This window comes from Urocampus carinirostris, chromosome 2 (genome assembly GCF_059441175.1).
Source record: "Urocampus carinirostris isolate Australia breed hairy pipefish chromosome 2, RoL_Ucar_1.0, whole genome shotgun sequence".
Taxonomy (NCBI): Eukaryota; Metazoa; Chordata; class Actinopteri; order Syngnathiformes; family Syngnathidae; genus Urocampus; species Urocampus carinirostris.
The window spans coordinates 38,280,371-38,424,549 of record NC_142350.1 but is presented as its reverse complement, the minus strand read 5'-3'; the positions used below and the strand labels follow the sequence as shown (position 1 = coordinate 38,424,549).

Genomic DNA, 144,179 nt, shown 5'->3' with positions numbered 1-144,179 from the left:
AAAACACATGACAAAATACACAACAAAAGACACGTCAAAATACACAACAAAATAAAATTCAAAATACATTACAAAATAAATGACATGATGTATGATGAAATACACAACAAATATATGCAAAAGTTAATGACAAAATAAATGACGAAATGCATAAATGAATGAATAAATTGCATTCATCTTATATATTTATGTATTATAAGAATCATTTATAAGTCCATTTATTTATATGGCATATGTTTGTAGGTGGGCAGCATGATGGCGCAGTGGTTAGCGCGTGTGTGGCAGAGTTCTGAGGTCATGAGATCGAACCTCCTGTGTGGAGTTTGCGTGTTCTCCCTGTGTTTGCGTGGGATTCCTCCGGGCACTCCGGTCTCCTCCCATATTCCAAAAACATGCATGTTAGGTTAATTGGCCAGTCCAAATTGTCCCTAGGTGTAAATGAGCGAGCGAATTGTTTGTCCCTGTGTGCCCTGCGACTGGCTGGCAACCAGTTCAGGGTGTCCCCTGCCCACTGCCCAAAGATGGCTGGGATGGGCTCTAGCACCCCTGCAACCCTACTGAGGATAAGCGATGCAGATAATGGATGGATGGATGGATGGATGGATGGATGGATGTTTGTAGGTATTTATTCAATTAGACATTTATTTCTACATATGGCATGGTCTTCCACTATGTGGTACATTTAAAGGAATTTTAATCATATTCTGTATATTACCGTACAAGAGGATAGAGATCTCTTTACCACTTATATGCCTGTGGACCTTTGTGTAGTTGTTGCAGTTGTATTTCGGAGCATGGTGCTATATAGAAGAATTCAAGGCTCAGAAAAAGCTTGAATAGATCCCCTGTCAGATACAGCGGAGATGACCCGATGCACGTCAGTCGCACATCAAAGAGTGCCAGCTGTTTTCTCAATCGGAGGAAATAAGAGCCTTGTGAAGAGGGGGTGGACTGAAGAGGAAGATTGAGATGACACGTTGGATCTCCAGGAGTGTCACTTTGTGTAATAGGTGAGTGGCGGGTATTCATCTGCCACGAGAGAGCAGGGCAGAATACTCCGGGCAGACTTCAATGAGACTTCAGTAATTACTTATTACTGCACATATGGATGAGACTGTCGACGAGAGGTCTTGAGGCGCGTGTGGCTCTTGGTCCATCTGAAAACCACCTCCGGCCTGACTTCAAGAACATCCTCACAATGCTCCAAGACAAAAGTCTCATTACATGTAATTATGGACTACCTACATGGCCCCCACCTTTCCCATTTCTGCTGCATCTCGCCGTCTACTTTTATCCCTTCATTCAACGAGGGAATCAACTCATGAGAGGGAAGCAGGGATGAAATTGGGACCAGGGAGGGGGGGTTTAGGAGGCTATTACCTGAGGTCTGACACTGAACATGGCCACTGACGCTTTACTGCACTTCCATTCATGTCGAGTGGCTCACTTGTGGGTAGCAATTACAGACCAAATGATCCAAACTGGGCCTTATGATGAGTTAGCTGGACCGACTAAGTGACTATAGCTCCTCTGTTCTTCTTTTGTCGTGAATCCATTATTCTGTCATACATTATGATGTCTAACAGAGCAAGGCTAAAAAGAATAAAATATATTTCTTTACCTATAGTATGGCGGCGCAGTAGTTAGCGCATGTGCGGCACAGTTCATGTCATGGGAACCTCATGCCTGGGTTCAAATCCAGCTCTAGACTTCCTGTTCGGAGTTTGTATGTTTTCCCCGTGCTTGTGTGGGTTTTCTCTGGGCACTCCGGTTTCCTCCCACATTCCAAAAACATGCATTTCAGGTGAATTGACCGGTCCAAATTGTCCCTTGGTGTGAATGAGCAAGTCAGTTGTCTGTCCCCGTGTGCACTGCAATTGGCTGGCAACCAGTTCAGGGTGTCCCCTGCCCACTGCCCGGAGATGGCTGGGATGATTACAATTATTGCAAAAACACTTTTATTCTATTGTTATTGTGTTTTGCCCAAAAAATAATGACGCAATAGTTGTATCCCTCCATATGTAGTGTTAGTCTCGCATACCTGTCAACCTGTACGGTTTTGCCGTACAAAGTACGTTTATAATGCATTTTAAGACGTGTAAAACGTACAAGAAAATCTGTACGGAAAAACTGATTTTTCAATGATGGGTACCATCCGGTATACACCGACTATCACGAAACGGCAAATCAATCAAGTCAAACGAGTTCGCCGCGGAAGCCTCTATCACGGTATCGTCTTTGTTCGTTGCAAACGAAGCGAGCGGTTGGATGCAACTGTGCGCATGCATCTGCCGCCTGGGGAGTCGGCAGTCCGTCTCTTTTTAGAGAACCGGCTTTTTCGGCTCAACTCATTAAAGAGAGCCGGCTCTCAAACGGCTCACTTGCTTTGATGCATTATATTACAAATAATTATGTTGTATAAAGACGTTAAGAAAAAAAGGAAGTATAAAATGAGATAATGAAAAAAGACAGGTTTGTGGTTATCCCTTTAATCAGTATGTTACCAACAATAATACAATGCAGAAAATGAATTCAAAATTTGATCAAGAAAATGTATTATTCTACTTAGTTATATTTGCATGTATTTTTTCCTTCTACAGGGAATGTCCAATCTACTTAATTTTTTAACTTTTTTTCATAATAAACCTAATTCATGTCGAGCAACTCAGGATCTCCCAACAAAATTTTAATTAACAATATATATGCTATAACGAAACACGTGTACAACATAACATGTAAAACTACAGAATCAAACAAGTTTAAAAAAAATAAATTGTAAGATTATTTTGTATTTTGTAAGGGAAAATACGACAGTTTGTAAGGGCATGGAGCCGTGGGGGTTGACAGGTATAGTGTCTGCTTCTGGAAAACCGCATAAAAAAACAATACTTAGAATGAGTAAAAATGAACTCCCAGTGAAACAAAAATATTTGCTATATTCTAACCATTTCTGTTTTGTTTTTTTGTCAAATAAAACAATAATTAGAATCTGCAAATTATTTGTTAAATGTTTCCTTTATTTGATTGATTTTACTGTTTTTTGCAATATTATACAGCTTTATCAAGTCAAGCCAAGTCATGTTTATTTGTATAGCCCTTAATCACAAGGAGTCTCAAAGGGCTCCACATACTATTGCAAACCTATTATTACACCATCCCCCTCAATCTAAAATCTACACGAGGGCAAGGAACAACTCTAAAACCTCAGCACCTTGAGAATAGGTTAATCAATGTTTTTCCCTGAACAACCTTTTGAGCAGATAATTAATTTTTAATACAATAAAAATAAATGAATCTCCTGCCACCTACCACTCTGGATGAATATTACAGTTACTCGACTTATCACTGAAAGAAAGCAAAGATACTGAACAATGGCATAACCTTTTGCAAAGAATTACCTGTGGCACACAAGACAAGGTCTCACGACACACTAGTGTGCCCCAGCACACTGATCTGAGGGACTGTAGTAAATTCAAAATTCCAAAGGTGAGAACAACTAGGAAAAGTATGTGTGTGTCTATGTGTGGAGTCAATCATTGGAATAATTTACAAGATGAGATCAAACGATGTCCAACTATTCATGTGTTGAAATTTGAATACAAAAAAACATTACTGGCAAAATACAGGGATGAAGAAAATGGGATATGAGTGAGATTGGAAATATTGTGTTTAAAACTATGGTTAACTTGTTGTTATTGTTGCTATTATTATATCATAACTGTTGTTATAAATATTATGTTTATTTATATCGTTGTTATAATCATTGGTGCCGCCGTGATATTTGGTAACTAGTGGCATTATGACGTTGAGGGATTGGTATTATGAAGATTAGTGTATAAAATATGTGGTTATTGTAATTATTATAATTATTGATATCCGACCTATGAAATAAGTATATCCGGGAGATTTTGTTGTATTAGACACAAGAGGAGAAGAGGATTTGTAAAATGTATTTAATGGGGAAGATAAAGGAGCAGGGAAAATAAGAATCTTCTTCTGACTACACCTTTTTGAACATGTTATGTGAAATTTTGTTGTTGACTCATTGTTTTATCCTGTTTTTATTTAAATGTTCGAAATAAAGTTTTCCTTCATTCACCATGTGCATCAGTGCAAACTTGTTTTTTGGGGGGGCCAACAGGAACTGGCCATGCGTGGAGCTGGTGCAACAGGCAGGCCTGACATCCACTGACTAGAGGGACAAAGGCGCCTTCCTTGGCCCCTATTCAATATGTCAGGGTGAAAACAGCATAATCAACCCCGTGTCACAACCAGCTGCTCCATCAGAACTGTATTAAAATAAACAACATTCAAGCTAGGAATTGAGGATTTTAAGAGGGAAAAACAAGTGGCCAGGGAAGAAAGCAATACACTTATTGCCAAAACCAAAGAGAACAACTTGAGTCAGTAAGCAAGGGTGGAAAGGTTATGCGGGATTCCCTTTTGATTGGGACCGCATTAAAAAACAATTGCCGTTTATGAATGTATTATATCACGTTTGAGTTTACACCGAGGGCCTCTTGTGGAAACAGTGCTAAAGACGTAGGACTAATTCTTCCATTGAACATGAGTACAGATGTCCAAATGGACGATATACAAGATGTTAAAAACCATAAACAGAGGCACTTTGATGGCACGGCTCAGGTGCTGGAGTGATTGTCTCTACACCAAGAGGTTGAGGGCTGGATCAGGAGCTCTTGTGACTATGGCAAAGTGTCCTTGAGAAAGATGCCAAATAAACAGTTGCCAGTGTTGCTTCATCAACAGTCGGTAATGGAGGTGAAGAGAGGTAAAATGTGAAGGATTGAAATTGCTAAATAGGTAAATCTATATATTAAACATCAATGATTCTCTTCTGACAAAGAACCGGTATTTCTTGTACCCCTAGAAAGTTATTAGATTTGTGTTTGCTTCTGAACAAGTGCAAAGGAGATTCCATGGGATGCCGTTTTTTTTATTTTGACTCACTGTTGTTTATTGTTTTGACTATTGCATCATTGTCGCTACCGGCCAATCTTGTTGCTGTTCTTTAATACCCTTGAGTGCTGATTTGTTTTTGTAACCTTGAAGATTTGTGGAAAAAAGAGGGCTCGAAAATGGCTTTAGGAAGGTATGGAATTTTCTTATTTTTGGGTTTCTCTATTCTCCCTTCTTACAACTTCAATATCAATTGATGTCTTCTCACCTTATTTTGAGTGTTAATTAAAGTTTAAACTTAACAACTATGAAGACAGTTCTTCCCATTTTGCAAGGTCAGTAACATATGACAAATACCTCAAAAACAATGTAGAGAATACAAAAAACAATATTTCATAACCCAGCTGCATGTCCCCATAGGATACATGAAATGAAATGTAGGTTGCGTTGTGCATATATGACTCTCTATTCATTCAGTCTGAAGAGCCCTCTCACTAGCTGTGAATTCTTCTCATCTCCAGTACCTGTGAATTACACAAAATGACGCGTTCACCATTTATTTTATCAGTCCACCGCAGTCGGCAGTAATCCCATTATAACATGTCTCTTAGTACAATAGCCAGATATGTTCTGAATAAAGGAAGCCTTTCTTTGCCTTGTCAAAAGGTAGGCTGTCCTTCAAATTACTTCTTCAGAAGTTAAAAGGCTCACTGCCTAATCAGTCTATTATACCAAGCTAATAGATGACCAGTAATTGCAACTAATAACTTATTACTCAACTGCACAAATATTCTAATAGCGTGTATTTAGAAGCCAATTTTTTTCAATGGACATAGTGGGAATGGGGGTAGACAATTCTATTCACAAGCAGGAGAGACTGCAACACAAAGAAATACTCTCACAAAAGAAGCTTAGAAAGCAACCTGTAGAATGTTTTTTCTTCTTTTCGCTGGATTAATATCTAACCTTATTCACAGGGATGTGAAATCTTGGTCTTCATCTCCAAAGATGTGGCAGGCGTTGGCTTTGTTTGGTACCCTTACCCCTTTCTGAGAGCGAGACAGCCGAGAGGATGATACTTGATGTCCTTCTGACAGCGGAGATCATCTGAGGCCTCAGAGCTGTGTTTGGTTTTAAACATCAGTTTAAAAGATTATGCATCTCATCTCGTGACCTAGATGTTGATTCCAACATGGGGAAAGGGGTTTTCAATGCAGATGTTAACATTTTCAAAATTCTCTTAATGTCTTCAAAGATAAGGACATCCCCACACACCCTCTCCTCATTGATTATTCTGAGCTCATAGCCATCTTTGCAGAATAACGACATTTAGTTCAAGGGTGCAATATGATCGGAAAAGAAGATCACTGTTTGACCTTCCTTCATAGGTACAATTTAAAATGAACATCAACTGCTCTTTTCCCAACATCAATTAACACAGACAAAAACAAAGGTAATTTCCCCTTTGATTAAAGTCCGATAAAGTGCTTTAATCTTATTTGTTTTGGGTTCTTTTTCAAAAGCGGCATGTTTTATTTTCATCATATTTTGATAATAACAGTTTTTATTTTTTTCCATGGGTAGTTTTAACAATGTTATTCGTTTTTGTGAACCGTATCAACCTTGGTGAATATACTCTCCTTTTGTTGCATACCCGCTTGCTATTTTGCTATCAACTGGTCTGTAAGAGTTGTTATTGTAACAAGGACACATCAGTTGTCCCAATGGCTTAAAATGCCTCAATTATTTTGATTGTGGAGGCTCTTGTATTTGGTGTATTTTGTGTGTTTTTTATCTATTTGTACATTTTATATGTCTCAGTTTTTACTGTTGGCACATCTGCTGTTTTTGATGCTTTTTTTGTTACAATACTTTCAATGTTTCCACTCATGTTTATATGCTCTCTTTTTAGGAATCCTCTGAACATCCAGATGCCAAACCTTACACTTTGTATATGCAGTTCACTTACAATAAACACACTTGGTCATTTTAAAGTTCAGTAGACAGTGAAAGTAAGGAGAGAAAATATCGACACATTTTGCAGGGAGAAAAGGGGATGGAACAAACCTTAGTTAAATAATTCTAACCTGTTCCAAAGGCCCTCACCCTGATTTGAAGGCCCTCGATTGAACCCTTTCTTTTATCAATTATTCTTCTTTACAAAAAGCAGATTCGCCCAAAATGTTATGGAAATCAAAGCAACTTGACTTGATGGTAGTAGCAATGATGCAAACACTTCATAATAGTCAATAAAACACACAACAGTCACAGCCAAAATGGTGCACCACAATTTAAATTAAATCTTTGTTAAGAGTTGTGAAAATGAGGTCTAGGTTAACAGCAGTTGTAGCAAAGGTAGGTTTGTCTCATAAGGTACTAAGAATATCCTAACTTTAAAGTTTATAGTTTATAGTGGGTTGTAAGCCTCCTCTGCTGGCCTAAAAAATAACAGAATCTTGTGATCCTAATTATATTTTGTCCATCAATATTTGTTAATTAATGACCGATTGTGTTTTTGGTGCTTTGTCTGAATGAATTCACAAATGATTGTAAACACAGAAGAAAGTAATTCAAAAGTCTGTCAGCTTCCTTATATTGTTTTCCCCCCGATTGAACTGCCTCCAGATGTGTACTTTCACAACTAAGCATTTAACCAATCATATATATGGGTTAATTGTTGTTTGGCCAGAAATCTGCATATAGGCCTGCAATATTTTATGTTTAGGCATCATAACAGCAGAACATTGCTGTGGCATTGCTGTGGATTCAGCCCATCAAATTTCGAGTTGGTTCAAATGTGGAATCTGGAAGGCCAAGAGGGAAACGTTACTACTTTAACAAACATAGGGGTGCGGTAATTCACCAAAATGATTGGGCCGTTATACACTGCACAAACAAATACAAAATATTCTGCACGTCTAGTGCTTCTGTCCAACAGACATTTTCAGCTTTATTTGTCTGTATTCCAGAAATACAACAGTACAAGCTCAACTTTTATCAGTAGTTGTGATGGCAATAGAAAATAACTTTTTGATGGAACTGAAACGCACTGATAATCTGCACGACAAAGTAATGGAAATTGTCTTAAGAAAAGACAATATGGAATTTGTGTTTAAAGAAAAAGTTTATTTTGGTGAGTAAAGTGTGGATCTATTGTTATTGATGCTTTTTATGAATCACAGCTGTAGTTGCAATGAAGGTTTTAAATCTATGAAATAGCTATTAAGGGTTGGATTTGTATATATTAGTAATCACTTGAAAAAAGGAGGTTATGAGGCAGAAAATGAACAAAGAATAATTTTTTTTAAAAAGGTGAAAAAGAAGAAAAAAACAGGGGGAAGAGAAAACAAAAAAGACAGTTTTAAGGGGTCCCCTCAATCAGTATATTACCAATAATAATGGAACATTGTGCTCAAAATGAATTCATGATTTAGGAAAAATCCATTATTCTACCCAATTATAGTATCAATTATTTGTTCACTCTACCCCAAGATTGTTGTGTAACTCTTTTAAACTTTGAACTTATTTATACTAAGCAACTTTAATGTCAACTTACAGCAACTTGGAATATCTGAAAAAGCACACAACAACCTGTTAATTGAAATATTGACTTGCAGCAACCAATAAACTATGTGTCGCTTGTGAACGAACGGGCAAATTCGCGAAAAACAGATCACTAATTCAGACTGGGCAGCAGTGGCTCAGGAGGTAGAGGGCTCGACTTGGGATCAAGAGATCGCAGTTCGAATCCGGGCTCCTCTGTGTTACATGTCAAAGTGTCCTTGGGATCTGCACAAATGGGTGTGGAAATCAAACAACTGCAACAGCAAAGTGACGAAAGGGACAATGATAAAACACAACAACTATGAATTAAAGTGAAAATAACCAACTGCTATCCCATGCAATCTCTTTTGCAGGTGTTCAATATTAAAAACAGAATAGATTTATCAGAAGAATAATTGATTATTCCCTTTCTTAAGGTGTAGTCAGTCCCCAATTGAAGTTGTTTTTTGTTTGTTTAAATTTTGACGATTGGAAAAATAAGCTGAGATTAAAGTCAGTTTATGTTTGTATTTTGATTCTTCTTTTTTTGGTTATCAAATGGGTCTCCCAATGGTTTCCAAGGCCATCTATGTAAGACAGTATCTTAACTGTTCTAAGAAACACCCGATGTGACATGCCCGAAAGGACTTTTTATCAATGAGAAAACCTCAGCACACTCTACAAGAAAGTAAACTTAACCACTTGTATCCAGGATCTTGTTCTACTAGGCACATTGACCCATATCTCGAGATCATAATCGAGGAAGCGACCCGTAAATTGAAAATTTCACCTTTCGGCTCCGCTCATTCCTCTCAAAGACACTGAATAAGCTGCAAAAATCTGGCTTTTTATCTCTTCTACCATTATTCTCTCATTGTGAAGATGCCTTAAATCCTTTACCTGAGGAAAAATCCCATTCCGAACCAGGAGAGGGACAACCCTATTTTCTGATTTTGATGCTCCATTTGTTGTACCACCCATTTCCTTATCAGGCTCTCAACTACTCAACCAAACAATTCATAACTGTGTCACAATTCTGTCTCTGAAGGTACCCCCTCTCTCTCTCTCTCTCTCTCTCTCTCTCTCTCTCTCTTTCCCGTATGTGGTCACTCACTTCCAGGTTCAATTGTCCTCCTCACAGTTGAAGCCCTCAATTACTACATTAACCATCTTTTAGGTTTCTAATACTTTTTATAGTTATATTGTTTAGGGGCCAGTTGTGCACCATCGAAGTTAATGCGGACAGTGGAGCCTGTCTTGTAATATTTCTGGCATAAGTTTTTATTCTTTAGAGTGCTGTGATTGTCCGTTCATCAGAAATGGTGACACTGAGTTTTTTGTTCTCGTCTTTGCAGTGATATTTTCGTTATAGCTCTGTAACCAATCATAGTCTGTAAAACAAGTAACGTTTCCCATGGTCCGCTAGCAGGCTCTGACTCACCCAACTCGAAATCGGATTAGCTAAACATCCATCCATCCATCCTTTATCTGTCTCTGCGGGGGTGCTGGAGCCGAACCCAGCTATCTTCGGGCAGCGGGCAGGGGACATCCTGAACTGGTTGCCAGCCAGTCGCATGGCACACAGAGACAGACAACTAACTCGCTCAATCACACTTAGGGACAATTTGGACCGGCCAATTAACCTGACATGCATGTTTTTGGAATGTGGGAGGAAATCGGAGTGCCCGGAGGAAACCCACACAAGCACGGGGAGCACATGCAAACTCCACACAGGAAGGTTCGATCTCATGACCTCAGAACGGTGCCGCACATACGCTAACCACTGCACTGTCATGCTGCTTAGCCAAAAATAAACAGCTTTATCAAACACTGATGTTATACCTCAGGGCCTTCAGATGTCTTTGTGAGGGCACCCAGGAAGATTTGTGACCCTGGCAACAAGTAATGGCTGTAATATGATTGGTTAAATGCTTAAATATTCAAGCACACTTCATAAGTAGCGCGAACATGGAAAAAACAATGAAAGGAAGATGACAGGCCATTTGGAAATATTTCATAAGTATTCATCGACAAAATATAATATCACATGACTCAGATATTTTTGTCCAGCAGAGAAGGCCTTGCAGCACTGTGTTTTCATTTCATATCTTGAAGCAATTGTGCAACAACATGCTTTGAACTGAATCGACTCTTGGAGGAACACCATTAACAAATATGTTTATTGAGCGGTGTTTATTGAAGACTCAATAGACAGAGTACAAAAGAGGTAGTTAAAGGGGCAGGACGCACAAAAAGCCAATGGGAGTATACAGCCCCTGCTGATCAATGACCTCATCAAGAGTCAGTCTCGCTTTTAAAGGCGGCAAGACCAAAGCGCAATGGGGCCTTTGCAGCCCCACAGATAACAAACCAACACCAGACACCCAATAAAGAGACTTCCACTTCATTTAAAAGCAATTAATATTCTTGGCTGGCTGGCAAGATAGCTTTGGTGTGGCAGGTCTGTACACGCCCCCTGCACTGTAATGGAGTTGACTGGTTAACTTTGGAGTCTGGGGCCAGTGTTTGCTGCCCGGGTGAGAGCGCTGATGCGCAGTGGGACGCAATGTTTAGATCACAGTCAATGGGCTTGTCTCACAGCCCAGTGCACCCCAAAAGAACCTCCTCTTCTCCATTTCTCTCAATACATGTCTTGTTCTTTCTGTCTCCCTCTTTCTGTCTACCCATTCTCTTATTCTCGTCCACGTATTCTCCCAGTGTGCATCATGGCCTTTGTTTCTTTTTTTTTACTGCTGCCTTTCTTTCTTTTCTTTTTTTCAGACTTTTCATCTAAGTCAATAATAATCACCTTTCAATAGGAGCAAATGGGTTGAATAGTAAGCTTTCTCATGTTTTAGTAATGACTAACTTCGGAATTAGAAATACAGGGTGTTCCAAAGCTCTCAGGCACATTTTATTATTCAATATTTCGGAAAATATTAGGAATATAAAAACACATCTGGTAAGTTCAGAACACTTGTAATCCCTATTCTTACATAAAATGCTCAAAGATGTTCAATGTGAGCATCATTGATCACACGACATGTATCATGCCGATAGTCAACTTCATGCCAAACGGGTCCCAGCATTGAATTGTCACTTGTTGCAACAGCTTCTGTTATTTATGCATTCCGCTTATCCACGCCAATTGCTGCGCACATGGACCAACCATTTAACAAATCTCCACAAAAATAAATCGTGTGACATGATAAACAGTTGCAGTAAGACAATGATGTTTTGATCAATTTACGGGGGCCCAAGAAAAAAGCACTTGTTCGATCATATCTTGCTTCTGAAGTTGAGGGGCTTACTGTTTTTAGCTGGGCATGAGCACCCATCCATTATATACCATGCCATCTCTCTATGGACTTCCTCTATGGTGGCTCCTTTACGAATTTTCTGCAACAATCCATTATTCAGTTCTCCCCATATTTTAAGTTTTTTCTTTATTTGTCACATTGTGTATGCCGTACAAAAATGTTCCTACCAGAAAAAAAAAGGAATCTTATTTTTGTTTGGCCAAATTTTTCATGCCCATTTTGGCTCTAATATGTATAATCGTGGTCAATGGTAGCAGATGATGTCATCGTAGATTGCTGATACTATACTATATACTATATTACTATATGCACCCGTGCCAATCAGAAGCCCTGGATGACTGCTGAGATACGCAAACAACTAAAAGTACGGAACCTTGCCTTTAAATCTGGTGACAAGGAGGCGCTGAGATCAGCGAGGGCTAACCTGAACCGTGCTATCAGACTAGCAAAGCGAACGCACAGTCAAAAAATCCAGGAACGTTTCCTCAGTACAACCAACACCAGGGATATGTGGAAAGGCATTCAGGCCATCATCAAATACAAGCCAACCACCGCCCCAGTGCAGGACACTAGCATGGACTTTCTGAATGACCTCAACAAATTCTTTGGAAGGTTCGAGGCACAAAACGGCACCCCTGCAGCGAAAGCGGTTCCAAATCAGGACGAAAGAGCACTCCACCTGGACTCAACTGATGTGAGAAAGACCCTGAGAGGGGTCAACACAAGGAAGGCTCCAGGCCCGGACAACATTCCGGGGCGGATACTTAGGGAGTGCGCCGATCAGCTGGCTTGTGTACTAACAGACATTTTCAACACCTCGCTAGACCAAGCCAAAGTACCATCATGCTTCAAAATTGCCAACATCATCCCAGTGCCAAAGAAACCCCAGATCTTATCATTCAACGATTACCGGCCCGTTGCACTGACTCCAGGGACGACAACGACCTGGCCTACATAGAGGAGGTGGAGCAGTTGGTGGGCTGGTGCAGGGACAACAGCCTGGTCCTGAATGTTGACAAAACTAAAGAGATCATTGTCGACTTTAGGAAAAACCAGCCCAACCATGCCTCACTTTGCATCAACAACAAGGCTGTGGAGGTTGTCAGCAGTATCAAGTTCCTAGGGGTGCACATTACAAACAAACTCACCTGGTCCGTGAACACCGCATCATTGGTTAAGAGGGCACAGCAGCGCCTGTACCTGCGGAGGATTAGGAGAGCCCCCTGCCCCGACCTTCCCTCATCGCATTCTACAGGGGCACCATAGAGAGTATCCTGACCAGCTGTATCTCTGTGTGGTGTGGAGGCTGCAGCGCTACCGACTGGGGTAGTGTGAGGAGGGTAACGAGGACAGCAGAGAAAATAATCGGGACTACACTTCCCTCCATTCAGGACATTGGCCAGAAGCGCTGCCTATCCCATGCTAAGAACATTATCGGGGACCCCTCTCACCCCCATCATGGACTGTTCACTCTGCTAGCCTCTGGGAAGAGGTACTGCAGTGTGCGGTGCAGGACCATCAGGTTCCGCACTAGTCTAGTCCCCCTGGCCATTAGACTGTTAAATGGTCAATCTAACATATAGTTAACCTAAATCTAAACGGCTGCTAATCTGACTTTTTGCACTACTGGCAGTTCTTTATAGCTTGCCACTCCTTGCACATTTGCTCTCTGCACTATTGTACTTACAGCGTTATTGTTACAGTGTTAATGTTACTGTTTACCTGACTTGTTAACCTGACTGCCCATTTTGCATATCTGGTTAGCTACTCCTCTTGCACTATCGGCACTATGGTAAAATACTATACGTAGCCATAATACAATACAACTTTTACTTATATCTGTACATTCAAGTAAACTGTGCGGGTCAGATGTATCGACATTTCGTTCTGTATACACGTGTACTAGAATGACAATAAAGTAGATCTGAATCTGAATCTGAATCTGATGATGATATATATCCATCCATGCATTATCTGCACCGATTAGCCTCAGTAGGGTCGCGGGGGTGCTGGAGCCCATCCCAGCTATCTTTGGGCATTGGGCAGGGGACACCCTGAATTGGTTGCCAGCCAGTTGCAGGGCACACAGAGACAGACAACTCACTCGCTCATTCAGACCTAGGGATAATTTGGACTGGCCAATTAACCGAAAATGCATGTTTTTGGAATGTGGGAGGAAACTGGAGTGCCCGGAGGAAACCCCTGCAAGCACGGGGAGAGCATGCAAACTCCACACAGGAGGTTCGATCTCATGACCTCAGAACTGTGCTACACACGCGCTAACCACTGCGCCGCATAACATAACATAACATAACATAATATATCTATAACCAGGAGATAAGAAATGATAAGAATAAATATTTATATATATGTATATATATATATATATATATATATATATATATATATATATATATATATATATATATATATATATATATATATGTATATATACTATATATGTATTCTCTCCATTTCTTATCTCCTGGTTGCGCTGCTTCCAGATGTGTGCTTTCATATTCAAGCGTCTAACAAATCACATTTCAGCCTTTACTTGTTGACAGGTACAACATACAGACACATTCATACTACTTTATTTCAATTTTTTGGCTGTACAAGTGAAAAGAACGGTATTTTTTCATTAAGAAAGACCAAAAAAAGTTAATAGAAACTTAAATCCTGAATATATATGAGGAGCCGGCTGAATGGTTCTGAAAATAGCTCACCAATGAGGGGTCATTACAATTTTCTAGAAAGACGATTTCTAACTCACATATTTAAGTGGTTGACTTAACATCTAATTGTCACAACGTGGTTACAACTTGCAAATAATTTCAATAACTGTGCATCAGGTCATGTTAAGTGGTTTTGTAACCTATGGAACACAAGGAGAATTAGACATATCATCCATATAAAAATGTTTATTTTCTGTGGAGAAGTAACTGATTAACCAAAACGATCAAGTATGTCTTGTTGGGGTTTTCTCACATGTGTTAATGCTTCTATTTAAACAATTGTATACTATAGAGAACAAGTGTTTGTCCTTGGGGACATTTGAAAATGGAAAGACAGACCTTGTTCGGCAAGCTGAATGATAATGACAAGAGCATTAGCAGTCATTTGTTTTTGTTTAGTAGGCTGAAATGTAATCAGGAAATCAATAGGCTACTGCATACACAACTTTTGCAACTGACACAGCTCAATGATAAAAATCTTGACCATGAGGAGTAGGGTTTATTCATCCTAAGTATCTCCTTGGCAACCCAGCACACATGTGAACATGAATAAATTGAAATTCCATAGAGAGGGCCTTCTTTTGCAATGGGAACATGGTGGGGAATTGACTGGCTAAACGGTTCACTCTTTTAGGGTTCAATAATAGCCTGTAGCTTCCTCTGGGCCTTCAATTAAATCCAATTTCTAGTGTACTAATTTGTCAATGATGCAGCTAGACCAGCCATTTTTTTGACTCATCGTGTATAAAGACCCAGTAAATACTGACAAAATACTGTGTGATCTTTCTGTTTTAAGAACGTTTAGTAAAATACTGATTTTTAGTGGCGTGCGTATATGTTATGGGAGGCAAATGCTCAGATTGGAAAAAAGGGCCCATTTACATACAAAAGTGTACATTTACTCGTAAACAAGTTTCACTCTCACACATTTTGATTCCAATGAAACCTATTTGTAAAATTATCATCACAGTTTTTAAAATACTTAAATTGTCAAGATTACATGCAGTAAAACAGTTATTGCAACAGTGTTTTATGCTACAAAAATATATTGCATTATTGTATAATTAGCGTTTGTATTAAACTTTACGAAGGACAGTGTGCTGGCATTTTCTGTCAAGATTGCTGATTGAGCGCACCTGCAGCAGCTTGATTAGCACCAACAGCCCGGACAGCTGATTGGTGGACACTCCCTTTTTAAACCCCAGGCTTCCTCTTTGTGGCTGTCAGATCGTTGCGAACTGTTACCTTCTGCTCAGTTAGCCCTCTCGTCCGACCCCGTTTTTGTGCTAAGTCTTTTCCTGCCTGATCTTTGTTACCGACCCGTGTCCGGACCTGATAACGCCTGTTCTGCCTGCCTCCTGTTACGTGACCTGTATTGCCCCGTTACCTGCCTGCCTCCTGCTACCGACCTCGCTTACAAACTCGACAATGCCTTTGATCTCCAGCCCCGGCCAACGACTTGCCATTCCCGCCTGTCTCCGTTCCTCCTCGTCCGACACGGAAGTGTCACTCCCGTCTCGCTCGTTCCTGTTGTCCGTCAGCCCTCGGATCAAGCAAGCAAGCCTTTCTCTCCCTCTTTTATCAATAAAAACTGAGAAAACGAGCTCTATTGGGTCCCGTCTCCGTTTCTGGTTTGTGACATTTTCTACATCAGCACTTTTGAACACTGGAAAATTTCATCTCCATAGTGTTTCTTCCCTCAATGTTTTTTTCTTTGATATTGATAAGTTCAGATTTAGATTCAGATTCAGATTCAGATCTACTTTATTGTCATTATAGTACACGTGTATAGAGAACGAAATGTCGATACATCTGACCCGCACAGTTTCCTTGAATGTACAGATATAAATAAAATGTTGTATTGAGTTGGAGTATTGAGTACTAATAATATACTTAATAATTGTGGCTATGTATAGTATTTTACAGTAGTGCAAAGAGTGCAAGAGGAGCAGCTAACCAGATGTGCAAAATGGGCAGTCGGGTAAACAAGTCAGGTAAACAGTAAAAATAACACTGTAGTACAATAGTGCAGAGGAGAACAGATGTGCAAGGAGTGGCTAGCTATAAAGAACTGCCAGTAGTTTGTTGTGTTTTTGTCACGGTCGCCTTGGTGACCAGTCTGCCCCGCCCCCTGGGCAACAGCTGAAAGCAGTTCCACTAATGGTGGATCTGTATTTAAGGCTGCATGGTGGGCTCTGCGGTGGCGGGTTCATTACTACTCATTATTCACAATCCCGGTCTGTTATGCCTTGTCCTGTTTTAGTCTGTTATGCCTTGTCCTGTTGAGTTCGTGCCGGAGGAACTCTGTATTGTTCTGTTTTGCCTTGGAGTATTGGGCGACTTTTATAGCGGTCAGGGGGCAGATGTACGAACGCGGGGTCCAGTCTGCCCCGCCCCCTGGGCAACAGCTGAAAGCAGTTCCACTAATGGTGGGTCTGTATTTAAGGCTGCATGGTGGGCTCTGCGGTTGCGGGTTCATTACTACTCATTCTTCACAATCCCGGTCTGTTATGCCTTGTCCTGTTTTAGTCTGTTATGCCTTGTCCTGATTTAGTCTGTTATGCCTTGTCCTGTTGAGTTCGTGCCGGAGGAACTCTGTGTTGTTCTGTTTTGCCCCGGAGTATTGGGCGACTTTTATTTGTAAAATAAAACTTATGGATCGTCAACGCATTTGAGTTCTCCCTTCATGCCTCCTGCCTTCGTTCTGGCCCGGTCTTCCCTTCCTCGCCACCACGCCTCGTGACAGAATGAACCCGCCAACAAATAGAACTCAGCGAACGATCCCAGCGCGACTTGGGGAGAGCTGGAGAGCGCAGTTCGGCAGGCGCCTACTGAGTTGGCCTTCCCTGCCCGTTCGAACCACGGCCCCGCCCGTCGTGGCCCTTGCTGTGCCTCGAATGGGATCCCAGGAAGAATTGACGCCTGCCTGCCCGACTCCCGTGCCGATTGCCTGCTATTCCCTCTCCCCTGCGTGCAAGTCCGAATCCGACTCCGCTGCCCGTCGGGCCGACTCCGACTCCCAAGCCTGCCTGTTCGACTCCCAAGCCTGCCTGTTCGACTCCCAAGCCTGCCTGTTCGACTCCCATGCCTGCCTGTTCGACTCCCATGCCTGCCTTGAGTCTCCCTGTACTGATTTTGTTCAGTCTTTCCTGTCCTGTCTTGTCTGTTCTGAATCTGTTCCCCCCTGAGTCTGACTCTTCTGAATCTGTTCCCCCCTGAGTCTGACTCTTCTGAATCTGACCCCCCTGAGTGCGACTCTTCTGAATCTGACCCCCCTGAGTGCGACTCTTCTGCATCGGCCTGACCTGAGTGCGACTCTTCTGCATCGGCCTGACCTGAGTGCGACTCTTCTGCATCGGCCTGACCTGAGTGTGTGTCACGGTCGCCTTGGTGACCAGTCTGCCCCGCCCCCTGGGCAACAGCTGAAAGCAGTTCCACTAATGGTGGATCTGTATTTAAGGCTGCATGGTGGGCTCTGCGGTGGCGGGTTCATTACTACTCATTATTCACAATCCCGGTCTGTTATGCCTTGTCCTGTTTTAGTCTGTTATGCCTTGTCCTGTTGAGTTCGTGCCGGAGGAACTCTGTATTGTTCTGTTTTGCCTCGGAGTATTGGGCGACTTTTATTTTTAAATAAAACCTATGGATCGTCAACGCATTTGAGTTCTCCCTTCATGCCTCCTGCCTCCGTTCTGGTCCGGTCACCTTCCACGCCACCTCGTCTCGTGACAGAATGAACCCGCCACCGCAGAGCCCACCATGCAGCCTTAAATACAGATCCACCATTAGTGGAACTGCTTTCAGCTGTTGCCCAGGGGGCGGGGCAGACTGGTCACCAAGGCGACCGTGACAGTTTTTAATTTTGGACACCTGCAAAGAAGATTGCGTATGATGCCAGTTTGTTTTTTTGACTATTAGACCTTATTATTATGTTTTGATTATTATGCAGTGTTTAAATCATTGTCACTATTATCCAGTCATGTTGCTGTCCTTTAATACCCACACCCTTTAAAGTGAATCTACTTTTTTAACCTATGAAATTTGATAAAATAGATAGGATAAATAACAGGCTGGATTTTTTTTGTCTGAGGCCTGGGTCCTCTTCTGTTTTCATTGTAAGTTCTAAATCCATGATGTCTTCTCTTCCTATTTTGTGTGTTTACTCAACTATAAAATTATCAGTTAGGAAAACAATATAAAAATGTATCTCTAATACATTTTCACTTTTTTAGAGAGAGTAAGTTGTTAGGGGCTCCAGCACTACTGTTGGATATACTGTGCTGTATGTGCCTGCCAGGACTAGGATTAATTAGGATTAGTCAGGATTAGTGAAAGATACCCCTTTGACATTGCTTTATTTTTTAGTATTTAGTATTATTTTTTGAGATTTATAAAAAAAACAATCTAGATAACCATATACAGTGTAATTCAATAAATCGTGCATATCTTCTGTCATGTTTATTTGGTAAGTTTTTGGTTTTTTCGGGGGTAATGTCCAAAGTGAGATTTCCTCAAATATATTTACATCAAACTAATAAATTAACTAACTAACTCTAACGCAAATTATTAGAACAGGTTTACATTAAATGCCTGTAGAGTCGGCTGTCTTTTTATTGAATACAATCCCTATTGCTAATCATCCTACTGATACGAAGGCAAACGATGTTCTGTCTTGGGGTGGCAGTAGCTCAGGAGGTAGAGTGCTCGTCTTGGGATCAAGGGATCCCAGTTCGAATCCCGGCTCGTCTGTGTTACATGTCGAAGTGTCCTTGGGTAAGACACTGAACCTCTAATACCCCCAATAAGCAGGTTAGCGTCTTACATGGCTGCAATACGAGGCCGCTATTGGGGAATTTGGAGCACATTGTAAAGCGCTTTGGGAAGTCATTGACTTGAAAAGCGCTATATAAATGCAGATCATTTCATTTCATTTCTTATAACTGTGTACATCATGGGAGCCCATCTACAGGAATAGGGCAGCACCTACTCTGTTTAAAGCAGAAATGGGTTTTGACACAGCCAGAAAAACTAGTTTAGAAAAATATATTTAAAAAAAAGAGTCAAGAGGTAGAAGCTGTGCTGTCATAAATAATAAGTGCCGTATAGGCCTATTAATGCAAGTATTTTCGGTCTTGTGACCATACAAAGATACAAATTATCTTTTATTTACTCAAATGAAGAGTGTCCAAGGTGGTGCCCTTTGGCACCAGGTAACCCCCTAAGAATAGGAGCCTGCAGACAATAGCTAACCAGTGATGGGTCATCACAACTTTCTGGGAAAAAGGATTTTTAACTGACATGTTTTAGTAGTTGACTTAACATCTAATAATTAAAACCTGATTGTAAACCTTGTAGGAACTTAGTAATAGAATAGTAACAACATGAGTTGTTAATTAGAAATGTATATCAAACTGGTCCTTTGCGCCTCTCTCTCCATTTTCGAACCGTTTTTGCAGTAGTATTTCATGTTTCAGAGTATTAAACGCTGTCCCTAGACCCAAAACAAGATAACTAGGATGTCTTTATTGTCAAAGGCGATTTCACGGCCAACCAGCGTTTTAATCAGTCCATTTTCTGTCCTCTAATTAATAGGTTTGCACACTTCTAGTGTGTATTGAATCTAATGAAAACAATACACAAAATACAAGACACGTGTGTCACATGAATGAATGAGGTTATGTTTAATTTGGCAAACATGAGCTTTTCTCATTGGCAGCGCAGGCCACAATGTTCAAATAACCAAGGTCACCAAATCTGTCTGCTAATGTTTACATTTGAATTGCAGATTTGTTTATAAGTTGAACATGAATGGACTCCTGAGCTCTCAGACCTGACTGCTTTAGGCGAGCGAGCCGAACAATACGCATTCTACTTTTCACAAACCTGGACGGATGAAAATACATCGCTCATTATTCACGACATCAAACAGACAAGGCTGGGGCCCGAAGCGGCCTCATTTGCAGCTGAATGTGGGCAAGCTGAGGAGACACTGGCCTGTTTAGCATGTGTATGTGTTGCAGAGGTGGTGGAGGGATGGAGGAGGAGTGGGTACCAGTGGGCCACAGCTGGTGTGTCACAGTCCCAACCTTCTACCTGCTGCTATCACAACTGACACACCAAATGGGCGACTCATCCCGCTGAAGTTGTGGCCTGTCCATCAACTGCTTCTGCTTGTTATCAACCTGGGTACAACTCGTCAGCTTGTTTTCCCCTGCTTCTAGAGGTAAGATAATAAGTCCAAGGCCGGGTCCAAGCCCGACCTGACCCACTTTATGCTCGTCAATGCAGTTTTTTGTTAGTGTGGCGTCAAAATGGAAAGAGTGAGAAATGCCTGCTTCAAGTAGAGTCCAAATGACAAACCTAACCGCAAAAAAGAAAAGTTTATTAGAGTGTGTCTAAGAAATGCGCATACTTGCGCATTCCACAAAAGGAGCTTGACAGAGGCTGCATTGATCACTTCAGTAAATGGGCAGGGCACACTCGGACTAGTTGCCAGCCAATCACTGGGCACCCAAAAAAAACTAAAAAAAGAAAGCTAAGAATAGTTTACTGCCAAATAAAGAAGGCTTTGGCTGATTTTCAATACTATCTTTAAAAAGTAAAACAAGGTAAGTTTGAGAAGGGGTTACATTTAGGGCAGAGGCCAATGATATTAACTTGCTACAGGCTTGTGCTGGGATAAAGAAGGTATCAGTGCATATTCACTCACCAGCCAGTTGATTAGGTGCACCATGGTTGTAACGGGTTGAACCATTTGCCTTCAGAACTGCCTCAACTCTTCATAGCACGGATTCAACAAGGTACTGCAAGCATTTGTTGAGTTTGGTCCATATTGACATGATGGCATCACAAAGTTGGCGCAGATTTGTTGGCTGCACACCCATGATGCGAATCTCCTGTTCCACCACTCCCCAAATATGCTCTATCGGATTGAGATCTGGTGACTGTGCAAGCCATTTGAGTACAGTGAACTGATTTTCATGTTCAAGAAACCAGTCTTAGATGATTGGAGATTTATGACATGGCGCATTATTATGCTGAAAGAAGCCATCAGAAGTCGGGTACATCGTGGTCATAAAAACAATGGACACGATCAGCAATAATAGTCACCTAGGCTGTGGCGTTGCAACAATGCTTGAATGGTACCAAGGAGCTCAAAGAGTACAAAGAAAATATTCCTCACACATAGAAACTCAGACTAGGGAGCGTTTTTTTTTAATCTTCCATTGTCCAATTTTGATGAACTTGTGCAAACTTTAGCCTCAGTTTCCTGTTCTTAGCTGAAAGAGGTGGCACCCAGCGTGGTCTTTTGCTTCTGTAGCCCATCTGCCTCAAAATTCGACGTACAGTGCGTTCAGAGATGCTCTTCGGCCCATCTTGGTTGTAAAGGGGTGGTTATTTGAGTCAGTTAGTTTAGAATGCCCTTCGATCATTTCAAACCAGTCTGGCCATTCTCCTTTGACCTTTAGGATCAATGAAGCATTTCCGCCTACAGAACTGCCGCTTCAGTAGCCTAGATGGTAGTGTGCCCGCTTTGAGACTGGGAGGTCGCTGGTTCGTGCCTCGGCCGAGACATACCTTATTGGTATAATGGCGGCGCCCTCTGTTGGCTGCGGCTGCATCGACTCGCTACAACGGGTCAGGTGTATCGACATTTCGTTCTGTGTACATTGTTACAAAGAATGACAATACAAAGGAAATTATATTATATTATATATATTACTGGATATTTTTGCTTTTTCAGACCATTCTCTGTAAACACTAGAGATGGTTGTGCATGAAAATCCCAGTAGATCAGGGGTTACTGAGATACTCAAACCAGCCCTTGTGGCACCAACAACCATGCAACGTTCAAAGTCACTCTAATGACCCTTTTCCCCATACTGACGGTCAGTTTGACTGCAGGAGAGTCTTGACCATGTCTACAGTCCTAAATGCACTGAGTTGCCGCCATGTGATTGGCTGTTTAGAAATTAAGAGTTATATATATATATATATATATATATATATATATATATATATATATATATATATATATATATATATATATACACTGTATATACTGTATATACTGTATATAGTACTGTAGTATTGCCCACATTAGCATTCGTCTTGCACACAAAAAAGAACATTTGGGTCACTTTAATAACAAGATGCCTTCTGTGACCTTCAATACAGTTCCAAAGGCAGTAAATGTTAGGTGATGCATTCATTCACATGAATAGCAGTCTATTTTTCTGTCCGCTGATATCCTTTCTCTTTGCCTAACCTCCAGATACTCGCGCATGGATGTCAGCTTTCATTACTTTTTTCTCATTGCGCCTTCCGTTTTATTCCACGTATGCAAGTATTTCATCCCCCAATGTACAACTTTGGAAAACCAGCAGTGTGTTTACACTACCAGGTTTACCTGCTCCAGGAGAACAGTCTGCCGGCCGTGGCCACATCAGCCCTCCTTACTCCGTCAGACAGCTTTTATGTTGCGCGGATGTCACGCCGTTTGCTCTATATCTATCAAAGATTGTTTGACCAGTAGTGCGTGATGACTCTACCTGTGTTTATATCCAGAAATACCTGCAGCAGAGCAGTCACTAAGAATAAGTGCCCTGCTAAGGGAAACGGCATTCCCTGTCCCACTGTCAAAGAGACTTCATCAAATATCAGCAAAGCCAGATGAGTGCAACCTTGAAATGCACTCTCAAGTTTTTTTTTCATTGGTATAAACAAATGCCGGTAGCTGTCCTTAAATACAGCTCACTGGGAATGCCATTTGTTTATACAATTCACTCTCAAATTATTAGAATGTGATAGAATGTAATAGAATCATATAGGATAGAATGTAATGTAATGTAATGGAATCAAATAGAATAGAATAGAATACAATAAAATAGAATAGAATAGAATAGAATAGAATCGAATAGTCCTTGTTGCCATAACAACGTAGTGAACATTGTTTGCAACGATATTAGTCATGACACTCTAGTATAAACACATAATAATGACCTAAAACACAGAAATTAGAAAAAGGAATCAGTATAAATAGGCAGAAATACTTACAAGTTAGTGCTTGGAGACTGGTCTCATTTGTAAGTGCAATTTCTTTCGAAATAATAGTGCGATCAAACACACTGCATCGTAACAAGCGTGAAATGAAAAGATATGCAATAATATTTAACAGCAAACACATTTGTTTTTCAAAACAACTGGCAAGGTATATATTTTTTACAATGTTGTGCAATTGTTTAGGGTGGTGATAATCTGAACATGTTAGTCTCCTAATTATGTTGTTATTTTGGTTTCTTTTTTGTCTAGAACTATATACAATTTCAAATCCACAACCGTAGGTGGCAGTGGTCAGTGTCCATAAGACGTATTAGTGCCTCTACAGCTGTGTATGTGCTTACAAAAACATTATGCTATTTGCATTGGAGAGTTGCGATGTGAGGTATATATTTTTTTTACATTAAACCCTTGTTTATCAAGGAGGGTTAGTTCTATTTAAAAAAAACATGATAAGCTGAATCAATGAAGTATAAACCTTATTTTTTGTACAATAATTATACAAATAAATGTTCTGTTATACATGGAAACCATATAACAAACCGTTTGAAAGCTATAAATATTCGTTTAACAAAAAAAAAGTACTATGTACTGTACCTTAAAAACATTTATTAATTAGTTTTTTTATCAGTACGTGCTCTTTGAGGGGATGTTTAGCCAATCACCATGCAGAATATAAGGATCATGAAAATCTATCAAGCAGTTAGATAAACAGCCCACTATACATTTTTCTTTACGATTATTCTTAATTTACTGGAAAACAAGTTTGAAGTGTAGAAAATGAGAAAGAAAGAAATACTATACAAAAAGAAAGACTCTCTGTTGCAGTTTTTGATTTATTTTTTTCCGTGTACAATAATTGAACTGCAAAATGGCAACTGTACATCTTGTCAAAAACATAATTGCGGTCAGATTATATGCTATGATGTGGCTTGTTTAAGGGCCCCTATTACTATCAAACACTGCCTAGATAATAGTATTCCCAGTTACCCCTCACATTATATGGAGCATTATTGTAAGGTTAAATTTTTGTGGAGACTCAAAAAATAAGGTATCATTGGATTTTGAACTTGCAAGTAGAACAAGAAATGGATGTACAACAAAACACCACGATACAAAATTCTAAATCTGTTGTAAATGAAATGAAATGATCTGCATTTATATAGCGCTTTTCTAGTCAATGAAGACTTCCCAAAGCGCTATACAATGTGCTTCACATTTACCCATTTACACACACACTCACACACCAATAGCGGCCGTGCAGCCATGCAAGGCGCAAACCTGCTTATTGGAGGCATTAGGGGTTCAGTGTCTTACCCAAGGACACTTCGACATGTAACACGGAGGAGCCGGGATTCAAACTGCGATTTCTTGATCCCAAGATGAGCGCTCTACCTCCTGAGCTACTGCCGCCCTTAAGGCCTCTCCTAAGACCTGTCTTTTTATAAAAATCTCCTAGGTTAAAAAAGGATATCCACCATAAAGGGTGTGGAATTTCTAAGAACATCAACATTGTTTTCCGATAGGGACAATGATGTTAAAAAAGCATAATAGTCAGAATAATAATAATAACAGCAGTGAGGAATAATGGTCAAAATAACAAACGCACTGGCATCTTATGTAAACTCCTTTGCAGGTGTCCAACATTATAAACAGACAAAAGCAAAATTAACTTAACAAAACACAATTCTAGCAGTCAAACATTAGAGCTAACTCAGCTACCTTAATTTAACGTGTGTTACCACTCGTCATGCATTGTTTACGTGTTTTAACATCCTTAAAGGAAGCATTATTTTGATGTCTTTAGTGCAGGAAACATGTCCCAGTATGAAGACAATGTAATATTAAGTACATTTGTTTTTAACATAAACGTGATCTGAGAATACATGAAAGCACAACGATAAGTATGAAGGCTTCTGCTGCACTAAGCATGTGTTCTCAACAAAGCAGGTCTGAACACTTACAGAGACATCACCTTTGCAAGTCGCATAGTAAAAACCGAACCACAGCCCTGACCTCCCTCATTGTTGCCAGTGTCCCTGCTTACCACATAATACGAGCACAACAGTGAAGCTTTTCTGCAATGATTGGCTTTGTTGTGTCCTTGCACAAAAAAATCCACTAGATTGTTCAACCAGGCAGAGACCTTATGAAAATCACGAGAGGAAATTGCAGAAGAGCGACCAACGTCAAATATGTCTTTGTGACCTCTTGTCTGAGGGCAGGTTAGTGCTGACAAACAGCTAAAAAGACTCGCTTGGCTCAAGGACACATTCTAGAAGAGAATGAGTTATAGACTGCATGGGGACATGTCAGCCTTGGCCTGCCATTTAAGTCCAACATATGAAAATTTACACCCAGTGGTAAACTTTTCAAATGATGTCACAAATGATGGAGTTCATTAGATACAATTGTAGAATTGTACCTACTTGTTTTTCTTTTTTTATTTGCCCATTATTGCTATTGCATTTATGGAATATGAATGAACAGCAAAATGTATTATGTTATTCTCAGAACAGCCTTTTTATCACTGGCATTCCAGTGAAGGTGAGACCAAGGTTGAGGCAGCAGTCAGTCATGGACCTGCTCCTAAAAACAGGTGTAAGAACGGCCTTGCAAAATGGGGGTGTTGTGGCTTATATCTCGGAAAGTATAATGAAATTTACACCCAGTACCTCTTCTGTGTTGAAACCATTTCAAGCGCTCACTATGCAGTCATCTATGTTACCCCCAATGTCAGCGAACCAGACTTTTGACTAGGACAGAGTAGTTTGCTCATATAACTCCAACTTTAGCTGACTTACATTGACTCTGTGTCCATTTAATATGTGACTTTAAGGATTTGTTACTAACTGTGGCAACCCGGGGAGTCGGAGGTAGGTCTTAAACTTGGAAAACACACATCCAAGAGACAGTTTCCTAGGTTTGAACAAAGAGAGATTTATTAACTACAGAAAATGATCTGGGACAATTGAAGGAAGGGGTGTTATGTCCCCAAAAAATGAGGTTCTACTCTAAGCAGCGGTAGGCTCTCTGTGGTTGGTGTAGCCTTTGCTTAGGAGTTGCAAGGGTCCTTTTGTCTCCGCTTCCTGGGGCAAGAACACTTTAGGCAGGGGGAAAGTGTACAGCAATATAAGGAAGTATTTAAACACTCCCAAAAGCCAGGGTTCTTCCTTGTCTTAAGCCCAAACAAAAGAAGGTTCCTTTTCTTACTTCTGTAAAAAAATTCCCGTCACTACCCTACCAGACTTGTGATCTCCCTTTCTCTCCCGGTAGCTGCCATTAAATACAGCTCACTGGGAAATTAGTGGATTAGCCTCAGATGGGACGACTATCAGGAGCCAAATGATTGCAGGGCATGTACTGGGAAGTAACGGTGGGGTCACAAACTCGCCCAATAGGAAAGGGCGTGTCTACCCGCCAAGTACAACCTGCCTATAGGATGGGACTTTGCGTTGCCACATAACAAACATAGGATAACACGGACTTGCCCCCTCTTATCTCTCAGATTCTGGTCTCGCTCTATGTTCCTGCTGGGAGCTTCTTCTCGGAATATGCTGGTCTACCTGTTACTCCAAGAGCCTAGAAGAAATCTGCAGGCTCGAGAGCATTCTCTATCTGAGCCCTGGTGCTGTGCAATGCTCTGCACCCTAAGATAAGATCTACAACCTCAGTGAAAGTGTTTATGTTTTGACTTAAGACACAGTTATATTCTCTATCTTATGAGTGATGCCGACCTCATACTTTTCTTTTCCTGGAAGCAATTAAAGCAAAAAATTCTTCTATGTCAGCTGAAGGTCTTGGACTATACCGATGGCTGTGTTTTTGATTTTTGCATTTCGGAGATGGAATATGAGCTTGCTCTGTCCACTCCACGCATCGGCCCGGTATTGCAGTACCTCCGGGAACGGTGCATTCGCAATGATCGCAGCAAGGCTTTAGGGCTAGGACCCTAGCTTGGCCTTTTGGCTGAGAGTAAGTGTCCCGGCTCCTAGGCTTTGTAGCGTATTATGAACTGACCGATAATGGATAATGGATAATGAATAACGAAGATAGATCAATAACCCTTAAAAACCCCAAACCCCCCCCCGTTCAGCTGCCTGACTGGTGGCCAAATAAGGGAGGATAAACCCTGTATGCGTCAGTGGACAAGCACATGGACCTGAAGCATGTCATCATCTGAACAATTTTACATATTACCTATGTTTATTGTTGATGTTGACTACATTCTGTGTATTGTTACCCATCTTTTGCAGCTCGGTCATCCTGGAAGAGGGATTACCTCCCTTGTGGCCCCTTCTCGCGGTTTCTTATTTTCTTTATGCTGAAGTTGATGAGTTTTTCCTTGCCCACATGCCGGTTTCAGATTACAGTATGTTGCAACTATGGCCTCTGCACTCATTTATGACATTTTGTGATTAGGAATGATATTGATTGCTCGAAGCAGAGTACATTCAATATTTTAGTTTTTTGTTTACCTAATTTAATCTATAGTTTGCATGTTATTGAGAGGCTCTGTGTCTAATTTGCTTAAAATATAATTGTAAAGTGTCCTTGGGCAACACAGCTGACGTCGGTGTTTGAGTTTGTGTGTGAATTGGTAAGTGTGAAGCACATTGAAAAGCGCTTTGGGAGGTCTTCGGTGACTTGAAAAGTGCTATATAAATGCAGACCATTAACATTTACATTTACTTGACATGTACTAACTGAGCTCTGGGAAACTTTGAGGAAGTAACTACAGGGAAGCTATTTACATGATTAAAAGTGGTGTGTTTGGAAACTGAGTGGAGTTCCTTGCCACTGGATGATTCCAGATATATGATTTTTAATTGGGTTGAATGTATTCATTCAAACTATGTTATGTTGACAAAAAATGTTTATTTAAAGGGTCAGTGTGTATTATTTCACCACTAGATGTCGCTGTATAGTTGAGTGTAACCAAAAATTTGTGCTGAAATGCACAGGGGAGAAAACGAACTTCGGAGACTCGAAGTGACCAAAACGCACCTTTTCCCTTCTTTTTTTTTTATTTACCCAGCCTTTTTCAATTGTTTGGGTAAAAGTAAATTTTGGAACTGCGATGTATAAAGTCAAACAACAACAGTCAAAAAATCTCAACATTCTAAATCAAAGTTATGAATAATTGTCAAACAAGTGAGTAGAATTTGGTCTTCCATCATCTGAGAGGGCAGTGAGCAAGAGCAGTGCTATGCTCAGGAATAAACATTTTTTATTAATTTTTCTAATTAACAATTTTGAGTTTTTAACAGTTTTACAGACAAAAATAAAGTAAAATTAAAAAAAAAAACACCACCAAACAAACCCAAAGACCAACTAGCAAAAGAACAGTTCATCATGTGGAAAAAAAAAAAAGTAACAATACACTTAGGAGTAATGCGGTGTTGTGCATATATTATTTATTCTTAACTTATTAAAATATGTCTCACTCTGTCCCTCATCCATCTCTTAGGTTTGTCTCGAACCATTACCCTTGGAACGCTGGGACAACTACAAACTGTTGATTGCGTTGGTAATATAAACAGAGTTTTATAATTCATCAAGGTCGCACCTTAGCCTCACTTATGCCGTGCACCTGCAATCCAAGTGCATTGCCTTTGCAAGGATGCTCCCTTCATTATTTCTGTGTGACAAAAAAGGCAGATGGCTAACAGCAATATTATTATTATTATTATTATTATTATTATTATTATTATTATTATTATTATTATTATTATTATTATTATTATTATTATTATTATCATCATTATTATTGCTGCTGTTAATGCTGTGGCTGTTGTTATGGTCTTTATTTTTGTTAATATTATTAATATTATATCCCATGTGAACTATTTCAAATATTCGCCAGAAAGATTTTAAATCACTTCTCATTCTGGAAGATCAGCTTAAAATGATCCCCCACCGAAGATTGTCTTTTTCCAGCACTGTTGTTGTTTAAAAAGCATGCTTTTTATTACTATTATTATTTTTTGGATTTATTAGCATTATTATATTATTAAATATAATCATGTGTGTGTACACAGTAAAATTAGCAGTAGTGATTTAACACTGTAAGGACCATATATTCACTGAAATCGGTTTAAATTCTTCCCAGGGGCCATCACAATCCTAAACAAGCACGTAAAACTGGGGAGATCTATATCTTGCGACTTTTTTTTTTCTTTTTAATTGTTGTTGAATGTTATTGCACTGTTTTTCCTTGCACTCCTGTTACGACGCACTGTTCTTTAATTGCACTCTTTTTGCAACTTAGACCAGTCACTAAGCACTAATTTCTTAATGTTTTTGCCTAGTTTTATTTATTTTTTCTCTTTAAAGTCATGATTGCATGTTTACCATGGAGTTGTACGTCTAATATCGTTGTTTCATAACATTTATATCAATGACAAAAATACTATTCAATTTAAGTAGTGTTAATTCAACACTCATAAAAACTCATCAACACTACCCCGGTGAATATTGGGTCCATATGCACAGTGTTAAATTAACAGTGATAATTTTACCGTGCAGCCTATCAATAATTCACGAAAGGAAGGATAAGTAAATATGTTAAAAATAATACTACAAACTTTAAATTGTTCATATGAATTCGTACAAAAGAAAAACACATACATTTTGTGAGTTTATTTGAAAGCAAAAAGGGGGGAAATGCCAACCGTTATACAAACCATGAGCAAACTTGTCTTTTTGACCATATGACGTATAGCATATAAACAAGCTTTTACAACACGGTAATGCAAATATCTTTACACATCTTTACATAGATCAACACTTTTTTTCTTTAGAAATAAATCCATAAATAAATATAGCTGTTTTCCTTTTTAAGAACAGCTCACCTCGGCAAGAAAGTGCAAATTTAAGTGGGAGGCGTAACGAGTTGGTACAAAGGAAAGGAAGCAATTATAACAATATTCACCCGGTTAGCAAATTCGTTGTTTTTTTTAAAGTGCAGTTGTCGGGGGGAAATGTATCTAACTATCAAATTTATTCTTCGCTGAAAAAAACACAATTGGCCTTTTTTTCATTCCTAAATTTTATAACACAGTATTAGAATCCAACGAAAAGAATCAGAGAGGCCTGGGATGGGGTGTGTATTATTGATAAAGTGTCAATACGAAAAAAAGTCAATAATAATTGTATACCTGTCAATTTATACGTTGTGCCCGTATTTTATACCTTTTTGTATGATTTCAATACGCTGTGTATACAATTTGGTTCGAAGGGGGGAAAGAATTCGTTTTTGTTTGTGTTGTTTGTTTGGTAAATAAAATTGTTTACACCAAGTATATTTGTTTTTATTCCAAATTGTCTGTCTTACTCTAAGTAAATAGGTGCCCGCGTTGTAAGGTATGTTATCGCATAACAAGTGGAATTGCAATTATCAATAAAGGGAGCAATTGGCTGAGGTTGACATGTTTTTCATAAAGAATCGTTTTTTAAAAAATGCTATTAAAAATCGGAGAGCTGCGCTGCAACGAACCTTAGGTTTTTGTTACATTTTAATTCAATCATTTGATTACTCTATACATTGTATTTAGACTGCATGGAAATGTTCGAGTGTGACGGGTTATAAACTAGTGGTATATAGGGAGCACAGTCACTGTAATTTTTAAGGTTTCCCTGTATTCATTTTTGATCGTTTCATACTGTGTACGCCTTTTAATATTTTTTGTATGGGAAAAAAACTAAATGTATAATATTTTTAACCTGGGTCGTGTCGCCAACTGGTGGCAGACGTCAAGTTCGTTGTAGATTGCTATAGTGTCGCGGTATTCTACATAGTCTGTCTTTATGTGAGTAAATACGTGACGTGTTGCGTTTGTAAGGTTTGTTATTGCGTATTAAAGGAATTACATTTATTAATAAGGGGAGTAATTTTCTGTTCTTGACAGATATGTTTTCATTGCATTTTAATTTGATCATAGGAGTCCGGGGGAGTGGGGTATAAGAATGTTCAAGGGAGAAGGGTTATAAATTAATGTTCAAGGGAGCAGAGTTCAAAGCATAGTTTCTTTCTTTTTGTTTCAGTCGTTATTCTTGCCGGACTCGGGCTCGCTTTGGTCGTCGGTGAAGCAGACGTCCACATCACTGTCGTTATCGCTCTTCAGCTCAGCATCCTCGAACAGGCCCACCTTGTCCTCCAGTTTTTTCACACTTTGTCCAGGGTGCCTGGACTTGACGTGTCTCTCCAAATCCCTCCTCCGGACTAGAACCTTGCCACAAAAGTCGCACCTGTACGGGGTGTTTCCCTCTGCATGGAGCCGGATGTGCTTATTGAGGTTGCTGGGATCCCCAAAAGGTCTGAAGCACACTTTGCACTTGAGCGGCTTGTAACCGGTGTGAGTCCTCATGTGGATTTTCAGACCGTATTTCCTGGAGTACAGTTTCCCGCAGTATAAACACAGGTGTCCTTTTTTGGGTTTTCCGGCACTGGAGTTGTTGGCGCTTCCCGCAGGAAGAGGGTCCAATCTGGTGCGGTTTTTGTCGTTGGCAATTTCAGACAATTGTTGCGTATGCATTGCAATCTCTCGGTCGATGTTGGTGATCGAACCCATGTCTTGACTCATGGAAGGGGCGCTAAAGTAGGGCATAGACTCGGGGTACTTGAGGAGGTTCCCAAAGTGGAATTTTAAAGGGTAATAGGGTGAACTGTACAGGAGCTCTCCGTTATAAACAGTGAAGGGCATGAGTGGGATGTTGTCAGCATAAGTTTTGGCGCTGTCCATGGTGGGTAGTGAAACCCTTTCAAAGTGGAGACCTGGGTGTACATGCGGGTAACGGGATGGAGGAAACCCAGCGTGCGTTCGACTCTCCACATGTTTGAAAGCTGATGTTTCTTCAATATGAGGTAGGAGCGGGAAGCTTCGGATGGGCACCATGCCGGGGGCATCAACCAAGGGTGTGCATTTACCCGGATTCCCGCTTCCGGTGAGCGTTTGTTTCGTACACCCGATGACTTTCCCGAATCCCATTTTGGAAAGGGCGTCCTCGCCCACTTTGGTGACACCCGTCGGCTTAAACGCAGAGCGAACACCCGGGTGGAAGCCCATGGAGGTCAAAACAGAGGATGGTGGACCAAAACCCAGAAGGTGTCCTTGGTGGTTCCGGGACGACGTCACGCTCATGTCTAGGGCTCTCTCCTGTTCCTCAGTGATGGTTTTCTTCACCATTCCGGCCTTTCCCAGAAAAGGAGACGTCAGGGACCTCCTGCCAGACTCGGAGATGGAAGAGATGTTTTGAGAACTCCTGGCCGAGGAAGACGTGTTCGGGATGTCTCCTGACTTTGGAGACCGGCTGAAGGTCTCCGTGCCTCTGGCTTGCTCGCTGGTCACAAACCCACGGCCGTGGCTCAGGGCGCAGTGGAAATGAACGTGGGCTTTGAGGGTGTTGGGGTATTTGAAAATCCTCCAACAGTACCAACAAATGTAACGTTCTTCACCTGAGAAAAGAAAAAGTAAATGGTGATGCAGGTCGTAAAAATGCCTCTTCCTCAGTGAACATGAATTATTCATACCTGTCAACCTCAGCCAATTGCATCCCTTATTAATGATTGCAATTCCCTTTATTTGGCAATAATAAACTTTGCAAACACAACGCAGCACCTTCTTACAGCAAGACGGACTATGTAGGATACCTCGTCAAGGTTTGCAATACGATGACGTTGTCGTCTGCTACCCGTGACCGAGATGATCCGACTTAGAGCCGAGATGGGCAAAACAAAGTCGATCTAGCAAACAATTAGTTTAAAAAAAATCCTGTGCAAAAAATTATATACGGCGTGCACAATTTAAAATGACCATCAAACTTATAAAAACGTATTAAATACGTGGAAAACGTATTATTTGTCAGATATGATTGTGCTTCGCAGAACACTAATTTATAACCCTTCACACTTGAACATTTCCATGCAGTTCAAATCTTTAAGTTATACGGCGTACATAATCTTAAATATACAAAAATATTTAATACAGGGAAAATGTATAAAATGACAGGTATGTATTCATAATAATATCCAAGGTGCCAGTTTTGGCTTGGACAAATGGGATGTGTCCCTACTAATATCGAACAAACATTTTGTCACCACCAGTATTATGTTATATAATTATGTTTTTTAAAAAAGGTTTATCAATGCCAAAATCGTTTGGATTCAACAAAAACATGCGCAGTATGTGTTGCACAAATCCGATTTAGATTCAAGCTCATTTTGATCTGTACTCCCTCAGAAAAGTCAAACAAAAACTGAAACAACTTCAGCAACAGTGACAGTGCTGTCATACAGAACTGATCGAATGGAGAAACGAAAGGACATAAACCATCATTAAAAACGCCAGCTAAGAAAATCATGCATTTAAAACATTTGCAATGCTCGATTAACATGAAACGATTACACACCTGAACCTCTTTTAAGCATTTTTTTTAGGATTCTAGGGTTTTTGAATGTTACAGATTGCTAAACGCTTACTGGAAAATAATATGTTTACCTTTTTTTTTCTCTCTTTAGGTCTTTATTGCATGTTTACCCTGGAGCGCCACGTCTAGTCTCGTCTCAATCAATGTTTTACAAGAATAATATCAATAACAATAAAAACAATTCAATTAAATTCCAAATTGCTGCAGCTTTAATTGAGAAGCAGTTTTGCGCAATTGAGGAGAGATCGAACGTTGAAATTAATTTTGCACACTTAAATTGTCTGAAATCTAAGATAAATTTCATTCAAGGTGAAAATGAAAAAATATTATTATTTTTATGATTATTTTTATCATTACTATTGTTGTTGTTATTAATTAAACCTTTGCGTCGTCCTTTTTGTGTTTCGTGTTTTTTTCCGATTTATTTTATTTTTTCAATCATGTAACAAACATCACATCACAATATCAACAAATTACCTGAAAGGGAATAAAAGGATGGCTGATTGAAGCCAAAAGCTTAGATGAGACCCGTCCCTAAAATAATTTTGGACTCTTCTTCCATCACTCATTTAAACAAATTATTATACCTCATCTCATTATAACAATCATTTGTTATCAAATTCAGAAATGATCACGTTGTTTAAATCACGATATTAATTTTGACAGTTTCTGTTTTTTTTCCACCAACTTTTTTGTCGAGAAAATAAAATTTGTAAAACCTTAGACAAATTTCAAGCGATTCGAAAATATTGTACGAGGTTCATACTTGTTAATCTTCTGCATTAAAGCTTTAAATATATTCAACTTAGAAACATAGATTGTATGGCTTAAATACAATACCTCAGACACATTTCGTTATTAATGATTATTTCTTTCGACATTTTCCTTGAAAAAAAAATAAAATCGAAACAGACGAGGTCTCGGCGGTGGCAGCCAATGCAAGTCATCTTATTAACGACTCCCAAGCGAGTATTCAGAAGTTGATCTAGATGTAATGATTTTGTAATCGTCACTCAGGCCTTTGTGAGTGGAGCCCATCAAAAGAGCAAACGCCCAAGTCAATCTGGCGATGCATTGATGCTTCTACTTTTCCTTTTTGGGCCTTTTTTCCCGTGGAAGTGACAGCAGCTGTGGCTTGAAATCGCAAGTCTGCAGAAACAATGAAGCTGGCCCATCTGTTGACGCAGAATAATAGTTGCCGGCGTATGTCCGAGAGAGAATACACGCGGTGTTCTTTCTGTATGGGCCCGCAGAATCAGGGCAATATAGAGCCCACATAAAAGTTCGCATTCATTAGGTCACAATACCTTAACGCAGCCACTTAATTTAGCGTGAAGCACTTGTTTTCCTAATTTATTTGCTTTTGAATAGATGAATATTAATGACACTCGTTCCGCTGAGGTTGTTTGCAGTGTTTGTATTGTTTTTTTAATTCTAAAATAAAAAAAAACTTTATTGTGAAAGTGTTACAATTTAATCTGACGTTTGGCACGTTTACTCGACTTTTTAGAGGCCTTTGCAGCTATCATAACCCTCCTGATGTCCTCGGGTCAAAATAGCCCACCACTGTGTTGTTAAACCCCCCCCCCAAAAAAATCCACCTAGGGATATTTTGAACTTAAAATAGTATGTCTTTCCAAACAGTAGAAAACCGTCATGTCTTTATACGAATATTTGTGTAAACTGTATAAAATGGTCTTTAAAATTGGGACAATGATTAACTCCAAAGTAGCGGGTGTTTTGTTGGGATTATGGAGATTTACAAACGGAAAGTTGACACAATTTCGTTGACATTAAACTATAAAGATTTTTTACTGTGTCCGACTGGTTGAATTATATACATTTTTTTATATATATTATTTAGTAATTTAATTTAATCACATCGAATTACGGATAAACGTTGATCTAGAATAGAATAGAATAGAATAGAATAGAATAGAATAGAATAGAATAGAATAGAATAGAATAGAATAGAATAGAATAGAATAGAATTGAATTGAATTGAATTGAATTGGGTCGATGGTCATTATAACAAGTACAATTCAAAACGGAAATAAAAATTACCGTTTTGATTAGTTAAGGGTAATCAGAATAGTAATATTAAAAAGAAAGAAAAAAAGATTAACTAAATCATTCATTGTAATTATTGCGCATTCCCGTCTAAGTAGTGTACAGCAATCTAACCAATATTGTGTTATTTCATATAAGAAATAGATATAATTACACAGACAGGCGATAAGAGGAGTTCTGTTTGGTTTGAAAGATGATAAATATTTCCATTATTTTATTAAAAGGATGTTTGTGGAACGTGCCAATTTTAATATATTGGCGGAGAATTAAAGACTGATCCTAACTGACTGAGCTTTAAATTAACTTCCTCGATATCCTAGGGTTTAATTTTGTGATTTGCATTTAATTAATAAATAATTTAGTAGTATTTTACACACCTTTTTCGTCATGCGTCGGAGTGGCTGTAATGGGCATGTCGTACCATTGGGCCAAAGCATTTGAATACCAAACGCATAGTTCTTCTCCCGCGTGGATTTCTCTCATCACGCGGTAAAATATCTTAGAATAAAAAAGAGAGGTAAAGGAAGTTTAATTAAACATTTTATATAAAGGAGAGAACAAACATCATTTAAATATTCACCTGTCCACCTGGGAGGTCCGTCACAGCCTCTAGATTTTGCTCTTGACTGTTTCTGGCAGGTCTGATGGTTCCGATCCAATCTGCCATGGGACATCCGGACTCATCCACAAACTCATCCCGCACCAAGCGAATCTGCATTAAAAGTAACATCAATTTAAGTTTCAAAAGACATACATATTCCTGGTTTCTTTCAGTCAATATTCTATAAGGATACGAGGGGCGGCGCGCTCACGCGTGACCAAAAACCCTCTTAATACGTCTTTATCCGCTCTGCTGATAATTCCCCAAAGTGAATGACACACAAGCCTAATTGAGTTGATATGGGAAACGAATTTGAGGAGTGTCAAAGCGTTTTGAAACTGTTCAAGAACATTAAAGGTTTCAGCGTGACATCGGACACGGAGATTGCACCTGATGAACACCACAAAAGCCTTCAGGCAACGCATTTCATTTCATTTAGATGCATCAATCACCCCCACTGACAGTTTCAACAATAACTGGCTCAGACCTTCGATGCATATAGGGGCAAATATGTGACTATCGTTTAAAAAAACTGGGCGCGGTGCAAACTGCAAGTGAACCCCTAAAATTTTAAATATACTATTTTAGGATTGAGTAAACGAAAGTGTTTTTTTTTAATCACCCTAGCCCCAGTGACATCTTTCCATGGCCAGATTCCATTAAAATTAAACAACTCATCGGAATAACAGGCCCGCCAGGCAGGGAAATGTGAGGACATGAAAGGCGCTCGCCCATTATAACGGTTAAGTAGACGTGCAGACTGACAAGTTGGCCACTTATTGGCCTCAATTATTTCAAGCCTGACAGGCAAAAACGATTAATAGAAGAAATTCGTTCTGACATTTCATACCTGTCAATGTATACGTTTCCCCCGTATTTTATACATTTTAGATCATTTCAAATTGTGTATGTCGTATATCAATTTCTGGAAAGTAAATTTTAAAAATCAGTTTTTGTTTGTTTTTGTTTCTTCTTACCAGTTTAATATCTTTTCTGCTATGTATCATTAGCATCAATACATTTTCTGCAAGTGGGGAAAGAACTAAGAAAAATGCTGCGAGAATTTTCCGTGTTGTTTATTTGGTAAATAAAATAGACTTTATTTCACAAATTATCTTTAATTTTTTTCCACTTAGTCTGTCTTGCTGTGAGTAAACAGGTGCCGCGTTGTATTCGTAAGGTACGTTATCGCTTAATAAGGGGAACTGTAATTATTAATAAAGGGAGCAATTGACTGAGGTTGACAGGTACGCAGTTTTGCTTTAATAACACATAATTAGGTTCTTCTCATTTTAAGAGGGATGGAACTTTGTTTTAAATACAGGAGTAAACAAACGATGATCCTTAATAATTTAACCCTCCTAGTGTCCTCGGGTCAATGTTACCACCGCGTTGTTAAAAAAAAACTAAATCATATATGATGACTTTTCCTAAAAACACACAAAAAAAATCCTAGGAAAAAAAAACGTTTTTAATGCAAGCTGAATAAACAAGCCCTTAAAGATGGCCCTTAAAATGAGGACCACATGAGGGTTAGGATGTAAAATAATAAAAATAAATTTTAAAAAATCCTACATTTTACCTTTTTCTTAGGCCCAACTTCTTTTCGGTCCGTCAGGTACTTCCCCAATTTAAAGACACCAGGTACCGGACCAATCCGGAGCCCGGCCGGGATGCTGCAATCTGAAACCACACTGATGGTGGTGGACGCCCGGGTGGCCTGCATAGCGTGGGGTGAGATCAGAACCATGAAGGCAGTTGGAAACTAAAGAAGGGAAAAGGAGGAGGAAGAGGACCGGTTAATATCCGCCCTCAAAGTGATGTGGTGGAGTTTCGCTCCCCGCTTTTCTAGAGATGGGTGCATGCAAGGTAACCCCTCCCTCCTTCCTCCTCCCTCCTCCGGCCCTCGGGATGCGAGTGGGTTTCAGATGGGATGAGAGTGGTCCTGAGCAGTGTTGAGGGCAGTGTTGAGCACGTTACTGAAAAAAGTAATTAGTTACAGTTAAAAGTTACTTCATATAAAATTTCTATAATTTTGAGCACTCCCACCTCAGTTCGTTCTTCCCCCCATATGGGTCCACCCTCAAAAAGTGTAACAAGTCGTTGTAATTCTCGATCTGCTTTTAAAAGGTAGCAGAGTGGCGCACTCCCAACTGTTAAGTGTAACCAGTACGCGTCCCATTTAATTTCCTGCATGGAACGCAATTACTTTTCTCTTGAAGAGTACTGAAACACACTATTTCGTTATAACGTTTTGTAACTCAACTGTCATTACAACATAAAGTGTTACTCTGCTTCTTGAAAGCAGATCAGGAATTACAATGTAAACGTTCTATGATGGGTTATCCTTCAATCATGAAGTAACACGCAATCCCCAATCTGCCAGCAACACAAGGCTCATGACTACAATAATAGAAGCTGGGCTTGTTTATATCCATCTACAAAATACAACTGAATAGTGTCGGGGTAGCAAGCACACAGTATTTCTCCCCACTGATATACAGATATTCTCCCTCCCATATATATACTCGCATCCAAGCTGTCATTACAATTATAAAATTAAATACTAAAATCAGGGGGTCATCTTATGTGCACATATTACAGGGGTGTCAAACTCTTTTTTTGCTCGGAGGCCACATGGTAGAAAAAACACTCTGACGGGGGCCAGATTAGTATATTAATGGCATGAGATTTTTGGAGGCTCATAATTAAAATATGATCCAGGCATTTAGGATTTGATTTTAAAACGATTATTGAGGGTTTTTTCTTCATTATTTATCATCTTCCAGTAAGAATTAATCTGTTGTAGTGTTAATCAACTGTGCATATGTAAAAACAAAGTAAAACAACAATTTTTTTCATTTCCACTACTGTTTATTTAACTCGGGAAAACTCATGCAGACACACAAAAACGGATGTGAATCACTGATTTAATGATTCAAGAGTCTTTCTGTGTTTTATTTTTGGGGAAAAGGTTTACCTGAATATGGAAACTTTGTTGTTAGATTTAATATGTAAACTTCTTTATAAATCTCGATTCATGTGTGATGTTGAGTCTGTGTGTTTGTATGAGACTTGTAGGCTCCAAAAGGGCTGAACCTTGTGAAATTTTTACAGTTATACTTTAGGCCTCCCCTAGTGTCTTTAGCTAGGTTTAGTTTCAAGCACCCCCTCCCCCTCCCGAGAAATGTGTATTTGTATGACGTAACATGAGGATTACCTGAACGGATGTGTACCAACAAAATCGGTAAATATCTGCTTTCGTTTGGTCTGCTTTCGTGTCGTCTCAAGCGCCCTCTGGTGGCCAAATTGTGTAATGCAGCTCCCAACTAGAGACCACTCTAAACAGCCGAATCCAATCTTTCATTGGGTCATTTTGCTGGCCTATTATAGAAACGACCTAAAGCTTTTTTAAACTTCTGCAAAGACACCCAGGTGCTATTTTTTTAATTTTCACGTTTTGTGTTGCCTTAAACAGCTAGCCAATGACTTTTTTTTTAAGAAAAAAAACATCACACTTACTTTTGGAATGAAGTAACTAGTTACTGTAACTAATTACTTTTTCCAGTAACGCGCCCAACACTTGTCCTGAGCTGCACATGAGTGTGAGAGAGCTTAGCAAATCCAGCAGCTGTGAGTAGGCCAGTGCAACTCACGGCGTGGCCTCGCGTGGTCACATGGAGACTTTCCCTCACCCCCTCTGCATAATGAATTGCTCCAAACTGGTCAAGGGACACAAAGGGCCAGCCGACCTTCCCATCCCCAAAATCCAATTTGTCAAGGGCAGAGAAAAGAGGGTGCATAATCAAAGGTCCAGAGCAACCATTAATCCTCAGCATGTGGCTTTGTCTCCCCGACAGTTCCGATATTTTAACTGACAAATCCACTGTATAATTTCTCCATAAATCCTCATCCCTTCCTATTCTTCCCATTCAAGCCAGGTTTTAGGAATCAATGGCTACTTTAAATCTACTCTGCCGGCATTCTTTGGCCTTTTTAGATACTTCAAAGGAGAGTATTCTCCCCCTCCTTTGTGTCCCTATTAGACAAAAGGATCGGGGAAGTTTAGAGGACTTGTTAACTTCTATTGACTCTCGGCGTGTGCCGGCTTGAGATCAGACAGGTACTGAAAGGGAAGAACCAGCTAGCAGGAGGAGAAGGGGAAAAAAAACGTCAAACTCGTCCTTCTTCTTCCACAAATGATCATACTTCATTTTTATAGGTGACATACAGAATGTTTTATGTCCTTTAATTGGTTGTAAGATTAATTTTCTAGATCGAAAAACATTCAAAGGTTCATGGGTTAGATTTTTGATACGATTCGGACTTTATGTTCACTGGGGTAGTGTTAAAAGTATAATCTTTAAGTGTTAATCTAACATTGTTTGTTTCAAAATACCCATTAACAATGTTAATTTAACACTTAAAGAGTAAACATTTAACACAACCTCAGTGAACATGTGGTCCATATCTGGTAAGCACTGGTTATTTTATAGTATGCACATAATGTAGTATTTATGTCAAGTCAAGTCATGTTTATTTGTATGTGATATTGATCAATTATACATTGATAATAAAAACCTTTTTGAATCTATACATTGATTCAATTAAAAAATCATTAGTTAATTGAAATAGTTAATAAAATAAATCACTGATGACATTAGTAAGTAGCAGAAATAGTCCAATACATACAATTATGAATGAAAATCGAGCAAAATTATAAGTAATTAGGGACAAAAACAATTATAAAAATATAATCAATAATTGATAAAAGATATCACGAAAATATAAATACTAGGATTGAATTTAAAAGAAAAACAAATATTATACTATAGGATGAAAAAATGAAAATATAATTGAATCAAAAGTATAGCAACTGATAACGAGAAAATATTCTACTGCTAAAAATGACGTGTGTAAGTAAAGGATTGTCTCAGAGAATTAGAATACTTTGATAAAAAATCCATATGATCTGTAATGCAATAAAAAAGCCCTACAGTTTTGGAATTATTATCCATCAACTGAAATATTACAATATTTTATTGTTTTAATACTCTTAATTATGCCATGCAGTCAAATATAGCATCTCAAAGTATTAGATTCTAATGGAAAAGTAGGGCATTCAAATAATAACATTTTAAAACAATAAGAGGCTTTTAATATTCCAGTGGATTTGTAATGAATCCAGAATGTATACAATTTTTGTGTTGTTTTAGCAGATTACAGAAAATAAAGAACTGTATCATGATACTTAAATGTTCTCTGAGACAGTACTGCATTAGATCTACATGTATTTTTATTTTGAAAAACAATCTTATGGGCTGTTTTGGATAAAAAAAATCCTTTTTTATGTGACTGTAGTGGAAATAAGATGCACTAACATGTGGCAGTATTTTTTCTAAACTGGCATATCCTTTGATGATGATGAGCCCAAACAGATAAAGAGAGCAAACACTTGTAGGCAAGCCATTCAGGGGTGGACACGTCGACCTTTGACCTGTCCACAAGGGGTCATTCTGACGCAATGTGTTTGAATACCAATGTCAAAACTTTAATGCAGTAATTCATTACTGCGATGGTAAATCCCCAACTGATTTTTTTCACTAGCAAGTTGAACATACAGAGGACATGAAACTGGTTTAGAGGGTGTATGTGCACACATGCCTCTGCAGAGTTGCGCTTCCAATCCAAGATGCCCTAAAAATTGAATTATTAAATGAATGTTTTCATCAATAAATGCGATGTTTTAGATATTTTCATCAATAGGCACGATGTTTTGCGCCTGCAGTTACCTATTAATGCCTCGCTATTTCCCCCCACGGGGCCTGATTGTACCATGTGTCGTTGGAAATCAACATGCCTCTGCACACTTAATTGTTCAAGGAAGGACAATAATTAACACCACTCTAGTGTGGAGGCACAAGCCAAAAGCAGTCAAAGGCTGAGGGAATTTAATATATTTATGGTTTGAACAGACTATTGTGTCTTTCTTTTCATTTATCGTTTTTGTTCCCACAAAATTAAACAATAACTGCACTCATTAAAAAAGGCTGGTGCTAATGAAATGAAATAATCTGCATTTATATAGCGCTTTTCAAGTCAATGACTTCCCAAAGCGCTTTACATTGTGCTTCACATTTCCCAATAGCGGCCGTGATCTGTGCAGCCATGTAAGGCGCCAACCTGCTTATTGAGGGTATTGGGGGTTCAGTGTCTTACCCAAGGACACTTCGGCATGTAACACGGACAAGCCGGGATTCGAACTGGGATCCCTTAATCCTAAAACGATCGCTCTACCTCCTGAGCGACTGCCCCCTAATCTGACCCAAAACGTTTAATTAGACCCCCACACTCGGTTTAGTCAGTTTTGACCCAAATGTGATAGTTAAAGGGACATTGTGTATTACTCAGCACCTCTTACTGGTAAATAAAACCTTATTTCAATTAAAAAACAATTTTACCTTGAATGGTAAACTAAAATATATGAATCATCATACAAACATGCTTTTTTAAAAAAACGTGTAGGTTGAGAAATGTGTATTTATATTACGTAACATGAGAATTACCTGAACGGATGTGACATCTAGCTGCTGTTGATACTGAAGAAGGATCGTGGATTCTGATCTTGTCCTTCACGTATTCGTTGAACTTTGGGTGAGGAGAATGTTGGTAAATTAAGAGGCTGGATATGAACTTCTTCTCGAGAAGTTTTTATTGGCAGACTATATTCTGGAGACCACCGGAATACAAGGCTGCAAGCAGACAATCTTAGCAATATTCTCCCTATGACATTTTGAAGCAAGATTTTTATACCTTTTTTTGATCCGTTGCATAGGTCAACAAGGGACCGCAACTTCAGTTTTCTGCTTGCCACTTATTCACACATTTTTCTGTTATCAGCCAATTCTCAAAGTTTCAGTTAACTTTTTTAGGCGTTGTATGGGTCAACACACCACATCTTCAGTCTTCTGCTTGCCACCTGTTTGCACATTTTGTGTTATCAGCCAATTCTCAATGTTTCAGTTCCCTGTTCGTACTTTGGTGTCTTGGTTTCTTGACATCAGGCTGAACTTTGCTCCTTCGCTTGAAGTTCCTGACATTATTCTGAACTTGTAGCTTGCATTGAAAATATCCATCTATAACAAAATCTGATATACTTCATGTACAATAGGTGTACAGTACCCAGAAAAACAAAAATCCTTGTTAAAGGCAAAAAAGGAAAATAAAAACTATGTGGTATGGTCACATTGATTTTCCGCAGTTTGTATTCTTCTTTCTGCTTTATAGCACTCGTTTTTGGTTGGACTACACAATACAACTAAATCAAGTGGTCAAATATTACACTGTAAATTGATTTAGGACATTGGATTTTTTAATTTTCCCCCCAAAAAAGCAAAATTTGTATTTTTTTTAAATTTTCATTTATCATGGGAAGTTACCTGCTATCAACGAGTAGTGATAAGGAAGGTCCTACATTACAACTGTAAGTGACCTGTAACAACCAGAATTAACCAGTTTTCAACTGGAAGTAGCCTGTTCCAATCAGAATGAACCAGTCTTTACTTTTCTTAATGTATCTTTTATTTTTTTATCTTACTATATAATTAAACAATAAGTACACACGTGAAAAACAGCTGTTTCAAGTTTGGTTTCAAACAGGTTCATTTGACCCTTATGTGATAGTTAAATTTAAAAAACTGGGTTATTTAAAGCGACATTGTGTGGTTAGCGCTTGTGCGGCACAGTTCATGTCATGGGAACCTGTCGTGGGTTCAAATCCAGCTCCGGACATCCTGTGCAGAGTTTGTATGTTCTCCCCGTGCTTGCGTGGGTTTCCTCCGGGCACTCCGGTTTCCTCCCACGTTCCAAAAACATGCATTTCAGGTGAATTGGCCGGTCCAAATTGTCCCTAGGTGTGAATGAGCGAATGAGTTGTCTGTACCTGTGTGCCCTGCGATTGGCTGGCAACCAGTTCAGGGTGTCCCCTGCCCACTGCCCGGAGATGGCTGGGATGGGCTCCAGCCCCCCCGCGACCCTAATGAGGATAAGCGGTACGGCTAATGAGATGAGATGAGATGAGACATATATATATATATATATATATATATATATATATATATATATATATATATATATATATATTTATATATGTGTGTGTGTGTGTGTGTATTTAAATACTAAGCAAAAATTCACAAACTACATTTTCAAACATGCATTTTTCTAACTACTCGTAGATCAAGAAATTGCAATGCATTTATTTGACATAACATGAGCCTCACCCAGAGGGAGCTGACATGACTGTCTGCCATCTTGTTCCTTTGGGTAACCAAAAAAACAACGGGAAGTGACCTATTTTCAACCCAAAGTGACCTGTAAAAAACATAATTTACCACTTTTCAACGGTAAGTAGTCTGTTTAAACCAGAATTAATTAATTTTCTCTTTCCATAAAATTAAACAAAAAATCCACGCATTAAGAAACAACTGATTCAGATTTGACCCAAAAGGGGGGTAATTTGACCCCAATACTTCATTAAGTCAGTTTTTACCAATGTTGGATAGTTATTAATTCAGAAATGTTGATTATTTAAAGGGACATTATGTGTTATGTAGCGGCTCTTAGTGCTGAAAAACGTATCTGAAAAAAAAAATCAATTTAAATAATAATCTGAAATACAGCGCATTCTAAAAAATATTTGTAGTTCAATAAATTTGCATTTATTTGACATAACGTGAGACTCACTTAGAGGGACTTGAAATGAAATGTGTGTTAGCTTGTTGCTACGGGAAACCAAAAAACAAAAACCTAGTAAAAGGGCTGGGTAAAAAACTGTAAATAAAAATTGTTTGGTTTGGTCACTTTAAGTCTCCATCATTTTTCCTTGTGCTTTGTTGCTCTCATTTTTGGTTGCACGACACGATGCAGCTTCAAGTAGTGGTCAAATAATACATGCTGTCCCTTTAATTTTCACCCAAATAAAATAGTTAATTGGACACAATAAACTAGGCAGAATGCAAAAATATAGTTTATTTTTTTAGGAAAATGACCAGTTTTTAACCAGAAGTGACTGGTTTCCTCCAGAATTAACCCGCACTTCCTTTTCTTATTTTGTTTTTTATTTCTATCGCTAACAATAAAAGTAAAACATATTTACACACATTAAAAAGCAGATTCAAATTTGACCCAAAAGGGTTCATTTGACCACAAAACTTATTCAGTTTTGACCCATGTCAGGTAGTTGCAACCAGCTCGGTGGCCTTGAGGGTAGAGCGCCCGCTCCGAGACAGGGAGGTCGCTGGTTCAAACCTCGGCCGAGTCATAAGACTTACAACATTGGTACTCATTGACTCTTCCTCGGAATTAAGGGTTGGAATTGGGGGGTTTGGTCACCTAATGACTCCCAACACAGCAGTTGGGTCTAAAATGGCGGCGCGCTGTTCGGCTGCGACTACATCGGCCCGCAACAGTTTAACTGTGCGGGTCAGATGTATTGACATTTCGTTCTGTGTGCATGGGTACAAGAATGACAACAAAATTAAATTATTATTCTTCTGAGTTGACTCAATAAAATTGGATTATTTACAGGAACAGTGTGTATTATTTAGAACATCGTAGTGGTAAGAAAATAAATATTTAAAAAAAAACAATATTGATTTAAATACTAAGCAAAAATACATGAACTAAATCTTCAAATATGCATTATTCAAAATACCCGAAAAGCTGAATTACTTGTCAACCATTTTGTTGCTACAGGTAACAAAAAAAAAAAAAAAACTTCACAAAAGGCTGGTCCAAAAAATGGGAAGAATAATGTTGCCGTTTGGTCACTTTCATCTCTGTAATTTGTATTCTTTCCTGTGCTTTTTTGCACTCTTTTTCAGTTGCACAACACAATACAGTGATATCTAATGGTCAAACAGTACACAGTGCCCCTTTAAATTCATCCAGAAAATCGGATTATTTCATTAAGAGCCATATATAACAGTAATATTAACGGGTAAAAACATAAAAACTCAGATTATTTTTTAACTGGAAGTTATAAGGATGACCCGTTTTCAATCGTAAGTGACCTGTAAGAACCTGAACTAACCAATTTTTAACTGAAAGTGGCCTGTTTCAACTAGAATTAACCCATTTTCAAACGTAAGTGACTTGTTTCAACCAGGATTAATTTGTTTTGAACTGGAAGCGACCTGTTTGAATCGCAAAGAATCAGTTTTCTACCAGAAGTAACCTAATTTAACTGTAATCAACCCATATCCAACCAGAAGTGACCCGTAACAACCTGAACTAACCAGTTTTTAACTAAAGTAGACTGTTTTAACCAGAGTTAACCAATTCTAAACCCAAGTGACTTGTTTTAAACAAAAACAACTTGTTTTGGACTGGAAATGACCTGTTCAAACCACAACTAGTTTGTTTTCAACCAGAAAAAGCCAGTTTTAACTGTAAGCAATCCATTTAAAAGTGACCTGTGACAACCTGAACTAACCAATTTTCAACAGAAAGAAACCTGTTTCAAGAATAATCAACCCGTCTTCAACATTAAGCGCTTGTTTCAACCAGAATTAACTTGTTTGAACCGTAACTGACCTGTTTGAACTGCAATTAATCAATGTATAACCAGAAGTAATCTGTGAACTCATGTTTCCAACCAAAAATGACACATATTCAAGACAAAGTGAGCACTTTTGGTGAGTACTATTTTACTATTATATAAACTCGACTGAATATTTGGTTAATTTGACCAAGACATGTTCCTTTTAGGGGGCGGCAGTAGCTCAGGAGGTAGAGCGATCGTTTTAGGATTAAGGGATCCCAGTTCGAATCCCGGCTTGTCCGTGTTACATGCCGAAGTGTCCTTGGGTAAGACACTTAACCCCCAATACCCCCAATAAGCAGGTTAGCGCCTTACATGGCTGCACAGATCACGGCCGCTATTGGGAAATGTGAAGCACAATGTAAAGCGCTTTGGGAAGTCATTGACTTGAAAAGCGCTATAGAAATGCAGATCATTTCATTTCATTTCATTCCTTTTAAACAAAATAACCCTGGCATTTGACCTACAAATATTATGCATTTATTGGGTTATTGAAATAACCCAGCTGTTTTTAGGTGCATTGTCAGATCTTCTGACAATATTGTAGAATTAATTTAAGAGCAGAAGCTCTGTTAAGTTATTTCATTACGACCTGGGAAGAAGTGGATAGGAAGGTTTTATAGGCGCCTAAGCCTGGATCTTGCCAGTCCCTTTGTCAGAATGTTTTGCTATATAAGTGGCGGGGCTCTGATTTAACTGGTTGGCCATTGATGAGCCATGAATATAGAGGAACAACCTGTCTGCAAAGCAAGGGCGTAAATACAGAAAGCAATGTCCCACCAGGGTTCTCCATTCATGCTCCCGAGAAGTGCCAAGGGTTCACCACCACCTCTCCTGGACTGGTTTCAATGGCCCCCACTATTCAAGACCCCTGTGAGCTGCAAGAAAACACATTTTTTATGTCGACCCATAAAACTTTGTTTGGTTCTTTTCAGAGGTGCCCAACATTGTCCCGCTTTGCAGTGTAGCATATATCTGAAAGATTCCCACGTTTAAGAAGTGGCTTTGTAAAAAAAAAAAAAAAATGAAAAGAAATTAATTATTTCTCTCTGTGGAAGTGGACATCCCTGCATTCATCAGTCACACCTCTTTCAGTGGACAACACACTGCAGTGAATGTGTTATTTTTCTGATCTGCCGCACACCACGCAGATTAAAAAAAGGACTTTGCATGTCCTATTTTTGCACCCGCACTCATCAAGCCCAGGGAAAGATGCAATCTGTGCACACAGACCAGCTGCTTAATGCGGGTGGAACATTGAAGAACCCCGTGAATAGTTAATTGAGCTCGTACGAGACACCCACCAGGTGACACAGTTGAGAATTTAACCCAGACCAATATTCCAAATGGTATTAGAAAAGGCGCAAATAACCTACACAAGGCTGTTTGTTTGGATTTATTCAGAATCTTTGACAGATCTAAATCTCTGAAAGTTTTCAGCCCCATTCCGGGTTCAAACACACTTTGTCCTGCTTGAGGGGATTTGGACAAAGGCGTGTGAAGCCTTGTGAATTGATGTGTTTCGGTGTACCTTATAAATTCATACCTTTTCTCACTCGAGCGCCTCAGAAAGAAAGTGTCACTCAGGCCGATTTTCTCTGGCGGCCGAGGCATTTAGTGGCACATCCATTTAAGCCGTTCATTCCTTGGCAAATGTATGCAGGGAGGGCTGCGCATGAATGGAGCAGCGTGTCAGCCGACTCTAATTGGGATTTAGCCACCAAAGCATACGCACAAAGTGACTGAAGATCACCAGTTTCTAAGAGAGTCACAACTTTTGCCCTCCCTGATGAATAAACTCCATCTTCTCAGGGTGAAAAAAACAGCATTTTTTGCAGAAGGATCAAGGTTAGTGACCCATTTTAGCCTGCGAACCTAAAGTCTGAGAAAAACAACTAATGGCAAAGAGCATGATTCTAACATGCAACCTGTGGACTTGACAAGAACCCAATGTTTTGTGGCTTTTATCTTTCAAATGTCATTGTTTTTAAATTGTGCATCTGTAATTTACCAACTACATCCACTTGTTTTTGATCAGGCTTAATTTAGAACTTTTACCCTCAAAACAGGAAAATGTTTTGAAATTTGAAAAAAATACTTTAAATTTGAGAATGTTGATTTGCATCTTTGGATATTAAAAATGTTAATACATTAACTAAAAACTAATTATGTTTAACATAAATAGTTTTTAGTTTATGTGTGTGTTTCTCAACCTTTTTTAAGCCAAGGCACACTTTTTTTCATTAAAACTGTCAAGGCACATCGTCTTTCGAAAATGTTTAAAAAGTAATTCATGGAACCAGTTTCATGTTTTTTTTAAGCTTAATTTAGCAAGTTGACTAAATTCAAAGTATGTTTTTCTTATTATTTATGGTCACTGTGTCTCAGTAGGTAATACAGGTTATTCATTTTGTCTAGTCGTATCACTGTAATTTGGGATTTTACTCTATATTCCACCTTTTTTTCAAGTTTTACAAAGAATGTCATCCTGTTTTTCGAGAAGAATAATAATGCAGTTGTATCCTTTTACTTGACATGTAAGTCTATGCTTTCCAGAAAGCGACATACAAAAATAATACTTAAAATGGGCAACAATTATCTGCCAGTGGAACAAAAAATGTTTTACTACGGTCTAATGATAATAATTACTATTTTACTTAATATATTTAGTAAAACAATGATTTGAATCTGTAAAATTGGTTGCAAGATTGTGATTTTTTTATTGATTTTAATATTTTTGCAGTGCATATTAAACAGATTTATCAGACAAACACATTTTTTCAAAAATGTATTTTGCTGTGCTGTTTCACAAGCAGATTATTAGTATATAAAATGAAAAAAGTAGAAATCTGCTGCCACCTACTGATATAGATACATGTTTCAGTTACTCAGCTGACCACTGCAAGATACTGAAAACATTTTGCTGGGATAAAATTGGGCAATTCTTGCGGCACATGAGACAAGGTCGGGCAGCACCTAGCGTACTGGTAGAAAAACCTAGTGTTTTTCTGCAGTCCACTAGAAAACTGTGGGTTGGAAACCACTCCATGGCTGTAATTAGGATGCCCCATAGGATATCATTGAAATGAGATGAAAGACAGTACAGGCTTAAGTATAAGTAAAGTGTTTTTTTTAATATAATGAAATAAAATATGTTGGATTTTTTTTTTCCTTCAGTCACAACCCAGATAGAAAATGTTGCTAGTTCTGTCAGACAGGACGAAAGGAAGACTGAGATTACCTGCGCTCGTTTCTTGGTTTTATTGAAAGGAAGGAAATGACAAGGTGGGATTCTTCGATCCGTTGGTTGGTGGATTGACGGAATTTGACAGGCGGGTGAAGGCTTGGCGGGAATGGTCGCGGACAGGCGTAATCGTAGTGTTCGGAAAATAGTTCAGGAGTCAGACGGGCAGGGCAGATTTACAGAAACGGGTCGGCAACGGAGATCAATCAGAAGAGAACAGGGAGCAGGCAAAGAGTCAGAGGTACGGGCTTACTGAGCTGAAGGCAACAGGTAGCGTGAGTACAATCCAACAAAGTGTAACTGGAAGCTGGGGATTTAAATATACAGGGTGCGCCAATCAGCTGTCCTGGCTGTTGGCGCCAAATCCTGAACACAGGTGTTCCCGATCCGGGTGATTGTGACAAGTTCATTGTAAAATATCAGGACATTTTGTTAGCTTGGTAACTTTTAGGTATTGTTAAAGAAAATATTGAATACATCTAATGTACAATATATATATATATATATATATATATATATATATATATATATATATATATATATATATATATATATATATATATATATATATATATATATATATATATATACAGCCAGCCATCCATTATCTGCATCGCTTATCCTCAGTAGGGTTGCTGGAGGGTCGCTGGAGCCCATCCTAGCTATCTTATGGGCAGTGGGCAGAGACAGAGAATTAACCCACTCATTCACACTTTGGACCAGCACATTAACCTGACATGCTTGTTTTTGGAATGTGGGAAAAAGATTCGATCTCATGACCTCACAACTGTGCGGCACATGCACTAACCACTGCGCTGCAGTGCTGCCCATATATATATCTCATCTCATTAGCTGCACCACTTATCCTCAGTAGGGTCGCGGGGGTACTGGAGCCCTTCCCAGCAATCATCGGGCAGTGGGCAGGGGACACCCAATCGCAGGACACACAGGGACAGACAACTCGCTCGCTCATTCACACCTAGGGACAATTTGGACCGGCCAATCCACCTGAAATGCATGTCTTTGGAACGTGGGAGGAAACTGGAGTGCCCGGAGGAAACCCACGCAAGCATGAGGAGAACATTCAAACTCCGCACAGGAAGTCCGGTAGCTGGATTTGAACCCACACAGGAGGTTCCCAAGACCTGAGAACTGTGCCGCACACGCGCTAACCTCTGCACCGCCCCCATATATATATATATATATATATATATATATATATATATATATATATAATATATATATATTAATGATACATGTATTAATTTATTGGACAGACAGACAGACAGATATACTGTAGATAGACGTCATCTTTGAAGATGAAGGACCATGGAGAGCTCCAGCCATACGCTGGAGAGAATTTGCCGACACATTCACGGACCCACGCACGCGTACACGTTCACAGTGATAATTAGAATCATGACGGATTCCATCGCGTCCATCATTTGTCTCCAATCCCCTCAAGTCAAATCTATATACACGTTCATATGCACTCTTCAGATTGGATGCTCACTAGTAAATCGTTTTAACAAAATGTGATCTAATGGCATAAACAGAGAACTGCGTGTCAATGTAAAAGCGATTGACGTTTCTTAAGTCGAATTAATTACCCCCTCAAAGCATGCAGAGTAAAAAAAGTTAATTTACCTTGGATTGATTTGAATAAAATGTAACAAAACAATGTTGTTGTTTTTTTAAAATAATTTAATGGCAGGTTATTTTTCACGTTTTTAAAGAGACATTGTGTATTATTCAGTGCCTCCTAGTGGTAACAAAAAACAATTCAGCTGAAAAAGCTGAAATACATTAACTATCATATAAACGATCCTATTTTTACTTATTTAAAGTTGAGGAAATGTGCATTTATTTTACATATCATGGGGCTCAGCTAGAGGGAGTTGACACAATTATTCGCCATTTAGTTGATAAGAGTACGCCCAAAACCAAAAACCTGGTGAAAGGCTAGGCAAAAAAAATAGAAGAAAACTGGTGCTTTATGGTCACTTTGAGTCTCCGTAATTTTCATTGTCACTTGCAATTTTTAGCTTTTTTTCCCAGCTACAACATCTAGCGGTCAAATAATTCAAACTGTCCCTTTAACTATCTTATTAAGGCTGGGGCCTCAAACTATTACCCCAAGGGCCGCAAATGATCCCTGAGATGCGAATTTGAGATTCCTTATCTAAATTGTACTTAATATTATTTCATAGATTATACTTCTTCCGTCTTAATAAGGAAGGAACACATATGACACATTTTTAAAGTTACCTACTAAAAAAATTAATTCCGAGTGTCATATTTGCATCGTTTATGTTGTGGTTTTTCACGTTGAAAATCAATTTCACCCTCCAGAAAATGTAAACTCCAGTGTTTGGTAAAATTCTGTTCTCAAAATGTTTGGTTTGGTCCAAGAGCGTTCTCCATCCGGGCACCGGTGCTGTGGATTGCTCTTCTCCCTGAGATCCGTTCTGCAACCTCAGTGGAAATGTTTAAATCTAAGCTCAAAACACACTTCTACTCTATAGCATATGAATAACCTATACTTTTCTTGGACAATATCTTATTTGTGATTGCAACATCCTTTGCTGTCTGGTAATCCTGAAAGGGGGATGCCACATGTGCGGTCCCTTCTCAAGGTTTCTTCATTTTCTCTTGTTGAGGTTTTTGAGTTTTTCCTTGCCCTCATGTTGGTTCCAGATCAGGGGATGGTGTAATAATAGTCTGAAAAAAATAGTCTGTGTAATAACCTGTGAAGCCCTTTGAGAATCTTTGTGATTAAGGGCTATACAAATAAAAATGACTTGACTTGACTTGACTGTGAAGAAATCCTGCGGGTTAGTTGGGCAAAGAAACGAGAAGAAACATGATGTGGTTTGATAGTTCCATAATTTCTATTCGTCCTTGTGCTTTGTAGCACTTGGTTTAAGTTGCATATTCCAAAACAGCAACAACTAGTGGTCACACAATATCCCTTAATTCAAATACTGTAACTTAAAATGCAAATTATAATTTGTTCCTTTAAGTGTACTTGTTTTACCTTTCTTACATAGCACCAAAAAAAACAGCAATACACAATTGTGTCCGTGTAAAAACAATTCACAGAGACATCCTGTTTTTTTCTTTAGTACACTAAATTGGAAAAGATAATTTTTTCCTGCCTTTTTTCGTCTTTTATTTCTTTAAGATTAGTGTGATCCCTTTCCCTGCTAAAAAGACAGTGAGTGTGTTTGGCATCTGCCGGCCAAATCCGATCGCTCTCAATCAGCAGCAGGAAGAAAAGGTGTGGAAGTGGATGGAATGAGGACAGGAAACGGCTGCGTGCTGTCACTCGGTTGTAAGCACAGAATTTGATCGATGGATTCTTGGGGCCTACAGAATGTGTCAGGTCAACTGCCTCAACCCTCAGGTGACTCTCTCTTAGCTGTACTTGTTTCTATCTACTTGCTTGTCAAATATTATCTGAACTAAATGAAATATGCACTTCAGACTCAAAGATGTGTCCGTCCCTCCATCCGTCATTTTGGACTTTCAAACAAGTCTAATAAAAGAATAATGTTTTGAAAATGTGGTCGCCATTCCAAGGCAGAGGCAAATTTAACGTCCAAAATTCTAATTATGATGCCAAATCATAAGTGAGTCTGCTCAAGAGAGAAGGTCAAAGGCCACTCTCCAGACATGGTCTATATAAAGACGTAAAGGGGGGCTTTGCAAATGAGAGAATAGATGTCACTTGTGATTCCTTTTCTTCTACCGGGGCGGCAGTAGCTCAGGAGGTAGAGCGATCGTTTTAGGATTAAGGGATCCCAGTTCGAATCCCGGCTTGTCCGTGTTACATACCGAAGTGTCCTGGGGTAAGACACTGAAACCCCAATACCCCCATTAAGCAGGTTAGCGCCTTACATGGCTGCACAGATCACGACCGCTATTGGGAAATGTGAAGCACAATGTAAAGCGCTTTGGGAAGTCATTTACTTGAAAAGCGCTATATAAATGCAGATCATTTCATTTCATTTCTACCAATGGTCACCAACCGACCACCACGTAATCCTTATTGCTTACCTTCTGTGTTGGGTGTGTAACTGAAACACACTATAGTTAGGGTTACTAGTTACTTAATTTAAAAGGTAATTCATCTAAACCCCAGATTATCCATCAATCCATCCATTATCTGCACCGCTTGTTGCCCTCAGTGGGGTCGCAGGGATGCTGAAGCCCATCCCAGCTATCTTCCAGCTGTTGGCAGCAGACACCCTGAACTGGTTGCCTGCCAGTCGCAGGGCACACAGACAACTCACGTGCTCATTCACACCTAGGGATAATTTGGAGACACCAATTTACCTGCCATGCATGGTTTTGGAATGTGGGAAGAAACCCACGCAAGTTGCTGGATTTCAACCCATGACCTTAAAACTTTGCCACGAAAGCGCTAACCGCTCAGCTGCTGTGCCGCCCAACAACAGATCACAGTCATTAAAAAGTAGCGCATTACTCTGAAAGTAAACAGTAACAAATTACTGAATACACTCGCCAACTCCCTAAAACTGATTTAAAATAGCCACATAATCAAAGAAATAGAGGAAAACGTGTACACCAAAGTGGAAAGAGTAAACCCTTCATATTTCTCGGTTAGTGCAATCTGGAGAGCTTGCAAACAAACACTTGGCTGAGACACTCCATAGCCATTTTGTCTTTGGGCTTCAAACCACTCAAAGATCTCCATCTCTATTTCAGGGTACTGTCCAAGACGTGTTCTTTTTTTCTACAGGCATGGTGTGATGTAAAAATAGTTTTACAAATAAAATGGCCATCATTCACAAACTTTTGCTGTAAAGTTTTTGCTTACGTATGTCCTATTGATTTCCCATTGGTTTGCTGTTTCTCTACAAGCCATGACCTCTCCCCATGCGCTTCCAACCATGCGCGACTGGTGACACAGTGAAATTTGCATGTATAAACTGATCCCCAGATGTTAGTATTTTATTTTATAGTTGTAAATTCGGCTTGGATATGAGTGTGTACGGTCGGGAAAATATCTCCATGAGGAGAAATCCAGAGTTCTTGTACTCGTCGCTGACAGTTCAAGCGTTGTTTGTGACTTAGTAAGTGATGTAGCATTTATCAGAAACAAAACTATACTTTAATTCATGACCCCACTTATTAGGAAGAGGGGTAACACACTGTATAGTAACCACAGTAGTTATAAAATGTTATAAATAACGCCTTGCAGTACTCATTACATAGAAAAGTAATTACTTTCCAGGATTGTGTTACTTTGTAACACGTAAGTGCTAACACTGCTTACTTCTATGAAGAGGGATTTCATTTAAGAAGGAGGCATGTCATGTAAGTCTATTGAACAAGTGAATGGCAATTAATCCACTTTCCAATATTTGAATCAAGGTCACGGGTAAGGTGGAGTCCCAACCCAACAGATTTTGGATGGTGGGGTGGAGCACCCTGGATTAGATGCCTGCAACTTATTACAGTTGTTGATAATATTTTATACTGGGAAGGGTTACTGACTTGTGAACCATGACACTTTGACACAATCAAATGTAGTCCTTTTCAAGACAGTTCAAGGAGCACGGTTGCATTTACATAAATTATTTCAAAGATGATGCTGTTCTGTTGCTAAAGAGTTTTCTTTTATACATCTGAAATGACCTTTGTGTATTTTATCATTAGACAAACATCAAAAAATTGCAACACATAATTAGATAGATAGATTAGCAAAGAATGAAGCAAGATCTGTATTGTGTTACATTTTCAAATGCTTACTCTTTATTACATAAGGCATGCCTTGTAGCGTACGTTTTGGGGGGACTATCACAAAGGGAAAAAAAGTGTGATTCTTTATTCTTCATGCTGAGGTTTTTGAGTTTTTACTTTCCCCTATGTTGGTTTTAGAAAAGGGGAGAGTGTAATAATAGTCGGTACAGCCATTTGAGACTTTTTGCGATTAAGAGCTATACAATTAGAGATGACTTGATTTAATCCAAGGGAATCCAAATTAGATATATTTTTCAACTGGTCGTTTAGCCCTTAGGAGGCGCCCTAGTGCAAGCAAGCGTCATGCCAGAGACGCTCCAATTTCATGTGAATACTGTACAACAATCACTGTCAAGCGTGTTCACTACACGGTCCTCACTGCAGTGAATAACACAAATGGTTGTCATTCATCTTTTTATTATCAACAATGTTACCTCAGGTGATCTTATTATTTTTTTATGTGTTTTAGATTTACGAGTCATTTTAAATTCCATATCTCCTTTTAAAACGTGTTATTAGTGTTAAGTGCCTTTTCAGATTAGAATCATTAGACCAGTGTTTTTCAACCTTTTTTGAGCCAGGGCATGTTTTATACATTGGAAAAATTTTGCGGCACACCACTAACCAAAAATGTTCTAACATGACATTGAACAGTATGTTTAATTATAACATAATTTATAATACCCCCAGTTTTTACAGAACAGACACTTGACAATGACATAATGTTTTCAGAAAATGATTTATAAATGTTTTATAAAATTTTCAAAAGTGACATTGTATTATTTCTCACGGCACACCTGACGATCTCTCACAGCACACTAGGGGGCACAGTAGTTGAAAATCAATGCACTACAAAAAAAAAGACATATATTCTAATAAAATAGACAGCCTTCAAGTTAATTAACTTTTTGCCAATGCAAACAGATAATAACCTCGCTAGTGGATAATAGGCATAAAAATACTATGAACACGTTGTGGCGTTATCCTGTTGTTATCATGGTTTGCACATGATGACTGATTGGTTAGCACGCCCATTTCACAGTTCAGACTACAGGGGTTATAGGTTCAATTCCAACTACAAGTCTCCTTGTGTGGATTTTGCCCTGTAACTGAGAGCATCCTTTCCAGGCAATCTACATGGCAGGTTATTTGGCATTTCTTAATTGTCCGTAGGTTAGGGTGCAGGTTTGGATGTTTGTTTGTATAAGTGTGCCCTGTGATATGCATACCTGTCAACCTGTACGTTTTGCCGTACAAAGTATGTTTATTATGCATTTTAAGACGTGTACGATGTACAAGAAAATCTGTACGGACAAACGCAAAATTGTCAATTATGGGTAGCATCCGGTAAACACCGACTATCACGAAACGGCAAATCAATCAAGTCTAACGAGTTCGTCGCGGTAGCGTCTATCTCGGTATCGTTGCAAACGAAACGAGTGGTTTGATGCTACCGTGTGCATGCGTCTGCCGCCTGGAATTTCCTATCATGCATCATTCAGAACAAAAATGGTATAGGATTATTTTGTATTTTGTAAGGGAAAATACGACAATTTGTCACCGGCATGGAGCCGTGGAGGTTGAAAGGTATGGATATGTTGGCAACCAGTTGGAATGGTATACACTATCCTTATGCGGTTGGAAACGGATGTTTGCACAGATGGTGTGGCAACCCATAGAGGCAACAATTCTAATGATCTACTGTGTATATATAGGCTATTTCAATCTTTTAGGGGAAAAAAATCATCTTTCAGCTAAAGGAATAGTGACATCTCCTTGTATTTTGTGTGTGTTATATTCTTACAATTTGGTTTGGCATAGTTAAGAACAAGGAGGAATACTAATCATTATAAGAAGGGACGTTCTATACTCTTTCCTGACCAACAAGGATACTGAATCCCCTGCGCAGTAAATAAAATGTGTCAGTACCTAGTACCTCAAGGACGAATAGTTGGCAAAAAAATGTATACCTGCTGTTTTTAAAATCATAAATTTGTTTCATCCATCAGTATATTTCTTTAATTCCATGCATAGAAAGAAAACACATTTCAAAGCTAGCCTTATTGCATTTTGAGTTTTTCTTAATATTATCAAAATTAGTGTTTAAAAAAAAGGAACACATTACTTTGCTTTAATACTGAGTGTTTCAAAACCAGTTAAATAAACAGTCTATTTATGAACAAATGTGAGATATACTTGCAAACGTGTACATGTCTGCAAGTATATTTATTTATAAATGCGTATGAAAAAAATTGGATAGGCCAAGATAACATTTTTATTTTAGACATTTTATTGGCAGACAGACAAAAATTCCAATCGATCAATATTTTTTCCCCTCAGCCAAGTTTTTCTAACCCAATGAGCCATGCAGAAGTTCCAACCTTCCAATGTAAAATGTATTGGTACAGATACCTATACCTGGTACTGGTACTCACCAAATCCTGGTCAGAACAAAATACATTTATCCCATCATGCTGTTTTCATTAAGAATCAAAAATTTGATTTGAATAGTTTTTAATTGATTGACAGGTCAATAATTAGTGGCATATGAAGGTTAGGGTTTACCATTTTGGGAAGGGGTCACTGATTTTTTTTTTTGTAGTAATAGATTTATAGCCGATTGAATAGAAAATTCATTTTCTGAAGTATTTACATCATTTAGTAATGATTTTGAAAACATTTTTGCATGGTGTTGACTTTATTGCATCGTAACACATATAGCCCATTCACTTACTCCAATAAGGTACAAATACTCCCATTTTAGAAGCATAATTAAACTGAATATTTTATGATTTCATATACATTTGTCAGACTGCCAGACAAAATAAATGAAATGAACCAACGAATGACATAAATTATGAGAGATAGCACGGCAATGCACATTCCGTACATTGTTCGGAGGTTCCGGGTTCAATTACAAACAACTACCAGCCCTTGCGTGGAGTTTCCAAGTTCTCCCCGTGCCTGAGTGGGGAATATTTAGCTGTGGAATTTTTAACTTTAGGACCAATGATGTCTTCTTCACTCCTTCACATAACTTCTTCACATACGGGAGCTGTTAAAACACTGTAGAGGACTGTAAAAAATGTATCAAACAAAAAACAATAAGCAAAAGATAATGCAGTAGAATTTGGGGCAAAGCTCTCCATATCGATGTGTTGAATAAGTCATCTCTCCATTCATCCACCAATACTAAGATTTCACCAGGGTCACACTTCTTCTAAGGTTGACACTACAACACTGGCCATTAGTAGGACAAAAAGACAATACCCTGGGCAGTCAAAGCAGGGAGTGCAGATGTAGAACTGATGTGATCTGCTCTGATGGGACGAGGGACTTTAATTGAATCCCAAGCAGAAGCTAGAGGGTGACCTGATGAGGGCAGTGGAGGGACAAAGAGCCCTGGCGAGATTTGACACAAATTAGTACTTATTAGTCTGGTCTGTTTTTGCCACATTAAAATGGGGAATATGCAGAAATGTAGGGAAAAGAAAATGGAATTAACTACCACTGAGGGGCATTGGCAAGGCAGATGATGGGGGCGGGCAAGTGCAGTCTGAATTTTACAGTTGACATGGCACAGTGATCTAAGGAGAGAAAATAGTGGTCAGCCCTGCTCTGGGGGATTATCTATTGTTACCTAAAGCACTACTTGATCAAACATTATAGGGAAAACACTCCTCAAAGCCATCCTTTGTATAACCTAATTAGGGTTAAGGTCAGGACATTATAGAGCAGAACAATGCCCAAAATTAATATACAAGTACAAATTAATTTTTCCTCAAAGAATTGTCTTTGCCCAAAAGGTGTTAAAACCTATGTCCCATTACCATTGTGCCAGGATTTTTGTGGCTCAGCTCTAATTATTTGTAAAATCCCTAAATTTTCGTGTTGACTACAGGAGGGTTCAAGACACTTGGTGTAACTATTGTTGGTTAATGAACAACCTTGACACCACTCTTCAAGACATGTTTGAGGGATTCACGTTTATTATTCAAGTTTGCATCTAACGCAGATGTTGCCTCCCCCATCTGACATCTGAGGGGTTGAAGTCTCTTGTCGGTCAATCTCAATGAACAACCTTGACCACTATTCTCTAGAATCTAGATATGGTTTGAGGGCTTCATGTTTATCTTTTAAAGTTATGCAACAAACTCAAATAACTCGACATCCAATAAATATTTTGCCTCGCCCTGATTGATCTTTTCATTTTCAACAATTTTAGCCTATTTACCTCGAGAGGACCATGACCGAAACGCTGGACCAACATGAAGGTACAGTCAGCATTGGGGGACACAACGTCACTAACTTCCGTTTTGCTGTTGAGATTGCCAGACTGGCAGGAGAAGAACAGTAACTTAGAGACCTGTTTAATCGCCTAGACAAGGCATCAACCCAATATGAGATGGAAATCAGCACAGAAAAAAAAACTAAAATGTATCACCACAAACATCTCCATCAACCACCAAGAGCCTGAACCCGTCACCAAATTTAAATATTTTGGAGCTGTCAAATACTGTATGAAGAGTAGCCAAAACCAGAAACAATGAAGAGGATAGCTTAAACCAGAGCTGCACTCGCCAGACTTAAACCCATCTTAAGGGACAAGAACATAGGAGTGAAACCAAAGATCAGACTCATGCAAGCGCTGGTTACTTCCATCTTCCCCTACACTGGCAAGACATGGACTCTCACAACAAAGCTGAAAAGAAAATCCAGGTCACGGAGATGTGATAGTACATGAATCTTCTAGACATCAGCTACATAGCCCATGTAAAAAAACAAAACAGGGTGGAACACCATCAGAGGGCACATTGGACCAGACGAAGAACTGTTGTGAACTGTACACAGGCGGAAACTTCAGTGGTATGGTCACATCACAAGATCATCTGGACTGGCCAAGCTTATTCTCCAGGACTAGTGCAAACTTTGCCACAACCCAAACTCAGGCCAGGAACAATCAGAGGTTGAGAAAGATGTTGAGTTGCATCCTCAGCAGTGCCCCGACAACCTGTTTATTTCAGGGATCCGTGAACGGTGTGGTGTTTATTGTTGCTGTTAAATATTATTGTCCTTGTTTTTATTGCACTACTGCTACAATACACTATTCTTTCATTGCACTTTTATTATAACTTAGGCCAGTCTCTAAGCACTACCTTGTACATATTTTTGCCAATTTATCCTTACAGTCCTTTACTCTATTTTTCTCTTTATAGTCTTTAATACATGTTTACTCTGGTGTGCCATGTCTAATCTTGTTGCACACAATGTCTAACAACTTGATATCAATGATGATATCAATACAGACAAATCAGTTCAACTCGATTGATTAAAAAAAGAATAATAGTCATTCAAGTCTGCACAATGGTATTTCCTGTGTCCAGTGTTTTTTTTCCAAACAAACATAAGGGGTGGGGTGCGTAGGCTTAAATGGTCCTTAAAAAGTTTAAAATCAAATATGTTATCTATTAAGTATGTGTTAACAATGCCCAACTGAGTACAAATAGCCTTTATATACCAGCACATTTTTCGACAGTGACTATCTTTTATCTTACTATTACTCTTGGTGTTCAGGCAATGGAACGCATTACGCCGGAGGAAAGGAGGTCGGAGGGATAGGTGGGAGATTGATTTCATGTGCGATTTTGTGGTTTTCTTTTATTCTAGGATGAAAGTGGTAAGAAAAGGACCATTTAGAATACAGTTCAAATGCAAACCCAAACCAAGATAGAAAAAAGAAAGTCTTTTTCCATGGGGGTCTAAACGTTTCACATACTTGTACACACAACAAAAGACAGAGGATGCAATAATGATTTTAGCCAAAAGATGGGGGCAGTAAGTAGAATATTTTAAAGTTACGTCCGCTACTTTTAATACTATATCTGAGGCAGTGGGTCTGAAAAAAAAGTAAGCCATAGCAAAACAACACTTTAATATCTCAGAGGTTTGCAATTGGCATAATGGCAACGGAAACATTTTACAAAACATGTTTACTTGAACTTACAATTTAGAATTCTTCACAGTGATTTAAATAATACATAGTTTTCCTTGACTAAATATCTTGCATTCATTAGTGTCAGTGGTAATAATTTAATGGTAACTTCTGCATATCATACACACAGTTAATATTGAATTACTAAAAGTCTTGAAAGTTTCAGGTATTAAAATGTCAAGAATAATGCTTCAAGTATCAAGTATTATTGCAGTAGTAATTACAAAGGAGTCATTAGGCAAGCAAGTTGATGTGTTTTACCCAATCTCATACATATTGGTATTCACAGTAGATTTATTTCCATCACTCTTATTTCACACAGTATGTCCATTCCTGCTAACCAAATCAAAAAGCAATGAAAAGAGTTGAGGTTTCTGCTAAACCTTTACTTTTGATGTTCATTTTCTGCCCAGTCCTGCCATCCTCCAGGGTAATGCTGAACACTGAAACATGAAAAAATGGGATTGTTAGATAGTGTACATGCGTGCTAGTCCTATTTTATTAGCATTTTTTGAAAAATCTGTTGGATAATGAGAATTGAGAGCATTTAAGTTAAGCATTTAACTCCTACATATGCTTCTCGACACTGTGGCAAAAACAATAAGTAATTTCGGTATGACAGGTAGAATCTTGAACAAAGATTTTGTGCTATTCAATTGGAAAACTAAACTTCTTAGACTAAATTTGCAAATCAACACAATGTATTGCGGAAAAATATGCACCTAGATTAACCTCTTTGATCGACTAACACACAGTTCTAAAGAGGATCAAAACAATCAAAGGGTCTACAGAAATGTAATCAGTTGTCATTAACATCAATTCTTTCAACCCAACTAAGGAGCCTTACTCTTTATATCCCAGCTCAGAGGCCATATCAAGTGCATTCTTGCTTCTGATGCCGGCCAGGCAGGTGAACACGACATTGTCGACCTTCTTGGGCATTTCACCACCATACTTCTCATTGAAATCTTCTGGACCTAGTTGTAGAGCTGTGTTCACTTGGCCTACTGGGAAAACATGAACACACAGATATTTTTTTCTTGATTTGCACTAAAAGATTGAGAACCTCAAACTGGGTTTTGAAACTATTATTTGGGAAGCGGAAACAAGTCGTAAAACAATTGAGGTGTGACAGCCCAAATATTCTCATTTATTGGCTGAGTATTTTTCAAAGTACTATACACAGTAAATATGATTTCCATTACATTTAGTACAATATACATAATTTGAATTAGAGTGATGTTTGATACAGCATCTAACAGATTATATCCTTATTTCCTAAAGGCAAATTTGTCTTTAAATATTATATAAATTCAACAATACATTGCCCATTTTGAGATAAAATGCTAAGAGCGTAACAACTATGGTAGACCCATCCAGTCGTATGTAAAAATAAATGTACAAATAAATAAATACAAATATATGTCATATCACTAAATACAATCTATTCGGTCATTCATGCATTTTCTCATTTTTCCCCCAGTAATTATTTGACTACTGCATTTATTTTGTCATTGTTTTTGTTGTCGAACTAGCTGAGCTTTTCACCTATTGGTTGATCGGTGTAGTAGCTTATTCATTCATCACTGATCAACCATTGGGTGAAAAGCTTAGGACAATGATCAGCAACCACCAGGCTGGTATGGTACTGGCCCACACAGAAAGGAAGAAAAGTTGTCTTATTTTAGAAAAAAAAGGTGCCTTATTTCCATAGGCCATTTTTTGTTGTAGGGGTTTTTGCTCCCCCACATAATTCAGATCGTACTGGTTTCCATGGCTACCAGTGGGAGGAAAAGGCTTCTGATCTGACTCAGATACAGCACCTTCGTTATCTGATCGCTGTTGTTTTTCAGTGTATACCATTTTCTGCACTTCAAAGATGAGCAAAACGCTGGCAAAGGCAGGGAGCGACCTTTAACTATGGTGATACTAGAGCTTAGATCACTGGGCAAAAAACTACTTTGTTCCGAAAATTTTAATGTCACGCTGTTTGACTATATTTGAGCAAAGAATGATCAGTCGAAAAAAATCGCTGACAACATTTGCACAAAATTGGATGCAATGGAAATCGTACCCAAATCACAGCGGTGAGAGCACCGACTTCTAACCACTAGAAGACCACTTGGGCTGTAGATAATATAAAAAAGAAACATTATATTTTATTTAATCATTACACTATTTGACTCATAATACCAAAGACCAACATTATTCCAAGTAACATTAGATACAATATAATGCATTTTCCTACATCCCTAGTGTTCTAGTGATTACACAGTTGATTTAGGCCTCATTTTATTTTTGTTTTTATTACTACTGTACCAGCTCGGTGGCCATGCAGGTAGGGCGCCCACTCAGAGACTGGGAGGTCGGTGGTTCAAGCCTCGGCCGAGTCATACCTAAGACTTACAACATTGGTACTCATTGCCTCCCTGCTTGGCGCTCGGCATTAGGGGTTGGAATTGGGGGGGTTTGGTCACCTAATGACTCCCAGCACAGCAGTTGGGTTGAGCGAGGGGCTGGGAATCCCCTCCTCTATATCAATCTTGCAGAAAGAGTCAGATTTTTTACTCTAGCCACCTCCCACTAGGGGGATATAGCTCTGGTATATATATATATATGAAATATTACTATTGTTATTTTTGGGCCGTGCAACAAGGGTATTATCAGACATCAGACCAGTCAGTGGTACCGAAAAGGTTGGGGACTACTGGCTCAGGCAACTCGGTCACCTCTTCATTTGAACAACATTTTGTTGTGATGACAAAATACATGACTAAATAAATGACAAAATGCATAGATAAATTAATGGCATTTTCCTTGCCCTTTTGGGTTTTAGATCAGGGGATGGTGTAGTAATAGTTTGTAGATTACAATAATCTGTGGTCTGTGCAGCCTTTTTAGACTCCTTGTGATTAAGGGATATGTACAAATAAACATGAGTTGGCTTGACTTGACATGTCATATGTTTAGGTGTTACACATTTTATTTATATGTTTATTTATTTATGTGGTACATGCGCCAGAGTTGGTCCCCGATAGATAACGCCTAAGAACACGAATGCATACTGAAGGATTTTTTACATTTTACTATAAAGGATTTTGTACGATTAAATACAAGTTACATTTATTGAGTGCAATGAAGATTTTCACCAAGTAGGCTTAAGTTCAATGACAGGTCACGCTGATCCGAATGCGGAATGTTTTGTCTAGTTCTAGTGATAACAGATCTCTGACGCGGGACGGCGGGCGATGTTTTGAGAGCAAGGCCATGATGACATAGAAATGCTCGGTGTTGTTTATTAGTTTTTCAGAGATCGGGACGCTCTTCTCCGAGATGGAGGAGCCCACGTGGGGGCTTCCCTGGCACGCCCATGGGAGGAGCCGACACACCAGCTTGCGGAAAAACGTGGGCCGCGAGAAGAGAAGCAGGAGAACGAGAGAGGAGGCTTGACAGAGACTCGAGCAACACTAATTCGGCCATATTCAATGGAGTTCACTTAGTTGAATTATTTAAGAAATTAAGTCTGCCCCCCCCATTTGGAAATGCCGGTCTCTTGTCCATCTTTTCCATCAAGAAACAATTTGGTAAACGGTACATTTTAATATTTAATTCCTAACAACACGAATTATATTATCAACATAATTGATTTATATTACAATGTATACAGAATGACACTTACAAGGTACATTGATCGAGCCGGGGATGGAGCCGTATTCACGGAGCTCCCACGGTTCTCTGACATCGATGACGATCGACTTGCCACCGGCCAAGAGCTTCTTCAACTGTGAATAAGTCACATCCGTGTTCGGCGGCACTGAAGCAAAGCTACGGCAACCAGGGGAAAACTCTGGAGGTGAAAGAGAACCAGACAAGTGTTTACATTTTGAAAATGCGTCATACTAAATTAGAGGTGAAAATTCGATGATTTGTTATTTTCGCAAAACACAAAACTCACTTGAGTAAATACGAGTGTTGACAATTCCTAACAGGGGGGTTCGGTTACTTGAGACAAAGCCACTATAAAGGACGTTGCTGTCCCATAACAGTCGGGGAGCAGACCTGGAAAATTTTAAACAAAATCGGAGAGCCATGTGAAAATAATACCGTTTAAGACGGCGAATTCCTCCCACAAAACAAAAATATATAACGTAACATTGATCGAGTTCACGGGACTAATTGTGAGCATGCGCATTTGTTTAAGAGAGTACGGGTGGCGCTTAGGGCCAAAATTCCTCCTACCCTTGTTGATGTTGAGGTTCTCCCAAAACCTAACAGTATTTTCTCAGGGGATTGTTGCTTTACTCAATACATACAATTAATCAAAGTTTTTCAACCTTTTAATGCCAAGGCACACATTTTTTTTCATCAAACTATCTCGAGGCTCACAGTCTCTTAAAATTATTAACAATTAATTGCCTGTCGTATTAAGCTCTCCCCCCAACATAATTTACGTATTATGTTGCCCTAATTGACAGTATAACCGTTTTATTAGCTTATTGGTCACTGTGGCTCAGGAGGTAAGACAGGGTATTGATTATGTTTATTAATGTTGCTCTACCAGTGATTTTGTGTTTAGTGTATTTGAAACGTTTCCCCAAAAATAACAACAAAACACTTAAAATGAGCAAAAAAAAAAGCGTCCATTGAAAAATGTTTTAAACCAGTTTCTAGGTTTCTTTTTTTTTTTTTTTTTTTTTTTTTTAGAAATACATGATTAAAAATATGTATTCACATTTGTAGACTTTATTTTGTTCATTTCTTTTTTGTAGTAAAATCTGCACACTGGTTGAAAAAAAAAACGCAATTTATCTGGGGGCCGCCGAAGCTAGAGCAAGGTTAGCATGTTCGGGTTTTCAGATAAAACCATTCCACTGTTTTCAAATATATGTTTTGCTAAAATTCCCTACACAAAATAAGATGTAAAAAAACCCATTAAGAATTAATTTAAAAATAAATCATTCAATCTGTAATAAATTAATTCCTAATCAGCTAGGACTGCACTTAAATAGACAATGTGTATTATTCAGTGCCTTATAATTGTAAAAATGTCATCCATTAAAAAAAAACACAATATTGATTTCATTAATTACCAAAAATGCATGACAAATAATAAAGATGTGCTTTGTTAAATACCTTATGTCGATAAATTTATAACCATTTTACTAACAGAGCCTCACCTTCTTGCTGCTACAGGTACCCCCTTAAAAACTAATTGAAGGCTGGCTAAAGGCTGGACATGAAATAGAAGAAACATGGTGCTGTGTGATGACTTTGACGCTAGAGTTCTTGTTGGTGATAGGAATGAGTGGAGAGGTGTTGTGAAAGGATAGTGCTATGTTTGGATGCGTTCTAAGGGATGGGCAGGACACCTGTATGATGTGGCAGGGTTAAACCCGTGAAAGCTGACAGGCCCTGCTGTTGAATAGAAGAGTGTGTTGTGTCACCCTGACCCGAGTGACATGGCCGCTTTCTTGTCTCCCGTTTCATCTGGAGAGACGGAAGCATGACCAACTTGGGTGCCGATGTGCTTAACTTGTTTGGATGTTTGGACATTTGGGTTGGCCATGGTCCCCAAAAATATTGGTGGTTTTTTTACTAATTTTCCCTTTTTTGTTTTCTTTTTTTGTGTATGTGATTGTCTTGCTGTCAGTCAACCCTCTCGAAGCATATGACCAGGGTAGATAGAAACATAGATACTTATGATTTCAGCACATTATACATTGCACGACCGAATACAACGGCATTTAGTGGTCAAATAAAACACAATGTGCTTTTAACTATTTGAGAAGTATTGTGGATTTTGATCTTATCTTTCACGTGTTCGTTCAAATTCGGGTGAGAAGAATGTTGGTAAATTGAGAGGCTGGAGATGAACTTCTTCGCGAGAAGTTTTTATTGGCAGAATATATTCTGGAGACCACCGCAATGCATGTCATCAATCAGACAATCTTACCAAAAATCTCCCCTTTGACATTTTGAAGCAAGATTTTATACCTTTTGTGAGGCATTGTATAGGTCAACAGGAAACTGCAACTTCAGTTTTCTGTATGCCACCTATTTGTAGATTTTGGTGTTATCAGCCAATTTTCATAGTTGCAGTTTGGCATCTTATGCTGTTTTTAACAGCCTTTTCAAAAATTCTCCCAACCCCTGTTTGCACTTTGGTTTCGTGGTTTCTTGACATCAGACTGAACTTTGTTCTTTCGCGTAAGGTACCTGAAATTAGCTTGAACTTGTAGTTTGAATTGAAACTATCAATTTATAGTCAAAGCTGTACAATACGTCGACAATTTCTAATTAAGGCGGGGGCCTCATACTATCTTCCTGGGGTGTGTAAATTACCCACAGGCGAATTTGCTTAAGGCATTGATATCTACTGGTGCAAGTGTAACCGGCACATTTTACAAGTAATTTATATTGTAACTCTATGTAGACACTACACATTTTACTTATTATCACATCAACATTTTTTTTTTTTTTTTTGGTTTGAACAAATTTATTGACACTAAAAACAGAAAACAATCATGACAATCTCAACAGCAATTAAGCACATTCACAATATTATATTCCAATATTACGTTTTTAACAGCAAACACAAAGTGAGGTTTGAACAAACCTTCTCGAAAATCAAACATATTCACAATTTCATTATATAACATCTTTGTTAGTGTCAATAGATCCGTCCAGGCCAAAGTCGATTGTCCTCGGTCTGAACAAATCCACTGACACCAACAGCAGCAAAACACAGCCATCAAGCATATTCACAATTTTTTTATATTTGACAATATGACGTGACGATATGACGTTTTTACATTTTTTCCTGACATTTTCAACATCAATTAAACAATTTCAGAGTTATTTTCTTTTAACAGTAGTTAACCAGCGTGTAAAAGGCAATACTATTGTGCAAGGGCATAGCTCTGCCATCCCACCCTCCCAAGCAGCATTCTTCCAGTCCTCTGTGTGGGTCCTTTCCCTTCTGCGTGGGTCCTCTCCCTTCTGGGTTCCACAACCCACTTAGAACAAATACCGGTCGTTGAAATTTCGTTTGTGGAAAACACAAATCAATATTTTCCTAAATGATCCAACGTTAGCCGTTAGACTCAGGGTAACCAAAATTCCCGATTTTTATGAATGCAACACTGGGGCTTCCTGATGCGTCACGTGTTTATTTGTGATGCTAGTAGATGCCACAAATTCCGACAGTAAATGATAAACATTTTGAGTAAATGTATGTCACATAGATCTTATTCGGCGTGTTATGTTTTATTTTGTTACACTGTTTTGTGAAACGAATGGGATACACACACTTGTCTTACGTGTAAAATCATTGGCGACCTCCAACGGCTAGCGTGTTTGCATAAGTTAGCCTCATTGGGATTAGCTCCGGGTTTCTCAGTCACTGGAACGAAGAAGTGAGTTATTTGATTTGTCTTCTCGTAGATTAATTTGCTTCTATGTCCGTTATTAATGTTTTGTTTATGTGTTGTGCAAATGTCTTAAAAACGTGTAAGTGACCCATTTGCCTAACTGCGTGACTGTTTTCACGAATGTTTTACAGTGACATGGGAATTTCCCGTGTAAACGATCATCTAAATGTCAACATTGTGTGTGACATATCTTACTTTATGTCAAGTTGATTAAATAATAAGTAGTCAAAATAACAAAATCGAAATAAAGAAAATGCCTCCGTGCACACATTAATTTCAAGACTTTAAGACTAAATTCTTGTACGATCTGCATGCAAAACATTAAAAAAAAAAAACACGGTTTCGTCAACAACAATCACACTGGAACGACATGAGCTCTTGAGGTTGGTCTCAATACTTATAACATTTTGGATATATAGTATTTATTTTACTTCTAATTCAATTTAAGTCAAGTAACATTTATTTGTATAGCCCTCAATCACAGAAAGTCTTACAGGACTGCGCAAACCGAAATTACAACATCCCCTGCATGAAAGCTGGAAGCAGTTTGAGGAAAAAATACAAGAGGTAATCCCCCTTCCAGGGTGATCAGGTTGCAATAAATAATGCTTGGGCAAAGAAATATTAACCATAGTCAACATCAACAATAACTATAGGTGATAACTAAAATTGTTTAAGAATTCCAACACATCAACAACACAGCTTCTCAAATCAAATAAAGCAGTAGATTTAAAATGTGATTCTGGTTCTAAATTTGGAGAATTGCTGCAAGGTTTAAATGATTTTCTCCATATGATACAAATGTTCTCAGCACATATTATATTCTTCTCTGGCCTCGCATGAAAGTAGCCTTTGAATGTGTCTGAAAAGTAAATGCTCCCCTAAAAATGTCACACGTGATAACTCTCAGAATGCTTTTGAGTCTCCTTGCAGCCATTTAAACGGTCTGCACTAGTGGAATAAGCATTAACTTATGGAATGACTTATTATACATCTATCCATGTATCCATTCTCAAAATCCACGTATGCTTTTCACAAAAGTTTCGGTTGTGTTGCAGCCTATCCCAAATCACTTACTCCAACTTCCAAAAGACACTTAAAGATGAGTTCAAAAATATTTGATATGGTGCCTTAAAAGTTTACCAACTTGTAAATATTTTATAAGACGCACATGTCTCTTCCAGCAAGCTAGCAGCGGTAGTTCGATCAATGACCCGCTTTAAATGAGGTATTTTCGAGAGTTTCAAATGTATCAGTATTTGCGACTTTGTGTATTGTTCTGTTGACTCTTACTTTAGCTGCGAGCTACAAACCTAAATAAAATAGATCACTTTCTGAATTGTATTCATTTATTCAGCTGCTGTATATCAACAATCTGATTACTCAATGAATGGTGTGTTCTGTTAAGTCGTTATAAAAGTCTTGAAAATAATATGTTTTCCTGCAAGCTGACATTTATCACTTTGTGGTTGTCTTGTGTCGTACAGTTAAGTCAAATTGTGGACCAGCAGAGCTCCAAATGCGTCTCAAGGACCCCCTGTCCTTGACAGCCGCCAACATGACTAAGCGGACAAATAAACCACGAAAACCTCGAGATGAAGAATCATCGGATGAAGTCAGTGGTAAGTCACTGTGGTAGAACATTTAACCTCATTGTATTGATATTGTTTTAAGTAAATGAGCAGCGTTGGCTGCTTGTGCTACAGTGTATGTGCTTGGAAATATAGAGTGAATACTAGACAATTCCCGCGGCAATTGTAAGAGTTGTGATTGATCTGGAAGATGATCCCGGTATGTATATATAACCCCGGTTGTTAGCATTATGAGTTAGCATAAAGTTTTTAGCTCAGAGAGATGTTTCTGTCATTTTTTACTTGGTTCTGTGGGGGGGACTCCGCCCCCCACACCCCCCGGTACTGGCAAGTTCATTTGAGATGGGCCCACAACCGTTAGCAACAAGGATATGCCTTGTGGAGGTCTAAAAAACACATTCATGGTAAAACCATAGTAATAACACTGTTATTACACTTTAAAAACTTTTAAAATATACATGTTCAAATAGAATGGGCCGTTCGATTTGAATTGGCCCATCCGGAATGCATTGAGCCCATTCAATTTGCTGAGTCGTTTGCATGTTAGCATTAGAATAATTTTTCAGCATGAAGAAGTTAGCATTTAGCCGTTAGCATCACTTTTTAGCATGTATCCGTTAGCATAACTCATCAACATGAGGCCATTAGCATAATTTGTAAATATGAAGTCGTTACAATATTGCCATTACCAAAAATTTTTAGCATGAAGAAGTTAGCATTTAGCCGTTAGCATCACTCTTTAGCAGTTACCCATTAACACAACTCATCAACATGAGACTATTGGCATAATTTGTAAATATGAAGTCGTTAAAATATTGCCTTTACCAAAAATTTTTAGCATGAAGAAGTTAGCATTTAGCCGTTAGCATCACTTTTTAGAATGTACCTGGTAGCATAACTCATTAACATGACGCCATTAGCATAATTTGTAAATATTAAGTCGTTAAAATATAGCCATTACCAAATTTTTTACTATGAAGAAGTTAGCATTGCCGACAGTGTTTACAGCTAGCTTGCGCTAATATTTGGGCTGGCTGTGCCAGCCCAACACTTTAATATTGGTGCACATAGCTGTTAGCATCCTATTGCTAGCATCCACTCTTTGGAATCCACCATTTACCCATGTTAAAAGTAATGTGGGGTTGGGCCCCCTCAAGCCACCCAGGACAGTCCCTGGTTCCTATGACTACCCTTGTTTACCATGGCTCCCCATTATATTGAATGGGCCCATGTATTCCGGATGGGAGACTCTCAAAATACATTAGAGCGGATGGGGACTTTTTTTCGTCTCCGGGGCCCCTTGCGGAAGAAGATAGATATAATAATAATAATAATAATAATAATAATAAAAAGTTCTCGGGGGATTATATTAGTTGTGCCTGCTTCGCAGCCCTGTGCTTACAGCACTTGGCAATGTAGTTGTGCCTTGCTGAAGCAATCACAACTAATTAGATATTATATACAGGAATATATATTCTAATTGACATTTTGTAATAAAAATGAAGAGTGTCGAGGACCGTTATGGACCTTTTTCAGACCAACAAAGAGTGAAAATTAGATTGGTGAAAAAGCTAAATTCATTTGACAAGAAATTAGCCAAAATTAGCAAGATCCCCAAAATTAGAAGCCTGAGACAGTTAAATCGACCGACCAAAGAATTGATGCACTCCTTTGAGCGAGATATGTTGTGAGGTATTTTCCAATTGTAAAAGTGAAAAAAAAGTCAATGAATCGATGAAAACAATTAATGGTCTTTATTGTCTTTATACAATAGTTTAAAGAAAATTCGAGGGCTTCTCCTTTCAGTCCAAGTAAAACGAATTAACAAATGAAGAATGTGCATGGGCATGAAAAATGGAAAAACACAATATAGCAGTGATAGTTAATGAATAGTTGCTTATTCACTGTGGCAGTTGTACAATACATTGTGCTCATGGATGCTGAAATAGGATTTTATCTCCATGTGTAACACATGACCTTTGAATTTATTGTTACAATTTAAGATATGGATTATATTCACCGTGGATGCTGTTGCAATTACAATACTGTTGTCTCTTTTGCACCAGTTGGTAACATGCATTTGGGTTAATTATAAAGGAAAACAAACCTCTAAAGGAAAAACACCATAAAATTGGTTTACTGCCTTTTCATAGTCGCTTCCCTGAGATAATGACACATGCACACATGGTGCTCTGCTTCCAGATTATAGGGGGAATTCAGCCTGACAGGAAATCTAGGCTTCAAGATACAATTATTTCAAAATTAAATCAATCTGTCTCTACTTGATCATTTTATCAGTCCGATCATTACAATGTTTAATTTCAAACAACATATTTTAACGTGGGCAGCACGGCGGCGCAGTGGTTAGCACGTGTGCAGCACAGTTCTGAGGTCGTGGGAACCTCCTGCGTGGGTTCAAATCCAGCTCCCAGCCTTACTGTGCCGAGTTTGTATGTTCTCCCCGTGCTTGCGTGGGTTTCCTCTGGGCACTCCGGTTTCTTCCCACATTCCAAAGACATGCATTTCAGGTGAATTGGCCGGTCCAAATTGTCCCTAGGTGTGACTGAGCGAGTGAGTTGTCTGTCCCCGTGTGCCCTGCGATTGGCTGGCAACCAGTTCAGGGTGTCCCCTGCCCACTGCCCAATGATTGCTGGGATGGGAGCACCCCTGCGACCCTACCGGGGATAAGCGGTGCAGCTGATGAGATGAGATGAGATATTTTAACGTGAAGAAGATGAATTCACCATGTTATTCAAAAAGAAAGAAGACTATATGGCACACATTGATATGAGCCACACCCATTACTTTTATAAAGGAAAATACATTTTGTTCATAAATAAGCAACACTGGACTTCAAATCGCAAGTTCCTCCTTGTGGTGGGAATCTTTGGGTCCCTCACAAGTTGATTAAAAATTATTATTGAGGGGGTGCTAGAGCCTATCCCAGCTGACTTGGGGCAGTGGGCACGTGAAATCCTAGACTTGTTACTCGCCAAACACAGGGCACGCTGAGACAGACAACAAATCACTCACACTCATTCATAGGAACAATTTTTGACTTGTTAATTGACTTTTTTTGGGCCATGATGAGACATAGTTATAGGTGAGTGCTTGTTTTGTGGATTCAGCAGCGCTATGAAGAATTAATTCAATTACACGGTAGTAAAAACATTTTTTTTCCCTACTTCTGATTGCTCGCAATGTACATCGCACGTACTTGACATAATACTTGCGGGCTTAGCAGCAAGTGTGCTTTGTGATGGTATGATTGCCCTAGTGTGAGTGTGCCTCTAGTTACTGGTGTGGTTCATACGCCTCAGAAATTGGACAAAATGTTCAACATAATTTTACAGATTTGAAGCATATCACCGATGTCTGGTCCAAGGCGTCCACCTCTGAAATAATCTATTTTAACAAGTCCAGAAAATCCATAATTTGTAAGAAATGCAAAATGATTTATATTGCTTCAATAGAAAGATGATTCTAATATTATTAGAGGCTTTAGGGAAACTCCTTTATGTTGTTGTCAAGAAGTTGAAGCGGCAGTCCTGCATGCTTTAGAATGTTTTCTTCAACACAGATAATATAAAGCATTTAGATAATTGAACACAAAGTTAATTTCAATGTTCTGCCTTTCCTGAACAGGGTTGACTTGCCAGCATGTGACCAAAGCAGTGGATATAGGTGCCGTAAAGAAATCAATTTTGTCCAGCTTGTGGTCGGTGTGTTCCGAGTGCCTGAAGGAAAGGACCATGATTAATAATGAGCCAGCAGCATTTCAAGACATCTTAGTTTGCCTCAAATGTGGTTTCCAGGTAAGACTTGATTCAAACACTACCAACAAACTTCGACAATAAATCAGATTATTATGGGTGTGGCTTGCTTTTGCCTTCTTCAGTAAGCAAAATGTATATATAATATATCCTGAATTTGTCAGTTGTAACCCAGTGTCTTAATTGTGTACAACACTTATAAAAGATGATCTGATACACATCCTAATACACAATATGAATCACAATTTGACAATTTGTACTGAAGTAATTAATTTTGTTTGTTTAATCAAAACAATAGTTTTAATCAATTTATTCAAACAAACTATTTCTTTTACCTGTTGCATTTAATATTGTGTTTTTTTTTCTAGGGATGTAACCACTCTGGGATTGGACATTCTGCCAAGCACCACCAAGCTTTCCATCCAGAGTCTCATTGCGTCACCATAAATTTGAGCACTTGGAAAGCCTGGTAAGACACTCGACAAATTCATTCTAAAATGCATAGCATGGATCAAAATGAAATATAAATGGATACATATAGGATTAGTAAAAGTAGTAATATTTTTCATATTTCATTTTTGTGCATTCTTGAAAACATTTTAGTCACACAGGCTAAGTCGGAATAATAAAATTGGTTGTTAATTTTACATTAGTTTAATAAGTCCTTTTCTATTGTCTGGCTACTCTTTTTTTAACAGGTGTTTTGAATGTGATGAAGAACTCTCTACTCACTGCAACAAAAAAGCTTTGTTACAGACTCTGGATTTTTTGCAAAAGCACTCTGTCAAGACAGCATCAGGTAGGGTATTTGCCTTAGGAATTTCACTCTTCTTGTCCTGCAGTTACATCAATGCTAAAGTAATTCAATTTGAACATATTCAAGACACAGACTAAGCATGGCATCAAACATAATAGTTAAAAAAAAAAAATTAACAAAGAAACATAAATTATTAACTGCAGTGAAGCACTAATCAACAAAAAACCTTGAGAACTATTATATTGTCATTGGATTGCATAAACAAGTTTCAAAGCTTTTAATTTATCATTTCCAGTCACTAGGAATGAAAAAAGAAAATGATAAAAAGTGCATCAATGCTGCATATCAAATAGGGAGACAAACACACCCAACTCGACACATACAGAGAATACTAAAAGCAGACAAAATTAAACAAAAACTCTTTCTCGACAAATGAAAGATAAAATAACTGGACCTGTATTTGATTTCAGCGTTAACGCAAAGTAAAAAACAATCTCCCTTTTTGCATGCATTTAAAAACTCAAGATGTAATACGGCTACCTCATAAGTATTTTTTTTTCTTTTTTAAAATAAATTTGATAAATATCTTAATAGATAAGAAAAACTACCTGATAAAAATTAGCTTGTGAAGAAAAATATATCCTGCTATTTGAGTTTTGAGGACTCTGGGGACAAGAGTGACAAAGAAAAAGAAAGCAAATTAATAGCTGTACTTATTTAACTGTTTTATACGTATTATCGTTCTATTTAACATTTGGAGGTCCGGATTAAAACGCCTGACGGGCCGAATGTGGTTTGCGGGCCATAATTTTGAATCATAAATTAACATTTGTTGACCCTTCAATTTGAGGACTCCTACCTCCCTAGTGTTTTGTTTGGAAAAATGCAAATCAATGCACAACTACATGATTTAGATTACGGCTTGCAATGTGCACATTTTTTTTCTAAACCTTACCTATTTTCATGTTTTTATATGCTTGCTTTTTTTTACTTAGTTGTAATTTTTTATTTGAATTTGTGTCTTCATTAATTTATGTTTGCATGCGGGTTGAGGGTAAGTAATTTCATCTGTGCTGGAATTTGTGCGTATAACATATTTGACAATAAATTGGGCAATGACATTGAAATGTTGTCTTACTTAAACAATTAAAATAAATGTTTGATTAAAATAACTACCTTGCACATTTAGACACTTTGTATTGTAAGTAAATTAATGTTTTATGTATTTACTATATCCGGTCTCACTAATTTCGACAAACCACTTCAACATTGCCCATTTACCAGTATTCATAGACTAGCCAGCCATGCACATTGAGACTGGTCTTGAGTCAGTCTCTCAGCCTCAGCTGAGAGTTGCATGAACAGTCACCCACTCTCTCCGTGCATGCCACATGAATGCACACATTAGTGGAATTAAGCGCTCGAGTGATGCTTCCCGGCTGGGTTCCCTGAAGAACGTGAGCAGCTGTCAGGGCTTCACCTCTGCTCTTATCCATTGTCTTTCCTTCTAAATTGCTTGTCTCCTGTTCTTGCTGATGCTCCCACCTATGGGCCTATGCGCAGCACCTGTGGGAGTCACAATGTTGGTTATGTTAGGGAAACTGGATCATTTGTCACAGCTGTAGAGCACTTAACTCTGTTGGGTATTTTCAGAAAGATAATGTGGTGATGAGTTTTTTTTTATATAAAAGTTATTTGTATTATTATTATTTTTAACCATATCACACCTTTGACTTTTCTAAACTGAGATTACCGTACTTTCCGGTCCATAAACCCCACCCCAAATCCCCAAATTTGCAAGAAACTTGAATGTGCTGATATGTGGACAATATTTGAAATCCATTGCCATATTTGTGCAATTATTGATCAGTCGATAGATTTTTATTCACTGACAATAATTGCATAACATTGGATGCAACGAGGATCATACCGGATAGTAATGTTAAAATCACAGATGGATGGTTGTTCACAATTAAGTAAAATTGGATGCAATGAGAATTGGAGTTGTGCGGGGACAGCCCCGGACCAGGGATCGGGAACCCATGGCTCTTTTAATGAATACGTGGTTCGTAGATAAAATGAACCTTGCGCAATATTTGAATATGTTGCCTCATGTAGAGGCGACAGTTGCTCATGCGAAGCCGAGGCGAAACTGGCAATCAAAGGAGTCGGTCTGTTATATTTAGGACACAATTCTAATTACAGTTAAGAGTCATTGTGTCCTACCAATGTGTCCTACCTTGGCATGGTCAAATAAAAGTATCAACAATTTGGTACCATAACTAAAAACTTGTGATGGTGAGTTGAAACCTAATGCTTTATCGTGTGTTCCCTGCATCCCTCGTGGCCTATTGGATAGACAACTCCGCGATCTGGGTTCTATTCCCGTTGTATCCAATCTTATGCAATTTTGATCAACGATATATTCCAAATGATCAATACATTCACAAGTAACCCCTCCTAGCACCTTATGATCTTGCGTGCATTATGTATGAGGAAACAGTCAAGCAGCAAGGTAGTGACTTTTTAGTCAACTAAGTGAACAAAACAAAAAAAAAAAATGATCAGCGCTACTCATAGATTGTGTGAGCCACTTAGTGGAGCTTTTGTGTGTGTGACTTTTTCATCTCATATACAACGCCGGTCCATATCTGGTAAGTAACGAGTAAAATACCTTATAATAGCAGCAAGTTAAATGGACGAAAATAGTGGCTCAGTTGAAAGTTTTATATTTACAGTAGCTTTGGTCACACATAAGTTAAACTGCAGAATAATTGACTTTCCTTGGCTTGCACTAACTTTTATTACATTGTTAGTGTTTGTGGGATCAATAATAATAATAATAATGAATAAATCAATAATAGTTATTGTTAACAATATGATAATGTACAGGTATTATTACATATATAAAATAGACATTAACAATAATGTTAAAAATTTTATCATTATATTAATATTATTATAAAAGATCTACTAGCTAGCCCCAGTAGTAGTCTATTGAAGGAATTGGGAGCAAACGCAAATCCTCCACACTTATCCTACTTACTAAATAAATCGGAATATAGTAAATCTAAACCAGATAGCCGCAATGAGGTACCAGATATGAAATGGGCATCACAGACGCAGGCATTCCGAATGATGTCCTCGATCCAGTCAGTTCTTTTAATGGCTTGCAGCCACAGGCTCCTATGGTGCTTTTGAAAATGCCTGTTTCCTTTGGGAATTGGCAAAAATTTGTGTTCCTTAAAACTGTGATCTGTGCACCCGTACACACAACAGCTGGGCTTGTTGTTTTTGTAGATTGTGACCCTAAAAACTCAGCATACAAATCTCCTCTCGCTCTATCTATACTAATTCTCCTATTCCCACTATTTTGGATCAATAATGCGCTTGCATGCTGTGGTGATCCCGCTCTCAGGTGACTATGATATATGTATAAAAATAGAATTTAATTGTCTTGGTAATTTGAAGGCACCAAGAAACATCAAAATAGTTGCAAATAGGAAATACATGTGTAATCTTGGATTCTAAGATAGATAGATAGATAAATAGATGGATGGATACTTTATACTTAGTTTTTTTAAATATAGTTAGTATTCCGAAATTATATAAATGGAGGGTATCTAGTCTCTGAATTGATATCCATAGATTTTGACAATTAAATTAGGTAAATTAGCCTAGCCACTCTTTTGACTCTATAAATTACCTGTCACCCTTCCTACCACACAAGTGTCCCGCACTAGCTGGCCAAATGGCTATAGAAATAGACGTCCATTATTGTACAAAATAGACTGTTGTTGTCATTTGAGGAGCTTGTAAAATTGCCATTTGAGTCTGAAGGCCAGGTTTTTTAGAGAACAATGTTGTTGTGCTTCTCCTATGCTCCCCAAATCACAAAGGATCCCTAGCACGGATGTTTTTCAGAATCCACCGTAAATTGTTACAACAGCTCATTGAAGACTAAAAGTCGATTAACCATGCTCTCTCACTATCAAGGTCTTTGGCTCGAGTACCAGAGTCCCACTAAAAGAACGGTTTACTTCAGGGAGCGAGTTTCTGTGCCCTCAAATGCAGCTGGGCTGTCTTTGTGAAACAAATAAAAAGGTTTTAAAGAGCCATAAGAATATTTTCCACGATCATTTTTTAGCCCTTCTGGTTTTATTTTGGTCTTTCAACTACCGAAGAAACACTGTTTTCCCAATTATGTTAATGTTACTTAATATTATCCATAGACAGTACTTGGTCCATCTTAATAAGGAAGGTACACATATGTTACATTTTTTTAAATGTTAGCTACCCCAAAATATATCCTTACTGTCATATTTGCTTAGCTTATTTTGTCTTTTAACCCATTTAAATAAATGTCACCCTTCAGAAAACAAACTCCACTGCTTTTCTATGGAAGGTGTGAGCAAAGATTTTTAATCTGGAGCCGCATTTTATCCAAAAAAAATTGCAAGAAGCATCTAGAGAGGTCATTTTTTTATACCATCCTCACTGCTATTTTGAAAATATGTAGCAACATTTTTGGACCCACCAAAGGACACCGGGAGAAGAGTGACACCAAATCATCCATCCATCCATTATCTGCACCGCTTATCCTCAGTAAGGTCGCAGTGTTGCTGCAGCCCATCCCAGCTATCTCCGGTCAGTGGGCAGGGGACACCCTGAACTGGTTGCCAGCCAGTCGCAGGACACACAGGGACAGACAATTCGATCGCCCATTCACACCTAGGGACAATTTGGACCTGCCAATTAACCTGACATGCATGTTTTTAGAATGTGGGGGGAAAACAGACTGCCCGGAGGAAACCCCCGCAAGCAGAGGGAGAACATGCAAACTCCACTCAGGAGGTCCGATCTCATGACCTCAGAACTGTGCCGCACACGCGCTAACCACTGCGCCGCTGTGCTGCTCGACACCAAATCAATAAATCTTTATTAGTGATACTTTTTTGACAATTTTATATAGAATAATTCTATTTTCAACATTGTCTTTTGGTTGGCTGGATTAAAATGCTTGGCGGGCCATATTATTGCTCATAAATTGTCGTTTGCCCACCCCTGGTCTAAAGAGCAACTCTGGTTTCAGTGCTTTTTAGCACTCGTTTTAGGTTCCGCCACACATAACATCGAGTGGTCAAATAATACACACTGTCCCTTTAAGCAACTTAGGCAGAAGTTATGATTGCTAACTTAAAGTTAAAACTGATTTAGAATGAATTATTTTTGTCTGAACATTTATCAAAGGTAATGTATTTTAATCAATACATTTAAAAATACTTTTTAGAGATGGGGCCATAGCTTGGTTATTTTTTCAAAATTGATAAACGTCCAGACGGATGGATAAAAATTAATATTGTTTTTGGGCAGTATCAACCAGCCCTGAGGTATACTGTTTTTGTTGGATGAAATAGCTGCAGGGCCAACTTAAATGCAAATCATTGAAATATATTTTTTGTCATACGAGTGCCAAGTAGTAATGGTTAAACTGAGTTATTTGTTGCCTGAAAAGTGCTATACAAATACATTTTGATTGATTGACTTGTTTGACAGAAAACTTCGACCAAAAGTTTCAACTCATAAGATAAAATGGACCTGAAACTGTGGTATTTGCTTACTTAAAGAGTAGACGGGTCAGTGGCCAGCAAAATGCGTGGTCCCTGGTGGTTTTTTCATGGAGGTAATCAAGGGTGATCCTGTCTTAATTTTTACCACTGCACATGAAAGTAGGCCAGTGTGTGCAATGTGCACCAATGCACTCTACATGTGAGGCTGTGATACACTTCCCCTACCAATTCACAAAATCCAATGTCAACATGATTCTCTCTAAATTTCATATCATTTCTTATTTATTACATTTGGTGTTTGCAAAATCACACTGCATAGCCTGCATTTGACCAAGAACAACTGAATATATTGGCATGTGTATGTAACTGTAAGTAAAATGCCACTAAGCTAGCCTGGCCTCAGATGGCAAGTACGCAAGCTTTTTATGCCCTGTAGTCACAACAAATTAGCGAATTAATAAGACATTTGGTGTTGCTCGTCTTTCCTCATGACTGCTTGCTCTGCATGAAAGGAGCTGCCTCTGCTCTGCTTCTCCGTAAGCAAATATGGAACCGTAAACCTGACTGGCCTAACTATAAGAGTGTCATGTTTACAAGTGGAGCTAGGCAATAAATTGAATTAATCAGATTATTTTATAATTTTAATTTTCTACTCTTTGACCATTTGCTTCATCATGAAATTGGGGTCGGCGTTTAAAAGTTAAATTTGGAATTGTTTTAAATATTTTTTGTTATAAAATTTAGTTGAATCAAGTGTAATTTGCCTTGACAAGTTACTTGTTAATTGTGGCATGTAAGCAGGTTAGCCACGATTTCCGAGTAGCAGTTTTTTTGCAGTGAAATACAAGGGCTTATTTTGCATTAAAACTGATTTCAAATAATTCTCTTCTCATTAAATAAATTGAATTATATTCAAAGGGACATTGTCTATTATTTAACATAGTAAAAAAAACCTGTGTTGATTAAAAAAAAAACTATCGATTGGAATAATAAGTAAAGATACATGAACTAAGCATATAAAAGTGGATTATTTTCAATATAATTGTTGGTTAAGAAATTTGTATTTACTTTATTTTACATGTCATGAGGCTCACCTAGAGGCATGAATGACTGCCATTTTGCTGCTATGGGTAACTTAAAAAAAATTTAAGGGCAAAGAAATTAAGAGAAAAATGGCGCAGCTTGGTCCCTATAAATCTCAATAGTATGTAATCTTCCGTGTGCTCTAAATCACTCGTTTTTGGTTGTGTTAAACGATGCAGTAACAATTAACTTTAGATTTAACACATCATTGAGCTATTATTTTCTCCCTTGTACAATTCTTTCAAACCAATGTGGCCTGCAACTCAAAAAGTTTGCAGGCCGCTGGTGTAAGCAATAGTTGTCATTCTTTGGGTATGTCTTGTGTGATTAAGCATGGAGTGCAGGAGGTGTTGGTGTACATGGGTGCATGTGGATGCGCCCGAGCGCCGAGGTGCTTTCTTCCACCCAGGGGAAAGGCTCCACTATGTTACTGTTGCTCATACTCGTTGGCTGTGCAATAAGGGCCAGGTGGTGGTGCTTAGTGAGGCACAGTCAAGCGTGGACATGGCGCATGCTGACATTTGCCCTCGTTGATTGCTGCAGGGAGAGGAAAAATCTGCTTTTCCATATGCTTGTGCTCATTGCAACACTTCCCTCCACCCACTACACCCCTCAACTGTCCTCTACTGCTCCCTGACCCTCCCCACCATCACCCAGTCCTAACCAGATGGCTCTGTGAACATTGTTTACCTTGGGTTACGGTCCCAGATGCAGAGTGTGTCCATAGGCATCCACATTCCGCCCAGAGTCTCCTCGTCCCTCTCCTCCCTCTTAGCTAGTGCCAGTCGCATCTCTGGCTTTAGTTCCATTGGGGATGTTTAGTGTGTCCTGACACTACATATGCGTTTTATCTATCGTCCAATCCTTACTTAAATTTAATCTTTGTTTATATTTCCGGTGACAACTACAGTGTGCTGCATTTTTCTATCTAAAGCTTCCGATTCGAAACTTTGACATATGGTGCTCCCTTATGGCTTCATTGGAATAGCTAAAAACTCCAGATGTTGTCAGCTAAAAACTCCAGATGTTGCCAGCATTGTAGGCCAGATGTGTTTTACTAAAACCGACAACAGTTTCAACAAACTAAGCTCCGGAGGTCGGCCTTGAAAGTCCGTTATTTGTTAACTTGGGTTTTCTAAAAAACAACAACAAACAAAAAAACACCAGATCGTGAATTGTGAGTGGATTTTTTTGGCATGCACAGAAAAAGTAATCCACGACTTATTAATAGAAGGAAACGATGAAATATTTGCACAAAATTCAATACCTATTGTGTGATGTTATTGAGACCATTACTGCAAAACGACGCTATTTAAAAAAAAAAATCTCTGCTTTTTTGAAGTTGTGCCGTTTATCCAAGACGTGTTGGGTTACATTCTAGTTTTCAATGCACTGTTATTTTACTGTATTCATTTGAAATGAACTATAGTCTTGCAATTTCATGGAAAATAAACCCAATGTATTTGTTTATAACAGTATGTTGTGTGTTCCCACACTAGTCTAAATAGATTATTGATTAAATTTATGTTCAGTTTTTTTACTCAACATTTGGTGATTACAATTTATCAATTGTTTGTCTATTGAAAATCACTCCCCTTGTTGCTTAAAGCATTGGCAATAATCAATCACACCTCTGCTTTAGAAAGCAGGTAAGCAATTGATGTTTGCCTGAGCCCTAAGGAAATTATGGACTTTTTCAATCAACACCAAGAAGTAAAAAAACTATCACCTAGAACAGATAAAAGCGGTTGGATATCCCCTTTTTACTCATATTCGGCAAATGTAATACAATTTCAAACCCTGTTTAGACTATAAGGCTTTTATAATAAATAGTTCTGGCTTCTCTTCCGTTTTTAAACAGAAAATATTCACTGACACCTAGACAATCAGAGACCTGTTCCTAAATTGTTTTGGATAAAGATCTTCGTATTATCTAATAATTCAGGGAAGAACATTGAAGACATTGGTTTGTCTGTTTGTATTTTCATTAACTTTAACCCTACAATATGGAGACATGTTTTAATTTCATCCCAATATGATGTGCATTATTAGATGTTGGTTTAGACTTCAGTTAATTTCATTGTGAAAGAATAAGTTTAAAACAATATTCGTGATTAAATTATGACGTCCTATGTATTTTTTTTCTGATTGATCTTGGGGATTATGAATATTATAAATTGTTCAGAAATTATGCTATAGATATCCTGTTTACAATGAACACGAATTATGTTTTATTCACCCAATCTTTGAATATAAAATCGATACTGTTTGTGGTATTTAGAAATAATATTTAAGTCCTTGCTGTGTTTCAATCAACCAACCCATACTGCTTAAGCAAATTAACCACTGTTCACGTGCTTGCATTAAAAAATTAGCCAAACGTCTATTTCAGGTTATACACCAACTTCCTGTTCTAAGAGTGTGCATACATTCTTGTTTCTGAATTTGTTTTTAATGTCGAAGCTCAGGTTAAGCAATAAACTGTATTACTATTTTATGGATATAATTGTTGTGTGTGTGTTCTAATTTTCGAGCAGCATCTCCTAAGATCAAAACATTGAGAGAAGAAACACCTGACTATACTGATTTCTCAAAAAGCAAAACCTCAATCATCAACAGTGCTTCGGTTCCTGTCAAAGGCATCAACAATCTTGGCAACACCTGCTTCTTTAATGCTGTGATGCAGGTTAGTACTGTTCTTAATTTGTTGTGCAAAAAACTAATTTAGATGATTTATGCATAATATTTCCAATACTAATATGAAATATTGACAATGTTAAAAATTATAAAACGAGCTTTTGAATTTCATACCCTCTGACCAGAGAGAATCACCTTCTTTCTCGCTTTCCACTAGGCTTATTTTATGTGTGTATAAAAATAGTAAATTTCTTAACATTGCATATATGGTTACCATATTTATTCTTGCAAAATACACACTCATGTATTACGGGCACCCCTAATTTAAAAAATCTGTATCAAATCACTTTTTCTCAGCTCAAAGTTTGTGGTTGGATGCAACAGGAATCAAAGCCGGGTTGCGGTGGTCCGAGCACCAATTTGTAACTACTGGACCATCAGTAATACAGATTAAATCCGAAAATGCATTGGATTTTATCTCATTATCACACTATTTAGTTATCTCTTCAACATTCTGAGGGTCCCACTGCGAGCTGTCGGACTGTTGAGAAGCAAATACGTGTCTGAACAATGTGACCAGTCACTGAAATACGTCATGCCACATATGATTGGAAAGCTTAAACTCTTGGGATCCAAGATATGTACTCATCAAAGAAGCATGACGATCAGTCTGAAACAAGATACCCAAAAACTATAAATCTGGCATAGCTCACCAAAAACGTCGCTTTGCACCCATAAAATTCATGAGTAGTATGAAATGAAATGAAATTATCTGCATTTATATAGCGCTTTTCAAGTCAATGAAGACTTCCCAAAGCGCTTCACAATGTGCTTCACGTTTACCCATTCACTCACACTCACACACCAATAGCAGCCATGCAAGGTTGCCAACCTGCTTATTGGGGGCATTAGGGGTTCAGTGTCTTACCCAAGGACACTTCGACATGTAACACGGAGGAGCCGGGATTCGAACCTGCGATCTCTTGATCCCATGACTAGCGCTCTAGGTCCTGAGCTAATGAGCTCGTACGCAACCATGGCCTCCTTACAGCTGCAGTGTCAAATGAATCCAACCATGTACAATATTTCCACCAAAACACACGATAATGTTGTTGGTCTTCTGTTTAGCCCCCTAATTCTTAATTTTTCTATAGGCCATTGGCATCTGAACTTGTGATTGACATCTTTTTCAGCCAATTGCAGGCTTTGTTTTACAGCCCACAACCCGCATTGGCCTAGACAGTCTTGTATTGCTGTAAAGGACCCACCTTCTTTACCTCCAAATAACTTTAGCCAATAGTGACTGATTCAAATAATAATTAACACATCAGTTAGCCAATTAAATTTTGAATACATCGATATTTAGATGTCCCTATTGTATTCAAATTAGACCCTGGAATAAGTGTGCGTAACCCCACTAGTGATTCATTTGTACGCACTATTTCTACGGGCAAGTTTCCACAATCATTGATTGACTTCTGGAAAGAGATTTTAAACATTTTAAACTCTTTAACAATGTCTAAAAAATTGGCCAAAGTAAAATACACATTTGCAAAGATATGTGTTGAAAACTGGTTGTTTCTAAATAGCCACTTTTGGAAAAGATGCCTAAACCTACCCTTTGAAAAATGTGTAAAATACTATTGCTATTGTCTAACTTGTTTTCTAGCTAAAATGTCCATACTTCACTCATTTGCAGGCATTTAGTTGCGAGAAAAAAATTCAGGCGATAATAACCACCTCGTTTTATGTGTTCCAACTCAGGATCCTCGATGTTAGTAGCACTTGCAGTGATTATTTTAGTTTGGGACAAAACCTCGGAGTCTCACATTTCAAAAGAGACCCAAACAGTCCATTTTCAAGAACAGCATTCAGTTAAGTTTGGGTGCATTTTAGATTGGGATTTTAGAGATTGTAGTCCAATTACAGGAACTTTAAGGGGTTAAATTCTCATTTTCAGAGACGCATGTTCATTTCATTTTGCATATCACATGATACAATGACAATAAATTCTATTCTATTCCAAGCATTGTAGGTGACAAATTCATCACCAGAAGCACCAAAGGGTTGTTTCTGTCTTGGTGCTCTTTTTCCGTTTATTTATACAGTATCTTTCAGGACGACTTTGTCTATTACCTTACATTCATCTCTGGTGCCGTGACTAAAAATAATGTTGTGATTAGATAAAACCTAATGGCTTATATATACGTCATCTATATCACTGGTGGTTTAGTGGTTAGGATTCGGCACTCTCACAGCCACGACCTCGGTTTGATTTCCTTTGCATCTAGTGTTTTGTGATCGTGGTCAGCGATACACTTAAACCTCGTGTATAACGCACACCCATTTATTGAGTTATTTTTGAATGTGAAAAATGTGCATTATACTCGAATGAATATGGTACGTTAGCAAAAAAATACAAATTCCCTTTTTGAATAACTTAATTTGTTTATATTGTAATCCTTCTGCAATGAGTGTGTCACTGCCACCTGCTGCTGTGGATGTGCCATAGCCTAGTGCAGTAAAAAGCACTTGCCCATCCAAGAAATAAATGGAAAGGAGTAAAACCCCATTTATTCGGGTCACACTTGCCTCCCCTGGCATCACATTGCAAAGACCGAATGCCACATGAGTCGGGCTGTTTTTCCTGAGGGACACACTCAAGCCGTCATGCTCCACGCCTCCTGGGTCCTGCTTAGAGGAAGCCAAGCGAAAAGAGGAAAAAAAGCCCTCAGTAGCATTGCAACTGTGTATTATTTTATTTCTGGGATTTTCTGATTAATCCAAATGTGTGACCAGTGTTTAAAATGACCTTTCACCCTTTGATTTTCATTTTAACTGGCAGCTCTGCACATCATTTTGGCAGTTGAGTTTTGTTTGGTAAGACTATCAGGCAAAGGGGGAAAAGTGTTTTTTTTTCTGATATTGAAAAACTGCTTGGAGAGTATATTTCTGGCCCTCTTTTTCCCTTGACGTGATTTCTAGATAGGCCTTCACAATACTGGATGTGTAACCATCCACAAACCCTGACAATGAGTTTGTCTGTAAACAGACTTCACTTTGAAACATATGCAATGCAAACTTGGACATGTTTACCTGCCCACAGATGAGTGGCTTTCAGTTGGTACAGAGCATGATCACAATTCAATTCGAACATAGAGCTCCCCTGTCTCTCTCTAGTTGTGTCATGGTCACTGCAAACTGACATGCCTCTTTCACAATAAACCTGTTTTTTCCGCCATTTTGTTAATCACCCCTAGGACCTTCCTCTATGATTGAAATTCGAGTGGGTGCGAATGCTATTCCCTCTTTCTTTCACACTCTTTTTCTTTTGTATTGTCTCCTTGAAAACTGCAATCTTTTGGGTGAAAACATGTAATTGTTAGAGGATGAGCTGTGTCCGCATGCACAATGCCAGCTCCATTGTGCCATTTTCCATAGCAACTGTCTTCATTGCGAAGATGTGACCAAACAAATCTATTGAAAGCAAAGGAATACTTCGCTCTCTTATGGGACGCCGACTACTCCTAACCAAGACTCTTCCTTCATTTTAAAGCAACACACGAGAAATTGACTCAATTGTTCTAAAATTGTATTACATTTAGGATGGCCATTTTAAAGAAATGTTTGTATTGCAATTATGTATATCTTAAATGTACCATCAGTTGTAAGTAAAAAAAATAATGATTAATATGTAGACGTTTCCACATTTAACACAAGCAAAAGCTTATTTTATCCATGTCACTCACCATGATCAATAAATTACCATGTCTGTTTGCTCCCTGTATGTTATTGCTGCGTATGGTATTTTTAGAAGTTGTGCTCACTAACTTCTTGCTACTGCTTACCAGAAGCATATATTTAGACTATAAATGCATGGATACATATTTAGAATCGTTGCCGTGAAAAAAATAAAGCCAATGGGAAGCTCTCAGAAAAATCAACCAATACACATGAGGCGAGTTTGCCGCAGTTAGCGCATATCATGTATTTCTATTACAAGTCCAACATTTTTTGCAGCACTGACAAAGACAAAAGAAAAATCTTCCGGATAAAGAAAAAGACCGAGCATTGTATTGCACAGAAGCAGTTGCACCATTTGATTGGGTATACTTGCGTGAGTAATCCAAAAATGAAAAGACTAACCCAACTATTTCAATTGGACTACTTGCAGTCAGACCAAGACCATAAGCGTATTTTTGTGCTAGTGTACATGGTTTTACCTAACGTAAGCACTGGAAATAGTACCGATTGATTCCAACCATAGAAGTAATTCCTCACCAACAGTGAGCAGCACTCACGTTTTCACAATGGATTACTGTTACAAGGCATTTGTGAGTAAAGAAATGTCATTCCCTCTTTCAACTTTTGACATTAAATAAAAATGATTAAAATGATGTTACCCCAATCAACCAGGTACCATGTTTATTTCCTCCTTTCTTCAAAAGTGTTTTCCATTGCTTTATTTGTGTTTTTATAAGTTGTGCAATAACCCAACCATTTAAATCATACAAACTATGACCACAATTGGATTTCAGTGCCCATTACATGGTTTTACATAATGAGAAGACGGTCTGATTTCAATCAGGTGCTGAGAAAAATAGTCAGTGAGAGGTTTTTGTTATCCATACAGCGTGTGTGGCATACAGACAGGAAAAGCACAACTGTCTTAAATTTAACTGTCTTTAATTTGTGGAGGCCGTCAAAATGACTGATTTTGTTCTTATATACTGACTGATTTAATTGATTTATCAAATATTGCAGCATGCCTTTGTACCGTATTGGATGGAAATAATCATGCAATATAAACAAATTCAAAATATCTTTCTATTTGCAGAATTTATCTCAAACACATATGCTCATTGACCTCATCCAACAAGTGAAAGAGAAAGGTGATAAACTAAGGATTTGCCCTCCAGAAGAGACTAATCTGGTAATGCTTTTTCTTAACTTTAGGATTTGTCTTTAAAAAATTAATCGGGAAATTACTAAAAATGTTTTTGTTTGTTTTAGACTTGCCACAAAAAAATAAATATTTTAAAGACTTTGTTATGCCATAATTGCAAAAATATTGTTATAATGTTCTTTATTCATTTTTCATTTTCTGCAGGCCCCTTTACTAGTAATGCTGCCCAGTCCAGAGCCATTGACAGCAGCAATGATCCTTTTCTTCCAGAATATGAAAGAACCAGGAAAGAGTCCAATTAACCCCAAAATCCTCTTTAATCAGCTCTGCCAAAAGTAAGGCACTCTTATTTTACCATTTTCTAAATAAATGTAAATGCTTTTATTTGTTTTGAAGAGAATTACATTTTTTGGCAATGTACTTAAAAGGAAGTAGAAGGGTTGCTGAGGATTGCTGGGCATACAGTAGTTTAACAAGTGTAATGGCCTCGGTGACATGCAAAAATTATTTTGGCCCATGGGATGTATTGTTGGATGGCCTCATACCATTGCGTGCATAATATTATTCATAAAAAGGATGAATATGTGTCATAAAATTAGTGACTAATCATGACTTAGACTTCTATGCTTTTTTTCCTGATGTTACTTTCAACCGAACACAAAGTGGTGTGCTTGACTGCCACCATTGAGTTAATGTTAATGTTGTCTGTATCAGTTGCAAAGCCAGAACTTGTTTGGCCCAGGAAAATCTGAATGGACCGAAATGTATTTCCTAATAGGCTCATATTTTATCCTTTTACCTTGGTTAACTTTGAATGCTGATGATCTTTCGTCGCAAGCTCACCACGTGAAACATACATTTTATTTTTATTTGCATGTGTTAAGCCATTGTTGCAGTATTCTCTTGAAGAAAATGACATCCACCATGTATTTTCTCATCCAAGTCACTATGTGTGCAGGCCATTGGGTATTCGCAAACTAATCCATACATTTTAGCAAAGATTTTTTGGAGTTTAAGAATCACTGTTAGCCACTGCCTCTGAATAACACAATACGGTTATGAATTTATCCAAATGGTTTTGGTTATGAAACCATGTTTATAAAACCTTCTTACTTTGTCCCATATTGTTCAATAATAACTTTAAAGTCAGGTTATTTTAAAAAAAACAACATTTTTAGGTCCAGACTCCATCATATATTTGACCCGTAATGGACTCCCAAGATCTTGTATTTTACAGTTGCAGCTTTCGTGAATGCATGTGAGTACGTATGCGCCAACAGTTACATCGATTGAGATTGAAACTCAATGTTTCATTGAAACTGGGAAAAATAATAATAATAATAATAATAATTTCCTTGTATTGTCATTCTGTGTAACAATGTACACAGAACGAAATGTCGATTGCACCTGACCCGTTGTAGCGAGCCGATGCAGCCGCAGCCAACAGAGGGCGCCGCCGACCACTTTTTAAGTCTTAGGAATGACTCGGCCGGGGCGCGAACCACCGACCTCCCAGTCTCAAAGCGGGCGAAAAAGTGGAAATGGTGTGATTCCCACTCGTGTGGGTGCATGTGAGTGAAGTGCATTAGCAAAATCTATTCACAATGGTGCCACTTTAGTGTTTCCCACGGAATTTTGTGAAACACCTTTGGGTGGGAACAGTCTTGGGTGGGTCCGGCGGCGTCCGGGACCATGCCCTCCTCATTGGATTTTTTTTTTCACATAGAAAAATTGTTATGTGGCTTACATATTTTGAAATGATTAAAAAACGTATAGAATATAGGGAAACAGTATAAGTTTTACAGGACTGTTATAATAAAGCACAACCTATTAGTGATAAGAATTACGGTTCTTTTTAGAGAGCTCCCAAACCGCTCTTGAGTTTTTGTTAATGCTTTACTACTAATAATAATGTAACATTATGCACGAATTGAATGAATGAAACATGTGTTATACTTTTATACTAGCCTTTATTTTTTCACCCTACAGAGAACTTTTAACCAAATTAAACTTTTTTTATACTAAGCGAATTTGAAGTCAAGCCACATTGAATCCCTGAAAATCTAACTACAAAGTAAAATAAAAATATGAAATATTAACTCTTCAGTGCTATAATAAAACATCCAAATACAATATTTTTTTAACTATTTACGATTTCACTTTTCACCAATGTTGACTGAAACCACTAAAAGAACGCAAAAATACTAACTCAAATTTGTCTAACAAAAACAAAAATTGCATAAGCCTTTACTGAAAATTGGCATTTAGAAACTCAAAGTTCTAAGCTTTAATGGACTAGTTCAGATTCTTCTGTCTGTGATGGACAACACACAATGTTTTGGAGCCATTAATATAATTAAAATTAAGGATCATTTTCCTGCTTTGACTAATTTTTTCAAATTTACTTTTTGTCATCCGTATTGCAATCTCTCTTAAACCATTCCTGTGCTCAATGTCATGCTGCGGCACTGACCACTACTGCAAGCATGAAGAATGTGGCTACTTGGTAAACTAAGAAATATCAAATGGGTTAACATGAAAATCAAGCCAAACCAGTCACAGAACATTTCAATTGTCAAGGGGAGAGCTTAAAAACTATTTCTGCATTGGTGATGTCTCCTGCCAATCCAGTAATATCATCAGCAAAACAGAGGTTAGTGATGTTGTGTCCCCCGATACCGATTGTACCTTCATGTTGGTCCAGCGCTTAGTGATCCTCTCCAGGAAAATGTTGAATTGAGTTGGAGAGAGAATGCAGCCTTGCTCACACCGACTGTGGTTTCAAACCACGCTCCAATGGTACCATTGATCAGTAACGCACTGTTGGCTTTGGCATACAGTTGTTCAGTTGGCGGAACTAGATTCTGGCCCATGTTGTACTTCCGCATGGTGACCCATAAAGCGGCTTGCGATACTCTGTCAAATGCCTTCTTGAAATCAACAAAAAAGTGATAGTTTTTTTCTGGTGTTGTTGAAACTTCTCACTCAGGATGCGCAAATTAAAAGTCTGTTCTGTGGTGCTCCTTCTCTTCCTGAAACCTGCCTGTTCTTTGGCTTGGAAGCTTTCAGCATGTGGTTTCAGTCCGTTCAGTAGGACCTCTAGCATAATTTTACTTGCATGGCTGATGAGACTGATGGTTCTGAAGGTTTCCTTTCTTTGGTAGCATAATTGCTAGCAATCTTGTCTATACAGATGGCCACTGTCCTGTTTGCCAGACCTTTCTGCAAATCTTTGTCAAGATGTCTAGTTTGCTCACCACCATTAGTATGAGTTCTGAGGGGATTTTGTCGATTCCTGGAGACTTTCAGGTCTTCAGCGAGTTAATTAAGAGTTCTGCCTCTACTTTTTCTGATAGGGGAGTTGTCACCGTCTCCTAGGCCAGAACTCTTAAGAACCTCAGGGTCTCCCTGTGTTGGGTGTTTGATGAGTTTGGAGCAGTATTATTTTCATCTATTTATCATGTTTTCTTTAGTTAGCTTATTCTATGCCTCATTCTTTTTTAAAATAGAAATCTAATGTAATATTACCTTCGTCAAGTCAGTCAAATTTGAAAAAGTAACTAGTGTTGCTGAAAAACCAGTATAATGTAACTTGATTTGATCTCAGGCTTTGCACATATTTGATAATGATTTGGTTGCCACAAGCAGGATTGATGTTGCTCACCATTATTCCAAGCGACGCTCACAGACTTTGTGTGATTGCTCAGATCCATATAAGCTACTAGGGAACATTGCCAAGGACCCATGTTAATCGGATCCTTTCAGTGTGGGGGAAGACCGCAAGTTTGGAGTGTATTTTGAGGATGACAGGGTTTAGGCTATTAAGATTTTGTCAAAGAGATGGAAGTAGGGATGTATATTTTGTAATGGTGGAAGCTGAGGACCAGTCATCATTCTGTCCAAGCCAGTTGATGGCTGCGTTTAGTGCAGTCTTCTTGTCTTCATGGGAGCTGCTAAAGGCCCCTTTGATTGCGTGCCAGGAGTGGATCAGAGACTTGCCTTGGAATACCGCTACTCCTGTGGCTCCATTCTTCATACCATTGACATGCAGCCATCAGTAAATGCGTACAAGTCTGTTGGGTCTTGTGCCACAATCATTTTTCTGGCTGCGGCTAGTTGTTTTTTGTTTGCTGCCGCTTCTTCCCGTGTACTCTGTAGTTATAAATGATTTGTTTCTTGTATTCACAAAGCAGAAAAAGAATCCCCTGAAAGTTTTGTGATAATGTTGTACAGTGTTTATTTTAATAAGCAAATGATTTGGTCTCTTCAGATTTGGATTTGTCTAAAAAATACTGTAATATCTATGGTGGCTCCATCTTTGAACATGGTGCAACATTGCTGGCGTTTGGTATTGCGCTTAAGTGCAGGTGGGTGACCAGGATATTTGATGCTGGGTGACTAGATACAAAACCTGTGCAGCTTTGAAATTTATTCTGGTATCGAGTTATTATCAAGCCAAGCGTGTGTGCATTTGTTCTCGTCCGTGCAGACGCATGCACGCGTTTGTGGTCTTACCTTGCGATGTCACCTGGTACCATTTCAGCCCAAAGCTTTTGAGCGGCCCGAGTGCATTCAGACAGTAAGCATTGCTACCACCTGCATGCATTCAAATGTAACTAATTTTATGTTTGGCTAATCTATTTCTTCTTACATGTATTTCAAACAAAGACATTGTGCTTGTGTTTGTTGTGGTCTGGTATGCCGCATTTTTCAACTTTTTAAATCAATAGGTTCTAATGTTGTGGTTGTTCTACATTATTTGGTGCGTAACCAATAAGCAATGGATTTGCATACTTGTGTTCCAATCTTCCAAAAGGGCTTGCTTGAATATAGTCCTTTCTTTTTTCAGGACATGCGCAACAATCACCATCATACTTCAATACTTACAACAAAAATATTATAAGCATTATTAATTTCAAATTAAATGTTTTAAAAGATAAATATTTTCTCTAATATGCATGTTTTAAAAATGGCCAGATGAATTCAGAGACTTGATGCTCGTTCCAGTGCCATGCCGTGTTTTAGCTCAACATACTACGCTGCGGAAATACATTAAAAGATTACTTGCTGCTAAAAATACTGTTCTTAAAATAAAACTACTTAAAATAAAAGTGGAGTAGTTTTAGGATACAGCAAATAGCATCTACAAGTAGCAGAAAAACAAAGTACTGTATTTTGACAACTAAAAGGCACACATAAAAGTCTCAAATTTTCTTTTAATTGTGCCGGCGCCCTATTGTGCAGTGCGCCCTATCTTGCGCCCTTTGTGTGATGTAAAGCGTTGGGAGTAGCTGAGGATACAACGAGGCTGCCGTTTACAGTCTGGAGTTTAATGCTCAATTCCGATTGTGGGGTGAAATCCGATGTTTTTGTTACATGCGACTCATATGCGATCTCCTGTGACTTTTCATCTTCTTTTGTTTGTGACATCACACGCAATGCATTGTTCGCGGAAGTACTCATGGATGCTGATGCAGTAGCGTTTCTAGCAATTTGATTTATTGTACTATCAGAGGCTAAACATAATTGTCCCCCCAAATAGTAATTTAATCAGAAACCTCACTTTCCCTCCATTGAATACTTTCCATGTTTTTCGGCTGCTATGATGTGTTGATCTTTACGCTACGCTACTCAAACACAAAAGGAATAAAGTTGAATTTCAAGATTATGTTTCTTGGATTCCTTAACCGCAACTTTGTACAGCTCAACTGCTGATGGTTTACCGATTTTACTTGTTTTTTATGTATAAAACTTTGGAGAAATGGAAGGTTTTCAATTTGACCAATTTTAACAGTTATTTGTCGGGTCCAGTGTCGCACACTTTTTTGTTTGTTACATGGGCTTTATGGCTGATGCCTAGCATTGCATTTCCATGGTCTGGATTTTCCTCCCCAGTTTGCTGTGAGAATTCATCTTTTGCATGCGTAGATGAAGACAAGTAACCAGCGCTTTAATGAGAAAATCTTTGATTTCACTACAATGTTTTTATCACTGTGGGGGATCCACGTGAAGGATTCCGTCCCCCTTGCGCAGCGCAGCACGTGTTAGTGCTCCTCGCACGCCAGCAGAGTCAGCCAAAATCACCACTCCTTCTCCTTAGAGCTCTCAAATAATATATGAACATTTAGGTTTTCTGTAGGCTCAGTCCCTCAAATCAAGTTAATTGGACAGGGTCTTGTTTAATACCCACAGGCCCAGGTCGGGCTGGGTATCTTAGAACCCGATCTTGCCTCTCGTCAGGTGCCGATTCTTTTGAGGTCAAGTAAAAACCGGATAGGCAGCACTGCGGCGCAGTGGTAAGCGCGTGTGCGGCACAGTTCTGAGGTCATGAGATCGGACCTCCAGTGTGGAGTTTGCATGTTCTCCCTGTGCTTGCGTGGGTTTCCTCCGGGCACTTTGGTTTCCTCCCACATTCCAAAAACATGCATAGCAGGTTAATTGGCCGGTCCAAATTGTCCCTAGGTGTAAATGAGCGAGCAAATTGTCCCTTTGTGCCCTGCAACTGGCTGGCAACCAGTTCAGGGTGTCCCCTGCCCACTGCCCGAAGACAGCTGAGATGAGGATAAGCAGTGCAGATAATGGATCGATGGATAAAAACCTGATCACACCTAGTTTGGAACTTCTAACCACATTTTTGGGAAAATGACTCTCCACAGTATTTGTTCAGTTCTTTTTCAAAAGATATGATCCTTTTACGGGACGTGATTTTTTTTTTTTTTTTTACTTTTTGCCACTGAAACTATTTTTCAACAAAACATTTTAACATTGCTCTCCCAATAAGCATTTATCAGTACAGTTGGCTATGACCAGAAACATGTTCACCAGAAACATGTTCAGTTTTTTTTAATTAATGCAGAAATTGGCATGTGTGCTTTTTCAACAAGTTTAGAGGCCTGGTCAAAACTGTTTCCTTGTCATCTTATTTTGACAACTGCTTTTTGATCTACAGTTGTGTTTGTAAGTATATGTTTAAATAACAGGAAACTTAGCAATTTGATGTTGCATCTCCAAAATTGAGAGTTTATGTCTTCATGTTAAGGTTATTTAGTTTATTTACGGGTGCATGTTGCTTATACGTGTATGTTCAGGGTATAAGCTTGTGTGGCCTTGTGTCTGGTACTAACTCATCCGTTTATTAATTGCGTTAGCACCGCAGCTGTTTGCATTGGCCAGATTGAGATCAACGCTACAGGGCCCTTCTGCTTCCCTCCACTGGGACAAGCTTCCAGACCTCCTCGTTCCCACTAAGTCCAAGCATTTTAACTTGTATTTTCCCTCCTTTTTTAACATTGTGTTTCCCCTTTCTCACTATGTCTCGCTAGTAATCGTCATTCTTCCGGTGTGAGTACACTCATTAGAAAGAAGGATAATAAAACAAGAGGTGAACATTTTCTGGCAGTCTATTTCGTATAACGTCTTGCAAATAAATGACATATGTGCCCTCCACCTAGTTTTACCCTCCACCCGCCTTTCTCTTGTGAGTAGGGACTATTATAATTTCTGCATTAAAGGGTGGGGGCAGTAGACCTAAGGCAACTCTAGACCTCCTACTAGTGACCTGTGCAAAGGGCAGGTTGTTGGCGCTCCAAGAAGGCATCATACAAATAGGACTGTCAGGCATTCGGGATTACTTCACCATGATAATTTACCCACAAACCCTACCCAACCTTGTACAGTTATTCTCTGAAAGTGTTTCTTCTCACTTTGTGTCATGCCCATGAAGCTAATCTGTCCTGTGGTAATGTGGCTATTTCAAGCCAACAGGTTGCTTTGGCTCTGTCCTTTGCTGCGCATCTGCCCATGACATCTGTCCCCATTTCCCACATCTGTTCCCTGTGGACAGCCAAAGGACGAAAGCAAAAACAGCCTTTTCCTCTTCATATACTGTACATCGCATACAATAATGCTGTTTTAAATATCTGCGTTTAAATATCGTTACTTTCCGGAAGAAGTAGTTAGTACCGATAACTAATTACTTTTTTAAAGTAACATGCCCAACCCTGGTGTCCAGCATTAAAAAAAAATAATCAACATGCATCCTAAATATGGTATGCCAAAAGTAGTTCATCTGTTCACAAATTAATTCATTCACATATCCATCCTTTCATTTGCTGGGGTGCTGGTGCCCATCCCAGGTGATTTAGGGTAGGGGACATTCTGGACTGGTTCCATGCCAATTGGCACACAAAGACAGACAACTATTCACACATGCACTCACACCAAGGGAGAATTTGGACAAACCAATCCACTTGCCATGCATTGTTTTGGGACGTGGGGAAACAGGAGTACAAAGAGAAAAAGCATGGGAAAAACATAAATTCAACACCGGTAGGCTGATAGCTGAACACAGTAACTACTCATACACTGTTTTTCGCCTAAGTAGTTGTACATTTTAAATGGGAAGGGCTGATACCACATTTCCTCAGACAAATATTATGTTAACTCAACTTTTAACTAGTCACCAATACTGACAAAAAGTACAGATACCACAAAGCCTTTGATTAAATATTTGTCCTGCTAAAACACCTGTCTGTCAAGTATCTAGACTGCTGATTATTATTTTAATATTGTTCAAATGTTTAGTTTTGGGTCCATTCACAGTCATAAGTACCCGTGCTTTGGTATAAGGCCTAGCTTAGATCCCCATTGTGATTAGCATACTAGAATATCATGGAGGTGAGGTGCAGTGTAAGTTGTGTACAGTAGCAAATCTGCAGCCTGAAATACAAGTGCTACTTCTTTACTTCAGACCGAATGTCAAACAACGGATTGACTCATGTTCCTGGGATTCTTCAAGTAACGATGCCCCCATGATTTTACGCCTGCATCACCGTGATTTCTAATTGCATAATGCCTTAATCTTGGGTGCATCATGTTAGGTGGAACTAACAGGGAATTGCCCCCCTTTGGTTTCTACATTGTACCTTTTTTAAAAGTTGTAGGGTATGATTTCGGAGGAGATTCAAGCTCGCGGGGGAGAAGCATCAAGGTACTTTTGAAGCCCATCCCATCAATAAAGTTTCACAATGGGTCTGTTTAAAAGATCATCAACTTTCAGAGGCTCTCTCTCTTCCACATAAATGACACACTAGCTACTCGCAGCAACAATTAAGCTCCTGAAAACAAACGACCAAGTGCGCATCACCATCACTGTTCCCAGATAGCAGCGTCCAGTATCACTGCTCCCCAACCATTAACCATTTGAGCACAAGACAAAACTATACATCTCCGTTTTTGTGTTTTGAGGTGTCTGAGATTGGGTTCTGACTTGGTGAAATTAAATAGATGAAACGACGTAGAGCTGTTTTGAAGTTGGACTTTCCGTTGTTCCACATAATATGTATAAAAACAATTCCAGAATCTCATTGTGTTTTTTTTTGTGCGTATTTAGGTCTTCACGCTTCAAGGGGTATCAACAACAAGACAGCCAGGAGCTTCTTCACTATTTGCTGGATTCAATACGTGTAGAGGAAACTAAAGTGAGTAACCCCCTTTCTTCACAATGGTCTGAAGTTTGCATGAGGCCGTATTTAATATACTATTTACATTTGTTTAATTGAAGAAAAGCCTCAGTGAATGACTGTTCTTACATGTAGGCAATAACCCGAATTTGCGTATGAAAAGTGAATACGGTCTTATTCGTTTTACGTTACCACATTCATAATCCAAATTTTTGTGCATATGAAATGAAATGATCTGCATTTATATAGTGCTTTTCAAGTCAATGAAGACTTCCCAAAGCGCTTTACAATGTGCTTCACATTTACCCATTCACACTCACTCACACATCAATAGCGGCCGTGCAGCCATACAAGGCGCCAACCTGCTTATTGGGGGCATTAGGGGTTCAAAATATAATTACACTGCTGTTCAAAATAATAGCAGTGCAATGTGACTAACCAGAATGTCCCTGTTTTTAGTACATTTTTATTGTTTCATGCAAGACAAGTTACCAGTAGTTGCAGTAGATTCTCAGAAAACAAATAAGACCCAGCATTCATGCCGCAAAGGCTGTGCAATTATACAAATGGTTCAAAGGGGTGTGTTAAAAAAATAGGTGCGTGGCAACCAATCTCTGAGTTCAACAATTTTGGGGAAGAAAAAAACAATTGTGAATTGAGTGGTGCCTGTTTAAGGACGAAAAGGCCAGCACAGGTTGAACATGCATTTGAGGAAAGTGGATCACTGAAGACACTGCTCTTAAGAACGGCGTTCTTCTGTTAGAAAGTTGATTAGAGAGGGAAGAACCCATAAGGGGTGCAAAAATGTGTTGACTATTCAGCTAAAATGACCTCCAATGCCTCAAAATGGGTAGAAAAAAACAGACACGTAGAAGAAAATGGAAGACAATTATCAAAATGGACCGCAGATAACCAAAATGGGAAAGGCTCAGCCAATGATCAGCTCCAGGACAATGAAACACAGTCTTCCGTTACCTGTAAGTGCTGTGACAGAAGACGTCGGTGTGAAGCAAATTAATTTCCTAAAATCATACGCAAAGACCCTCTGTTTAAAAAAAGGCATGTGCCGAAGAGGTTACAATTTGCCAAAGAATAGACAAATCAACTGGGCTAAAGAAAAATGGAGGAACATTTTGTGGACTGATTAAAGTAAAATTGTGCTTTTTGGGTCCAGGGGTCGGAGACCATGTGTGAGACGAGCCCCAAACTCTGAATTCAAACCTTAATACACATTGAAAACAGTGAATCATGGTAGTGCAAGTATTATGGTCTGGGCATGTTTTTCCTACTCTGGTGTTGGGCCCATATCTCGCATACAAGGGATCATGGATCAGTTCAAGGACATGCCCTTGAAATGGGTTTTTCAACAAGATAATGACCCCGGACACACCAGTAGACGAGCTTAGTCTTGGTTCCAAACCAATAAAATTAATGTTATAGAGTGGCCTGCCCAATCTCCAGATCTCAATCCAATCGAGAACTTGTGGGGTGATATCAAAAGTGCTGTTTGTGAAGCAAAACCACTAAATGTAAAGGAATTGTGGAACGTTGTTAAGCAATCTTGTAGTGAATTGACAACTGAAAGGTGCCAAATGTTGGTCGATTATATGCCGCATAGACGCGAAGCAGTTGTAATTAACTGGTCATGCAACTAAATACTAGGATTGCTGAATCCTACATTTTTGGGGGGAGTTTGTATAGTCAACAGCAGACACTGCTATTTTTTTTTAACACACCCCCTTTGAACTTTTTGTCCAATTGCACAGCCTTCGGAGAACGATAATTATGAATGTTGAGGTTGTTTTTTTTTCTGAGAATCTATTGCACCTACTAGTAACTTGTCTGCCATGTAACAATAAAAAATATACTTTAAGCTGAGCTATTCTGGTTAGCCACGTTGGACTGCTATTATTTTGACCAGCACTGTATACAGGACTGTCTCAGAAAATTAGAATATTGTGATAAAGTTCTTTATTTTCTGTAATGCAATTAAAAAACAAAAATGTCATACATTCTGGATTCATTACACATCAACTGAACTATTTCAAGCCTTTTATTATTTTAATATTGCTGAATTTGGCTTACAGCTTAAGAAAACTCAAAAATCCTATCTCAAAATATTAGAATATCATGAAAAAGTATACAAGTAGGCTATTCAACTAATCACCTGAATCATCTAATTAACTCGAAACACCTTGCGAGGGTTTCCTGAGCCTTAAAAACACTCAGCTTGGTTCAGTAAACTAAATCACAAGTATGGGGAAGACTGCTGATCTGACTGCTGTCCAGAGGACCATCATTGATACCCTCCATCAGGAGGGTAAGACACAAAAAGAAATTTCTCAAAGAGCAGGCTGTTCACAGAGTGCAGTTTCAAAGCATATCCACAAAAAGTCTGTTGGAAGGGAAAAATGTGGCCGGAAACGCTGCACAACCCAGAGAGATGACCGCAGCCTTAACAAAATTGTGAAGAAGAGCCGCTTCCAGAATTTGGGGGAGCTTCAAAGACAGTGGGCTGAAGCTGGAGTCCAGGTATCAAAAGCCACAGTTCACAGACGTGTCCGGGAAATGGGCTACAATAGCCGTATTCCCATGGTCAAGCCACTTCTGAACTCAAGACAACGGAAGAAGCGTCTGACTTGGGCTATGGAGAAGAAGCACTGGACAGTTGCAGAGTGGTCCAAAGTCCTCTTTTCAGACGAAAGCAAGTTTTGCATTTCATTTGGAAGTCAAGGCGCCAGAGTCTGGAGAAAGGCTGGAGAGGAGCAAAATCCAAGTTGCTTGAAATCCAGTGTGAAGTTCCCACAGTCAGCAATGGTTTGGGGAGCCATGTCAGCTGCTGGTGTTGGTCCACTGTGTTTCATCAAGTCCAGAGTAAATGCAACTGTGTACCAAGAGATTTTAGAGCACTACATGCTTCCATCTGCTGAAAAGCTCTATGGAGATGAGGATTTCATTTTCCAGCATGATCTGGCACCTGCCCACAGTGCCAAAACCACCAGTAACTGGTGCACTGACCATGGCATCACTGTCCTTGATTGGCCTGCTAATTCCCCTGACCTGAACCCCATCGAGAATTTGTGGGGTATAGTTAAGAAGAAGATGAACGACACCAGACCTAAAAATGCAAATGAGCTGAAGGCCGCTATCGAAGCATCCTGGGCACCAATAACACCTCAGCAATGCCACAGGCTGATTGCCTCCATGCCACGCCGGATTGATGCAGTAATCCGTGCAAAAGGATTCCCAACCAAGTACTGAGTGCATCAATGGACATTTTCAAATGTTTGATTTAGTTTTGCTGTTATAAAATTATTTTTTTACTTGGTCTGAGGAAGTATTCTAATATTTTGAGATAGGATTTTTGAGTTTTTTTCAGCTGTAAGCCAAAATCAGCAATATTCAAATAATAAAAGGCTTGAAATAGTTCAGTTGATGTGTAATGAATCCAGAATGTATGACATTTTTGTTTTTTTAATTGCATTACAGAAAATAAAGAACTTTATCACAATATTCTAATTTTCTGAGATAGTCCTGTAGATGACCCAAAGCTGCTCTTCAGCAGGCTGAGATGTCCCTGTTGCCCCACCAGTGGCTATGTGAACCTAGCGGGGGAAGTAAGCGGGTGTGTTTAGTGGCCAGCCGCAGGCTCCTCAGTCTGGGCTCCTATTCAAACTTGTGAACATTTGCAGTTGTGCCACTTGAGGGACTTGCAAGTGGCATAACCAACATCATTGTGTGATCTTGGGAAACCCACAGCTGCTGAATGAACTCAGGGGCTGCCCCATTGTGCTTGAGGGTCACCCATCACCCCCCTCCCTACACACGCACACACGCTCATCAGCCATTTTCCAATTTAATCAAGGACACATAGAGGATGAGGTTCAGCCTTTATACGTGTAATCAAATGCATTTAATCATCCAGGCGTGTTCACAAATACAGTGGCACAAGCTAATTTTGTGCATTTGAAAAAAAATAACCTGAATTTGAAGGTAATTTTATTGCTCAGGGTAAAAAATAGACCTTTTTTCAGAAATGAGTAATCCATGTGTTTTTGGTGGCTTTTGTACTTATAAATCAAACTTAGATGTACTCCACTCACACATTGTTTCTTTATTAATTCATGTTGCCGTGTGTGTGTGTAGCTCAATCCGAGAAGGACATGGGTGTGACCATCCTTTTAGAGGCCCTAAGTGTTTGTGTTCATTGGCTATTAGTATCAGGGAGCAAAATATGCTAATCTGGCCTCAGTCAATTATCAGCAATTAACTGAGATGGTAGTTATTACTCTCTCAGGGCATGGACTGTCCTTCTTCGCCCCATCTTATTTTGGTTTCCACTCCTACACCCTTTTACCAGCAACCTTTCACCCCCCGGCAAACCCACCCTTTCCTTACCCTTCTGGGACAGTGCATGCTGTTATTTTGTTGAGGAAGGGTGGGGGGATACTGGTAATTAATTAGTAGAGCTTCAGTCTGTCTCACTGTGCTGACTGAGTGGGGCGATCGCCTGGCTGGACTAGGATTAACAAGGTTTTTTGACCTAAATAGCCGGTCCAGTGCGTGGGTCCTGGGACAATGGGGGTGACTGGTCTCAAATACAGACACAGACCATGGCCAATTATGTATTGATTGGTGCTTTACTGTGGCTGTGCCCCTTCACAGCTCTTTCACCAACAACTCACTGACCATGTCACCTTTAATCAGAGAGCCCCGTTAAAGAGTTTTCACACACAAACATGCATACACGCACACATACAACAGCCACACACATTTTGGATAATAAGAAGAGCCCTCGCTTAACAGTTTCCGACAAGGACAAAAAATATTTTTCTAATGATGTTTATATGAAACGAACCTGTCAGGCCTTTTGGAAGGAAGATGATGTTTTTGTAATGGGTGTAATTAACAGATTGTTAAGAAACGCAAACTGAATTCCCCTTGGGATTTTGATGGACAAATGTGTATTTTACATTTTTAAAGATTTTTTTTTTTACAGAGGGTCAAAGCAGGGATCCTAAGGGCTTTCAACAATCCCACCGAGAAGACGGCAAATGAGGAAACAAGGCGCCAAGTTAAAGGTTTATAATGCTGTACCAATCTAGCTGGACAGGTGTCATTGTGACATCTTGTGGCCTTATGGGGAAATGCTTTCACTAAGTAGATACAAGATGCCTCCACTGTAGATAAGGCATAAGAAATCCAGCCTGAGCCCAACCAATTAACTTAAATTTCAGGACCAAGCCCAGGAAAAAAAAAATCAACATTTAATTTTTGGGGGCTCAGAAGAAGGAGAGTTGATTTCTGGTAACAAATTAAAGGCTGTATTTTGGAATCTTTGTTAAACAAGACTTTATAAACATATTTTATATTTCTGTGACGGAGGGGATGTGTCCCCACGTATATTGAGCAATCATTGTTTTGCCCTCGCCAAAATTATGTGATCACTTAAGAAAAAGTGCTATGTCCCCTCAAATGCCAAGATCATACCTATTTCCATGCTTGCCTCCCAAGTAAATCTCCAAACCATACTTGCAGATGACGTAAATCTGAGAATTTTGATTTTGAAAGGTTGAGATCTCCAATAGCTGGTTGTCTGGGTTCCATGTGGCATATTAACCAAATTGTCATTTATAATCTTTCATCGATAGTGTTAAATTAATTAAACATTGTCTCATCTCACCAGCATTTGGGAAGGAAGGTGTTAAGATGAACTTTGTCGACCGGATATTTGTTGGTGAGCTGACCAACACCATTATGTGTGAAGAGTGCGAACATGTAAGTGTGGCCTGGAAAACGTGATGAACCATTCATACTGTATTAGTTTTTGGGGGGGAGCAATTTTACGTTTTGCCGATTTTTGTAACATTGGTCCACATACTGATTTGTCTTTCAGATTTCGACAGTTAAGGAAGCTTTTATAGACATTTCTTTGCCCATCATCGAGGAAAGGGTAAGATTTTGAAAATTTTAAGAGCTCAGTGGATATTAATGATTGATATTTTAAAACCCATTTATTGCCAGCCTACTAAAAATATTATTGAAGTCTATTGCCATCAATATATTTTTTAGGGCTGACGAATCAAAACTTTGTACCAATTATGTTTTTCACCATGCAGGCATCAAAACCATCTAACAGTGTCAGGCCAACAAAGGGAATTCGGGAGCAGGATGCCAAGACCGTTGTCCTTTCCACTACAAACTCGGACCGCATGACCACAAGGAAACTAAATGGGCAGGTGAGTCACTGATGATTTTATTACAAGATTCAAATTAAAAGAATGAAAGTAGCAAAAGAACTGGTGGTGGACTTCCGCAAACAAAAACTACACCCCCCAACAATGGTGAACATTCAGGGAACGGATATCGAGAGGGTGACATCCTCCAATTACTTGCTCGTTTACCTGAATGATAAACTGGACTGGACCCATAACACAACTGCTCTGTACAAAAAAAGGGCAGAGCTGCTTCGGAGGCTGAGGTCTTTTGGAGTGCATGGGGCACTCCTGAAGAACTTGTATGACATCGTGGTGGCATAAGCCAGCTTCTACAGAGTGGTCTGCTGTGGGAGCAGCATTTCGATGGCTGACAGAAAAAGACTGGACAGTCTGATCAAGAAGGCTAGCTCTGTCCTGGGATGTAATCTTGAATCAGTGGAGGTAGTAGGGGAGAGGAGGATGATGGCTAAGCTGTCATCCACGACTAGAAACATCTCCAATCCCCTGCAGGACACCGTATCTGCTCTGGAGAGCTCCTTCAGTGACAGGCTGCTTCACCCCAAGTGTGTGAAGGAGTGGTTCCTCTCCGTTCTTCTTTCCTGCAGCCGTCAGACTATATAATAAGCAGTGCTCCCGACTGCACACCCTCTACAACTTTGCATATTTGCACATTACTGGCCACTTTTACTATTTTGCACACCTGCCATTGGAAATATTCTGGTTTTTATTCTTTTTATTTCTAAATACATGTTGATACTGTTCATATTCTAGCTGTTATTCATCATTCACTGTCTTACTGCTGTAACAAAAGAAATTTCCCCATTGTGGGACGAATAAAGTATTATCATCTCTTATCTCAAAATGTCCTGAATTGTTGACTATTACAACTCTGACAGCCATTTTCCCCCCAAAAAAGGATTACAAGTGCCAGCTACATTTGAGCATTTGGACTTATTTTTTAAGACCCTAACATTTTTTTGTGGATGATATGAACACTGAAACTACAAGATAAAAGCTAGGACCCTAAGCTTTCACGGCGAGGGAAAAACGTTTTTTATAACCTTTTCGATTTTGGTTTTAGTTTACTGCAGTAGAATATATGTTGGTTTTGCAGCAGATAGCCAAGGTGCTTTTTTGCCTATTTTATTCATTAGAAATGCATGCCTAAAGGTAGCATACTATGCCCAGGTGGCCCCTGATGCCTATGTGTTATCAATGGCACTCATCGTTATTTTTTGTTAATGATTCATGTAGTACTTTACCTCCAAATATTTTCTCCTTCTAAATGTTCTCCTACTTTGATATTTATAAGTGAATGTCATATCAATGAATGGTATTGTTTGATACTCTTGTTAAAGGAGGTGTACAGAATTCAGCATTTTTTGTCATTATTGCCGCCTCTGTCAGCATGTTCATGTTGCACATGCAATTACGTGTAAGTTGACAGACCAGAGACTGATGGAAGATTAACACCAAATTAGGCTGTTGGACAGGATGTGTGAGCACAAAAATGATGCCTTATGAAGGATTTGCATCATAAATAAATGCAACACGGAGACTGGATTGCCGAACCAAACATGTATTGATCTGGTAAATTATTGAAGGGTTACCTGATGAAATTTTGGATAATTGTGGTTATGTTCTGGCAATTGGATAGTTGCCAGAATCCTGATACCTGATTTTACAAGGCTAGTTGGAATTAGGCGTGGGCAGTTATGAATTACCTCCTCCCAAAAATAAGGCATTTGCCGTTCTTTTTATGAAATCTTTTTTTTTGGGTCACTTTTGCTCGTTAAAGTAAAGTAAAATGTACTCAAAGCAGGCCTCTTTTAATTTTCAACATTTTCCATGATTGTTGTAAGTTTGCTAAGCTATCAAAATGAAACGGGAAAAAAAAAAACACGTGACATGTTCTGCCGCAAACAGCGTGGTAAAAAGTTCGATGAAAACAGATAAGCACGTCAGGAGAAAAAAGCATAAGGGCTCTTCGAACTCAATTGAAAATTGTTAACACATACCTAATAGAAGAAATATTTAACTTTCTACTTTTTAAAGACACCTCAAATGATGCACCTCACCTTTTAAGGTGAATATATTAGAAAAAATTCCATACCTGTTTAATGCAGAAGTTTTCTAGTGCGTACATTAAGAACTGACATTGTTTTCTATCTAGAGAACTAACCTTATTGTTTTTCTTACAGAAACATTCACGGAAGACTTCCAGTTCTGCCGATGGCAAGTGGGCGGATTGCAGTGTGGAACAACCCGAAGTAGAGGAAATTACGAGTGGACCCGACCGTTGTGTCTCTGCGCAAAAGATAACCCCTTGTGGAAGCCTCTCAGACAGTAGTGAGAGAGGCAATGGTCTTCAGGACAGCAGTAATGATGCTGACAGTGAAGCCTCCGAAAACGAGTTGACCTGCTTAACTCATGTCCAGTACTACCCCACGTCGGCTGTAAATTCATCTGGCGCATCCGTTTCTACGTCATTTTCCTCTTCCAAGCAAGGCGACACTATCGAGCCACTTGTAAGCTGTTTGTCGAAAGTCAGCCTTGGTATTTGTTCAGGTGACAGTTCCCTACCTTTGCAAGGTTCTTTAGACGAAGCAGAGGGAAACAAGTACCAAGATAAGATCCACCATCATTACCGTCAGCGGGCTTTCCGAGCGCTCTCCCAAAATTATAATCCCAACTCAAAGGAGTGCTCCATTCAGTCATGTCTCCACCAGTTTACCTCTGTGGAACTGCTAATGGGTAACAACAGGTTACTTTGCGAGAGCTGCACTGAACGCAGACAGAAGCCCACTCGGAAGAGCAGCTCAACAGGTTACATGTTACTTTTACCTTTTAAATATTTTTAAATGTTTTTTAGCAAAAAAAAAAAAATCAGCTGAAATAATTTCTTACCTTGATCCTCACTTTTTGGGGTGTTTGCTTTTATGCTCTAGATAAAAAAGTGGATAAGGTCTACACCTGTGCAAGGAAACAAATGCTTATTTCCTCACTCCCTCCTGTCCTCACATTGCATTTGAAACGCTTCCACCAGGTTTGTCCACTTTATTTTGATATACCTTAATTTCTGGACCTTTAGGCGCACCCAAAGACCCTAAATTGACCAGAAATCTGAAAGTGCACCTTATTACTAGATTTCCCTTACATACCACAAAATACAATACAGAGGACTTACAAAAAGGCTTTGGATTTAATCTCCTCATAGCACTATTTAGAAAACAGAGAAAACAGAAAGTCGTTTTGAAAGATAAAAATAAATGTACACGTGTACATCAACTACGCCAATGATTTTTTCCTCTGTGATCCTTTTTTGCCGTTCATTTATCTTTCAGGACAATTTTCTGTTTTATCCATTCTCTAAAAAATTTTCCTGGTGTGACGAATATGCGTGGTAAATAAATTATTCTAACAAACAATTTATTGACCAACTGAATTAAAGAGCTGAGTTTATTCTTTTCAAAACTCGTATCTCTTTTTTGGAGCACCATATACGTTTTTAGATCATTATGTCAGGAAAACGGATGAAAAACCTTGCTTAGTTATTCTGAAGGATGGCTACACACACTTCAGGTGTATTCTTTTTACCGTTTTGACATTTTCTATACCCTGTGGTGGAGTGGTCACAGCAACCTTTGATGCGCAAATGAAGCCAACGACCACGTCCCCAACCTCACATTCCAGCAATATCAGTCAGATAACATATCTATGTGATTGACTTCAAGCACAATATTCACCTCACAAGTTTTGACATTGTTTGATCATTTTCTGACATTGCAACATGTTCTAGATTCTGACCAAACGTTATATACTCTACATTGGCATCGTGAGTAAAAATAATGTGACGGTGAGATAAGGTCCAATGCCTTTTTGTATGCCCTCTGTATAGTAGTATGGTTTTGACAAGGGGTTCTATTCTTGTTGCTTAGAATGTTTTGCAATTTTGGTCAGCGATTATTTTCGATTGATCAGTTATCGCACTAACATACACCACTAGTGTGTAAAATGTGTATAAATATGGTTGCTCTTACTGTAGTTTCAATTCCGTGAGCCTTATTGTCCAGTGCGCCTGATATATGCAAAAAAAAAAGACAAAATAGTTTTTATTGTCAGTGCGACTTATAAATTCTGGTGCGCCATTAACTGCTGAAAATACAGTGTGTGTATATTTTAAAGTATCACAAATCTATTTCATATTATGTACATTGAACAGTGTATAATGTCTATCTACTTTCATTTTATTTTTAAAGGCTGGAATGACTCTACGAAAGGTGAACCGCCATGTCGATTTTCCTCTGGTTTTAGATGTGGCACCATTTTGTTTGGCGTCATGCAAGGTAGAAATATGTTTAAAAATAGGACCATTGGCATTAAGCACCACACTTTTCTTGTTTTTCTTACTGTCATTTGTTTTTCCTCAACCTCAGAAGAACCCGGGGCATGGTGACCGCCTCCTTTACAGTCTGTATGGCATTGTAGAACACAGTGGCTCAATGCGCAGTGGTCACTACACAGCCTATGTGAAAGTCCGCGCTCCTCAGAAGAGAACAGAACATCACAGGAACTTATCAGGTCAGGTTTAAGCAGTCGCTTTTCCAAAACTCTTCAAATCACATTTTACAGTATTTTCAGGCCTTGTATTTTCCGGGCTATAAGGCGCACCTTGGCCAGAAATTTTAAAGTGTGCCTTATATACAGTGCTGTGAAAATGTATTTTCCCCCTACGTGATTTGAGTGTTTTTGCATATGTATATTTCACTAAGGTTTCAGATCATCAAAACAACTTAAATATAAAAAAGATACAACCCAAGGAATTACAAAATGCAGTTTATGAACGCAAATTCCATTTATTAATGCACCCAAAAAAGTCAAAACTTATCTAGCCTGATGTGAAAAAGTAATTGATCCCTGAACACAATATTAATTTGGGCCACTTTTGGCAGCGATAACAGAAATCAAACGTTTACGATAATTGGTAATGAGTTAAGGTCACACCAATGCATCTCAGTTGGATTTATATCCGGACTTTGACATGGACACTGTGGAACCTTCATTTTGTTTTATTTTTTGAGCCATTCAGAGGTGGACTTGCTGGTCTGATTCGGATCGTTGTCCTGTTGCATGATCCAAAAGAACTTGAGATTATTATTGCGTCAACGACAGCAAATTGTCCTGGTCCTGAGGCAGCAAAGCAGCCCCAGACCATCACACTGCCACTACCATCCCTCACTGTTGGCATCATGTTCTTTTTGTCAAATACTGTGCCATTTTTACGGCAGAAATAAAAAGCTATGCACATTCCAAATAGTTAAATTTTTGACTCATCGGTCTACACAATGTTTCTCCAAATACTTTTTCAGATGGGGCCAGATAGGTCTAGATTTGTTTTTGTGCCTTGATAAATGGAATCAATATTTTAAAACTGCATTTTGTATTTCCTTGGGTTGTCTTTCTGTGATGTTAAAATTGGTTTGAGATCTTAAACCTTTATTAATGACAGAAATGCAAAAAACACAGAATTCAGGAAAGGAACGAATGCTTTTTCACAGTGCTGTACTGCAGAATACGGTAGATAAGGTTGAAATTGCATAGAGTAATTATAGATATGCGTTATCTTAAATTTTATGGTACACTACTGTATTTTTGCAATGATTGATAAGTCACATTGCTGATTAAAATCTCATAATATTGTATGCAACAGGAACCAGAGTTGGCTGCGAGTACCCTAACACCTTACCACTAGACGACCAGTGGTGCAGTTACACAAGGAAAGGCATCAGAACTTACCTCATTATCGCACTATTTTTACTCACGGTCCCAGAGACACTGATTTGCTGAGTGCAACCTGGTTATACATTCTCTCCTTCTTCACCAACAAATGTAAGAGAAGGAAAAAAAAAACAGAACGTCTCTCAACAAATTACTAAGCAAGCTCTTTTACATACCTATACATATTAAACCGCAATGTTTTTGAAGCACAGGTGAAGAAGTGGAGAAGCTGGTTAACGTAACAGAATGCACTATGCAAATCAGTGTTTCTGGCATCTTAAGGAAAACAATTGATAATGAGATAACCTCTAATGCCTTGTGTTTGTCATTTGGTCGTCTAGTGGTAAAGTGTCGGTGCTCTTACCACAACTACCTGGGTTTGATTCATGTTTTATAATATGATTTGTGATTTTTCTTTAATCGTCTAATAAATCTAAAGTATATGAAGAGTGCAACATATCAATTACGGTAGTTCTAAATGCAGTCTATTTAGTCTCAATTCCCTGCGCCTCAGTCTGATGTGCTTTATGTATGAGAAATATTTGACAAAAGACTATTTTTGGTGGTGTGTCTTATCGTGTGGAAAATCTGTAAATAAAATAAGACATAGAGATTTAAGTGCATGCTAAATTGATGGTTATTTTATAAGAGATCGGCAGCACTGGTACCCACTGAGTGCTAATAGACCCTTAATTGCCATCTGAGACAGCAGTTGTTGTTGTTGTTTTTTTTTTTTTTGATGCAGTGTTTCATATTTACTAATGTTCCGCATTCCAATGGGAGCTTTCCAAGAATCTTTTCAGTTAAAACACAACATATACCATTCATTATACTATTACGAGGCTGCAAACTCGATTAAAAGGATTTACCATGATAAACAGTGCAAAAAATGAGAAGGTCAAGTTTGAGGTTTTGGCATTTGCAAAACCAAACTATTACCTGCTTAATGAACACAGACATGTTTGTGTTGTGTATGTCTATTTTTTGTGTATGTGTTACAGGTGCAAAGGACTATAGCATCACTTCCCAGGGCCAGTGGTTCTACATCAGTGATACTACGGTCCAAGTGGTACCAGAGTCCAAAGTGCTTCTATCTCAGGCATATCTGCTCTTCTATGAGGAATTGCTATAATCCCACAGATTTTCCACAGGGAATAAATCTTCCTTGTATAAAGTCTTTGTCTATTTGTAAGGATCGCAAATAAAAATAGGTATATATATATATATATATATATATAATTATTATTAACATAGGTTGATATTTTTGTTATAAAATAATTCTTCAAAAAAATTAAATATCCTTAAGTTCTCATTCAAACATTGATTTACAATGTAATTAGCTGTAACCAGATGTGTAACTGTAACAATAAGTGTAACAATAATTTAAACTATAACCCACAAAACTAATGTAATTTTTTGTCCTTTAACATAAAGCTTTAGACTGGTGAGTGCATCGCTTTGCCAAAGCTTAAGACTAATCTAAAAATCAACACCAACAATTAAAACTGAAATCATAGTTCTCCCTGAACAAAGTTTTCAATTCATTACCTGCACAAAAAACGTATTTTCGTTAATCATTATTGGTACATGCTAATTGCTGTTCAACATTTTAACGATCTTGCCTCGATGGCACAAAATGTACACTTGGCTGTTGGAGTAGAATCCCACTGCTCAAAGTGTAATAAGTTATGACCCAATTATGTGTAACATGCATGGATCAAGGTTTATTTCTGCATCTTTAAATACGAAATTATATATAATATATACAGAGTAAACCCTTGTTTATCGCAGGGGTTACTCTCCCAAAAAAACATGTGCGAGGCGAAATTCACGGAGTGTAAAACCTTAATCTTTTACCATTATTATACATTTAAGTACTCTATTATACATTTTACAGGTCCAAACATTATAAAATAATAAAGGTTATCTTTTACCAGTACCCACTGTCTTAGGGAATGCCCTCTGTTGGCTGCGGCTGCATCGGCTCGCTACAACGGGTCAGGTGTATTGACATTTCGTTCTGTGTACATTGTTACAAAGAATGACAATACAAAGGAAATTATTATTATTATTATTATTATTAGACTATCAGAATGCAGGACACAATGCATTATAAACATCTGTGAAGCAGGGGGACTGAAAGGTGAAGTGTGTACTGTTTAATATGTGTTTGATATATATATATATATATATATATATATATATATATATATATATATATATATATCCATTATCTGCACCAATAGGGTCCTGGGGGTGCTGGAGCCCATCCCAGCTGTCTTCTGGCAGTGGGCAGGGGACACCCTGAACTGGTTGCCAGCCAGTCGCAGGGCACACACAGACATACAACTCACTCGCTCATTCACACCTAGGGACAATTTGGATCGGCAAATTAACCTGACATGCCTGTTTTTGGAATGTGGGAGGAAACCGGAGTGCCCATAGGAAATCCATGCAAGCAGGGGACGAACATGCACACTCTGCACAGGAAGACTGGTAGCTGGATTTGAACCCATGACCTCAGAACTGCGCCACACACGTGCTAACCACTGCTTATGTATATATAATACACACACAATTGGGTGCTTCTGCTGATTGGTTTGAAATGGGTATAGTGATAAATTACGAATGCAGTGTAAAATCGTCTTTCCAATATTTGAATTTCATGTACAAAATGGTTTGTGATACTTGTCTATGTTGAAAAGAGAACAATGCAAGGTCATAGTGCACAAATGTCTTTTTTTTCGGCAAGTATTAATACTTGCTTGTAGAATTGTCATCTTGAAATGATGAACATGTGAGATGCTTTAAAATCATGACATACCACAAACTAAATATATAAAATTTATTCACTGGCATTTTTCTCAAAACGTGTCCATGTTTCAACTACAGTGGCTTGACTAAAACAGCACGAAGAAAATGATGTTTTTTCTTTGCACTTGAAATTGTTGTTCTGGTTTTTCCTCTGAAATTGTGTTGACAGAAGCTCTAACTGTCGGTCTGAGTTTCATGGTGCCAAATTTTAGCCATCTTCCCTGCTGATATGCCCTGACAGGTGCAAAGCAGGACTGCTCTAGAACATGTCGAGAGCTGGTGAAGAAGAGGTGGGTGTGGAATCTGCAAAAGGGCAACGTCCACAAACATTGCCATACACATCCTCTTGTTACTATAAGCTGTGACACATAAGTCACGCTGCTGCAACATTAGAACAGGTTGTCAAGCCGCCACCAACGAAAACGCAAATATTTTCTGAAATGTGCTCCTCTATTTTTAAATTTGAGGGTGGCTGGCATGGCCTTTGCCTCACGGACATGCTGATGATGCATTAGACATGAGTTAATCTAAGTTAACAGAAAATGCATCCATCCCCCCAACCACCCTCCTCCCGTAGAAGACAGTTATAAGGAACAAATTGGTATGTGCTGTAGGGCTCATTACTGTTACAGGTTACATTTCGCTGTTCTCACCACACGCACTATCATCACTGTCAGCCTCGCCTGGTGTGACGCCAAATCTTAACTTATCCAAATTGATAACAGTACATAAACACATCCCTTCTTGTAAAGCTCTGCACATTGCCTGAAGCAGTTCCCTCACAAATAAAGACCACCATTCTTGGTAAATGCTGCATGTTACTCTTTGCTCAGTATGTATGTAGCAAAATGTAAACACATTTAAGGTTGGAAAACGACCAGTGAGTACTGTGGTTGTCACCCATGTGTCAAAACCTGTAGGAAAGTATTGCATTCTATTCACTCTCTCTGTTAAGTCACATTTATTTGTATAGCCCTTGATCACAAAATGCCTATAAGAACAGTACAGGTTACAATTACACCATTAAACCAACATGCGGGCAAGGAAAAACTCAAAACTTCAGCAAGAGGAAAATAAACCTAGAGAAGGGACCTCACAAGTGGTAATCCCCCTTCCAGGATGACCAGGGTGCAAAATATTTAGCATTGGGTAACAATACACAAAACATTATAAACATCAATAAATAAATACAGATAATATGTAAAAATCTGTCCAGAAAGTGCATGACAGCAACGATGCCTCGAATCTGTAAAATTTTCCCTGACAGCAATGAGGCAGCTTTACAGCTCCCCTAACTGCCTGAATTATTGGGGCACCACTTTCTGCGGTGTGTCTTTGGCGGGTACAGACTTGTTTTCCCCGCCTCCTTTAGGATGTTTTTTTTGGGGGGGGAGAAGTGGTTTGTAACCAACCCCTCCCCAAGAACCCCCACATACACACACAAACACACACGAAAAAGTACTAATTTTCATGTTTACTAGTAGCAGGAGAAGCTTCTGATTTGACTCCGATACAGCACCTTCATTATCTGGTTGCCGTTGTTGGTGGTGTAAAGTGTCCTCCCTCTATTCAGAGATGAGCCAGACCTTGCAGCAAACTTTGCTTTCTCAAGGCCTTATGGCACACGTGATACCATAGCCTAAATCATCGGGGAAATATTTTGGGGGGACATTCACAAAGTGGGGAAAAAAACGTTTTTGTAACCAAAAAATATGAGTCGGCCTGTTATGTTTATATTCACATCGTGCAATACACTTAGCATCACTTGTGGCTTTCATATTTTTGTTGCATTTGATTGTGTAGTTATTATACATAATTATTATAGAAATTGCCCGATTTCATCTGTGTAAAAAGATTGCTATTGTTCAGTATTTTTGCTCTCTTTCATTGATCAGCAGACATGTATCTACATCAGTAAATGGTAGCAGTTTACATTGTTTCCCCCTATTTGCATAATATTTACATACCTGTCATTCTCAGGCAATTACTCCCCTTATTAAAGACTGCAAATTCCCCGTAAGCAGTAATAAACCTTACTAACGCGGCACTGCATTTATCTTCATCAAAACATACTATGTAGAATAAAAACAAAGACCGTTTGTATAAACAATTTTTATTCACCAAATAAACACCACAATTATTGTAGAATATTTCTTAGTTCCAACCAACCAGCAGGAAATTTTGTCTTGGTTATATGGAGCAGTGCAGAGTTTTGCCGACTTCAAATGATATAGGATGGTTTCCCTGTAAGAAATGTTTTTATTTGTCGATTTAGTTAAATTTGCAAAAAAAAATGTCAGAGTAGCAGTTCTGATTGCCTGCCTAAACTCTACTTACTGTGTATGTACTTTCCTCACCTGGCTGAAAACTGCCCAAATTCTCTTTTTAATTCTAATATGTATGGCTAAAAAGACTAGATTAATCTATGAGGACATTGTGGTCGGCTCCCACGAGTGATCGCGACGATCCAGATCAGTTTTTCAGTTTTTCCTGATGTAGGTTCATGATTAGGTGATGGTGTTGTAATAGTCTGTAATAGACTCTGGTCTGTGCAGCTCTTTGAGACTTCTCGTAATTAAGGGCTATACAAATAAACTTGACATGCAATGGGCGAAACACAAAACACAGTATATAAAACATTTTTTATTTATCTATACAAAAATTGGTATACAGTCTACACCATTAGAAATGATCAACAATGTATAAAACATGGGAGAAATGCATACATTGACAGGTATGCTCAAGTGACAGTACAGAGAAGTCGAGTCATGTTTATTTGTATAGCCCTTAATCACAAGGAGTCTCAAAGGGCTGCACAGATTATTTCAAACCACAGACTATTATTACACCATCCCCTGATCTAAAACTTACATGGAGGCAAGGAAAAACTCAAAAACCTCTGCATGAGGAAAATGAAGAAACCTTGATAAGGGACCACCATACATGAGGTAATCCCCCTTCCAAGATGACCAGGTTGCCATGGCTGTAACAAGGGGGAAAATGATATAGTTTATCGAAAGAAGATGTACTGTAAAATGAGACATTCACATTTGTTTCTAAAAACAAAATTACCAGCAGAACCAAAACAATTTCAAATAATAGCCTCTTTTAAATGGGCACTGTATATTATTTAGCACCTTTTAGTTTTAATTTTAAAAAGTGTTTGTGAAAGTGTAGTTTGTATCCTTAATTTGGCTTTTTAGCACTCGTTTTGGGTTATACGGAAATAGTATATTAATAACTAATTTAATTTAATAAAACGGTTGAAAATTGAACAGCAGAAATAATGAATCAAATAAAGTAAAAATATCGCACAGAACTAGGCTGTTTTTTCTTTCACGGAAAAACGAAATCACCGGCAAATCATTTTTGCTCATTATACGAATTATATTCCGTCGATTTTTTTTTAATGAAAAACAATATGTAAAAAAGGAAAACATTGACAAAAAAAGAAACTGCTTAACAGATTTAGAGCGGTAAGGATGTCTTATTCAAATCCAACATCGTGTGCGAAATCAAAGCAGCGACCAAGATGCAGTGGTGGGTATACAGTACTCACTAGCGCCTTCACTCGTACTTGGTCGCTATTGCTTTTCCTGCGGCAGCCATTTTGGAATACCGGCGCTTGAGCTAAATTGTCTGGAAAAGGTAATTTCGAGATGTTTTCTCTTTTCATCACCAAATTTGATTACAGTTTCTCAAGTCACATTTGTTATGTAAATGCGTAAAAAGATTGTCTACTGTTTAGCTGTGTGACTTAGCCGTTTCTTTTAGCCTAGCTAACGTGAACGTTGGTTAGCTACGCCGAGCCTCAGTTTACGAAAAAATAATGATTTTGACTGTTTACCCCGCATCATCTTTTCATTTGTCTGAATTGTACGCGCTATGCGGTTACTGTTTTCTTTTATATTGGGAATATTTGCTCAATAAATCAATAAAGGTAGCTGCATAACGTTAGCCATGCAATCGTAGCCAAGTTTTGCTTTACGCTGATGTGTGATCAGTCCGTTGAATACACCAGTTATATTGCCCCTTGTCACTCGTGGATGGAGTATATATCTCAAGTTCGATTCTTTTAAGGAATAATGTGGGACCAGGGAAGCCAGCCTTGGCCGCAGTGGCCTCTGAGCCAGCAGCAATGGATGCAGTCGTTCCAGCACCAGCAAGATCCAGGTCAGTGATCAAAGCACAGGGCCACTTGCTGAAAAATGCTGTTTTGAATGTTATCATCAATAATTTTATTGCAACGCATTTTTAAAGGGCAAGTAGACTGGGCTGCCCTTGCACAAGCCTGGATTGCACATAAAGAGACGACAGGGTCAGAGCCAAACATTCAGCCCAACGGACAACAAATACCAGATTTAGAACCACCCGTGCAAAGCAACCATAGGCCTTTTCAAGGTGACTCCTCTGTTGGCAGAATGTGGCAGCCAGGTACACAATTATGTCAGTTGTTGTCACCTTTTACGCTAATATAGACACATGTGCAAAACCTACCTTTTCCACCCCGCCTATCTGTTTTTATCTTACTTTTAGCAAAGCTGTTTGTGACGGAACACATTAGGTAGAAGGAATGGAGGGAGAGGGGGAATTGCTGAAGAGTGACATCATGGTTTTTCTGCAGGGTTTCTTTCTTGATATCTGCTGGGTGGCACTAAAATGATGAAAGTAAGCATAGACTGTTACAGTCAACGCTAACCCAAAGCCCAAGAATAAAGAAAAAAGTATTCATATGAGTGTGTCTAAGGAATGCACGTACTTACACGCACATAATCAAAAAGCTGACAGAACCTGCAATGATGAAACAATCTAGGAAATGACAGCCGCAAGTAAAGTTTTAAATTCTCCAAAGCTCCTTTAAAATGGGCACAAAACAGGTTGGTATCTTGGCCTGATTTACCAGATAAAAGTGTGGTCAAATGCACACAATTATCCAGTTATTTTCATTCAGTTCAACAGAATATCTGCAACATATATTTCAAACAAATGAAATAAATTCCATCTAGGTATCATAGGGCATGTGCAAAACTATTGTTTGTTTCCACATATTTATCTGAAATGTTGTCTTGAACAGAATGGGGAATGCATGGCCAACCGCCACCGCCTCTTCCACCGCCACGAGAACAAAACTGGATTCCCCCCGGCTCATCTCCGATGAATTCTGTGAACCCCGTTGAAGAAAGCAACAGACAGGACAGTGCAGCGTTCAACACTGAAGCACATCGGGGAGGTTTCTCCCAGAACAGCCATGGGTATGGGGCACAGCCCGACAGCTACGCCGTGGCCCCCATGGCCATAAACCAGTTTGATTATCAGGTATGCAGATGATAAAAATGTTGGCGCATTGGGGGTTTCGATAGAAACGTTGCCAGGTCCAATCATCTCGGTGTATCAGTCATTGCCTCTTTTGACGCAGTTGAAAAGGAGCTTATTGGCATCCAGCATGGTTTCAGTCATTTTGGTTTTTAGTATACCAGATGATAATGTTCTAGAGCCAGCATTCAGAATTTCAGACCTGATTACTTCACTTAACTTGTGAATTACGTGTTGCCTCTTCCCAGCATGGAGCTGCGTCATCTTTTGCCCCGCCACCCGCTGGCTTTCATGCCCCGTACTGGCAGGGTCCTCCTCAGAATCGACGAGATGCTCGACCTCCTGGTTTGAGGGACAGACCAAGATCTCCTTTGCAGCTTCCAATTAAACAGGAAGCACCTGTGCCACTTGGTAAGCCCCTTATTGCTTAATGTTTTATTTTTTTTTTATATACAAAAAAAAATCCTGCGCTTTACTCTTGTGTTTTACAATACAAATAGTTTAGGGGTGCAAGGATCGCAATTTTTTTCGCTGAACTGAACTAATATACCATTTTTTTTAACATTCCATTGGACTTGATATAAAGAGCTAATGTGTAAAAAGGTACACTTGGGTAATAAAAACTATAATTGCAACTAAATACATAATTCTTCCAGTAAGTCGTGGCTCATGTACAAGTTTAGTTTCTCACTCCCTCACTCTAACTCGTTGGATAGCAAATATGTGTCTGTATGATGTCAACGGTCACTGAAATATGCCATGCCACATATCATTGGAAAACCTAAACCCTTGCAATTCGAGATATGGTCACCATTTAAATATGTTTTCATCACAAAAACATCTCAATCGGTCTGAGACAAGATACCCGAAAACTAATAAACTGAGTAACACACCAAAGACGTCGTCTTGAAGCCATCACATTCGATGATGGAACACACCAAGGTCTCCTTACATCCGCAAGAGTCTAGTGAATCCAACCGTGTAAAATACTCACTCCCAAACACACATTAATGCCGACACAAAAAAAGTCTCTTTGCATCAATTTACGTTCCTTGTTGCTAGCTGTTTGTTTAACCCCAGAATTCCCGTTTCCCAAAAAACAGACGGGTAAAATTATTTACTCTAGGCTGTTGTAGGCTTTGTTTTACAGTCCACATCCTGCATTAGCCTCTATGGCCCTGTATTGCTAAAAAGGACCCGCTTTCTTTACTTCCAAATAATTTTAGCCAAGAGTGACCGATTCAAATGATAATGAACACATCAGTTAGCCAATGAAATTCTGAATAAATCGATATGAAGATGTCCCTATTGTATTCAAATTAGACCCTGGAATAAATTTATTTTTTTATGCGCAATGTGCACAATCATTGATTGACTTGCAGAAAGAGAATTCAAACATTTAAAACTCTTTACCAATGTCTAAAAAAATGGCAGGAGTAAAATACACATTTGCAAAGATTTTATTGTTGAAAACAGGTCGTCTCCAAAAGGGCACTTTTGGAAACATCTAAACTTACTCTTGGAAAAAATGTGCAAAGTACTATATTCAGTTTTTCAGATTGTGATCAAATTTGACAAGGTGCCATGTAAGGGTTCAATCTATTGTCTCACCTATTTTCCAGCAAAAATACCCATCCTACACTTATCTGCACGCATTTACCTTCATTTCTGTGTGTTCTAACTCGGATTACTCAATGTAAGTAGCACTTGTGGTGATTAGGTCAGTTTGGGACAAAACTTCACAGTATTACCTTTAAAAATAGTTCAAACATGTCCATAATCTCCAAATGGTTCAAGAACAGCATTCAATTAACTTCGATTTGGATTTTAGGCAAATATTACTGGAACGTTGAAGGGTTAAGACATTTGTGGAGGAGGTGATTACGGGGAATTATAATTGACTTTGACATTAATAAAAGCACAGTGAACATTGTTCCCACTGAGATTAGCCTTGGCACTCGGGGAAAAACATTAAAGACTTAAAAGAGGAAAATAATCCAAAAAATAATGTGGGGACAAATAGGCACAACTATTCAGAAGGTCCTGCACTAGATAGGATATATTTGAATTGTTTGGCTGATCCAGAAGCTCCTTTCTCTAAGTTTTAAATTTAAGTTGTATATCTTAAGTAAAAATGTTGCATACTTATTTGGACTGTTAACGACATCCAGATGCAGTGAAAAGGCGCACATTACCTGCTTGGATCCGCGAGGGGCTAGAAAAAAGGGACAGAGAAAATCAGAAGAAACTGGAACAAGAGCGAATGGAAAAAGAGCGTGCAGAATTGTCCAAAGAGGATAGCAAAGAGTATGAGATGGATGAAGGGGGCGATGGGCCTCATGTACCAAGAAAAAGTAAATTTGTAAGTTGACAGTTAATTTTAATGACACAATCCTGTAGATTTCTGTTTCGAGTACATGAAATATATTGGGAGTCATTAACTTTTTACTTCCATGTTACATTATTTCACCAGGACAGTGATGATGAAGGAAACGAAGAAAACGATGAAGAACAGCATCCTGCAAGAAAAGAGTTTTCTGTGCGCAGCCCATCACCTCCTGCAGAAGATAGTGAGCCTGAAATGAATCAGGAAGAAAAGGAATTCCAGCTGGTATGTCCTCTATTACAAATAATTGCATACTTAGGAGTCGGTTGACTGACTGCATTTTTGTTGTTTAAAGATGTTCATTACAAAGACACTCCTAACGGAGATCCTTCTGGAAGTCACTAATGAAGAGATCGAGCATATGGCGAAAGAAGTCCACCGTAAAGCAACGCGAGGTCTGCTCTTCACTTTTCCAGCTCATGCATTATTGCTTTTCACGCAGTTAAAATCAGAGCTGAATCTAAGAAGTGCACGGTTATATTGTTTGGTAAAAAAAGTAGTGGCTGAGTTGAAAATGAATAGGATCTTAGTAGCATCAACAAAAATTCTTTGCTAATGCATCAGCGCGAGGTGAGCTTTTATAACCTGTAAAGTTCTGTTAACCACCCCAACGGATCTGAGCCATGTGATGCACTAGTATAGATTGGTTCTTTTCGACTTCTGACTGCTTTGATGTCGATTGTCTAACAGAAATATGTTTGTTAACCTTCTCCTTTTTTTTTCCTCCCATTTATTTATGTATTTTTGTTACCAATGGCAGCTCGTGTGAATATTGCTTTATCTGTGGCCCCCCACCACCTCTCCCCACCCGTTTTCTAGCGACTGTCGCCTTTGAGAGAATGGCGATATGTGTCTTTAACATTTTGTTCCTGTTGTTGATATGAATCAAAGCTCCTGCAAAACAGCTGGCACAGTCAAGTGCACTGACTTCTCTGACTGGTCTCAGTGAGTATCTTTTTTTTGTCGTAGGTGGGAGGGCAGGAACATGTTTTAGGGGTTTTATATATATATATATATATATATATATATATATATATATATATATAATGAGAGCATTTGGGAGGACACATATAACACCTTAATGTTTAAACAGTGATTCAATTGTTAAAGGGTGTCGTTTTACCCCTTTTTGATAGAAGCATGCGTTTACCTTTTTTTTTTTAGTTTATACTCTTAGATTGTACTAATTGCCACTCAATCATACTAGTCTGTTTCTACCTGCAATGCAAGAACTTGATATTGTCAAACACTAAAGCACGGGGGTTCTGTGGTTTCAGGTGGGCTGGGTGACTACGGTTCAGAGGAGAGTGGAGATGAGGATGACCACAGCCCCCGAGCTTCTGAATCCTCTGACACCGATGAGGAGGAGTTGCGCCATCGTATCAGGGAGAAGCTGGAAGCATTTTTTCACAAGGAACGAGAAATGCAGCAACTCCAAGAAAAACAAGCACAAGATGCTTCGCTTGCTCTAGGTGAGACCTAAATATTCCTTACTATATTATTTATTGTGATTTAGGGCTGGGTAATAAATTGAATTTTTCAATTTAAATGTAAATGACCCATGATGGGAACTAGATTTTTAGCTGTGCATACGAGACTACTTAGCATTGTTTTGGGGTCCTGGGGTAGCAGTGGCGCTTTCGAATATCACACCACTCAAAGGTGAGATATGAAGTTGTGACGCTGATCGCCAAGCGCTGAAAAAAAACTTTCTCGGGGGTGAATTAATTAAAGACTGTTCAAAGAATGCCTGGCTGAATAGTTGTCCCTCACATATTTAGCTTACCAAACCTGGCCCGCTTTCTGAAATGTTTGGACACCACTTGTTTATTTAAACTATTTCATTCCTACCAAATACTAAGAATCTCCCATAGTTTACTACGCCAGTTTATAACAAATTATGATGTACTCATTTTCTTTGAAAAAAAAAATCAAGCAAGGTCTATTTTGTATGGAAAATGTTCATAACGATACAGTGGTGCTTCTAGTTAATTCGTTCTGGAAGCAACTTCGTTACCTGAAGACTTCGTAAGTAGAGACTCATTTTGAATGTAAATGCGCTAATCCGTTCCAAGCCCTGCAAAAGTACTGAATGTATTTTTAATAAATGATAAGAGCATCACAGCATGAAACAAATACATATTAGAATTAAATTACCATGCAATAAACATGATACAAAGAGGCACATAGTGTAAAAAAAAAAAGAATAAAGAAATATGAAAATTATTCATTTACCTTTTTGCCTAGCGTTTTTCGAAAGACTTAAACAATGAAGTTTGATTTGTATTCAAATTTGACAAGGTATTACGTAAGGCTTCAAAGTATTGTCTCACCTGTTTTTCAGTTAATATGCTCATGCTACACTCATCTGCAGGCATTCTATAGCAAGAAAAAGAATCAGGCGAGAATAAAAACCTTCTATTTCTGTGTGTACCAACTTGGATTACTCAATATTAGTATCACTTGCAATAATTATTTCTGTTTGGGACAAAACTCCCAATGCTTTACTTTTCAAAAGAGACCAAGGGTATCCATATTCTCCAAACGATTAAAGACCAGCATTTACTTTGGGTACTTATTGGATTGTGATTTTAGGCCAATTTTACAGGAATGGTAAGGTGTTAATGCCTTCTGTTAGACATTTGGAGTAACAGCAGAATTATGTGAGGTTCCCGTTTCCATTGTATTCTAGTTTGGAACGAGTGTCATGTTCATTTAGCAAAAGTCATTAGGTGCAAGTTCTTACACCAACACAGTTGGGTGTCGCACAGGGCCAATTATGGATACTAACACTGTATGTAATATAGAGTTCTGTATTAGATGTTACAAATCAATTGAGATGTGTTGAGAAGTAATGTGCATTTTTGTCCAATGGTAGATCAAGCTTTGTAGAAAGCTATGTTTGTGTTTTATCTAGATTTCGAGATTAGTTTAAAGGTATTTCAGTAGTGTTTTCACACATGCAGTTTATTTTTGCACTGCCGTATGTAAAATAAAGGAGAGTAGAAAAAGACTTTGGGGTTATGCAACATCTCTTCTTTGTCCACCTCACCTAACTCAATACGGACTGGGTAATTACATATTTATACATTTAGTGAGGCCAGCACAGTTACAAATATTAAACATTTATAATACCCAAGTTATTTATTATAAGTATTTTGTTGTCTGCTATTTTTCTTAAGTAATGTCCATCTTCAACCTAAAAATGGCGCACTTAAAGGCAACTAGAAAGACATTTTCCAAATTTGAATTTTTTTTATTCATTCAAAAATTAAATCAAAATTCTAATCCTCCAGAATGACTGAAAAAAAAATCCCAGATTTAAATCATATCGACCACTCTAACATGTTCTCATGTTAGGGCATGTTTTCATAATGGATGTTTTCCCCTTTTTACAGAGGAGATGGTGAAGGAACGATTGAACAGAGAAAAGGCGGATGAAAGCCAGTCAGAAATTTTAAACAAAGAGGAAGTAAACAAGAAGGAGTCAGAGCCCCTAGTCGAGAGGCGTAGGTCTCGTAGTGAGGTTGAGAGTACTGAAGGAAGACAGTGGGGCAGGGGGAAAGAGAGATCAGGCAGAAGTGGGAGCAAATCTCCAGCCAATGTTCACAGCAGCAGCTCTCGTTCCTCCTCCAGCTCCAGCAGCAGTCAATCTTCCTGGTCCTCTTCAACATCCTCTTCCCGTAGTTCCTCCCGATCCTCATCCCCTCGAAGGAAGAGGAGACGTAGCCGGTCCTCTTCCCATAAAAACCGTCGGCGTAGTCGCAGCCGCAGTTCTCGTAGACATCGAAGCGAAAAGGCCCGTGACAGCAGGAGAATCAGCACGGAGCGCAGAACAGGAAACCGCAAGAAGAACCGCAGCGATTCCAGAGAACGACTGAGCCGCAGAAGCGTCTCGAAATCGAGAGATCGGGACAAGGCCCGCGGCCGAGACAGCCGTAGTCATAGCAGAGGCAAGGGCAGGGAAAGGGAGAAGGGCAGGAAAAGAAGCAGGGAGCATGCTGACAATAACAGTGGAAAACACAAGCAGAAATCCTCTAGCAAAGAAGAAGACAGGAAGAGAGATCGAAGTCGTAGTCGTGAGAAAGACAAAAAAAGGAAAGACAAGGATAAGGAGAGGGACTCAGAAAGAAAGAAGGAAAAGCTAAGGGTAAAAGAAAAGTCCGGTTCTTTTGTTAATAACGAAAACGACAAAGGAAAGAAACGGAGAGAAACGGACACACAGACTGATTCACAGCGTGAAAAGTACCACAGACAGGATAGCAAATCCAGCAAAAAGAGTTCAGCTAAAGCTAGCAAAAGATCATCTAACTCTGAGTCAAGCAGATCTCCTACACCCGAACGTAGTAAAGATAAGAAATCCAAGAAATCCAAACGTAGTCGCTCACGGTCATTGGAAAGATCACACAAGTCTGGTAAGAAGTCAAGCCGCAAACACAAGTCTAAGTCGCGATCAAGGTAGTACTCCCTTTTTTTACCCTTTTGCTATTCTTTGTTATTGTGTGTCTTATTATCATCTTAACCAACTTGTTTAAATCTTAGGGAATGATCCATTGTTGGGCAAATGTTTTGGGAAGTTGGCTATCAAATGCAACTATTGCCTCTTGTTGCACAGCTGTGCTCTCTTCTGCAGTGTATCTTGCAAACATGAAACTTGACAGCTTTCAGGACCAGTTTCTAGGTTAAAGGGAATAATCATGTCCCTAAAGCATGTTTTGCAGGGTAGACTTTCAGAACAGTCATGTGAATGAACTGTTTTTTTTTCCTGGTACAGTTGTAATTTATACCAAATGTTTGTTTTTAATGTAATTTATCAACGCATTATTAATCAGTTTTGTGGATCTTTCCAGGTCGGCTTCTCCCAATCGTCGTGGCAGACACTGAGGATGTGCTTCCCCAGTTTTTATATCCCATGCGTTCAAGCGGCTTGCCTCAATACAGAGGCAGTTGTGTAGGTGGTCATCCCTTGACAGTTCTCTCTCACCACTGTAAATATGTTGTTTTTATAAGCGTGTCAGAGGAGCGAGGCATTAATAGTTGAGGCTTTCTTGTATCATTGGCGAAACATGCTGACACCAAGAACTGAAATTCCTGTTTGAACAGGATCTACAGATTTCCCCAGCAAATATTATTGTAAGTTTACCAATAAAAATATTTCTTTGTCTTGCTTTTATTGGTTGTTAGTGTTGAATAGTTTAATACACATGTTTTGAAAGTTAAAATTGTAAAATCAGACGAATTGGATCGTGTACCTTTGCATATTTTTTCTGATGTTTTATGGCAGGGGCAGGCAAATTTTAGTTTGTATTGCATTGTCCTATGAAGTGTCATCTCCCCCTATGGGTCATGCCCAAGAGGACAGATGCATGCTACACCTAAACGGGAGACGAAATGTGAGTTAGTGTAAGAATACGTATTAATTATGGACATTTATACGGGCCATGCAAAACATTTCTGTTACAATTTTCAGTGGTTGATTGTAATGGAAGAACTTCCTGCAACTGAAAATGTAAGCTAGATATTACTGTTATTTTTTTACCCAATAGAGTGAGCTTTGTCTCAAACATATCTACACATTGTTGGGATCTAGGACGGTACGGAACCTGAGTGGTTAGCACGTCCGCAGAACAGTTCTGAGTTCATGGTTTCAGATCTAGTTGCCATGCTCCCCGTGCTTGCGTGGATTTCCGCTGGGCATACTATTTTCTTGCTACATTCTAAAAACATGCATATCAGGTTAATTGGCCTGTCCAAATTGTCCCTGTGAATGAGCGAGTTGTCTGTCTGTGGGCATGTTACAGGCTGCCAACCAGTTAAGGGTGTTCCCTGCCCACTCCCCAGCACCTCAGTGACCCTACTGAGGATAAGCGGTGCAAAAAATGGATGTATTTGTGATTAACTCAAGTTTCAAAAAAATGCACTTGCGAGTTTAAACGTTGCATATGTAAATAACAGACATGTTACTGGCACTGCAAAATACATGATTCACACCTGATTTTGTCATTAATTGGTACTTGGGAAATTGGAAATTTGACTTTGAAAGTCGATAAAAAGGACTCAAATATGACCAGGAAATGGTGTACAAACCCTGAATTTAATTTGAAAGCACTTTCAAACGTTTGGTGATACCGGGTTACAGTCTAAGTCACATCTCGGACTTAAATGAAATCTATAGTAATTAAGAGTAATGTTTTCCCGATTTGTGACTACTGACAAAGTTCTGTTTGTCGAGGCACTTATCTCCCCTAGCTCAACAGCGCAGTGCTGACCTTTGCATATGCTTGTGTTTCATCCGGGAATTTAAATAATATTTGTATTTAAATTGTTATAATCCTGTAAGAAATCGACTTTAAGGCCAATATTACATCTGATAACGTGTAATATAAAAACGACGATTCTTCTAATTTCAAGCAATACCGCTTCTGAGGGGGCACCTAAGCTAGGCGGTTGGCTTAGCGCCATCTAGCGGCTCATTTCGACAAAAATGGGATCGCGTTCTGTACGTCTTTCTCAAACTCGCGAAGTGTGCATAAAAATACTAATACAGTGGGACTTCGCGCTTCGACGTTCCACGTTCGCGGGTTCAGAGCTTCCCAGGTTTAAAAAAATAATAAAATAAAAAAAAAAAAACAAGCATTTTTGAGTTAAGCGAAGCAAAAGCCTCGTTCCGTAGTTTGAAATACGACCAATTAAGGCCGTCGATGACAAAATAAAGGCTCATTGTGATAGGAATTCCAGTTATGTTTATTTGTATAGCTTTTAAGCGGATTTTTTTATGTTATTATCTTCAGAAACTTAATAACCAATACGTTCTACTTTATGGAGATGTCCTGCCATAGGCTAATCTGCCAGTGGATTTTGTTTTCTTATCAAGTAAAACAAGAAACATTGTAACTAGAATTTATAGCATATAGAATTTGACATAACTAGGGCTGGCATGCATACAAACAGTTCGTGATTACGGAGGTCAACAAACATGGTAAAAAAACTACCAGAGGAAAAACACGCCAGTCTCAAAAGCTACGTCAGAAAACAGTATTTTGAAGCAGTAAGTAAAATAAGACGAAATCAAAACGAAAAGTCTTCGTAGTGTTGAGAATTAAATATTAAAATGTATTGTTTACCAAATTGTTCGAATTAGTTATCTGACTCCATCAACCAAACACAACCTACATTCACCCACCAATGCGCGCTCGTTTCTTGATGGAAAAGATGAACAAGAAAAGCCGACATTTTCACACGGGGGCAGATTTAATTTCAATAACAATTGAACTAAGTGAACTCCATCGAATATGGCCAAATTAGTCTGTGTGAAGCCTTCTCTGAAGTCCTCTAGCTCTTTCTCTCGGCCCACGTCTTTCCGCAAGATGGTGTGCCGGCTCCTCCCATGGGCGTGCCAATGAAGCCCAACCAACGTGAGCTCCACCATCTTATCAGCCTTACCTCCCATTCCCGCCATTCCTGTATTTTCTACCAGGGTGCCATAAACTTTCACTGCTCATTGAACTTAAGCCTACGCGGTGAAAATCTTCATTGCACTCAATAAATTTAACTTTTATTCAATCGTATAAAATCCTTTATAGTCAAATGTATGAAATCCTTCAGTAGGAAATTGAAATTAGCATTTTGCGGATGCGCACTAGGCATTGATAATGCATCTCTACCAGGTAGGACGTTTCGACAGAATACCGGCTCTTTTGGCCCGCAAACAGATCAATCTTGTTGCTTTAATCCTTATATTACCCATTGTTATGTAACATTATGCGTAAAAAATGATAATTAAAACAATTCCCTTTGGCAACTAAATTATAATAGTATTTCTTTTTTTCCACTGTAGAGCGAACTTTTAACACGTCACAACATATGTAAATAAAATATATTGACTTTTCAATGCAAAAATGAACCATGAAATATAAGAATAAACAAAAACACATCCATGAAAAACAAAAGGAAAAATTAAAATATGAACAGATCTACAAAATATAAAACAATTTTAAAATGTATCTAAAAAAAATCTAAAGTCCATCCTTTATCTGCACCGTTTATCCTCAGTCGGGCCATGGGGGTGCTGGAGCCTATCTCAGCTAGTTTCGGGACATTCTCCTTTTGCATGTCATCTTCTCTAATCGTCAAAACATCCCAAATATTGGCAGACTTTTTATTAGTTGAGATCTCATGTGAAATTAATCGTACTATCAATTTTAGCTCGACACTTTCAGTGATTAGATCGGGAACGATTGAGTCGTCATTACTGTTTCTGAGCGAGCTCTTAAAAGAGAAACACAGTGTTCTGTTTACATTTAATGTCAAGCGCTTGTTACCATGTTCGCAAATAATTTGGGCCGAAACGTTTTAGGCTTGTGCCGTCGCAATGTATGGCCATTAAGCGGTGGTGTGCAAAGTAATGCGGGTCGGCAGCAATTTAGTTGGACTGTGGCATGTCAACATCGGACGAATGCCGGGGAGCGGACACAGCTGCACTCAGTGGACCAACAAGTTAGGTACTGAATCTCATATCAACAAAAAGCAAGCGAGGATAATTCACTGTTCAATATTGTGTGACGCTTCAATCGACCGTAATCAAACATATATTGCAGAATAATTTCTTTTTTGAAACCAGGATATAACCCCATCATAATACGTTAGTCATCCATCCATTATCTGCACTGCTTGTCCTCAGTAGGGTCGCGGGGGGTGCTGTAGCCCATCCCAGGTGTCGTTGGGCAGAGGGAAGGGGGCACACTAAGCGGGTTGCACACAGACACACATTTCACTCGCTCATTCAACATCTAGGGACAATTTGGACTCTCCAAATGACCTGACATTCATGTTTTTGGAATGTGGGAGGAAACCGGAGTGCCCAGAGGAAATCCACGCAACCACAGGGAGAACATGCAAACTCTGCACAGGAACGCTGGTAGCTTGATTTGAGCCTATGACCGCAGAACTGTGCTGCGGACTCGCTAACCACTCACCCGCCGTGCCGCTCTATGTTAGTTAATGTTTTCATTTTCCAGCGACATTCCAGCTGACTGGCCAGTGAGCAGGGGTACACCGTAGACTGAATGGCACAAAGAGACAACCATTCACTCAGGACACGTTTGACATGCCAATCCAGCTTCAATGCATGTTTTCATTTGTCAGAGCAAAAGCATAGTTTTGACAAGGACCCAGGGGACGTGCCCCCACCAATATCCACAATCATTATATGTGATCACTTAAAAAAGTGCTCTATGTCCCCACCAAGTTCAAACCTACGACCTTTTTGTATGGATATACCCGAGTACCCGGAGAAAAAACAGTTTGCATGTTCTCTTCGTGTTTGTGGGGGTTTCCCCCAGGCACTCCAGTTTCCTCCCACATTCCAAAAACATGCATTGTCAGATTAATTGGCCGGTCCAAATTGTCCCTGGGTGTGAATGAGCGAGCGAGTTGTCTGTCTCTGTGTGCCTTGCGACTGGCTGGCAACCAGTTCAGGGTGTCCTCTGCCCACTGCCCGAAGATAGTTGGGATGGGCTCCAGCACCCCCGCAACCCTACTGAGGATAGGCGGTGCAGATAATGGATCGATAAAAGGATGGGATTTAAATTTTGTCCCTGTTTGTGTGATTCATGTGTGTTGGTGTAACATGAACCAGTAGTTCTTAAATGGGGTACATGAGTCCCTGGGAGAAAGTAAAATAGAATTGTAAACATGCATCTGTCATACACATGTAAATAAAATGGGATATATTATGTTTAGAAAGCTAATAAACAAAACACAGTTTGGACGATAACACTTTGCGACTGTTTTGGTCACCTGTGTGTGTACATGTATACACATGAATAGATATACAATACTCCCTCAATTTTTAAGATTAATTCTTTCTTTAACCACCTGTGTTAAGTGAATTACTGGAAAAGGAAAAACTCTAAATAGGGTGATTATAGAACGGATTAACTTCGAAAATCGAGGGAACTGTACATTTATGTATATTCTGTATATTACGTTAGTAACCCTGCTTTGTTCACAATACCGTCATTATCAGTCCCATTTGTGACATCTGTACACTTCTCCCCAGTCTAAGTAGAAGAGCAGTCCATCAAACCACAGCAGACCCTGAAGAAATGAAACGCTTCCGATCACTGGCCAACAAGTGGTGGGAAGAAGATGGCGAGTTCTGCGCCCTTCATGCCATGAATGACCTAAGAGTTCCTTTTATCAGGTGCGTGTTTTTCCAAATTACCTTAAGCAATAACACAAACACATCCGCTCTTGTGTTGTATTATAACAAAGACAAACAATCCAAATTATAGGTAGAACCTCGGAATACGGGCCACTTACGACGTTTTCACTTTACAGTGTGGAATAAGATGTTTACTTTGCCCCTCTTTACAGCATTCTTCCCTCTTTATAACATTAAATTATTTTGCCTGTGCAACATCATGTACATTTGTTTTGTACAAGAGTTTGTCTTGTAGTGAGTTAAACTGTCTCTATAATATGAAAAAATATATTTCATTTTATGTATTTTTGCCCCAAATTATTATTTTTTCACCATTTTACTTTTTATATTTATTCATGTTGTTTGTTTGTTATTATGTGCTTATTTAGTGCACTGCTCTTCATTGACCAAGTAACTAGTATTCATGGTAGTTTTTGCCCATTGCAGGAGCAGAAGGTTGGAGGAGTTTGTGTTTGACCAAATGAGTTTTTTTCTTTCTTTTTTTTTACCTGGCCAGAGATAATTTGCTGAATGTGCACAAATCAAGTCCTCCTGGTAAACCACTTGACGGACTGGCCATTTTGGATGTCGGCTGTGGAGGCGGCCTGCTCACCGAGGTAAATGCAGGGTTCGTACGGGTTCTTACAAATACTTGAATTTTAATGTTGTGTTTTTAGGGTTTGAAAAGTGACAACATTTTGGGTGAAATACTTGTCAATGCTTGAAATTGTTGTCATGTTTCTTGGCTGTCTAGTTTGATACACCACGCATGAAACAAAGAAAAAAACAGTCTGCTTAAAAAGGACACAGACGCTTTTTTCTGGTAGCTAGGTTTTGCCATTTACATTTTCTTCACTGGTCATTAACGGCAGCTGGCATTAGTTTGTATAGCGTTGTCATGTGACGCATCATCACCTCCTAGAGTAGCGCCCAAAAGGACAGGTGCATAATGAATGGCTGCCGTTTTAATGAGTATGGCTAGAAAACGGAAAATAACAACAATGGATAAACACGGTACATAGCCACGCACGGCATGCTGCCAAGTATGCAAAGAGTAGATACATCGCTTCACAACGTGAGAGTAAGCTCCATCCAGTCATATGAAAGGTAACTAACGGAGTTGACAGGCTTAACTATGATTTTTTTTCTTTGCTAACTATTCGCTCAATGCTATACCCAAACCAGTCACTATGAAATGATTAAATGTGTATAAGTGCAGGGATTACGTATCAATTATGGACATTTATAATGTACCGTGTAAAAATAAAGTGTTCCTCTGTGATAAATTGTAATAGGGAGAACTTCCCGCAACTGAAAATGTAAGTTGAATATTACTGTCATTTTTATCCAACACCAAAATGGGGAGAGATGTGTCTCAAAATGATTTACATACATATTGTTCAGATACACAAATATCTTTGCAATTAACTCAAGATCTAAAAATCCTATGTCTTTATAAATGGACACACAAGAATAAAAATTGCACATGCAAATCGCAAATTTATTTGTGCATCTGCATACTACATTGTCCGCACCGTGTTTCATCTTTTAACAGTATCGGAAAAAATGGCAAATTGGCTTTGAAATTTCTTAAAATGTGCTTGAATTTGGCCATGAAAACCACATATGAACCCTGTAAATGTGTCTCCCTTCAACACTCTTGTACAATTGTTTCAATAACTTTCTTCTATGTCATCTTGCTTCATTGTCTAAAGCGAACGGCTGTGACAGGGCCAGAATGTGGTCACACGCAGCAGGAAACATTGAAGTGTCTGTCTAATTGGCAGTTTTTCTTGACTTGACTGGTCTCAGTTTGGTGGAGTGTACAGTCGCTCGTTTGCACTTGTTTGTCCGATCGCAGCTCGACAGGGACCTGGCGCCCATTTACGTGGCGGGCCTCGTGATCCGGAAAGACAAAATCAGGTCCTCTACTTATGCCGCTCACACAGGCCGTCATTTAGAAGGAGTAAGCCACAAAGTCTGTCTGGGGAGCTTTTTGTCACTGGAAGCTTTCACATCAGAGGGATCAGATGTCATTGGAGAGATTGGAGAGAGGCCGGGTTTGTGTGAACGTGCTCACAAGCGGACTGCGTTTTTAGATTGAGTCCAGGAGGGGCCACTAAAAACACAGTTTTCTGTCCTTTTGACATGCACGTTGGGAAAAATAGAATGAAGGAGAACAGTATGGCCTTTATTGCTATTATACATAAGTACAAGATTGGATGGCTTCTCCTTTCAGTTCAAAACTAAGATAACGGTAACTACAATAGGTAAATGATACATAATAAATATATAAGTGCAAGTGCCTGGCTTTTTCTGGCCAATTGCAGTGTTTTTTTCCAGCTCAAACTTCAAAATGTAACCATAGCTATGCATACATGTTTCTGCCTGTTGCAGAGTAAATCTAAATCACTTTTATTATTATTATTGTTATTATTTGTATTATAATTTTAAATATATAAGAGTGAAAAAGTACTGTTAAAAGTCCTGAAAAGTATAAAAAAGAATAAGTTAAAGCACTTTAAATAGTGAAATGTGGACTGAAAATTATGAAACGGCTTTAAAAGAATTAAACGTATTAAAAAGTGCTGCAAAACATAAAAAACTGAAATATATGAAAACATACTGAAAAAAAACTGAAAATATACAAAAAGAACAAAAAACAACTAAAATTAATGACTTAAGTACTAAATTGTATGAAGGAGTACTGAAAATTAGGAAAATATGCAATATGTACTGAAAGGTGTGATAAAGTATTAACTAGTATGAAAATAAGTGAAAGGACGTTGTGAAAAGTACTGGAAAGCCTAGAAATTGAGGCTATGAATGCTTTTTTGTGACATCCCCTGCATATATTTAGAACTGCTTGGCATTTTTGGACTTGATACGCCCCATTTATTCTTGCACTGCGGTTGATGTTGTCTTGCAGGCTGGATTAAATCCTTTGGTGGGCTTGATACCGCCCACGGCTTGTATGTTTTAAATGCCTGTTATTAAGCCCTAAAGAGACATTGTGTTTTTTTAGAGCCTCCTAGTGGTAAAAAAAATCAAGTTATTAAAAAAAATAAAACAATAAAAATCCCCTGTGTCCCCTGCCCACTGCCCGATGATTGCTGGGATGGGCTCCAGCATCCCCACGACCCTACTGAGGATAAGCGGTGCAGCTGATGAAAACAATAAAAATACCGGGACTTTTATAAATCTGCATATTTTAAAATACTCATTGTCAAGAAATTTGTATATATTTGACATAACATGAGGTTCACTTAAAGAAAGCTGACATGATTGTCTCACATCTTGCTGCCAGGCAAAAAAAGCAAAAAAACTTGTCTTTTTGTGATTAAGGGCTATCTATACAAATAAGCATGACTTGTGAAAGGCTGGGCATAAAATACGAATAGAAATGGTGTCATTTGGTAATTTTTTTCTCTTTGCAGTTTGTATTCTTCCTTGTGCTTTTTAGCTCTCAGTGTCGGTTGCACTACACAACACACCATCCATTTTTAGGAGGTTTGGTTACATTATGAATACCTTGAAGAGATGACTGCTGACATTTTTTTGACCAAATTCTGTGATTGTTTTTTTTTTATATATTTCAAAAAATTTCATGCAGTTTGAGTACTAACTAAAATGAGCAAAAGTGATCCAACCAATGGCTTATGTCAATTGAATTATTTTTCACTATCTTAGTCTCTAGATACAGTTTTATAGCACAGCTTATAGTCTTCCTTGTGCTTTATAGCACTCGTTTTTTGTTGCACTATAACATTTAGCAACTTCTAATTACAGTGTCCCTTTAAGCACTATACATTCTAGATTACAAGCCTTTTTTGCGACTTTTTAAAAACTGCAGCTTTAAATATAGGGCGATTAGCTGCTCTTTTCCACAACGCATGCGCTCTAAATAAAAAATACACATTGTAGCGACGTCTGGAAAAATGTATGACGCCCTTTTACAGGAGAAATGTATTAACGGTTCTGCCAAAATTATTTGTATGATACATAACAGGAGCAAAACGGGAGGTTTGACAGTACTTAATCAAATATTGAGAAATATGTCACAATATTTAAACTTTTTCACCGACAAATAGAGTCTTCAATTTTTACATCCAAATACAATTGCAGTGGAAGTTGTCAATCAATAACGTCACACTTCTCCTCCTGTATCATTGGCTACAATGTCAGATTGCTGAGGTTTCCTTCAATCCTCAAGGAACGAGAACAAGCCAATGAATGCAGCTTTGTCCTGTACCGCAGCAACCACCTAATGACAACACAAAAAGAGGACTTCCACGACAGTGTTGTAATCTGGCAGTATTTTAAGTATGGTTGCCCTGGCACTGTCATTCTAGAAATATAGGGCTCACATCTAAGGTGTGGCATCCCATATTCACATTTTCTTTTGGCGCAGTAGTAAATATGTGCTTGTCTTTGTTGAATGGTCACATCATTGGAAAACACTTGACGTAACCAACTTGGAGCAGAACTGAAAAATGACTTAACTGAAAACGGGGGGACGTCGTTATTGGCGTTCTGAAGCCAAAGGCTCGATGCCAAATTCCCCATGCGGTTCGCACCAGTTGTGCACTGGGTTTAAAATATATGTCATGGCCGTGAATTACCGTAATTCATTTTTATGACCAATTAAGCCTGCGGCTTTAAATCCGGTGATGCTCGTTAAAAACAAAATTGAGTTTTGTTGTTAAATTTGAGCATGCAGCTTTTAATCAGGTGTTCTCTGGAATTTACAGGAAATCATTGTATGTTCACTTCTGTATGCAACGATAATAACATCCCTCATTTCCCATTGGTGGTGCAGCCTCTGGGCCGCTTGGGAGCCAACGTTTTAGGTATCGACCCAGTGGAAGACAGTATCGGCACTGCTCAGCTGCATTTGTCGCATGACCCCGATCTGTGGCAGAGGGTCAGCTACCGGGCCTGCACCCTGGAGGAGCTGTCCGCAGATGTGACGGAAGAGGAAAACGGCACGTTCGATGCCGTGGTGGCGTCTGAAGTCGTGGAGCATCTGGCCGACCTGGAAACTTTCGCTTTCTGCTGTGACCGTGTGCTAAAAGTGAGCGCTCGCTTCCAGATGCTAACATCACTTAGCACTTTGCATCCCCGAGTGCATCTAAGCAGGAGTTGCCCTCTGCTGTCTCTCAATGGAAATACACTCCTGGGGTACATTGGTCTCATTTGGCGCTGAAGAGAAAATCTGCCCTTGTAATGTTCTGTAGTGGATTTGTTTTGATCTTGTTTGAGTAGCATTTTCAAGAAAACAGTAGTACTAAAAACTAAGAACATAATTGTTGGGGTTTGTCCTGAAAAAAACTCTTGCTAGGCATAATTCTTGAAGTACAGCTATTATTCAATAAATTACTCTCATAAACACAGAAGGCAACGGCTCACGCATTTGGGTAACAAAGTATTGTATACTCTACCTATAAACACGTATTTAAGTTATTTTACCAACCAGAATTCAGAACACATTGCACGGTAAAAAATCGTGAAGCGGCGAGACCGTGAAAGGTGAACTCTGTTATTGCAGGGGATTACTGTAGACCAGGGGTCTCCAACCTTTCTCAAAGTGAGAGCTACTTTTGTTACTCATCAGTTTGAAATGAATTTCTAAAATTTCAAAAGGTAGTTTGATATTTAGCTAGAAAGGTACAGAACTAAAATCTAAAATTGGAACTAGATAGCTTGCTAAAGGAGTAAAAGGCCTACTAAATTGCCAGTTGAGAGCTAAAAAACTAAAAAGGAGGTATAAATTTAGCTTGTTAAGTAGCAAAAATGACAAATTATTGGCTAGATAGCGTGCAAAAAAGTCAATTTTAGCTAGCCAGATAACTTGCTAAATAGCTATGAAGGTAGGAAGATTGCTGGCTGCAAAATATAAAAGTTAGCCAGAAAACTAGCTAGAAATTCATTTTTTTTGTATTTTTTGTCAAATAAACCCATAAAAAGACAATAGAGTAAGTTTAATACATGAAAACAGTCTCAATATATTTTAATTACTCAAAATAAGGATAAACTTGAATACATTTTTTTTGTCCATGAAACCAACAAATTAGACCTTTTCTCTTTTTTAATTTCTAAAATATCTACATTATGTTATTAATATGCTGTTACTATTTTTATAACCAGGTTGATTATAGAGAAATAAAGTTAAACAGACTCAACCAATAACCAATAAAAAAATATTTTACTAGAAAATTACAATGACTCTGCACTAGTGAGTTATTTTCAGAGCAGGTCTGTGGGCACCTCAGCTGTCTTTTTGGGCGCCCTGGAGACCACGCTGGAGACCCCTGTATACTGTGTGCGTACTGGCAATTTTTTAATTTGAAAGATCAAATTAATCACATATCGAGGTATAAATTATTTGTTTTGCTGCAAGATAATTTTGCTCATTGTATGTAAAGTTGTGCTTAGTTTATTGTAATTACCTCCTTAAGGGACAGTGTGTATGATTTAGCACCTTCTAGTAGTGAAAAAATAAATTAATTAAAAAAAAACGAATTTATTTAAATAAGAAGCAAACATATATAACATGCATTTTTTTTAAACACTCGAAGTCGAGAAATGTATTTATTTTACATAACATGAGCCTCACCCAACGTGTGCTGGCACAATTGCTCGCCATCTTTCTGACAATTAAAAAAGACTGCAAAATGGATGTGGTTTTGTCACTATGAACCTCCATGGTTTGTATTCTTGTGCTTTTTAACATTCGAGTTTGGTTGCACTTCACAATACAGTGGTCAACTACGACACACTGTCCCTTTAAGTTGGAACTGAAGTAATTGGCTTTTCATATCGCACCATTAACTTCCGTCACGCAGTCATCTACTCAAACACTTAAATGCAGCGGAATTAATACGATACATCACAATTTGTCGAGAAAAATGGTCTTTGTCTGTGTGCAGCCTGGCGGCTCTCTCTTCATCACCACCATCAACAAAACCAATCTGTCGTTTGCGTTGGCAATCGTGGCAGCCGAGCAGCTGCTGCGGATCGTTCCGAGGGGGACGCACGACTGGGAAAAGTTCCTCAGTCCCGTAGAACTGGAACGCCTTCTCGAGTCCAGTGAGTTCACATAGAAGCACAAATGCATGGCTGGAGCACATTTCTCATATCTCTTGTATTGTCTGTTTCTCGTTTTCTCTCTCTCTCTCTCTCTCTCTCTCGCTCTCTCTCTCACCTTGCCTTTTCGCATTGTCTCTTGTCCTCTATTTCTCACTGTTATCGCTGTCTCTCTATCTCCTTTTGCATCTGTGTCTCACTTGCTTTGTTTCTGTCACATCCTCGCGTTGTCTCTTGTTTCTCTCTCATATGCTTTTACCCTATCACTCCCTTTGTCTTTCTCTCTCTCTCTTTCACTTTGTCTCTGTTTTGTTCTTTTTCGTGCGTTGTTTTTGTCTCTCTCGCTTTGTCTCAATCTTTTTCGTGTACGTTTTGTCTCCCTCTCTGTCTCTTTTACTTCGTACTCGTCTATCTCTGTCTGTCTCTCTCTCTCGCTCTGTCTCTTTCTCACTTTATGTCCGTCTCTCTGGCTTTGTCTTCATCTCACTCTGTCTCTTTCTTGCTTTGTCTCTGTCTTTTTCTCTCGCACGCCTTGGCTTTATCTTTCATGCGCGCTTTGCCTTTGTCGCTCTCTTGCTTCGTCCATGTCTATCTTTCTCTCTTGGTCTCTCTCTCACACTTTGTCTCTTTCTCTTTATCACTTTATGTATGTCCCTCTGGCTTTACCTTTCTCCTTCTCACTTTGTCTTTCTCTCTCATTTGCTCTTGCTCTTGTTTAGAGATAGTGTGTTCTTTAACATTTCATACGTCGTGTTTATTTGTATAGCCCTTAATCACAAAGAGTCTCAAAGGGCTGCACAGACCACAGATTATTGCAGACCACAGACTATGATTATACCATCCCCTGATCTAAAACCTACATGACGGCAAGGAAAGATTCAAAAACTTCAACATGAGGAAAATGAAGAAACCTTGAGAAGGGACCGCACATGAGGTAATCCCCCTTCCAGGATGACCGGGCTGCAATGGATGCTCCAATAACAAATAATACACAGATATTGTCAAAATGAAATATAGGTTATTCATATGCTATAGAAAAGAAGTGTGTTTTAAGGCTAGATTAAAACAGTTGCACTGAGGTTGCAGATCGAATTGCAGGGGGAAGAGCATTCCACAGCACCGGGGCCCGAATGGAGAACGCTCTCAAACCTGCGGATTTCTTCTTGGCTCTTGGGATCACTAATAGACCAGCATTTTCCGAGCGAAGGCTCCAAACCGGAACATAGGGGGGAAATTAAATCTGAAAGATAAGGTACCCGAAAAGAAGAGGCTCAGACACTTGATTCTATTCCAGCTGGTAAAGAGCTGAAGAACGACTGCACATAGAAGCTTGCTTGTCAACTTCTGGTGTCCCTCAGCCTCCCCAAACATTTTATTTCACTTAGGAAGTCCCTAGTTACATCTCTGTGTCCGAGCTAAGGGTTTGGGGGGAAACTACATGCAATTTGGATACACAACAAACTTGTCTTATTTACAGCTAACACAAGAAAACTTTACAAAACATCTTTACTTACTTTTGAATAAATATATATAACCTATGACACGCTATTCTCAATCCCTTAACCGACTGGGTTTCTGGGGCACCAATGAAGACGCAACTGTTAACAGCTTTCTCCACTGTTAACGATTCCTGATAATAAGCAAATGTGTGACAACTATCCAATAAACCTACACTCTGTGTCTCTTGCTTTGTTGTTCTCTCTGTCTCTCTCTCTCCGTCTGTCTCCTGCATCAGATGGCTTTTCAGTGCAGTCGGTCCAAGGTATGATGTATAATCCAGCATCGGGAGCCTGGAGTTGGATCAGCAGCACTGCTGTGAATTACGCCCTGCACGCTGTCAAACTGCCCAAGGAGCCTCACTCGGACCCCCAAATGGGCAAATCAGATGACCCCACATCCTTGCACAGCTGAAATTTGAGCCACTTGGTGATTTGTTCATTTTATGTGGCTGAGCATGATTGACATGTGTCAAAACAGTTATGTGATGGCTCATTTGAATAATTCTAAGTACATTTGCTGTATGCTTAGAACATGAGTCCAACATGTTATTGTGTTTGTGTGTGAGTTTGGCCACACAAGGATGAGTATTTTTAGACTGGTAACAGAAAGAAAGGGGCAGCCCGTCACACGCTCGCGGCGGCTGGGAAGCGTTTCACGTGCCACTATTATGTAAGACGAGTAGAGGGCTATGGCATAGAATAAGTCACGTTTTGGTTGATGATGATGATGATGATGAAGAAATAGTTGGGTTGTGTGAGTCTTACCATCCAAAGTGGTTTTTATTGTCTTACCGGGGTTAAGTTGCAGCAATTAAATAATTCTGTGGAAATTGAACCTTGGAAAATATGACGCTTGAAAATAAATTATTTCCAATCTCATATTTTTTGTTAAAAATCACTTCCATGTTAATACAACATCACACAAACGCAGAAAATTGTAACAAATGTATACCAATTTAAATTAATTTCAAGAATGCAATACTTTAGTAAATGTACTCATGACTGCCACCTCTGGCCTCTTATTTGACTGCAGAGTCTTAAGTTGTGTCTCAAGCACGGTTCACAATAACAAAATGAATTTATATTAGCAGATGATTGTGAAAATACATCCATCCATCCATCCATCATCTGCACCGCTTATCCTCAGTAGGGTCGCGGGGGTGCTGGAGCCCATCCCAGCTATCTTCGCGCAGTGGGCAGGGGACCAGCCAGTCACAGGGCACACAGAGACAGACAACTCACTCGCTCATTCACACTTAGGGACAATTTGAACCGTCCAATGAACCTAACATTTATGTTTTTGGAATGTGGGAGGAAATCTGAGTGCTTGGAGGAAACCCACGTGAGCACGGGGAGAACATGCAAACTCCACACAAGAGGTTCGATTTCATGACCTCAGAACTGTGCAGCACAGAGCTAACCACTGCGCCGCCGTGCTGCCTGTGAAAATATATGAAGTCCTAATCTTGTTAACAACTGTGTTTATTACACAAAACCTCAAGTAAAAATATAGTAAAGAAAAATAACTACGCCCCAAAAAAATCCATGCTTATTCATTTTGCTTTTTATAAAATGTTTCTATTTTGGATGGTAAATCTGGGTATCTTTCCCGTCAATGTTTGCAGCTTCACACTGAAAAATGTTGAGGAAAGATTTAGAAATTATACATAGTCCCTAAAAGTTCATATTGTACTATTTTATCTTGTATTATATCATCTGTGCTGAGAGTTCCACATTGCTATAGTCCAGTTAAACATTAATAATATAGTCAGCGTAAAATAAGACATAATTTTTAAGTGCTAAAATTTGAAATATAAAAGTATTGTTTTCGTTGTGTACCATACATTCGCTCAGGAGGTAGAGCCCTCGTCTTGGAATCAAGAGGTCGCATGTTCGATTCCCGGCTCCTCCGTGTTATATGTCGAAATGTCCCTTGGGCAAGACACTGAATCCCTAATGACCCCAATAAGCAGGTAGGCGCCTTGCATGGCTGACTCCCTATTGCTGTGTGGGTGTGTTTGTGAATGGGTAAGTGTGAAGCACATTGTAAAGCGCTTTGGGAGGTCTTCATTGACTTGAAAAGCGCTATATGAATGCAGACCATTTACCATTTAAAGCTATTTGCTGGAAACTGCACAAAAAAACGGCAGAATTAAAAAAAAATCCAAAATGTGCAAAGGTTTCGTAAAAAAGTGTGACATCTGTTTGGAGATTTTCTTTACTATTTTGTTTTTGTATATTACTTCAGTGAATGGAACGCAACATTGCAGAAGTCCAGTTAAACATGGGCTAAAATAAGATATTTTAATTCATAGCACAGCATTAAGAATTATTCAACTAATTGTTCTCAGTGTACTTACAGTATACTCTCCTCAATGCCTGTTGCTCATAACTGCACAAAATCCATTGACAAAAATGAAACAAAATGGCAAAATATAAATCCATTTAAAATTCTCAAATGAGACGATTAAAAAAACTACTTAAAATGAGCTATAATATTTCCCTACCCGACCACATTTCTTTCTGCTCTTTCGTGCGTTAAAGGTGTCAGGACCAGAACGGAAACAGGACCCAATTGTGTAGCGTTTACCACAAGTTTTATTGAAGGAAAGAGGAAGGGCTGCGCCCATGATCTGGTGTTAGCTGGGCGCGGTAAGCAAGCCACTCTCGTACTCTGATTGTGATCCGAACACTGAAGTGGATCTTCAGTAGCGAGCGATGGCTGTGTCAGGGACGGAAAAACTGGTCGGTAGCCGGGACTGGGAGAGCAAGGCTTGGTCGGGGTCTGAAACGAGTCGTAACACAGAACGGGAGAGTAGAAGTAGTAGGTAACAAAAAGAAGTCGTAAGCCGGAAGAATCAAAACGGGTCGTAGCCGAAGACAGACTGGAGCAAAAATGGGACAGGTGGGAGTCAGGGTCGAAAAAGGCTTGCCTAGTATACACTGAGGTCCGCAGATGGACTGACAACAGGGGACAGACAGGACTGGGTTCAAATAGTGACAGGGAGCCAATCAGAACCCGCAGCGGTTGGTGCTAAATGAGCGGGCACAGGTGAGTCACATCATGAGCATAATATTTTGTACAGTTGCTACTGTCAGTATCCACATATTTATTATATATCATTAATGTATTGTTTTTTTTTTTTTTAAATCCTAGTACACATTTTTATTTTATTATTTTGTTTTACTTGCAATGAAAGGAGAAGCCCTCCGAATTTGTCATACAATAATAATACAATAAAGCCATTTAGCGCCTCCTAGTGGAAAAATAAAACTTCATAAAAAGTATTTATTTGAACAATAAGCAAAAATACATTAATTATTGTATGAACTTGGATTTTAAATGCATATATGTGTATACTGGAAATTTTTATATACTTTACATGAGGCTCA

General features: G+C 38.8%; 5 protein-coding genes and 1 pseudogene across 6 annotated transcripts; 4 read left to right on the top strand and 2 right to left on the bottom strand.

The window, feature by feature from the left end:
* Positions 1-27,350: 27,350 nt before the first annotated feature.
* LOC148371816 (U2 spliceosomal RNA) lies at positions 27,351-27,496 on the top strand (annotated as a pseudogene).
* Positions 27,497-30,202: 2,706 nt separating this feature from the next.
* prdm13 (PR domain containing 13) lies at positions 30,203-38,477 on the bottom strand. The gene is made up of 4 exons (XM_088326453.1): positions 38,257-38,477; positions 36,654-36,785; positions 36,451-36,571; positions 30,203-33,032 (listed from the first exon to the last, which is right to left on the bottom strand). Exons 1-4 carry the CDS (start codon positions 38,422-38,424, stop codon positions 31,618-31,620), a joined length of 1,836 nt encoding a protein of 611 aa, XP_088182579.1. The 5' UTR covers positions 38,425-38,477; the 3' UTR covers positions 30,203-31,617.
* Positions 38,478-62,204: 23,727 nt separating this feature from the next.
* Positions 62,205-66,486, bottom strand: tstd3 (thiosulfate sulfurtransferase like domain containing 3). Its single transcript, XM_088327939.1, has 4 exons — positions 66,235-66,486; positions 65,959-66,126; positions 63,127-63,286; positions 62,205-62,722 (listed from the first exon to the last, which is right to left on the bottom strand). The coding sequence occupies exons 1-4, from the start codon at positions 66,368-66,370 to the stop codon at positions 62,665-62,667; spliced, it is 522 nt and encodes a 173-aa protein (XP_088184065.1). The 5' UTR covers positions 66,371-66,486; the 3' UTR covers positions 62,205-62,664.
* Positions 66,487-69,276: 2,790 nt separating this feature from the next.
* usp45 (ubiquitin specific peptidase 45) lies at positions 69,277-114,342 on the top strand. The gene is made up of 18 exons (XM_088326452.1): positions 69,277-69,694; positions 71,197-71,331; positions 74,947-75,116; positions 75,443-75,543; positions 75,773-75,873; positions 85,022-85,170; positions 89,959-90,054; positions 90,232-90,362; positions 99,419-99,506; positions 104,488-104,569; positions 105,175-105,266; positions 105,385-105,441; positions 105,608-105,727; positions 107,908-108,532; positions 108,655-108,752; positions 109,966-110,052; positions 110,143-110,287; positions 112,486-114,342. The coding sequence occupies exons 2-18, from the start codon at positions 71,229-71,231 to the stop codon at positions 112,614-112,616; spliced, it is 2,376 nt and encodes a 791-aa protein (XP_088182578.1). The 5' UTR covers positions 69,277-69,694; positions 71,197-71,228; the 3' UTR covers positions 112,617-114,342.
* A 3,465-nt stretch (positions 114,343-117,807) lies between these two features.
* Positions 117,808-127,129, top strand: pnisr (PNN-interacting serine/arginine-rich protein). 2 transcript variants are annotated; one of them, XM_088326449.1, is made up of 12 exons: positions 117,808-117,946; positions 118,379-118,471; positions 118,559-118,699; positions 119,373-119,614; positions 119,860-120,022; positions 121,783-121,973; positions 122,085-122,222; positions 122,293-122,392; positions 122,889-122,942; positions 123,275-123,469; positions 125,396-126,455; positions 126,848-127,129. In XM_088326449.1, the coding sequence occupies exons 2-12, from the start codon at positions 118,384-118,386 to the stop codon at positions 126,879-126,881; spliced, it is 2,406 nt and encodes an 801-aa protein (XP_088182575.1). In that variant the 5' UTR covers positions 117,808-117,946; positions 118,379-118,383; the 3' UTR covers positions 126,882-127,129. The 2 variants fall into 2 exon arrangements, with proteins under 2 accessions (XP_088182575.1, XP_088182574.1); XM_088326448.1 differs by having other exon boundaries at positions 118,559-118,732.
* A 2,743-nt stretch (positions 127,130-129,872) lies between these two features.
* On the top strand, positions 129,873-141,665 carry coq3 (coenzyme Q3 methyltransferase). The gene is made up of 6 exons (XM_088326450.1): positions 129,873-130,498; positions 132,058-132,201; positions 132,719-132,818; positions 137,021-137,275; positions 139,131-139,290; positions 141,023-141,665. Exons 1-6 carry the CDS (start codon positions 130,320-130,322, stop codon positions 141,196-141,198), a joined length of 1,014 nt encoding a protein of 337 aa, XP_088182576.1. The 5' UTR covers positions 129,873-130,319; the 3' UTR covers positions 141,199-141,665.
* The last annotated feature ends 2,514 nt before the right edge of the window (positions 141,666-144,179 follow it).

Excerpts from the sequence above, each read along its gene's own strand:
- coq3 (XM_088326450.1), top strand. The coding sequence starts at position 130,320 with ATGTTCGCAAATAATTTGGGCCGAAACGTTTTAGGCTTGTGCCGTCGC. Across the intron at positions 137,276-139,130 it reads GCTGTGACCGTGTGCTAAAA|CCTGGCGGCTCTCTCTTCAT; the intron begins GTGAGCGCTCGC and ends GTCTGTGTGCAG. Across the intron at positions 139,291-141,022 it reads GGAACGCCTTCTCGAGTCCA|ATGGCTTTTCAGTGCAGTCG; the intron begins GTGAGTTCACAT and ends CTCCTGCATCAG.
- usp45 (XM_088326452.1), top strand. The coding sequence starts at position 71,229 with ATGCGTCTCAAGGACCCCCTGTCCTTGACAGCCGCCAACATGACTAAG. Across the intron at positions 99,507-104,487 it reads TACGTGTAGAGGAAACTAAA|AGGGTCAAAGCAGGGATCCT; the intron begins GTGAGTAACCCC and ends TTTTTTTTACAG. Across the intron at positions 108,533-108,654 it reads TCGGAAGAGCAGCTCAACAG|ATAAAAAAGTGGATAAGGTC; the intron begins GTTACATGTTAC and ends TTTATGCTCTAG.
- prdm13 (XM_088326453.1), bottom strand. The coding sequence starts at position 38,424 with ATGGTTCTGATCTCACCCCACGCTATGCAGGCCACCCGGGCGTCCACC. Across the intron at positions 36,786-38,256 it reads AAGTTGGGCCTAAGAAAAAG|ATTCGCTTGGTGCGGGATGA; the intron begins GTAAAATGTAGG and ends CTTTTAATGCAG. Across the intron at positions 36,572-36,653 it reads CGGACCTCCCAGGTGGACAG|ATATTTTACCGCGTGATGAG; the intron begins GTGAATATTTAA and ends TTTTATTCTAAG.
- tstd3 (XM_088327939.1), bottom strand. The coding sequence starts at position 66,370 with ATGGCTCTCCGATTTTGTTTAAAATTTTCCAGGTCTGCTCCCCGACTG. Across the intron at positions 66,127-66,234 it reads CAACACTCGTATTTACTCAA|AGTTTTCCCCTGGTTGCCGT; the intron begins GTGAGTTTTGTG and ends TTTCACCTCCAG. Across the intron at positions 62,723-63,126 it reads TCTGAGCTGGGATATAAAGA|TGTTCAGCATTACCCTGGAG; the intron begins GTAAGGCTCCTT and ends TTCATGTTTCAG.
- pnisr (XM_088326448.1), top strand. The coding sequence starts at position 118,384 with ATGTGGGACCAGGGAAGCCAGCCTTGGCCGCAGTGGCCTCTGAGCCAG. Across the intron at positions 121,974-122,084 it reads TACCAAGAAAAAGTAAATTT|GACAGTGATGATGAAGGAAA; the intron begins GTAAGTTGACAG and ends TTATTTCACCAG. Across the intron at positions 122,393-122,888 it reads CCACCGTAAAGCAACGCGAG|CTCCTGCAAAACAGCTGGCA; the intron begins GTCTGCTCTTCA and ends TATGAATCAAAG.